This window comes from Gymnodraco acuticeps, unplaced genomic scaffold (genome assembly GCF_902827175.1).
Source record: "Gymnodraco acuticeps unplaced genomic scaffold, fGymAcu1.1, whole genome shotgun sequence".
Classification (NCBI taxonomy): domain Eukaryota; kingdom Metazoa; phylum Chordata; class Actinopteri; order Perciformes; family Bathydraconidae; genus Gymnodraco; species Gymnodraco acuticeps.
The window spans coordinates 1,441,977-1,586,155 of NW_022990440.1; the positions used below are offsets into that span (position 1 = coordinate 1,441,977).

A 144,179-nucleotide genomic window follows, 5' to 3' on the forward strand; every position below is an offset into this window, starting at 1 on the left:
ACAAATGTAGCATTTGTGATATTGGACTATATAAATAAACATTGATTGATTGATTGCCAAAAAAAGAACATAAGCCTATTTCCCAAAATATTTAACCATGCCTTTAAACTATCCCTCTATTTACTCGCCCGCCCCTGGTGCCTTCCACGACAATTTGCAGTCCCTGGGCCACAGTCTGTATATACCCACTTCCATAGGCTGCTGCAATAATCATTACAAACCCCATGAAACGTTACCCCCCAGATTGGAGATCTTCCTCTGCGCTCTTCCACAGGCTGTGGGGACATTGCCCTCCTTGTCAGTGAACTAAAACTTGTGGTAACAAAAGCTGACATCCGACGCAGCTCAGACAGGTACATGGGAAGTTGCTCTTTCAAGGTGCTGAGCTGCCTTCCTTCCTGGCCCTGCAGGACGGGCTGAGAGGGGGCTCTGTGTGAGGAGGAGGGATCCAGTTGCAGGCAGCTGAATCGCTGCTCTGTTGGGTCTCCCCTGGACACTGTCATAGCGTGTTTGCTAAAGGCGGGTCAATGAGGACTTTCTTTGGCAGAAGAATTTCACAGCACACGACAGCACACACACTGGAACCAGTGAGGCCCCCTGCAACCCAGATCTCTGCTACTCGGGTGAGAACGGAAGTGGATGTTGGTGTAGCAGGAGGTGGAGGTGGAGTAAAGCTGTCACAAAAAGCTAGTCTATTGGCTTAGCTTTTAGGTTGATTAAAAGGAATTAGTAATTTGTTATAATTGAAATATGTCCATCATATTTGAATGATGGTTTTACTGTAAACGCTATACCACCTCTCACACAGGAAATAAATACATTTCAAAAAGAGCCAGTGTAGTTGTTAGATGACACAAAAGGTCTTCACATTTTTTGTTGACTTTGTTGTATGTTCTTTCCAAGGTCATGAATGAACTGTCATGCTCCTCTGACTAATTTCTGTATTAACTATAAGTTTATATATGCTATTATTGGTCAAATTAACATGTTGTATAATTGTTTTAAATTATAATTGTATTGAGGCAAAGTAACCTAGACAACTATTAATGTGCAAATTATAAAAAATATCAGCCAAGAAACATCCTGTTTCAGTAGGAGCAGAAGTATTGTACAACAACAAAAAAACAATAAGAATTTGAAAAATGTTCAAACTAGTAATAAATTCTACATCTTATAACACATCCCCAGTTTGGTGCAGCTTCAGTTCAAGTGCATAACAATTAACAAGTTGCACAACCCTCTCTAGTTTTAGAGAATACACCATGTATTGGACAAGGTGTTCAATTTCAATAGGCTAAAACTATATTTATTGCCTTAAGGGCAATAGTATTATATTGCCATGTTTACATTATGAAGGCCAGTAAAATTCTACAGTAGACATTTTACACAGCAGACATTTTCAACTGCAGTATGGAAAGCACAGGTGTCACTAATAACATCACCAAAGGAGGCTTCGAGAGAGATTGGGCTCATAGTCAAAATGCTGTTTGTAGCTTGCACACACATTCATTTATTACCATACATGACAAGAACCTACTGCATGTTTGACCTACCAACAACTGCTTCCTAAGAGACCCCCCTTCAGCTGAAGAAGCTGAAGCTGCACCGTCTCTGCTTAAATCTGTTTCTCTCGATGTCAGCTGAGTGCGACAGAGGGAGGTGTTCCCCCTTACCCGGTTCTCAAGATTTTCCTCAGTCCACAATAAACTTTCATTTTGGGAAGTCCACACATACACACAGTGACAACGGCGGTCGTCATCTTGTCCTGCAACAGTTCCCCGGGAAAGCCGGCCTAGATTTGACTGGACATTCATTGTACTTTTCAAAACGCGCGAAAGGAAGAAGGAAAACACATTTGAAGCGCACAGGTGGAGTTCTCCGGAGCGTCTTTTTGTCAATCTGGTGTCATCTTCTGAGACTTCAGGGACATAAAGAGACAAGACAATGACAGAGAGCAGCATTTCCACTGCAGGTTAACCCCGCGTTTGTTGTTTTGTTTGTTTCCTTGCACGTTCAATCCTCGCGCGAGCCTTTTGAAACACCTGGAATGGAAACACTTTTTCTGCTTCGTCTGGACTGTGGTAAAAAAACTCCCAAGAAAGAATGAAGTAACCGCAATGGAGCCGGACAATGCCCCGTACTCCAAACTCAAATGCACTGGAGTCGGGGGGTAAGTCTACACCTTTTTATATTTCAAAATGAAGTATCTTTTTTCTGACCTTCTTTTATCGGGTTCAATATGGAGTCATTCATGTGCTCGTGAACATCACCTGCGACTTGATTAGTGTGCATTTGACAGTGCTAGTCCTGAAAGGTTGCTAGTAGCCTACCATTTATATAAGTTACGTGTTGCAAACGATATTCTGAGACAAAACACACATTTAATGTTATTATTTATAGGCAGTTACAGACAGGTGGTTGCAGGATAGTTCATGGAAACATATTTGATCTGCTCTTTAGACAGTTCATTGGAAGCTAGTGCAGTCTGTTCTACTGTTCTTGAGCTTGTGTCTGTGCAGCTTGTACCAGAGTGAGCTGCCAAACTATCTGGGACTCATTTGAGGGAGATGTATGAGAGGAGGAGACAACCCTCTCCTCCCCCCTTTTCTCTCTCCTCCCAGCTGTGCATCTCACTCAGCTGGTTGGCCCACTGTCCCAATGGGAGGGGAAGTCAAAGTCAACATGTTGCATCATATAACCACCCCTGGACATATGAGAAACTTCACAAACTGAACCCCCTCCCCCTTTCCTTAGTGTTTATGCTAATGTCAGAGTGAGGCAGTGAGTAGGATTATTTAAAAAAAAAGCTCCAACTAGCAGTCAGTGTGTCAGTGGTTGACCACTTCTTCTTGCGGCTCTCTGCGGAAAACCACTAGTGTGATTTCCCGTAAGTTGGTTATTTGATGTCACTGACCCCGGTTCACTTTGAACATCACTTGCCCCAGTCCAGTTTCACATACTAAACAACGAAATTATTAGCTCCTAGTGTCAAGACCCAACAGTAAGATGTGCCAATACATTCACTTTGTCAGCGCTTGTTCAACACATTGATGTGACATTTATTTTCTTTCAATTCAGTTTGGTGTGCCTGTTGGTTCCAAAACATCTCTCTACGTGTGAGCAATCGACCCTCCTGTATCACCTTTCTTCTTGAGGAATAAATGTCACAGACAAATCAATGGTGCAAAAGAGCTGTTTATTGGATGACCAGATGATAAATGTCACTGTTGTCATGTGAAAACAGTTGGATCTAATTCCTGGTGAAGGATACCATTTTATTTGTTTGGGTGCGCTGAGTGTCTCATGATAAGTTGTGCTTTGATTTTCAGTGCCCTTTTACTAGTCCTTCAATCAATGCAACATAAAGGCAATCAGTAATCAATACAGCAAGACATACAACATTTAATTCTGAGATATCCAAATGAAATGTATCAATGATGACCAATTAAAATAAAATGGTGTTCAGTAGCATACTTTATTATATCTTAGTGACTACACACTTAACAATAACAATACTATTGCAATATAAATCAGTCATTTTCTACGGTGGCCCTGAAGTGCAAGACACCACAGCATTTCAGAAAACGCAACAGCATTTCAGAAAACGCCACAGCATTTCAGAAAACGCAACAGCATTTCAGAAAACGCCACAGCATTTCACAAAACACAACAGCATTTCAGAAAACACCACAGCATTTCACAAAACACAACAGCATTTCAGAAAACACCACAGCATTTCACAAAACACAACAGCATTTCAGAAAACACAACAGCATTTCACAAAACACAACAGCATTTCACAAAACACAACAGCATTTCAGAAAACACAACAGCATTTCAGAAAACACAACAGCATTTCAGAAAACACAACAGCATTTCAGAAAACACCACAGCATTTCAGAAAACACCACAGCATTTCACATTGTACGGAAAGGGTATTCCTTTAGGTAGAACACTTCTTGTTTGTGATTGGACAGAGCCAGCCAGAGAAGCACTGCTGTGATTGGTTGTTTTTGCTGCCAGTCAAGAAATGACGCTTCGTGATTGGTCAACACCCGAAGCGAAATATGTCCCAACGGTTTTAATTGATTGATTGAAAAGTTTATTAACAGCTTGTATATTGGGTACAGTACAGCTCAAAACATACAATTGTTAAGGGGATGCAGACCAGAGAAAGACTTTCGTCTTGTTTACATCAGGGTCCCCCATTTCCAATTCATCATATCATTTAAGACATATAAGACATATTTGACATACAGATGGCTTATTTACAATTTACATACAGGTGGTTTTTTACATACAGATTGCTTATTTACAATTTTCATTTTAGATTTCGTTCTAATACATCCCAACACATCAGCCGTTAGCACACACTCAGAGCTCACAGCTCCTCATATCTGTTCAGAAACTGGACACAAGTTAAACATGTACAAACCACAGACTGTCTATGTCATGGTGAATACAGTCGCTGCTTTATTTATGTCTGTATGACGTTGTTGTGAGTGTGGACGGAGCAGCAACACGTTAGTTTAGCCTGATGGATCCGATTCCATTCAGAAAACACGCATTTTAAAAGCTTTTCGCCTGCCGTCTTGTTTGCAGACTTGTTAAAGCGTTAATTCATGGTTTTTACTAACCGTTATCAGTATGTAGTTACTTCGGCATCACTTTGAAACGTGTATTGCAATTCAATTACGGTCAAATATGTTCATTTAGTTGTAGTTGGTATCTCCCATAGGATTTACATGGAGATACGCCCCGCCCCCTCTCCAGCGCGTCTTGTTTGAATGACAGGAGTAAACACAGCTGACAGCCGCGGTGAAACTCGAGCGATTAGAGCGATGCGAATATTGGGTAGTCTACCATAGTATTTACATGGAGATAAGCCCCTTAAAAACCATGAATGAATAAAGCATTAATTATGTGTTTACTCCTGTCATTCAAACAAGACGCTGGAGAGGGGGCGGGCCGTATTTCCATGTAAATCCTATCGGAATCGGATCGACCAGGCTAAACTAACCTGTAGCTGCTCCGTCCACACTCACAACAACGTCATACAGACATAAATAAACCAGCGACTGTATTCACCATGACATAGACAGTCTGTGTTTTGTATATGTTTAACTTTTGTCCAGTTTCTGAACAGATATGAGGAGCTGTGAGCTCTGAGTGTTGAGCCAATCACGAAGCGTCATTTCTTGACTGGCAGCAAAAACAACCAATCACAGCAGTGCTTCTCTTGCTGGCTCTGTCCAATCACAAACAAGAAGTGTTCTACCTAAAGGAATACCCTTTCCGTACAATGTGAAATGCTGTGGTGTTTTGTGAAATGCTGCGGTGTTTTGTGAAATGCTGTGGTGTTTTGTGAAATGCTGTGGCGTTTTGTGAAATGCTGTGGCGTTTGTGAAATGCTGCGGCGTTTTGTGAAATGCTGTGGTGTTTTGTGAAATGCTGTTGTGTTTTGTGCAATACTGTGGCGTTTTGTGAAATGCTGTGGTGTTTTGTGAAATGCTGTGGTGTTTTGTGAAATGCTGTTGTGTTTTGTGAAATGCTGTTGTGTTTTGTGAAATACTGCGGCGTTTTGTGAAATGCTGTGGTGTTTTGTGAAATGCTGTGGTGTTTTGTGAAATGCTGTGGTGTTTTGTGAAATACTGTGGCGTTTTGTGAAATGCTGTGGCGTTTTCTGAAATGCTGTAGTGTTTTCTGAAATGCTGTGGTGTCTTGTACTTCAGGGCCACCGTCATTTTCATCCTTTTCATCTAAACTTGGTTTATTGTCTGTTAAGTTTCCTCTTTTGGGACTCAAATGACAAGGAGCAAGGTGGAGAGAGAGCTTGTTACCATTAAGTGTACAAAAGCATATTTATGTGGCGCTGGATTATTTGCATGATAAATTGTGGCATGGGTAAATTAAATATGTTACCTTGTCCCAATCTTTCACTTTGAATTGTATGTTTTAAGGTGATGCAGTGCATATATCCTTTTTTTTAGAGGTGCTCTCAGGCCGCCCTGCAGAGCAGTAGCTTATCTGGGTCAGGCAGACAGGAGATAAGACACAGCTTGTTGTCTGAAAACAGATGTTAGGCTCTTTGAACACAGCAGAGTGCTGCTCCTCTGTTGCAGATCTGATCACTGTGGGAGGTGCAAGTACAGGAGTTAATGGCATATGTGGGTTAAGCATTTTACTGTGCCAGTTTCATCTTTGTATGTATTAACTTAGACTTGTTCTACAATGAAGACTTCAATAAATGAATGAGCATAAACCATTGTTTGTAACACCAGATCAAATAATGCGTACAGTTTTAGGGGCTGTGGTTACATTGGACGGAAGTGTATCATTGCTTTTGACATTTTACAGACCAAACAATCAAGACATTATTGAAAGATTGATCCAAAAGCTCTCTGTGCTACCTGTCATAACACCTTGTTTTATTGTCTTTCTCTTTAGGAGATTTCTGGTTCTTTGGACTATACTCTGTTGCACCTGCTCTCTAAAGCTAGCACACGCACAAGGTAAGCAACACGCAAGGCCAACGATGGGTTAATGTTTGTTTTCCTTTTCACAAAAAAAACATCGTCGTGTAGGTAGTGTCACAAAAGGGCCTTACAGACAGTGTTGGAAAAAGGAAATGAAAAGTGATGAATGGGAAGTATGTCCTGTGCACTACGCCTCTGTGAGACCAAACACGGCCCCCATGTGAAACATAACAAATAATCTTAAAGTAGGGCATTGTTTGTACTTACCAAACATTTAATTATCTAATTGTAAATGGCCCAATGAAAACAAGTAAAGCCCCCAAAAGCCACAACCATAAATATACAAAATGTCATACATTTTTTTCCAAGGTGTCACATTACCCATCTTAGATGATTCCCAAAGTATTGTCTTGCAAACAATGCCCTCTTTCTCATGTAGACACACTTGTAGCTGTGCCTTGATGCCTGATGCAGTCATCCTTCTGTCACACCATTTTAAGATCTGTATGTGCATGTCTGATCCAACTGTCAATCAAAGTCTGGCAGATTTATTCCAATATGCCTTTTGATAGTGTGAGCCACTTTGCTTTGTGACAGCTGTTTTTTGGCAACTTCTCTCTAATCCTGCCTTCATCAGGGTATGAACAATATCCAGAGAGACATGCTTTATATGTATGGAAAAGGGATGTGTTTATTTGCAAACTCAGATGAAGGTTGGCCCTCAATATATCAACATGATTTGTCAGATAAATAGTCTGTTTTCTACACGTTTCAGTAGAAGCAGTCAAAGTCATGCACATGGAAAGTGACTCCAATCACAGGCCATTGGATTCTAACTGTTTCAGTGCTGGTGACCGTACTCCAGTGTATTTAAGGCCTGACCTAGTATTGGCACACTGCACCCTTTACTCTGCAGTCATTTCTAACACAAGGGCCGCAACTCCTACATGTTGACCTCTAGAAAACAAAAGCAAACTTAACTTTAAATATGCACAGGCCTTTATAATTAGGGAAAATACATGCATAAACTGCATACACATTTCATCAGAAGGGTCATCAAGGTCAGCCACATTGCAGCATTACAGTAGAAAGATATGAGCCCCTCCCCCTCCCTCTAACTCTACCTGTAGGCCATCTAGGCAGAATGCAAACCATTTGAATAACTGATGATAGTAAATAATTCACTCGCATAAAGAAGACACACAGCCTGTTAATGCAGTCACTGATAAGTAAGAAATGGTGATGTCCCTTTGCTCACTCTTTTTTCAAAACAAATATCATTCATTTGATTGTTAGTGAGACAACTTTGGACTGGGTGTCAGCATTTTGTAATATCCGCTGGCTAGTAGATGCAACAATGTGCTGAGTCAGAGGCCGGACACTCACTCCCTGTTTCTTGAGAAAAAGAAGGAAGGATGCAGAGTTCTTGGAATACATTGTGTCGGGATGTATCTAGTTCTCTTAAATGTTCAGAACCTGTTGTTACTTAATACTAGAAATGTTCCTTAATGAATAAAGCTAAAGTTAGCTGTAGGCTACTAACTGCATTGAAGGCATGCTCATATTGGAAATACATGAGTCTCTTCTTCCTTTCTGAGAACAGTTGTGTGTCTGCTTCTTGGTCTCTGGCAGTGCTTTGTCTCTTATTCTCAGTTCTTAGATTTGTACCCCCAGCTCATCAGGAGGTCACAAAGAGCCTTAGGCAACCGGTCTACCCGCTAAGACTTAGATATGCTGCTAAGCCCTGAAAGTAGTTCAAAATCACACAATGAAAGAACAATTTAGCTTTCTTCATACCATATTAACAATACAAATGAGTGCTATGAATTCAGCTGAAGAAAATCTCTTCTTTTTTTCAGTTTCTATTTGATGTTTTTCTTCCATGTGTGGGTTTTTCAATTGAGCGGACCTCCCACTGCCTGCACACACTGAGCAGGGTTTCCCTTCCTAACATGTCTATACTCTATACTTGTTGCTGCTCTGCTGGGTTGTAATGAATCTTTTAGCAGTCTATTCCAGTCTTGCCCACATTTGTTTTGTATTAGCCCGCAAGAGGACGGATATTTGAGCTATGTAGGCTTTTAGTTTTGACATTGCACATACTGAGAGGATTAATGTACTGTACTCAGGACATACTGGTCGGCTGATCAAATCTTCCTTTAATCCAACCTTAGTTAACTAAACAAAGCTTTTGTTTGACATTTCCCTATGACTTGTACTGCTGCCTAACAAAAGACACCAGTATGATAATGGGAACACTTCGTTTCAAGTCTATTTTGATGTTCAAACCAAAAGCGGAATTGACTTTCTAAGCATGCTTAATGTTTGCTTGCAAAAGTAATACCCTGTGTTTTATTAGCATAACCTTGGTGGTGTTGTATCAGCGGTTCTGGGTTTTGGGTTTAGGACCACCATGCTTTGTTTAGAAGTTGTGAAAGACAATAACATGCCTTTTATCACTACTTCTATTGAAATACTAAATAGTGCAAATTCTGTATCAAAATCTATTCTTTCTCTACACGTACTACACAAGTTTGATTAAGGCTGAAGAATATGACGTTTTTCCTAAAGAATTGAAATAAAGGATGGCGACAGTGAAATGTGGATTTAATGAAACCCTTCCACAAAACTGTGGATCCAATTAGAAGCAATATATATATCACACAAGACTGTAATGTGTGAAAATAAGCCACATGTTCCTCCCATGAGATGCAAGTAGCAATTAAAAAGTGCAGAAAACACTGCAGTACATTGAATGAGCTCAGGCCCCTGTCAGAGCCATCATCTATAATCAACAGATATCACAGGATAAAGTCTGGATGGTTTTTCTGTCTGCACTAAACACCTCCTCAAATCCCGACTCTCCTCTCCAGGGACGCGTTCAGCCTGTGTTTCCTGACATCGCGCTAATGAAGACTGATGTAACGATTACATCCTTTGTGGCAATATCCAAAACTGGATGTTGATGTGTGGCCTTATCGGAAATTCAATGCGGCAGTTGCTTAAATTGCTTTCACTGCAGGATTTCCATTAGTCTAACCTTAAACTTGTGAACTCACTCCCAGCTTGGCACCACATCATAATTATTACTTATAATACTGCACTTTAGTTTTTTCTGTTCGTGCTCTTTATGCAGATCAGTGCACTTCGATGGGAGGTTGTTAATTGGTGTGTGACTTGAAGTGATGCGCTATCTCCTTAAAAATCTGCTTATTAATTGCACATAGAGTGTGATGCAATTCATTTAACATTTCTATGTTTTGCTTTAGGGCTGCACAATTTTGGGAAAAAAATCTAATTGCAATTTTTCTGACAAATATTGCGATTCGATTTGCGATATTTATTTTTAAGCGACCTAACGGAAGTTTATTGTACAATGCGGCCATAACTCCGGCTAGGAAGGTCGTATCAACGTGCTCCCGTCTCTAGCACCCTCGCAGCCCGAGCTATGAGTGAAAGAACTAAACTTACATGAAACTTCCGTTGGGTTGCTTTAAAGTCAAGCTTCAGTTTAAGATTCACCCTGTAATAGAAACATGTGATGGAGCATCACTAACCTGACTCAGATGGTTGGTTTCACCAAAGCATCTAAAGCTCCATTGGAAGCCATTTGGAAAGGGCAGGCACTTTCAAAAGCACTTGGCAGGTGATTGGATCAATCTGTCTATCACCTTCTATCATGGGCCACTTCTGATTGGTTAACAATGGCTGGTATATGTGGAGCACAGCACTTCTGATTGGTGTGGATGACTGACACACAAGAAGAACAAAACAAAAAGAATGTAAAAAGAAAAATGTTATAAAAAATCGCAGGCTTTGCTATTTGATAATCGCATCATTTCAAATCGCGATTTCGATTTAAAATTAATTAATCGTTCAGCCCTATTATGTTTTTCTTTTTATACTCTTGTGTAAAACCCTCTGGGGTTTGTAACATTACCAAAGAGTTAAAGTAGAAAGTTATTAAGGGGGAAAAAGCTTGGAAATGGTGCATGTAAACGACAATGACATGTTCTTCTTGTAGTATAGAAATCCTGATCTTGTGAAAAGTTGTTGTTCAGCATCGTTTGGTGTTTTAAGTCTTCAAAGAATCACTGACGTCTCTCTTGTTTCTTGAAGATGTGGATGTTCTGCAGCAGCTCGGTCTTTCTGGGCGGAGATCAGGTGTGTCGTCATCCTCAGGCGCTCGATCCATTCCTAATGGCATCATCCCCTTCAAGTCTGGAGTTATCCTCACCCCGAGGGCACGTATCCAGGTGCCTCTGCGCACTGTTATCCCAGCTTCCTACAGCTCCACCAATCTCTCGCTGATTCTCAGCCTGTCTGTTCATCGCGTCAACAGTGCCTTCCTCTTCTCAGTTCTGTCGAAGAAAAGGAAAGTTCAGCTTGGACTGCAGTTCGTCCCGGGGAAGGTCCTGGTACACGTGGGGCCGAGGAGCTCTGTGAGCTTCGACTATGATGTCCACGATGGCCAGTGGCACAGCCTGGCTTTGGATATCCAAGGCCAGCAGGTGTTCTTATACACTTCTTGTGGAAAGAGAAGTGTACAGGCAGATTTGCGTTCGAAAAAAGAGGAGGCTCTAGACGCAGAGGGCTCTTTCCTGCTGGGCAAAATGAACCACAACTCGGTGCCGTTTGAAGGCGCCATCTGTCAGTTTGACATTTATCCCTCTGCTGAGGCAGCTCATAACTATTGTGATTACATTAAGAAACATTGCAGAGAAGCCGACACATATCGGCCCGTGTTTGAACCCCTCCTACCTCTCATTTTCCCGGATCCAAATATTACTGTCACTCGTATAACTCCTCTGTCAGTGACGGAGAAATCCAAAAAAGCTCCGAGTCCTACTTTGGCCTTGACCGAGGAAAGCACCAGGACTAAGATCTTTGGTCCAATAGACCGCTTGCTGATGCTGAACAAATCATCTGTGAATCAGACTGCAAACACACCTAACCCTGTCGCCGTGTCTGTATCTCTGCCGCCTCATCCGGGGTTGGAAAGTCCGTATAATTTTCCGACTCAAACCTCTTCAACACGTCTTAGGACCAGTTTGACACCACCAAACCCAACACCAACCTCCCGTGGCAGTGCCGGAAATAAAACAAAGCAAGGGGTTACTAATTCTCAGGAACCTCCTGGAGAAAGAATGGATTTACCTGCCTCCATCCGACCATCGGAGATGAAGCCAAACCTCCACACCACAGCTGCTGTCAGGCAGGATTCTCCGTCAAATGGCGACCTTCATCCGATAAAGCATAAGACAACCGTAGCTCCAGTGAAATCTGAGCCAAAAGTGCCCAGTGTGCAGGATGTCAAACCCACCTCACTTATTCCAGTCACTCCAGCTGCAACAGATGGCTTCCAAACATTTGACCTGGACCCGACCCAATTCTCGCTGCTGGCTGGACCACCTGGACTGAAGGGGGAACCAGGACCACCGGTGAGTGTCCACCACAGCACACACCTGCCCCTGAAACACATGCATGGGTATATACATATCAAACCTTTAAGTAGGGCTGGGCAAAAATCTAGAAAACAATTATGATAAAATGTTCTACAGCAACAATGATACATGTATAAGATGTATTTAATAGCTCGTTTTGAATATTATATCTACTTGATTTGGATGATAAACATTTTTGGCCATATGGTCCATCCATACTATTAAGCCACAATAAGTGCTTCTTTGTGCATGCATCGCAGAGATATTGGTTTACCTTATGACTGGTACACAAATAGTGTTCATTTTATACATTCATTACTCATGAAATATGGCATTTGAATCGTAACTGCATAATTAAGCTCAGCTGCCATATGTCTCCGTTGGTTATATTTCCTAATACATAATTGAATCCTAATGATAAACCAGTTTGACAGCTTGTTATTTAAATGTCAGTTTGCCTTCTTTGACGTCCGGAACGGCTGCTGACGTGGAAGTTGACGTGCCTCTTACGTGTGGTTTTGTGAAATAACCATTCATCAAGCATTGCTTTTTTTATAATGTTTGCTTATTAATGTTCGTATATGGGTTCTCTTTCCTACGTTTTTTTTTGGCTTGCATGTGATGTTAAAGACTTTTCACCGTTCAGTTGTTTCATATACTGTACATGTTTAATATGCTTTTTAGCAGCAGTGATAGAAATAGTCAGGTTCAAAGCAGCGAGTCTGAGCGGAGGGGCTGGCAGTGAGGTGTTAGATTCCTCTGAGAGGGAGTGTGACAGCTCAGACAAGAAATACTTTTTAAAGTAGAGTCAAAGGTAAAAACGGATAAAGATCTTGTGTACAATTAACCATTTAGAGTAAGCATATAAAGGGCTATACAATATAAATGCAGTGCTTTATCAGCATTTCTGAGAACTGTAGTATGTTTCCCATTTTAAGCACTACAGACCTGTTAGCATGACTACTGTACAACCACAGTCTTTTTTCCCTTTTGAAATATTGATTTTTTAAAAGAAAGCTGAACCAAATGTATAATTCCTTGAAAATATTCTCCTGAAACTTCATCAGGCTCAAGTGTTAACAAACGTAGTAATACATTTAGAAACACATTGTTCCAATGGTGAGTGAGGTTTTGCATGTCTGTAAAACAACACTAGACCTACTACGGGGGGGGGGGGATTTTTTAAATCCTCTGGAGCAGAGAGAGGAGCTGTGGATTATTGTTATTGATTACTGCATCAGTGTTTCTTAGGGTCAAAAACACTAAACTCACAACTTAAAATGAAAGCGTTTAGTTTATTTATTTAATAAAAGAGCACATGTTCAATGTGAAAAGTGACATATATATTGGTGCTATATATATGAAAAAAAATTATATATAAAAAAAAAAATTATAATTTTTAAGGGGGGCGCGGGGCTCCGTTGGCGGGGCGCAGCGCCCCTCCAGGACAATGGTAGGGGAAACACTGCATTGAGTACTGTGGACAATCCCCACAGGAGCAATTTGGGGTGAAGTGTCTTGCCCAGGGACACAACGTCATGCTGACTGCAGTGGGACTCGAACTCGGTGCCCCTTGATTTGAAGTCCATCACACTAACCACTGAGCCCCAGCCTCCCCATATTGACCATGTTGTCTTTTCTGGCACTAATCCTCAGTTGAGCACAAAATGGTTAGCAACATTTTCCATTGTTAAAAGGACCTCTCTGTCTTCGGTCATGTTTAACCAACAAGAATGTTTCAAGTAAAGCTCTGCTGCTATGGCAACCAGAGAAACCACAGTCAGCTCTGCATGCCCCTAAAAGTAGTTTTTTTTACGAGAGAGAAGTACTGTAATCAATGCCCGTCAGTCCCTGGTGCGTGGTGAAGCTTACTTTTCATTGCTTGTTAAAGTTTTTAGTATAATGTCTAAACCGATTGCTGAGTCAGGTATGGATTCTGAATAATTTCAGGCCATTTTATAACATTGTGTTTAGGATCACTTTAGTTGTTGAGGTTTGACCCCCTCCCTGGGATTGGAATTGATATTAGTGGGCGATGGTCTGTTAAAGAAGCCATCACTTTCAGCTGCTTACACAAGCACTTAAGTCTTTCAAAGTAAACACAACAGCATGCCAGCTAACCGATGGCTAATAAAACAGGCCTTACTGCAGAAGAAGGGGAGGGTCATCATTGATGACCGGTAACTCAGCAGCAGGATCTATTGAATGAATGAATGAAAACTTTATTACAGACTCAGGGTCTAGATAAAAGACAAGACATTACATTGTGAAGGGATGCAGAGGATATGATAGCTGGATCATAACTTCACCAACACTAATCTTAGTGACCCGATCTGTAAACCACGCTGACCAATCTACGAGTAAATTCAGTTTCTGTGTCATTGTAATATTCAGTGTTTACATTATTCAGTCATGGCCGGCTTCTTTTGAGTTTCACAGCAATCCAAGTCCTCATGTTACCTTACCTTAATGTGACACACGGCCTCAAGCAGTAAGGTATACACTAAACAGGCTTTTAATACAGGCTGTAATGTGGCTAAAAGAGAGCAGGGTTGTATTGCTACAATAATGCTATTGGTTAAATACTGTGTCTCTTCAAATAGCCTAATGTGAGGATGTGTTTTGTGAGTGGAAAAGTCAGTTTGCAGAACAGTTATTTGGACTTGGACTTTACCTTTTTGCTGCATTCAGATAATTTGATCTTTAATCTCGTTTCTAGGTATTTGTGCCGAAAAAATCTCCAATTACAACTTGAACCTATAGTTATTGTTTATAAAGTAGGTTCTTTAAAGACGTGACTTCCTGTCCGCCCCCCCCCTCCAGCAGGGACTGCAGCACAAACAGCTCATGATGTGTGGACAGCCTGATGGTTACAGTCTGAAAAATGTAAAGGTTGCTGAGAGCTTTTTGGCTTTTCAGAGTGCATGCTGTCGGAGGGAGCATATTTATAGCTGTGGGTCCTGCCCAAGTCAGACACAAGTGCACTATATATTTGACATTATAACAGAAGCCCAGTTTCAGCTGGACTGCCTTGAGCCGTTATTTAAGACCATTTCCTTTTTCTCTTTCTCGAACCTTCTGGAGCCATGGGAAAATAAGTAACAATCAAACATGTCAAACTCTTCAGAATGACCCCTCATTAGATTTGACCTTTCAGAGCTTTGCCAATCCATGTATGAAATTGTTTTAAAGCTAGCTGATGCCCATCATTACTGTGATTGGCTGGAACCAGTGCTGACCTCTCTGCCAGTGTAATGCGTTAGACTTAAAGTTTGTTTGCTGTCGCGGTTTGGGGCTCGAATAATTTGGCTGCAAAGGGACAAGGACTGCTGTAACAGGACATCCCCATGCCTGCCAGCATGTCCATCAGAAGGACCTTAACATTTATTCACTGGTGGAAAATCTAGCTGTTGTGAAGATTTCATTTTTCTTTACCCTTAGAACTCTCTCTTTTACTTCCAAGGCTGTTCCAGGCTCAATTAGAAAAGGGCAGCAACTCTTATTTGCTCCTTTTGTACTTTTGTCACTTCATCCTTGACACATTTTCTTGTGCTTTTAGGGCCTTCAAGGACTTCCAGGGATGCAAGGAAAGCCAGGGAAGAGAGGCCCAAGGGTGAGTTCATCCTGACATGTGACAAGTTTCCCATTTAAGTTACATTACATTACCACCTTTCTCTGATCTATATTATTGTGAAATTACTCTTCAAGCACTGATACGAAAGGCTTTTTCCTCAAGCACTCTGTAACATCTATGGATTACAGAGCATTGTTCAGCCAGCCGTTAGTTTGCTTTGGCACTGGGTTTGATCGAGCCGTGCTTCTCTGCTGCCAAGCTCCATTTGTAAAGCTGGAGAGCAAACAACCATTCCCTACAAATCTGTGGGTTGCAAATGTAAGATTAATTGTATGCATATGGTAGGTATTATATTGACATAAAAAACAAGGACACTTTTGTTCGACTATACATATATATATTTATATATTTGCAGAACAAGTACTTTCTATCCCATACATAAACAGTATAGGCACTTATATTAGGCATAGCTCCTATGTTAACATCAATGAATGATTCTAGTGTATTAGACTGAGTCCTCCTGAAATATTTCCTCCTCTTTTGGGCTCCATGTCGGTCTACAACTGTGAGCTGCTGATAGAACCGAACAAAGTGAAAGCAGATGTTATTTCAAGCTCATGTTTTCAGAAGAAATGTAAGAAGATAGAAAACGCCAGAGGATGATTTGTCTCAAGGGACGGTTTGTTGTTTCAATGTCTTTCTGAGACCTTTAACTGATGGATATGCAGTCGCTGCCCCTTCACCTCCCTCATATGAAAAGGAAGCAAGCAGAAGCTGAATTTGGCATCATGGCGAGTCCTAAGCTGAAATACATATGCTAGATCTTAAGGCAGTGAAAACATGGGGAGATATGCTTCTTGGTTGCTCTTCTGCAGAGGCCCCTGCTGAAGTGCTCCTGCAGAGGACTTAATGCTACTGAGGAGTGCACGTACCTGTCGCGGCCCGTGAGACTGCCCTGCGGTCAGGCCTCAGAGGGGTGGGCTGTGGGAACCCGATCTCTTTAAACAAGGAAGAAAGAGGGCTTTGTCCCCATCTTATTAAAGGCATTTAAGACCCTGTCTGGGGCTCAGAAGCTCTGTGCAGTAGTACACTAAACTCTATAGAGTTCATTCATCATCAAGCTCTTGAGACCTAACTGCAGGCCACACTGACTCGGAGAAAGAAAAAAAAGAACCTGAGGGTGCAGTTCAGGTTTTCACAGATTGTTTTCTTGAGTTTTCCTGGATAGTTCACGTGAACAAGAAATACCTCGCAGCAACACACATGATCTACAGAAAGCTCCAAAGTGCACTCTGATCTGGGTTTGCTTGGACAACCCGAAGGTATCAAAGTGACATTCACTATAGGAATGGGTTTAATATTAAACATACTTTCATATGCAGAAAGCTGATGAACAGTCACTTCCATATATAAACTGCTCAATACGGTTTGTTTCTAACTGGATGATTTGTTTTAAAATGTCAAAGTAAATATCTTACATAATCAAAACTTAGTACACTGTTTTTGTCCATTTTAAAAATACATTTAAAACACTTGTAAAGATAAACCAAAGTTTTTTCAAAAGAAGACTGAATGTGACTGTAAATCCAACTGATGGTTAAACTTTTAACACTCAGAGTGTGAGTTAAGGACAGTCAAACATTTCCTCTTAACATTAGCCTTATATATTATATTACCGGTATATCATATTTGGTTGTTTTGTGAATTTAAAAAGCCTTTCCAAGAGAGCACATTTAAACACATCCTCCATTTCTTGATTTTGAAGTGAGCAACTCTAATCTAATGCCCTTATCTTGTTTTTTTCACCTTTCAAATCAGATATAGAGAAAGTTACAACAAGACATTCTTTAAAGTGGACCTATCATGCTATTTTTAGGCAATAGCATAGGTCTCAGATATATACAAATATATAAAAAACATGTCTATGAAGTGTTTTGCTCAAAATATCAAACAGATCACCCATTCTAGCCATGCCTCATATCCCTCTATTTCACTTCCTGTTTCAAAAGTGCTGATTTCGGGTATAAAGCTTAAAAAAAAACATGCACCGACCATATTACGTCCAAAACAGTCGGGCATTGTTTCTGATAGCAACTTGCTGATAGGGCCGTGGGTCCACATTTCCGATATTATGTCATATCGGACGCAAATCTGGATCAGCTTCGTTGTAGCCCCGTTTTTAGAGATTTGGGTACGGAGGAAAAAAAAAACGGAGGACCCACCGGGGACACATATTTATGTATAAAAGACATCAAAAAGTGCATTTTGCATGATAGGTCCCCTTTAAATATATTACTGTTGAACAAAATGTGTGAGAATGCAACCTGTGTGGGGCATTGTCTCTTATCACAAAAGTTTTACAGCTCTTACGCAGTATGCAGTAATGGCATTATAAATTATAAATGGCATTATAAAGCAGTATGGCTGTACCTCTCTGACAGTGAGGTGTCATGTCTGAAAGTCTTAGTGATCCTACACTTACACGTGACAGCATCCACGCTCCTGAACGCAGCCATAAGCCCGAAGAGTTTCCCCCGGCCTGAAGGAGAGGCTTGAGAGCGGATCAAAGAGGCCTTTGTGCAGAGACTTGCCAGTGAGCAGTCCTTATGTGGTGCTGCCTTTCTGTAAAAATAAATAAATTCATAATTGCTTTAACAATGGTTGACACTATTATGACAGAAAAATAAAGAGTCTATGGAGAGCTCTTTTTTTTTCCAATGGTTGATTGATGCAGAAAAGTAAACTGATTAATGTTTGTTGTAAAATGTAGATTGTTCTGAAATGAATGACATGTGTAGACCAGGCTTGGAATTTCGTCATTTTAGGGGCAAGGCCATTTGGCCTTCCCGTTCACATTTTTTTCAAGGGCACAAAGGCCACATGACAGGGCACAAAGGCCGTTTGGTTAAATTACGCTGGTCAATCAACATGACTGAAAAGTGTAGCACTAACGTCAACACCAGTCGTTTTACAAATGGCTGAATAGCAATAGTGTTTCTTTAACGTATACGTTAATTTCAGCCATAAACCACATAAGTCAGTCATGTATTATATCAAAACCGCTTAGCAAGAAAAATACTAGATTCAAAGGTGACAGCTATCTGCTAGCTTGTAGAAGCAACACTAGATGTAGACCCCTTGAAGGGAAGACGTTAGCGCTATCCAAACTAGCTAGCTATCGCTAGTTTTCATGACAAAATGTAACGAGTCGACTTTAAATAGGCTAATACAATGGTAATTACCTATCAATAGTACTTTCTATAAACACGTAAATGTTAAGTCCTTTCAAATACTACCACATACTTCAGTTAAATCATATCAAAACAGCTTGGTCCGCTTGCTTACCTGTGCTTGTCTTGCTCCCGCGGCTGAGGAGGAGGCTGTCGGGCCCCTACAGGCATTTCTGACGGAACAATCACAGCAGAGCAATCGCTCTGATCCACAGGGCACAGGCATCGCCCGGGACTATCCTACTGCGCGCACTAATATGACTTTACTAGCGTTGTTTACACTGGAACTTTTGACAGGGGCACCAAGGCCACTTTGGCCGTGAATTGCATTTTTTTTCACAGGGCATCACGGCCAAAGTGCGGGGCAACGACGGCCATGGCCGTCGTGGCCGTCGTGAAATTCCCACCCTGGTGAGCAGTCTCTCAGAGGCTTGATTCAGTTCTTCCCTGTCATTACGCCATGCTTACAGTTTCCACTGTTTCTTGCTCTAAACCTAATAAAGAGCACATTTAGAAAGTTAAAGTTAAGTAGCCGCAGGTTCACAGAAAATGCTACTGAGCTTTGGCCGTTAAACTGAGAGCATAAATAAAGCCATTATTTTACAGGCCTTTAATTTAAGCCCTGTTAACGTGCTATAACAATACAGTTGTTAACCAATTCATGATTGATGAACACATTTAAATGTGCTGCTCTCAGTATGTGGTATCATGTACCTACCAAACTTCAACTCTGGTGCCAAAGAGATTATACATTTTATATTTTCAGCTCTAGACACACTAGTTTGTTGAAAATAACTGCATTAAATAGAAAAGCTACAGAATATAAATGCTATTCAATCACAAAAAGCAAATACAAAGGTGGACAAACTTTATACTGAAACCTTCAGTCAACTAACTGATCTACAGAAGATTTTCTAACAATCTTGATATTAGTTCTTATATTAGGCACAAATTCCAGACATTTTGTTGTTGAAGCTTTTCAGTTATCCACATAACGAGTACAAGTTTGGACTAGGAATTGGGAATGGGAATTGATTAGATTTATCGGTACATTTTTGTATCGATTCTTGATAAGCTGTTGGGTGAAGCAGGACGACTTTCCGGGATACTAGTGACGCGCTGAGCAGTTTTTCTCTCCGCCATGGCTCCGGTCCCTGACAAACAGAAACATTATTCAGCGGCCGCATTGCGCTACGTCATTTCAACTATCTGAAAGCATTAGATAAGAGAAATCATCAGTCACGCATTGTCAAGGAATCGGACAACAAGGAACTGGTTCTCTATTGGGAACACATTCCTGATTCCCATTCCTGTTTTGGACTGTTGTAATTTTCACCATTTTGTGACAATTATATAATTTATAATTAATAGTTCAAAAAAAGAAAGTATAGTTGCAACCTGTGTCGCACTACTGGCCACACACTCTGGAAAACATTGAGGGACGTCATTGGCACTTAGTTGGCACCAAGAATGCTTCCAAACATGTTTTAACAGGAATTAAGATCCTTTAATGTATATTCAATTGACTAATTATGAGGCTAAATACCTATTTCTATTTCTATTTCTAATTCCATGCAGTGTAGTGAAGGTGTTAGCAGGTCTGTTCAGGGTTAACGGCATGTAAAAACAGTAGCACTCCACGTGTCAGTCCTGTTAAAGTTATTCACCCACATCGTAAACCTGCCCACAGCTCTGGCATACAGGTGCCATTCATATGCAGACCTCAGGTGTGTGTGTGTGTGTGTGTGTGTGTGTGTGTGTGTGTGTGTGTGTGTGTGTGTGTGTGTGTGTGGTGCATGCTGACCTGGGTTTACATTAGCACTGTTGTGTGATGGTTATTTTTCTAGTGGTCTCGAAATGCTCTTTTCAATAATTAAGCCAAAATAACTCTTTTCACCAACATGAAGATTGATGGATAAAGTGACTCATTCTCCCCAATATTCTGGTCTCCATTGCGATCCCGCCATCCACCCTGTCATCAGCACTGCATGCGCCTTCTCACCTTATGCATTGTAAGAATGCAATTTGTGATATTATACCCTGACCTTCCTTTTTCCCTATCTCTGTCTCCTTTTGCTTCCTATCCGAAGATAACGACTCCCATACACTTTAATATTGAGCACGTTTAAAGGGGAATGCTCTAAATAGAGAAAGAGGAGGAAATCTGTAGATGAGCTTCTGTTAAGTGGCTCCATATGTCCAGCAGCCAGCGCCTGCGAGGGGGAGAGCTCTGACCAGTTTGAAGGGGAGGAGAGTCGCCCAGTGTGTTTGACTCGTCTCCACAGTCTGATAAATTAGCGCTGATAAATAACAAGAGACATACTGGATCACCCAACCGTACACTTACACCTCTTGGCCTCCTCCATCTGTTTGACTCGGAGTAATCCTATCCCTCGCTTTCACCTCCAGCTCCGGGGATGCGGTCTCTCTGCACAAGCCATGGAAATTCTGAAAAACTCAAAGAACGGGCAGAAGTTACATTAGCTTCCTGTTCAGGCCATCTGAACATGTTTCATTGCTTTCAGTTTTGCTTGGGAAGATTTTTCCATGCTCAGCATTTCATTCCGCTCAACACAAGTATGCAATTGAACTGAGGCCTCTTCACTTGGATGCCTCAGGAAGTTGTGGCTTTATTTTTCCAAACAACCTCTCTCGCTTCAATTTATTGTTCCTTCAACGCTCCCGTGCATCCGCCCACCTGGCCTGACTCGCAGCAAACAGTCCATTTTGATAAAGCATTTGGCACAGATGGCTCAATGAATAATATGTTAGCAGGTTATATATTAAAGATTCCTACAGTTTGTGGCGCAAAGCCATTGGGGAATATGGTGTGATGGATGAACTGCCTTCACTTTGTGGGACCCCGGAAACCAGTGGAAAAGTGTAGAGATGAGGAAATTCACATCCATATGTCATAACTTGGAGGAGCAGGCAGACAGGCAAGGCAGGAGGAGAGGCAGTATGTCTCACAGAGCACCTATACACAAACACAGAGGGACCCCGGGGCACAGCTGACCTGTCCCATAACACAGACAGGCAGTGGAAAGGGAGCGATATGTGCATACATCTGTGCAAACCTCACATTTAGCACTAACTCAACCCGCCTGTTCAATGACCCCGATGATCACCTTTACTCAGTGGCTTCCTCAATCATGTGTGTCTCTGCTTTCAGGGTCCTCCCGGCCCTCATGGAAAGCCTGGTCTTCCTGGACCTCCCGGAGTGAAGGTACAAATCAATAATGTCATGTTAAATGAAAACTATTTGAAAAAAGATGAAAGAAACGTAAGCTCCTCTTAATATGTTTAGGAACAAACTATATCATTTAAAAAAAATCATCATCCATTACTCAATGATCACAGATAGTTCAGTTTCAATTACACACAGGCCAAATACACCATAACATAGAACCAAGAATGTTGCAGTTAACCTAAACATTGAACTACACTTCCATATATTGCTTTTGTCAGCAAACCCGATGAAAAAACCCACACATTTGATAAAAAACTGAGACTAGGTTAAAGTTAGGCCATACCATACAGTATTCACCATCCTGGTGCTTTGAACTGTTTGACAGGGACTAACAAAAGACCTTACGATGTCCAGCTGTTTTATAAATGATATCATTGTGACCTGTTTTTAACTGAATAGGGAATGCTGAAAGTATTGAGAAATTCACTTTTCCTACTTTGTTTAGTAAAGTAAGGGATACAGAATGACTAGTGGTATGTTTAAATCAAGAACATGGTAGGGCATTTTCAGTTACAATAACTGACATAAAGAAAAAAAACGTTTTTGTTTCTTAACTGCATAAAATGTATATATAATCGCATTTCCCCATAATTAATACCATCAGAAAGTCTTGTTAGGGCCTTTTTAGGTAAGTTTAGCTACAAAGGGGCCCTATTCTGCTTTTTGGGGTCTTCCCTTTCCTGTAATGTGTTACTGTACAGCAGGGGTGGGGAACCTTTTTCCTCTAAAGGGCCATTTCAATGTTTACAATATCCTCAGAGGGCCGTACAAATGATTGACCTCTGCTTAAAAAAACTAAAATCACAGCCCATTCATTTCATTCTGTGCAAAGAAAAAGCAACCTCTTAATCCAGATATCTCACCATGACTCGCGTATGCATGCACAGTGTGGCGTGGTGTGACCACATGCGTATGCATGCACGGTGTGGCGTGGTGTGACCACATGCGTATGCATGCACGGTGTGGCGTGGTGTGACCACATGCGTATGCATGCACGGTGTGGCGTGGTGTGACCACATGCGTATGCATGCACGGTGTGGCGTGACCACCAAAACAGAAAGATATGGACACAAGATGTGTGCAAATGTATTTAGTTTCCTATCCATGTGAACATAATTTAAGTGGGGGGGGGGGGCTGTCACTCAAAAAGTGAGTAGCCAATGGGGACGCACTCCTGAAAGTCCCGCCCACCTGGGAGGTTTGTGTCAAAAGAGAAAGCTGCAGCGAGAGCAAAAGTCTGATCATTGAGAAAGAAGAAACAAGAACTGCAAACAAAAACCTATGTTAAAACAAAGAAAAAATACTTATAGTTTACATGATTACACAAATTATTTGTTTGCAACTTATAGTTTTATTTTTGAAATTTATTTTATTTTGCTTGACTCAGTTTTTTTTTCTTTTAAACTCATAGTTTTGCTTTATTCTGAAAAAGTGTTGCTTTATCTTTATGATACAAAACTAATCCCATACTTTACCTCACTGGTTGTAGAAAAAGCTTCTTATATTCGTTAGCATAGCTAGCTAACCAGATGCTAATAACAACAAAGTTATTGACTGTATGATCAGTATGACAGATGAGCAGATCGCCACTGGGCTTACAACTAAAGACACAGACACGCAGAAACTGCGGCATGTGTACGGCTCCTTATGGGTACTGTAGTTTCTGAAGTGCTGAAGCGGCGTTCTGGTGCTCTCCGTCAGAACTGCCCCTGTCAGTCGAGACATATACCACGTGATGACACGTTAGGCTCGTGTTGTGTTCAAGGACCCTGACCTTGGCCAGGAAAAACAGGCACTCGCGTGTTTAATTTTTTTGCGTTCTAGATTTCTTAAATTGTTTTCTTTTTTGCGTGTGTTTATAAATTACCTCGAGGGCCGTACCAAATTGTCTCGTGGGCCGTATACGGCCCGGGGGCCGGAGGTTCCCCACCCCTGCTGTACAGTGTTTCCACTAGGATGGAGTCATAGCAGCGGTGCTAAGGCACGTGGGCCCAGCATAATGTGAGCGCGGAGCGCATGGAATTTTTTAGTGCGTGCCAAGTGCGCCCCGCCAATTTGTTTCTATGAGTCTGCCAGCACAAGAAAGGCTCTTGAGGCCTAGTACCAGGGCCGGTTCTAGCCAATTTGCTGCCCTAGGTGAGATTTTAGGCGAAATGTTATATATAAAGATTAAATGAAAAATCTCTACAAAAGACAAATACACTACAAAAACAGAAACTTATTGACATAGGTCATATACGTCAAAATGGCTTCAAATGTATTCAGTATTGTATGAACATGTTTTAATTGGGGGGTGGACATCACATCCTATAGGGGGGTCTGGGGGTATGCCCCCCCGGGAAGATTATTTTGAACATTTTAAAGTAAAATGCTTCAATCTGGTGCACAATTACTAGAGACCTGATCTAGGGGGTACAACTCTAAAACACCAATATGAAAAAGATCGGTTTACATTTTAATAATCAAATAAGTATGTGAACATAACCAATAACCTACCATAGCCAATAACAAATAAATGTAACTTATTTTATTTTTGTTGTTCATTTAAGCAATCATACACGAGAGGCCGTTCTTTAACGTCATTATTGGTACGACAGTACTGCGGCAGGACCGAGGCGCTTGCGCCGAGGTCCGTACGCCTGTACTGGCCTGTACTGGCCTGTACGGCCTGTCAAGATTGAGCAAAATACACCTTTTTCAACATACAGTAACACAAATACTACAAATCCACATAACAAACAATCAAAAAGGGTCGGCACTTATTATTATTTATTAAAAAAAAAAAGTGTTCTGGCTGGTGCCCCCTAACAGTGGCGCGCATATTTCAGCAGCGGCGCAGCGCCGCCGCTATTTGTATATAGGGGAAACACTGCTGTATATACGTAGATGTTTTGTGCATTTGAAATGGTCTGCAAAGACTTAAATCCCAAAGATCCCTCCAGATAGAGTTTCTTTCCTACAACTAACTATTCTTTTGTAGTTTTGTGTTTTTTCCATCCAATGTTTGTTTGTAATTTCACTTACTTTGGATGTCTGATGTTGGACCCTCTTGGCTCATAGTACTCCTTCTATGGCCTCTCAAAAAGCCATTTGTTTCCCGTAAAGAGAGAACAGCAGTTAAAAGTCTTCTCAACACACTCATTTGCAAGTCCTTGACATCAGTCTGTGTTCCAGCTGATTTGAATTGTCAACAGAGAGGGTTGCTTAGCTCCATAATATGCCAGTTTAAAGCTACAAAGGAGTCTGTATGTTTGCTGGAATAAAACAAAAAAAGTGCTCATATTTCAGGCCTGCACTTAATCCATTCCAATGCATTGCATTTCAGGATTTTCCACACTGTCTTTATACATTAAAAACAACCTAATTGATACCATGTGTTGGCATGCTTTTGCTAAGGAAAAAAACACAACTCCTATATCGTGCTACTTACCAAACTTGGCCCAGCTCAGTTAGACCCCTTTTCCACACAAACCCCAACAGCGCCAGCCTGGTCTGGCACAGTTCTCTGTTTAAGAAATATGATCAAACCAGATAAAAACATGCTGTATTATAGCTGAATTTTATTTTCAATATGTTACTTTATCTGGATGTAAAGATGATCCATCGAGACGCGATAATGATCCATTACCTTCTGCTGAAAGAAGCCTACAAGTAGACTTTAAAAAAGAAATGATGTAGCCCCTAAATTCAGTGGAAAGTACTTATTAGGGTTTTCAGTTTTCAGAAGAAATTACCTCATTGATCTTCACTTTGAATAAGAACTCTTCACATGATGTAGTTGAGGTGTAAACCTTTAGACAGGGAAAAATGCAGTGTTCACAGTATGTATGTAGCTTTTGGCGTGAGTTGGACTCTTGGCTCAGAAAATTCCCACAAAGCCTTTTTAATGCCAAGTTGTACCTCTCACGAACATGTAGGTTTAAAGAGCTGATATACAGTAAATGGGAACTTTTCATCGTCATTTCACCAGTTACCCAGTCAAATAAAACCCATTCCTTTTGAGGCAGTGCATGTCTTTCCACTGTTTTTGCACTTAGGCTGGGAAAAGAATAGACACCAATACTCAAAAAGAAAATAAGTTGTATTTGTCTTTGCATTGTCCAAACTTACATTTGCTAAATGAAATGGTTGTTGGATACTTCAACAGATTAAACCAACTCAGTGCTGTTTCTCCATGTACTTGTTTTTTTTATATGATAAGCTCTCAGGAAATGATCTATTTCTCCGTGGACAGCATTATAATTGGGTAGATTTCTTGGCTGCTCTTTCACCAGTGTTGAAAGCTGACCCAGAAAGCACTGACAGGATTCCCACTGCCCGAAAAGGGAGAAGAATGTACATGATCACTCCCCATCACTTCTCTCTGGCTTGGTGTAAACCAAGTCACCGGAGGGCATACATGGACTGCACGTTAGTGTAAATACTCCTGCTAGACCCACCAATAACTAGGATGAACTCATTACTCTTTCATAGCGTAAATGCAGACTCCCCTGCGCCTTGTCAAGTGGAATGCTTTGGCAATGCTGAAAGTATGCAGAGAACGTTGGTGCAGACTAGAATACATCTCAAACCCAGTCCTGGGAAAAGTTTCTTTATAAGTAAGAATAATGTGTGTTTTTTCTGTTCTAGGGACACAAAGGAGATTATGGACTGTCACCTGGTCAATCCCCAAAAGGACTGAAAGTATGCATATTACCATTCTTCCATTAATAGTACTGTTTGATTCTTAGACAACACAGCCATGAGAGTTCTGTTGGTGAATGTAACCCACTTTGTTCTTTTTTTAGGGAGAGCCTGGTGTCATGGGGCCCCCTGGAATGCATGGCCATGATGGACGAAAGGTAGAAAACGTATTTGTCTCAAAAGCTCAAACATTGTGTTTTTATGTGTACATCTACTTGGAAGTTACTAATATCCGTTAGGTATTGCTGGCCCTGTTCCATATGTGTGAAAGTTTACATTACACATGTGTCTGCTCCATTTCCATTCTCTCAAAGTGAAATCAAGTTCTTTAAATGAATGAGTGCAGTTCGGTATATCAAGGAACACTAAATCAAACGCTTAGCCTCCCAACCCTGACACACCCTTGAGAGGGAAATCTGTAAAATTGCAATGTTTAAGAGACTCCAGCCAAACAGGGATGTTTCAGCTCTTGTTTGGAAAGCAGCCTAACACAATGCAGGCAAGGAGCACACCTGTGTTCTGGCTCCCATGTGGGTTAGAAATACTTAAAGGTTTGAATATTTGGGTCGTTACATCATCACTATCACAGGCCTCCAAAAGGATGAAGGCCATCAAGGGGAGCTAAAGTTAACTCAGTGGAACTTAAAGGTGGGGTATGTAATTTTGGAGAAACCAGCTCGAGTGCGCTATAATTTGAAAATACACAGCCGGAAGAAATCTGCTACTTCCTTACAGAGCCCCTCCTCCAACACACACGAACGTGCACATGACCAATGAGGGCACGATATAAGTTTGTGCACAGATGGAAGGCTGACAGGCAGGTAGGCCATCCAGTTATTTTAGCCGGGCCGCCTAAAATGATTGGTCGTGCTTTTTACAGTACTACGGCTTCCACAGATGACATTTTTTAATGGATTTTTTGTCAAAGCACTTAACATATTCATTGCTATCGGGATGTTAAGAGCATTCCATGGAATATAACAGAAAAGTGTATCTCGAGCCGGTTTCTCAAAGTTACCTACCCCACCTTTAAGGTTTTACACTCTTCCGCTAAACACATGTTATCAGAGGTGGGACCAAGTCATTGTTTTGCAAGTCCGAGTCAAGTCTCAAGTCTTTGCGCTCAAGTCCGAGTCAAGTCTCAAGTCTTTGCGTTCAAGTCCAAGTCGAGTCTCAAGTCAGGTTGGGCAAGTTCAAGTGAAGTCCAAGTCCTAAACTTTGACAAAACGAGTCATAAACAAGTCATTATGTGCTTTTCACCAAATGTAATGACATCGATCAACAGAATAATACTTAATAATCAAACTGCTCTTTATTAGTCTCATTAATAATTTAATAATCAATTTTCTCTCTGCTGGTAAATTAACGTGTGTTTTTCTATTTTAAGAGGGATCAGTAAGGTAAGGCTACCGTGACGGTTTGATTCAGAAGGAGTTTAATGTATAAGATCCCTGATGTTGAGGTAACCAGAATGTTTATTTCCACTGTGTACAACATGTTATAAGGGACCCACAATCTATCTTTATGCAAGGGATAATGTGCTTCGAGGCGGTCTCTATAAAGAACACCTGCATCTAGATCCCTCTGCAGGTGGTACTTTAACTTTTACTTGTAACATTTTGAATGCAGGACTTTTTATTGTAACCGAGTATTCCTACACTCTGGTACTTTTGTACTCAAGTACAAGATCTGAACTTCTCCCACCTCTGACAGTAAATCCTGAGTGATTACCAAAATAAAGGTAACCAAAAAAGGTTATTTTCATTTTACAAATCCTGCACTCAGCTTTGCTTTCTCCAATATCATTGAAAAGCAGCCAGATGCTGCTTCTTTTTTCGGTTTTCGCTAATTTTTTTGACTTTTTCCGACGCAGTTGCATTTAAATCCGTCTCCCTGTCACTCTGTGCAGCTGGCCTGTACCACTACACCTGCTGTGCCCCCCACCCTTCTTTCACATAATGGTATCCCAGGCCCGGACTGGACATCGGGAGGACCGGGAGGTTTCCCGATGGCCTGGCCTGTTAAGTGGCCTGCTGGCTTGAGGAATTGTTTTTATGTATTGTGAACGCAACGCTGCGCAAATGTGGGTCTGACTCTGCCTCACAGAGGGTGACTGGCTGTCTACATGATGTGGCCTGCCGACATGGCCACTTTCATACAGATCATACACTAATGCCCTCGATTGGTCTCGTGTCATTCAAGCTCGGGAGGGTATGTATGTGTGGCGCGAGCAAGCGAGAGAGAAAGCGCGTGCACTGGTTACGTGTATTGTTGTTGTTAGCATCCGGTGCTAGCTAGCGGCGCTAACGGAATGAGCTGTCAACAAGGTGGAGGAGAGTCCTCTCCTGTCAGACTGAGAGACTGATAACAACAGCTCAGGTGAGGTAAAGGACTCTCTGAGTGTTTAGATAGTTAACTTAGTCTAAGTTCACTGTGGGTCTCAAACGGTTTGGTCACCATTTATATAAACACATATATCCATTTGAAGGGGGAGTGATTAGTACAATATGGATGAATAATAAAAAAATGAAAAAGTTAACTAGGTGAAAAAAGGTTAAACTTTAAAAACTTGTTGAGAGCTAAAACTAGTCTTTGCTGCTGCCTCAAAGAGGAGCAGGGGGAGAGGAGGGAGACAGGAGAGGCTGGTTCAGGAGCACAGACACACTATGCCATGCTAACTATAAATGAACCAAAAACAAATAAATAAACAAGTTTCAATGTTTTTTCATATTGGATATGGTATGTTATTGGTTATGGCCATGTTCTTATGATTTTATGATTATTTAAATGTGTACAGTTCTGTTTCATATGGGTGTAGTCTCTTTATTTCCCCCTCAAAGTGCACCAGATTGATGCATTTAAGTCCAACATTTAAAAAAAAAAAATCTTCCGCAGGAACCCCCCTAGAGGATTTGAGGTCCACCTCCACTTAAAATATGTTCACATGGATAGGTTCCTAAATAGATTTGCACTTTTAAAAAAAAAATAGTAACCCATGTCCATATGTTTATTCTGGGGTAGTTTTAAAGTTTATGACTATCACTATGGGCAGCAACGCTGTAAATATTGACAAATAAATCCAGGAAAATTACACAAAATAAAACTGGTAGTGGCCTGGTTGGGTGTATAATTCCCGGCCTGATTTATTGTCCTAGTCCGGCCCTGTATGATCCTAGTGTGTCCTCACATATGATTGGCCACATGGTGGCCCAGCTAAATAAAGTCCCGCCCCTGCCTGCAAGGATTCTCAGCAAGAGTAGGAGCGGCTGAAGATTCTGCTCTCCCCGACGGGAGTCTTCTCTTCTAGCGGCAGCTCGCGATCGGCATGTTGGAGACCTCTGAATTAAATGATCAAGTCACCTCAAGTCAGAAGGCTCAAGTCCAAGTCAAGTCCCGAGTCATTGGTGTTCAAGTCCAAGTCGAGTCGCAAGTGTTTTGTGATTTACTCAAGTCGAGTCTCAAGTCATCAAATTGGTGACTCGAGTCTGACTCGAGTCCAAGTCATGTGACTCGAGTCCACACCTCTGCATGTTATGTAATCCCCTCTCTGGAGAACAGTTATTTTAAACGTAGGACAAGTTGTGATTGTAATCTGGTCCAGCTCAAGATTGTTTGTCCACGTTATTTGACTGCTTTGCATGAGCTGTGTTATCCTGACAGAGAGTGATGGTTAGCAGCAGAGCCTTTTCTCTGTGGCCTTGTGCATTTTATCCTTGGCCTTTTCCCAAACCCTGTTACCCCCCCCCCCCCCCCCCCCCCCACACCACAGTAATTGCAAATCTCAAGTGGGCCAGGGCCTGTTGAATTTCCAACATAGTCACATAGTACTTTCTAACTGACGTGCTTTGTTTGTTCATTTTTTGCATTAGTTATTTTTTTCCAAATAGTTTCCTCATATCTTGATGGAGGATTGTAAAACCTATTAATTCCACTTAAGAACAATGTTGATGATATTTGATGTTTTGTTTATAGTCATCAAATCCCATGAAAATACCATATGCAGCCATGCCGTAGCCCGTCTTCTGACATTGAGGATCCTATGGAACAGTGGTTCCCAACCTGGGGGGCGCACCCCCCTTTGTGGGGCGCCAAAGATCGCAGGGGGGGCGCCAGGCCTCAGATGATTTGAGGCCAAATATCATATTTAGATTTTTTTTAATTTTTTTTACATATAGTAATACGCAATACATGATTGTCACTAAAAGCCTTGTCTCTACATTACAATAAAATATAAAAAATAATTGATTAATTAATTAGTTAGTAGCTATTATAGGCATAAAAAGACAGAAATGTATAATTCTTTCTTTAATAGAAATGTTTCTTCTGGCCGTGTCCAAACCAGGCTTGTCTGGATAAGCGCATTTTTAAAACATAGTCATTGTCCATGCCGGTTTCAGTTGGATTATTTGTCACAGTTGCTCCGATCAGATCGGTCTCCTCCATTTTGTAGATTATTTACGACTTTTGAATCCACATAAACACATCGGCTAAATCCGGCTTACTTTGAGCATGTGTTTTAAACAGTTTAATCCCTTTGTGAATTGTTTCCACTTGCGCCGTCCTTTAATTTCTTCATACAGCGGGAATCCAAATAAATTAATCCTGAGTCCAATAACCATCAAAGTCACTCCAATAGTGCTCCTTAATTACGCTTTCATCCTCCTTCAACAAAATACTTCACATTCATTCAGTTTGTGACAGTAGTTGTAGCATTTTGAGACTTTGAAACTTGAATTACCGCTGTTGCGCCCCCCCCCCCCCTTGTGTGTGTGTGTGTGTGTGTGTGTGTGTGTGTGTGTGTGTGTGTGTGTGTGTGTGTGTGTGTGTGTGTGTGTGTGTGTGTGTGGTCGGGGCGCAACTTCCAACAGGAGTCATTTGGGGGGGCTCTTGGGAAAAAAGGTTGGGAACCACTGCTATGGAAGATGCAAACTATTAAACAATTCATGGAGATTTTTTAAATTATTATAAGGGGACATAGCAAAGACAAACTTAATAGCTATAGACCATTAAGAACACTTATCAGCAGCGTTGCCTGGTTAACCACGAATACAACTTGACAAGACCAATGCCGTTTTAATGAACTGTTTTATAATAATCTCCTGAAACAATATTTGCCACATCTTTAACAGGAAAAGTTTGCCTCCTACTACTTTGCCTTTAACCATGGTTATCAGATCTATACTGTGCTACAGAGAAGCGTTGATAGTGTCCCAGTAGCAATACATGATGTTCCAAACAGAGCCAATGGACTGGAAGGGATGTTTCCCACCATGTTTGTAGTTTCACTCCTATAATCTACACCGCAACTCTTGTATACGGTTTGCTAGCTGCCTGTATGAGTAATACCCATTTAGCAGGCCTCGAAAAGTATTCCACAACTCTGCCATCTCTGCTATCAATCACCACCCAACACCGCACAGTTTTCATATTGTGAATAATGAGAACTAAGAACAGAAGATTTGCAAAGGCAGGGGAAACTCTTCTGAGTTACCTGACAGTCTGACAGTGCAGCAACATCTGTTTGGAAAAACAAAAGCTTGTGGAAAGAAAACCTCAGACAGGGCTTTTTCAAATGGCACTCAGCAGTTTATCATCACACTGCAACTTTTACTGTTTGCTGTCAGAAGTATACTCTGGAGAAATGTGTTCTCAGAACAATAAAGGGTCAACGTAAGGTCAGGTTTCTAATGCTAGAGGAATGCTAATTAGAAAACAACTGTCACACAGTATGAGAATAATTTGTAAGCAACTTTCCCTCTTAGACACGTTCACAAACTTCTGTCGTCATTTGGAACACAATACTGTAATAATGCCTTGGCGGGAGCTCCAACAATCTATTATGAAATTGGACATCGCTAACTGAAAAAACATCTGTTGCACTCAAGGATCCTCCGTTCAGTGTAGTAAGGGGGAGGCCTGAGCCCGAAGGAGGAAGACCTCTTCTTGCCTTGTGAGTCATGCAACGTGGAGTCATGGGAAAAAGCTGATAGCTCTCCTGCTGATTTATGGTAATTGAGGATCTTTGCTGGGTGTGGACAGGCATCCTGGCTGAGTTGACGCGGTTGTAACAGATCCTTTTTTCCCGTTCTGATGATCAGTTCAGGTGGTATTGTGCTCCCCTTTGATCAGGTCTTTGTTAACCTTAAAACACACTCTGCTGAAAGCCATGCAAAGTTTGATTATGTAGCTTGTATCCAGCTCATAAAAGCAAGACAATCTGAAAAGCCACCAGACACCTCATTGCTTGCAGCTGTTCATAACTCCCTTCGATTTTTTTGATCGTACTCGGCACTGGGAGCCAAAACTCCTTACAGTGCACTTTTGTATTCAAATTACAGCGAAATTCCATGTGGCACAGACGTAGTAAAGGTTTGTTCTCTTGAATCAGCCAGTAAAACCACGACCTGCCGCTGCTTTATGGACACTTTTCTCTGAGTTTTGTGCTCAGTCTTTGGCCCGCTGCCAGAGAAAGCCTTTCTCACTGTGGGAAATGTGTAGAGATGTAATGGGGAGGTTGCCTGTGAGTCAGCCAGAGGTCTGCACTGTAAAATAAGAAGAGACTCGTGTTTGCGTGTGTCGTACTAAAACACTGCGACTAAAACACTGAGTATTACCAGCCCTGGACCAGTGTGCCTTTTACACAGCCAACTCGATCATGGCACGCTGGAATAGCACCTTCCCGCTCTTCAGCTTTGTAACATAACATTCTTTCACAGTACCTTTATTTGCTGAATGTGATTTATCCAAGGAAGCACTGTAAGGCTTGCCAGGTGGGACTACGTTTTTGGGTTGTAATAAAACAAATAATATATGGAAAGAACATTTTTTCCGCCTGTCATGAAGTCTGTTACTTATTCTGTAAGTGAGGGAGATGCTGTTGCTGCTGCACTTTGCCTGTTGGCTGCATGGTTGATCTGGTGTTAGTTACACTAATTGAAGATATTTGTACTTCATAAAGAGGGAGAACTAATGGAGAATGTATTCCTTTGCCATCTGTGTGAAACACAATGGATTTAGAGAACTGGGAATGCTGTCCAATTAGTTTGAGTCCATATATATGAAACACTTGAAGATGCATGCACGCACACACTTACTACCTCTTACTTTACTGTACTCTGTTGTATTGGACTTGCTGGAAGGCTCAGGCACATTCTTTTGTCTTTTTTCTTTGTTATGGCTGCAGCAGGAGATTCGTCTACTCCCCAAACCCCTGTCAGATATGTCCAACTCAAAGCACTGTGCTGTCTGTCAGTAGATAAATAGACAAATAATCATTAATAAAGACTTTGACAGAAATGGAAAATAAAAGCGTCAACTCATAGAGTTACTGTGGCCCGTGGACCAGCATCTGGCTTTACTCTATCTCCAAACACTGCAGGAGATGCAACAGAGATGTGTCATCCTAAGACATAGGTGCCTTTCAAATTGTGTATATGTCTTTTTCCACACAGGTTTTTTTTATTGGACCCAGGAACAAGTTTTGGCTATTTGTCATAGATTAACTCATGGGTGTTTTCATCTCTCTGCTGCCTACTTCTGTGCAGCTTAGCTTCCTGCTGATGGTCACAGCATCAGTTCTCACATCATCATGACATCAGAGGCCTCAATCTCAGATGATTTGTATGTAACTGTGGGACAGATGGGATACCATTTCTGAAATGTTCCAATGGCACCTTGTTAATGTACTCTTTTAATGTGAGATGATTCACCAGACCAATATTATTCTTTTCATCAACATGGGATGTCAGTCTGCCAGGGTGATTTCCATTAACAGCTTCAGGCATGTCAGCCTCACTCTGCCTCATCCTCTGAACCCTGCCCGACCCGCCGGGGGGTCCTTCATTATGAACTCATGTTGTACAGCCAAATGATTTTCAAACGTGGTATTAAATTCGAATCAAGGGTCCAAAGTTTCCAAAGAAAACAAACATGTCAGGATCCATTATTGAAAAATATGTGTTGAATGATTCAAAGAACATGCACTTTTTAGACTGAAGACAAGACCATGTTCTAAGGACTAGTAGCCTACATTTGTATTAATATTTTGGGAAATATTCATTTTCTTTTTAAAGGTCCCATGTCATGGCCATTTCTACTGATCATAATTCCATTGTTGAGGTATACTAGAATAGATTTACATTGTGCAATTTTCCAAATTCACATTGGTTTCTCATACAGCATCTCTGTATAGTATGTGTATTCACTCTCTGTCCTAAACGTCTTGTTGGAGCTCCTGGCCCCCCCTCCCTGTGAGCCCACTGTGCTCTGATTGGTCAGCTCGCCCACTCTGTTCTGATGAGTCCACCACGTTACAGCGGAACATCAGTGATTATGTGTTACAATGGCGTTTGTTAGCAACCAGAAAATGACACCAGTAAGGACAAACAGATGAGAATGCTGCGTGGGGTCTGGGTGCCGTGTTGGCGGGACGTTGCGCGGCTCGCTGCAGCAAGGAGCGGACAGTGTGTGCTGGGTTCATTTCCTGTTCGCTGCGTGGGGTCTGCGAGACAGCGAGACATCGCAAATGGACGCGGTAGGGGGGGGTGCTAAGGGGGCTGCAGCACCCCCATCTGCGAGGCTCCACTAGCACCCCCCGCACCCCCAAACGCGGCGCACCTACAGTGTAAGCGCACCACAGTTTCGCCGCTGCGAGGCTCCACTAGCACCCTCCAGCGCGTCACAGTTTCGCTGCTGACAGAGTGTGTGTGTGTGCTCCACGGATTGGTCCATTTGGGTATGTTCACGTACCAGGAAGAAAACGAGAAATCTCCAACGAGCCGTTCTGGGGCAGCATAGACAGGTATTTTCTGTGTTAGAGTTTTACTCGCTACAGGGTGTACTTTGAGGGTTTGTGACTCAGCAGACCGTTTACATGCATAGAAACCTTCCTAACACACAAGGGGACGGCTAATAACCGGAAAAGCATGACATGGGACCTTTAAGTTAAACGGGGGCATGTGGCGCAGTGTGTAGAGCCTTGGTGTTGGGAATCAGGGGGTCACAGGTTCAAACCCCACTGCAGTCAGCATGTCGTTGTGTCCCTGGGCAAGACATTTCACCTCAAATTGCTCCTGTGGGGATTGCCCACAGTATTGAGTATGTAAGTCGCTTTGGATAAAAGCGTCTAACAAGTAACATGTAATGTAATGTAATGTAATGTAATGAGAAATAGGAGAAATCAGTGCAACGAAAAAAATAAATAGTCTCACTCAACCCCCAGTATCCCCCCATTGACAACAATGTGACAAAAAGGTGCTGATATCTGGGGTTGTAAAACTCTGGAAACAGCCAAACTTGCTGTCTCCTCCAATTGTTGTGCTAAGTTAAGCTACCAAGTCCTATTAACATGTGAGGTCAAATTGCATTATGAATTAGGTTTCAGTGATTTTAGTACACTGACAAGTTAATTACTGAATATCAACACCAAATAGAAGCCAACTGTAAAACAAACTATCTTTAAGTTGTTCCTTTCCCATCCCAGTCAACCAGGCTTGCATAAACTCAGTAGCCTTTCTAGTGGAGCCCTGCTTTCCATAAATACTACCAAATGTCTCTCAGGATGTTAGCAGAGGGATATTTTAATCCCCATGCACACTCTGCAGCAGGCTAGAGAGTGCTCGGTATAGGTCTCTTGGTGGTGACTTGTTTGTTTACACCAAGACTCATTTTCCTTACATCGGCCTCCTGCTGAAGCTGCACGCCTCTGGTTTAGTTATTCTGTTTCCGACAGGCCAACACAACTGGCGGCTAATGACTTCACACATGAGGGGATAGACGTGTTCTTCCCTCAGAGATGACCGCACACGACTCTATCTTCTCCGCTGTAGGCCTTGATTGTGAAAAGATTAATACGTTTTGCAACCAGCTGGCATGCTCATTGGAGACCACAGGGCATGAAGGTGACCATTAATTACCCTGTTGGGTCTCACTTGTGCCTGTCTAATTGGTTTGCTAGTTTAATTGATGCAGGATTGTTCTGCATTGTTTTGCCTCAGTGCATCCGTGGCTAGGATCAGAAAACTTGTGGCCAAGCTGTCGGGATGCAACAGTATATAGAAACGGGATTGGTCTTGTGTAGAAATCTAATTTTATTCGGCGTTAACCAGCCAATGCTGCTATGCGGTCTATTGGTTTCACAGCTATTATGTTGCTCTTTGCTATTGACCCTCTCTGTAAACCTTCCTGCTCTTTTATTAGGTGATTTTATTTTCTGAGGAAACAAAGTCAAGTCCTCCTTTAGGCAATAGGAAACTTCAATGTAATTTCAGCTCCTGTTGTGTTGATCAAGATGCTATTGAACACAAGGCGATACCATTTTCTACCTAAATTCAAGATAAATGTTACCTTTTCAACCAATACGGACATAATCTCTTTCTCCAAAGTGCTTCATTTAGTAGTACTTGTGGCTTTGTGAGGAAATTAGATAAGATGCCGGGATCATTTTTACTTGTTGGATATGCAAATCTCTAACCAATTATTTTTCCATCAACAGGGACAAAAAGGTCATGCCGGTCCTTCTGGTCTTCCAGCTGAGCCTGTGAGTACTTCAATACTCCGTAAACATGGCTACAGTGTAATTTATATCATACAATTTCTCTGTCTCCTGACCAGTGTACCATCAAGTTGTAATGTTGCTCTTCTTTAGCTAAGTCGGTAATAACATATAATTTAATCCAATTTTACAAAATGACTATAAAATCTTGAATGGTTACAGTAAACCCCAAGGTGAGATACATAGTTGATTAGCATTGTCTTAGGAGAGTGTTAATGTTATAACGAGGGATGGAAACAATCATGAGGCAATCGCAGTGTCACGATCTGTCTTTATGGTGTTTTGTCTTGTCTTGTTTCATGTTTTATTTTGTAAGGTCTTCACCTCCTGTCTTGCCTGTTTCTGTCTGCGTTGTGTCTTGTTTGGATTTGTCTGTGGTTCCCTGTCGTTAGTTTCCCTGGTGTGTCTGATTACCCAATTGTGTTCACCTGTGGCCCCTGTGTTTTCTCCTCCCTCCTCACCTGTGTCTTGTTTGTGTGATTAGTCTTGTGTGTATTTAAGTTCTGGTTTTTCCGTCTGTCTTTGTCGGTTCGTCTTTTGTCATGACTAGTTCGTCGGTGAGTGTTCTGTTCTGTCTGTGTTATCACCTAGCCTTGAAATAAAGGAACTTTCAATAATCTGCATTTGGGTCCTACCTGCTTCACACACCGTGACAGTACGAACCGACCACATTATGGACCCAGCAGATTCAGCCCTTTTGATGCGACAGGCAGAAAGTCTTGGATACTCTCTGGAGTATATTTTTTATACGTGGAAAGGCGCCTCATCTAGACGGGGTAGAGAGGCTGCGTTGAAGGAGGCACGTCAGGAGGTTGCTCGCAAGCCCTGGCTCTGGAGCTTGTTGCCCGAGTGGCTTAGGGTTTTCTCACGTAGCCCTGAGTACCAGGCTTCATGTTCTGACCCTTTCCTGGGGTCTGGTCTGGCGTTTGGAGGTCCACGAAGCCTCCAAAAGACTCCTAAAAGACGAAAGGCCAGGGTTCCAGCGCCAGTTCCGGCTCCAGTGCCGGACCCAGCAGCCATGGTTCCGTGCTCCAGTACCATCCCACATAGCCATGGTACCGTGCTCCAGTACCACCCCACACAGCCATGGATCCGTGTTCCGGTTCCTTGCCCAGCAGCCATGGTTCCGGCTCCAGTGCCGGCTCCAGCAGCCATGTTTCCGGCTCCAAAACCGGCCCACACAGCCATGATCCAGGCTTCAGCTCCGGACCTTACAGCCATGTTTCCGGCTCCAGAACGGGATCTTACAACCGTGGTCCCTGCACCAGAGCTGGCCCATACAGTCATGGTCCCGACTCCAGCACCTCGTCTCCTGCTGGCTCCCCAGACGACGCCAGCTCCCCGAGTCTTGTCGGCGTACCGGCCGACTCCAGCACCTCGTTTCCTGTTGGCTCTCCAGCCAACACCAGCTCCCCGAGTCTTGTCGGCGTACCGGCCGACTCCAGCACCTCGTCTCCTGCTGGCTCCCCAGCCGACGCCAGCTCCCCGAGTCTTGTCGGCGTACCGGCCGACTCCAGCACCTCGTCTCCTGCTGGCTCCCCAGACGACGCCAGCTCCCCGTGTCCTGTCGGCGTACCGACCGACACAAGTTCCCTCTCAACTCCCCTCTCAAGTTCCTACCCGAGTCCCCTCTCAAGTTCCTACCCGAGTCCCCTCTCCAGGTCCTACCCGAGTCCCCTCTCCAGGTCCTACCCGAGTCCCCTCTCCAGGTCCTACCCGAGTCCCCTCTCCAGGTCCTACCCGAGTCCCCTCTCCAGGTCCTACCCGAGTCCCCTCTCGAGTTCCCTCTCGGGTCCCCTCTCGGGTCCCCTCTCGGGTCCCCTCTCGAGTCCCCTCTCCAGTCCCCTCTCCAGTCCCCTCTCGAGTCCCCTCTCGAGTCCCCTCTCGAGTCCCCTCTCCAGTCCCCTCTCCAGTCTCCTCTCAAGTCCCTTCTCGAGTCCCCTCTCCAGTTCCCTCTCCAGTCCCCTCTCGAGTCCCTTCTCGAGTCCCCTCTCGAGTTCCCTCTCGAGTTCCCTCCTTTAGTCCCTCCTTTAGTCCCCTCTCTAGTCCCTCCTTTAGTCCCTCCTCTAGTTCCCCTCGCGAGTCCCCTCTCGAGTTCACTTCTCTAGTCCCTCCTCTAGTCCCTCCTTTAGTCCCTCCTCTCTCCTCTAGTCCCCTCTCGAGTCCCCTCTCTAGTTCTCCTCTCGAGTCCCCTCTCGAGTTCCCCCTTAGTTCTCCTCTCGAGTTCCCCCTTAGTTCTCCTCTCGAGTCCCCTCTCGAGTTCCCCCTTGGTTCCCCTCTCGAGTCCCCTCTCGAGTCACGTCTCAAGTCCCTACCCAATGTCCTGGTCCGTTGGAGGTTCTGCTGGGGGTCCTGCCAACTCCATGTCCTGTCCCGTTGGAGGCCCCGTCGACTACTCCTCTGCCGGGGGTCCTACCAATCGTATGTCTGTCCCGTTGGAGGTCCCGCCGTCTACTCTCCTGCCGGGGGTCCTGCCAGCTCCTTGTCCTGTCTCGTTGGAGGTCCCGCCGACTACTCTCCTGCCGGGGGTCCTGCCAACCCTTTGTCCTGTGCCGTTGGAGGCCCCGCCGACTACTCTCCTGCCGGGGGTCCTGCCAACCCTTTGTCCTGTCCTGTTGGAGGTCCCGCCGTCTACTCTCCTGCCGGGGGTCCTGCCAAGCTTTGTCCTGTGCCGTTGGAGGCCCCGCCGACTACTCTCCTGCCGGGGGTCCTGCCAACCCTTTGTCCTGTGCCGTTGGAGGCCCCGCCGACTACTCTCCTGCCGGGGGTCCTGCCAACCCTTTGTCCTGTGCCGTTGGAGGCCCCGCCGACTACTCTCCTGCCGGGGGTCCTGCCAACCCTTTGTCCTGTCCCGTTGGAGGTCCCGCCGTCTACTCTCCTGCCGGGGGTCCTGCCAACCCTTAGTCCTGTGCCGTTGGAGGCCCCGCCGACTACTCTCCTGCCGGGGGTCCTGCCAACCCTTTGTCCTGTGACTTTGGAGGCCCCGCCGACTACTCTCCTGCCGGGGGTCCTGCCAACCCCTTGTCCTGTTCCGTTGGAGGCCCCGCCATCCTCTGTCTCGCCGGGGGTCCTGCCAATCCCGTGTCCTGGTCCTCTTCCGTGGGGGATCCTGCCGAGGCCTGTCTCACCAGCTCCGGTTCCTGGCCGGCCGACACCGGGTCCTGCCCGGCCTCCGGCGCTGGCCCCTCAACGCCTTCCTGCCCGGCCTCCGGAGCTCTCTGGTCTTCGCCCTCGATCCCGGCCCTCTGTGAGCCGTGGTCTTCGCCCGCTATCCCGGCCCTCTGTGAGCCGTGGTCTTCGCCCGCGATCCCGGCCCCCTGACTCTTCCTGCCGCTGCCCTCGTCCTCGAGCCCGGCCCCCTGACTCTTCCTGCCGCGGCCTTTGCCCTCGAGCCCGGCCCCCTGACTTTCCCGGCCGCGGTCCTCGCCCTCATGCTCGGCCCCCTGAGTTCGCCCGCGATGGCCTTCGCCCCTCCATAACCCCCACCTTGGACTCTGCCTTGCCCCCGGGCCGTCCGCCCGAATACCCCTTTTTGAACTCTGCCTTGCCCCCGGGCCGTCCGCCCGAGAACCCCTCCTTGAACTCTGCCTTGCCCACGGGCCGTCCGCCCGAGATCCCTTCCTGGTCCTCTGCTGTGCTCCTGGGCGGTCAGCTCAGTCCCGTCCTCCTGACCCCCTCCACCCACCCTGGTGGCCTAGTGATCTGTCTGTGTTATCACCTAGCCTTGAAATAAAGGAACTTTCACTTTAATCTGCATTTGGGTCCTACCTGCTTCACACACCGTGACACGCAGTGCATGTTCTGAACAGCAAGCCTCTGAAAACAACAAATGTGATTTCTCTGCCTCCTTCGACACAATCCCTCCTCCGTCTCTTTGAAGTGTTATCTGCTGACTAAATCCACTGCATGCTGTTTGTCTGTCTGCTGGCTGCACTGTTAGCTGTGTGTCAATGAATGTTTACTTATCTGAAAGTAGAGCCAAGAGGCCCCAGAAACATTTCCCATGAGACTCCAGCATGTCTCTCCATTTATAGTTACAAGGGAAAATATTAACACCGACATGTTTGTGATATTAACAAAGAGATATGGGGTGGCGGGGACATTAGACATTAGACATTAGTTGTTCGGGAATCTTGTCTGGAATAGAGAAGGAGACATTTTTGGCCGAGGTACAAGTGGGCTAAATAGTTTGGACACCCCGAGGTCATTCTTCTCCCTTTTCTCCCTCCTTCCTGAGTCCAGATCCTGTGTACTATCTTTGAGAAGAATGTGCTGTGTCACAAAAAAAGAAAGAACAACTTTTCCTCTTCCAATCAGTTCTCTCTCTCTCTCTCTCTCTCTCTCTCTCTCTCTCTCTCTCTCTCTCTCTCTCTCTCTCTCTCTCTCTCTCTCTCTCTCTCTCGAGACAATTTGCTATTTTTTGTGGAAAATCAAATTCCACATGGTTAGAGCCAGTTTATTTTGATGCGTTTTCTTCATAAATCTTTTGAAATAAAAAAAAAGTAATTATTCTTAAAGCTACATTTAACTGGTGTCAATATAAAATATGGAATATATAGTGCCTTTACCATTTCCAGAACACATACAATAAGAGTTCTGCTTACAATCCCAAAATGCAAGGAATTGTATAAAAATGCGAAAAATGACTCCTGTACAACTAAACATCTGTCAGTATTGAATTTCGATCTACGGCTAACTATAATGTCAACTATAAAGTGTCTGTTATATACAAAGTGAATGTGTAAACGAGGGAGTGATTTTGGACACAGCTCGTATTCACGGTGGTTGGCTTTCTTCCTCTCTACCTTTAACTTGTAACATTTCTACGTTTCTTTGCTCGCTACTGCCACCAACTGTCGAACAGCGGAACAGTGTGGTTTACATCCACAAAACATTTTCATTATCACCTTCTTTAGTCAGCAGGTTTGTGTATCAGCTATGTGGCTTTTTCAACACATAAGATGGGAACCAAACATATTTCTGCTTATCAAAAAAATAAATATGGTACTCATAAAACAAATTCATAAGCGCCCATTTTTATGTCGAATGATTAGACGTAAATGGTCAGCAGACTTTTAATAAACCAGATAATGTGTGGTTAATTGCCAGAGTCCTATATTACCCTCTCTGGGCTTATTAAGCAGAAATGACCTTGCTGTTTTACAATATTCTTTTTTATTGCAGCAGTTTTTACTACAGCTAGTATGATTCTCTGACATTCTACAACATTTTTCACACCATTTTTAATAATACATTACTATTTTAATCTCGTATAACACATTAATCATCTGGTTTTTGGCAGACACATAACTGTCGCCAGTGTATAATGAATGTCGCGAGCCTCAGCGTGCCTTCACTAACTAATCCTGTTTTACCCTTCCCATACATGTAGAATTAAACATTCCTCTCGGGGGGATGCATGTGGTTCGGTCTCACCACAAGGAAGGAATAATTCATGTATTATTCTCTGCGTTGATGAGGATGAACATATTAAGGAAAAACTGCTTCACAGCATGAGACTTGACCAAATTATAACAGCTCATACTGTCGATATAATTGGTGCGAAAAGTGCTAATGTCTACAGTGGCGTCTCTTTCCTAGGCAACACGGAGGCGACCAAACAAAAGGTCTCTAATGTAAAGCTGACGGATTTAATTCTTCTTTCGGACCAATTGACTACTGTTTACTACATCTTAATATTTCTTATACTTATACTTTTTGATTCCTATTATTGCAATCAGTGGGGCTCCAACAGAAACTATGTGTGTTCAAAAGAAACATTTTTTTCCTATAGATGACCTTTTCCCTTCCTGCATCCTGCAATGCTTTCTCCTTTCCTTTTCCCTCTCTTAGTCTCCTTCCCTCCTCCGGTGCTGATTTCTCTCCTGTCGCTCTCTCCACAGGGTGAACGGGGAGATGATGGAAGCCCTGGGGCCAAAGGCTATCCTGGCAGGCAGGTGCAGTAAATCTAGTGTTGTGGTGCTGGTTGAGCAGGGCCACACACACACACACACACACACACACACACACACACACACACACACACACACACACACACACACACACACACACACACACACACACACACACACACACACACACACACACACACACACACACACACACACACACACACACACACACACACACACACACACACACACACACACACACACACAGGGGCACGCATAAAATCATTTTTTTAAAAGGAAGCTAGGAAATCATATTTATGGTGAATTCAGGGTTTATCAGTTGGTCTTTTTAATAAATCAAATTCAGCTTGTAGGTTTTTCTTTACCGTCAGAATGATAAATAAAATGGGATTATTGGGGGAAATCACCAAATCCTTGTATGTATTCCGTAGCTAGAAAAATAATCAAATTTAAAGATATTGAATGCCGGCAGGAAATCTCAGCAATCGGCCTTTCTGTCTCAGTCTCATAAAAATCTAATTTTCTAAATCCAAACAAAGAGTTGGCTGCGCCTGAATAAAAGAAAAAAAGGCCTCTGTGCTGTGGAGAAGTACCTGTGGTGTAATTTCAGCAACGCAGGCCCCCGGTCCAGCGAAGAAATACAATGTCAAAGGTTTCCATAGTAAGCGCTGCTCTGAAGAAAGTAAAGGTAATAAAAGTGACTAATGCCACAGCTCCCGGGGACAACTTGCTTCCTCTGTCTTAAATGTGAGGTTCATTCTTTGGACCACTTCTAGGAGTAGTGTTTGAGTCAAAGCTAGATTGTCATTGGCTTTCCTCTGCATTTAAAATGGGTTTCCTTTCAGCTTTAGACAAATGTAAACTCTGAAAACAACCAGACAACATCTAGCTCACTTGTCCACTGAATGTTTAACTTAGCGTCGACTTCAGGCACGGGTGTTTGCCTCTGTGCTTTAGCGCACTTACTGTGATCCCTATAGGCACTTAGTTGTGTGTGATGGATTAGGTTTTAGCACCCCCTACCATCTGTGGGCTGTGAATCACCGGTGCTGTAAGTTTATGTCAAGGCGATGTAGTCTGCTGTGGGGAGTTCTCCTGAGCTGAGAGTTGACAGCTTTTCTGCACTGCTGGATTTGCTGGCAGAGTATCTGAGAAATTAATGTGAATGCTGCTTTTATGTATAGACACAGAAAATGCCAGCCAAGAGGCTAATTAGACATGTGACAATGCAAAAGTCTGGGTAAAGTCGCTCAGCATCCAGGAGCGAAAATGAATATGTTTTTATATTTTAACTTTGAAATGTTTTGTTGTTACTCAAATGAAGTTCTGCCACCGTTTGTAACCACAGACATATGTTTTGTCATGTATTACATTCAGGGTTTACCCGGGCCTGTAGGAACAATGGGGCCAAAAGGAGTCAGGGTAAGTAGATGTTGGAAATATTACATATTTGGCATCAATCTGTGTTATTAAACTCTTTAAAGAAGTACTGTATATTTCAGAGTGTAAGGCTCAAAGTGTTTAAAGCACTGACTTTCTCTGTTTACTTATATTTAATGTTCTTGTCATGCATCCTCACTCAGCTGCCACTGAAAGCCACAGAGAAAAGAGGCACGACTCTCCTCTCTGTATTAAAGCTTCGGAACTTTCCTTCCCTTAAACGAACTGTGAAATGCCTGCTAAGTGAATTTCCTAACTAATGTGGGTACATAAAATGGCCAGTGTCGTAAACGCCACTCTTCTGCCCTTGTTAACTCCATGATGATAATGACAGATGGTTGTGTTAGTAAAGTACTGTAAGAGCACTTAACTCTAGCTTTTTGAAAATCCTTTCCATGCTTTCTGTCCTTGTTAGTGTTAGCCAAATATCATAAAAACTATATTGCTCACCCGCAGAGCATAACTGTAATGCATTCAGACGTTAGCGTCTCGTTAAATGTCATGGCTGTAATTTGTGCTTGTGCCCTTTTCGCCACTTTTCTCCAGTTTTTCCTCCTGGCAGGTTTGGCAGAGAGTTCTTCAGAGATCCCTGATGTGAGGGTATGTGCCCTTGGACTACATCGTGGAACCCAGCACCATGCAGTCCATGGGCATATACACTTTCCTCAAGGCTTGGCTCTACAACAACACTCCACCGTAGCAGACAGACCTCAGTGCTGTAACAAATGAATACTGCACAGCTGACATCTTTGAAGAGAGTTTTTAATACGTTAGCGTTGTTGTCATCTACCAATTCGTAATCACGTCCATCATCTCTGCTCAGTCTCATTGTCAACCTTTTTTCTGCTTTTCCATCTATCTTTGCCACATCTGTACGCCCTCTCCATCTTTCATTCATCTCTCTAGGGTCACATTGGCATCCCTGGACTCTATGGCTTTCCTGGTTCTGATGGCGAGAGAGTGAGTATTAGTGGCTGTGAGAGTAAATGACCACTGGGCTGCATTATGACTGTCCATGGGAGAAATGATCAAATAGTTTTAATTCTGGAAGTATTGCAGGCACAGTTAATCAAATTATAATGTGTATGACGAGAGTGGCCCTTATACTGTATTGGATTACATCTGGGGGTAAAGACATCCACACCCCCCTCCCACCCCACCCCTACTGTCCAGCTGGAAGGTTAACATGCAGGAGACGGGCACTTAAACCAAGCAAAGACAAACATTCCCATGAACCTCCAGGACAGTCTTTAGCATTGCTAGTCAAGGAGTGCATTTGCTCTTTGATTAAATCAATAGATTTAAATGAAATGTGTTAAAAAAACGTATAGCATGTATGAAGGTAGATATGGTGCAAAATGCGAGAGCGTGTAAAACCTGATGTGAGCTTGTGTGCATACATTTACACTTGTATAAAATATCCACGTATCTGTGAACCAAATGTACACTTGTATAAAATATCCACGTCACTGTGAACCAAATTTGAAGTCACAGAAGAAAAAAAAAAGTTTTGTAGCTTGTAGAAAAAAAATGAACTTAGTGATGAAATGTTCACTTGCAGAACAATACATATTTTTTAAATATATTTTCCATTACAACTGCAACTTGGTTATTACAACCTCTCAAATCAGTCATTACAACTTGACGAATCTGCTCTGTGGCAGTATAAATCGACGAATCTGCGGTCTTGACTTTTGCTACACTTCTTGCGATAAATGTGTCGCAAAAGTAATTTTCACCTGTATATGTGGGGGGGAGGGAGGGGGGTTGGAGCGAAGGGGAGGAGCTATCAGAACAACGAGGCTCGGTTCAGTCACAGTCACAGCCATAGTCACGTCGAACCGGATGACTGCGGAGCTAACGCTCCGTGTCTCTACCAGTCCGCTGACATGGCGCGTCAATCAACGGTAAGTTTTGCCCATTACTTGCCCAGTATTACTTTGAATATTATTATTGTGATTGAGGATTAAATCCGCTTTGAAGACCACCGTTTTATATCATGCAGTTTAGCGGCAAAATAACGTCAGTTAGCCAGCTAACGCTAGCTTTGTTGAGTTTATGCTAGCTAAACAAGTAGTGGTTGTAGTCTACAGCAGTAATTAATATTAGCCTACTGCTTTGGCACTAACGGTTGATAACCGTTTATGAAATTAAAACCAATTGAACTGTACTGAAATAATGGCAAGTTTTATAATTATCTTGGGCTCCTGCTGTGTTTTTAAAGCCTTTGTAAATTATCCATGCTATTTTCTATTTAGAACGAAGACTTCAGAATCGTAAAATCCCTTAATGTGTGTATGCAATTGTGCTAAATTAAACTCTGGAATCAAGCAAATATTAATATGTTTGCATGACATTATTTATATTTTGCCATCACTTAATTATACGTTTAATACATTTAAGTCAAGCTAAGGTACATGGGATGGTAGCTAGTTAGTACTCTTACCTGTGATGCCTCCCCCAAACAGCATAATAACCGGACTGTATCATTAAAACTGCAAGTACCAGTTCTAGATCCTTGACTTTAGACAAACAATTCAAGAGACAAAATGTATTTAAAGACCAATCTTTATTTGAAGGTGCCTCTTAACCTGAGATATATACAGTAATAGTATTGACAATCTAAAAAAACTGAGCAACTCAACTGTCAACTTTATATTTCTTATTGTCTAAAGCATTTATTATTTTCATTTTCCCCCTCTCATATTCAGCGTGGACGGATTGAGACAGCCTGGTGTCCAGAGAGCTGCAGAGACTTCAGGGAAAAACCTCCGTGTGATGGACGTCCTGTCTGTTGGTTTGGAGAGGACTGAGGGTCTTTCCTCAGCGAGGAGGACCAGGCCTGATGGAGGAGCCCATGCTGGGCATAGCTGATACCAACTGCACAGGCCTAGTCTGTCACTTTATTTGACTAAATGTGTTTACTTATACATTTAATAGGTTTACACCTTCTGTCCATATGTGCTTTTTATTTAAAACATGTTTGATTAACTTTTGGTTCACATTTCAATAAATTGTATTTGTATTGCCTTTCGTCCATTATTCTTACTGAAAATGTTAGATTACACATTCACATCTGACTGAAGATTGGCCCCATTTATTTGTGACGTTGCAAACTCTGCAGTACAAGGCACAAGTGATGTGAAGCTCATAAAGTGAGGCAAATAGAAATAATCAGCTGATGGAGTGTAAATGTGGAAATAGATGCATCCCATCAGCTGACTATGTTTTTCGCCACACTTTATAAGCCTGACTATAACCACCCCTTCTCTGAGGTGCAGGCAGCGTCACAAACAAATGATGGTCCTGGTAGACTACAAAAATATTCGGTGTACAGATCTTTGTTTTAACAATAAAAGTAGTTTCTTAGTGAACGTCCTGTACTGGTCTTAAAATCTCATAACATCAGCTTTTAATGTTCCTCTTGGAGGTTCTTCTTGACCCTCAGAGAAGGAGAACATGTTGTGTCTTTCAGGCATGTCCTTTTCTAACAAAAATGACAGGAAACATAAAACATATTATTGCAGAACAAGTGTGTTATTTATGAAAGCGGTGTGTTTGTGTGTTTAGGGGCTGTAGATATAATTAATTTGTAATTGTAATGTTTTTTTTTTTATTTCAACAGTGAGCTACAAAGACAATCAGATTATGAATGAACAGTATGAAGTTCATCAACATTGAAATATATTTTATTATCAAAATAATATTTAACTGTTACAAACGTAGTGCAACTGTAGAAGCTTGCTCTGTTGTCTCACTGAAAGAATAACTTTTACCACGTTTTTACAGACAATATTGAGAGATAAATAGTAGTAGTTCTCTCTGTGTTAAATATCTTTGCCTTCAATACATTACATTAGAAAGCTGACAGTCATATTGCTTGTTAACATCTAAATGTAACCTTTTGCATGGAAAAAACCCTTAACTTCACTGATGTGTAGGTGATCTAGTATTTAGTATTGTTTAATGGAATATATATCAGTGTATTAAAGTCAATATTTCATTTATTTAAACCAATATCTTTCTTGATTCTTTGTACAGTATGAAAAAAGAGTATTTGTACCTGTGCTGAAGTTCACTGCTGTGAGGAGTCCAGTTCTGTCTCTCACTCTCTGGTCCAGCCTGTCTGCATCACCTGGACACTTTACGGCCCGTCCACACTACAGCGTCGACAGCTTCAATCTGCCCATTCACTTTGAATGGGGTGACGTCACGTTGCCGCTTTTTTCCGCCGAACTGAATTGTGGGTAGCCAGCGCCAGCCAATCAAATTCCGTTTCGGAAAATCTGAAGCCGTAGCCAATCAAACCGCGTCTAAGCTGGGAGAGATATCCCGCCGTTAATTTCTATATTTCAAAAAAAGATGGAGGAGAAACTAATTATCGCTGTAGCAATCACCCGGTTTTGTATGACCAGACCCTCTTCACCTACCCGGATACAAACCGGAGGAACCAGGCATGGAGGGAGGTGGCAGAGACAGTGGGTGAAACTGGTAGGTTTTCGCCTGTTTGGGGAGTTTATATATATATTGCTCCCATAAAATCCCCAGGGGTTTTTGCTTTGTATGTCGGGGGCGGGAGATTCATGTGATTAGTTGTTGGTCGCGTTGCTTGAATAACATCCCCAAGCTTCAGACACGCCCAGCTCCAAGCTTTTTTTGAAGCTGTAGTGTGGACGCTCCGTTAAACAAACAGATATATATGTATAGCGGCCAAAATCATAAAAATATAAGAAATAAATATAAATCAAAGCAAAGTGCCGCTGAGGCACTCGTCAGCTAATCTTACGCATGGGAAAGAATTAAGATCCGAGCAAAAGTCGTTTCAGTGCAATTTATTATAAACACATCAAGCATTTCTCTTCCTTCCTACCCGATGGTAAAAAACCATCGCTGCGTCCACACTACAGCGTCGACAGCTTCAAAAACAGTTTCCAACGCGTCTGCCCATTCACTTTGAATGGGGTGACGTCACGTTGCCTCGCTTTTCGCGAGCATCACCTGGTTGAGTCAGAGCTCAACCTGTTAAGTTCTGGTTGGTTTGGTGAATTTCGAGATAAGCTCGTCTGACAATACGGGAGCTACAATTTCCCATAGTGAGACATCGAACGGAGTGTTATGAATGAGAACTATAGGTTACTTACGTAACCCCAGTTCTCAGAGTAACATGAAGTGAGATGTCTCACCAGACGGCCCTCCTTGCTATGGTGAAGCGAGAAGAGGTGCTTATTTTGAATGACGCATGCGTCGTGGCGCAAGCTACATATAGGGGGTGAATTCCCTGACGCTGACGTCAAGATCACCAGCCAATCAGGATTGTCGTAATGAGATTGATGCTTCTGTTTGCTCCGCGATGAGGCGCATTCCATAGTGAGACATCTCACTTCATGTTACTCTGAGAACTGGGGTTACGTAAGTAACCTATAGTTTCTCCTCCATCTTTTTTTGAAAACAATTCAGTAAAAGTAGCAAAAGTCAAGACGCAGATTCGTCGATTTATACTACCACAAAGCAGATTCGTCAAGTTGTAATGACTGATTTGAGAGGTTGTAATAACCAAGTTGCAGTTGTAATGGAAAATATATTTAAAAAATATGTATTGTTCTGCAAGTGAACATTTCATCACTAAGTTCATTTTTTTTCTACAAGCTACAAAACTTTTTTTTTTCTTCTGTGACTTCAAATTTGGTTCACAGTGACGTGGATATTTTATACAAGTGTATATTTGGTTCACAGATACGTGGATATTTTATACAAGTGTAAATATATTTTTTTTCTGAAAGTGCTCACATCAGGTTTTACACACTCTCGCATTTTGCACCATATCTACCTTCATAGCATGGGCCTCAGGGGATCAATTGCTATGGTAGCAATAATAACACGTCACATTTCTACTATGACATGACAGTCCTTTGACTAATGAGGAAATTCTGTCAGTCTCAGCTGCCCTTTAAGTTTAATACCGACATGGCATGGTACCAATCTAACATGGCAAACAAGTCATAGCGTAAGTTCATTTGAGGCTTTGGCTGAATGTACAGTTCAATCTAATGAAGGTTGACCTTAAACCTGACAAGCTGAGCCTGAACTGTCCTAAAATGACCGTTCTGTGGAGGATGAACTATTCTGATCTAGTTGAGAAACTCTCAAATCAAAGTCCATGTAACAGCTGATTTTTAGATTGTATGTGAGCTATCATTGGAAACTGCTGTTGCAAAGGGTAAACAGGCCACAAATGATGATCTAAAGGGATGGAAACATATTTCTATGTTTCGATTGTTTTATCTTACATATGGAGCATCATAGCCTCAAAGGGCTGATAGTGTCTCTGAGGAAAATATATTCATATATGTTTTTACATTTTGCACTTCTATTGCTTATGTAGCTCCTTCTCTTTTCTGTTTCCAGGGAATTCCTGGCGTTCATGGGAAGAAGGGCAAGATGGGTAGGCCGGTAAAGTTTTCTCTCAACATACTTCTCAGAGAACATTTTTAATGCAGCCTCATGAAAGTGGGGGTGTTTTGTCTTGATCTATGGACTCTTACTTCACTGAATAGCTACTGTAAGGTGTATTCAATGAGCATCACTCTGACAAAGACTATAGTTCAGTGTGAAGCCCCTTCTGGCCCTCGTTGTGAATCTGAGAAGAAACGTTGTGCTTCCATTTTGGCAAAGTGATGCCCGTGATTAATATAGGGATTGATAAAAGAAAATAAATATGCACTTTTAATAGTTCGACAGAATGTATTGGAAACGTAAATGATCACGTGTCAGCAGATTTAAGATCCTGGCCTCATATTAAAGTCAGTGACCCCTTATCTATAAATATTGTACGGCACATTTTCTCTTGCTGAAGTTGATTAGGAAACATTGAATGTTTACGGAGTGTGCTCATTACTATGCTTGTTTTGCATGAGGCCGATATAATAATGCGATGTGTCAGTTGTGGGTTTGGCTCTTCCCACAGATCAGGGAAGTATATCTTCAATGGCGCCTGGAAGGACATTTCCCATCCTTCCAGGCTGACATGGAAAATACTTCTTAACCACTCGTGTAAATCTGCTTTTCTCCCAGCCCGAGTCTGGTTGTACATGTTCTCTGATATTATTATGCAGCAGCGGTCAGTGACATAGACTGGTTCCACAAAATACAATCATAATAGCAAAGTTCAGTGGAAAACAGTTATCTTCCTCTGTGGTGAAAAGTGGCCATGATTCAGACAAGAAGTTCCTTTTTCTGTCCTGAGTCAGCAGTAATGCTGCTTAACAAAATCTGGAATAGCAAATTCTGCACTGTGTGTATTTTATTATTGTGTTTTAACAGCTCCCTCGCTCCTCTGTTAACCTTATGAATGGCAAGTAGGAATGTCTTCCAGTTAAAAAAACAAATGATAAAGCAAAAAAATTATCAACGCTATTGTTTATACATAGCCCAGTGGCATAATTTCCATACGACTGCTCACATAATGAAGTGTCTCGCTTAAAGTTGCCGTCAGTTAGAAAACTAAGGCATGTGTTTCTGATCAAACCAAGTCAGCATTGAGATTTTTCCACATTTCCTGAGGCTTCATGTTGCACCAATTACTGCTCATTACTTTGTCCACATTTGCCTAATGTTCTAAATCAGCAGTCTGCCACACAAACAATCCCATCGTTTCCATCTCCTGAGGTGGTTTTACTCGATACTTCTCCTCCTCTGTCTGCAGACAGACGACAAGATATCTCTCTGCTATCTGCCATTTCTCATTTGTCCAACCACGGCTCTCCTTCTGTCGGCGAGTGCTGAGCCGTGATGTGAGTTGGTTGCATGTTGACCTTGGCCTAGCGACAAGCACACGTCGAGCATGTGGCCTCGCGGCTGCATCGAGCCTCTTGTTCTGCCTCTATAATGGAATTACAAGCGCAAAGCAAAAAAAAAGGACCCAGTCATCAGTTTCTGGGCCAAGCAGCTTTGTACGCCATTTAGGCGAGTCCTGGGGGTTTTGTGCGCGTGCACAAACAGAAGCTTGGTCGCTCAGAAACACTCAGCCGTGGAATTTCCTGCCGGTCTCCCAGGAATGAAGCGCTGGAAGTGCGTTTTAGAGGATTTGCTTGGCTTTGCTCTGAAAACCTCTGTTTTGGGAAAAGTTTTGTTGCTCCTCTGTGCATGGTGCAATAACATTACTGACAAATCATGGGATATCTTAAACATTCAAGTGTTTTGACAGCATGAACATGATGAAGCCACTCAGTTACCCCTCTGGTTTCATGGCCCTGCTGTTTGTTTGTGTGCTCAGGGGTTTCCTGGTGACTTTGGAGAGAGGGGACCTCCTGGCCCTGATGGGAACCCAGTAAGTTGAATTATGTACATGAATGCACTCATTTATTATACCCGTTTGCCACAGTGAAAATCTTCACATGTGGTTCAAAAAGACCTGACTGAGATTTCACCATATTTTAGACATGGCAAATACAACAAAAAAATGGAAAGTACACTCATTAAGGTACAAAAAGTGGAAACATTACATGTTACTTGTTAGACACTTTTTATCCAAAGCTACTTACATACTCAATACTGTGGCTAATCCCCACAGGAGCAATTTGGGGTGAAGTGTCTCAGGGACACAACGACATGCTGACTGCAGTGGGCTTTGAATCTGTGCTCCCCTGATCCCAACACCAACGCACTATTCCACTGCGCCACACGCCTCCACAGTACAAATAAATAACTTGGTCCTCACCTACTAGAGAACTGTTTTACAGAAATAAATCATATTCTTGCTCCTGACTGTCCCCCAAGTCTTTGCAGTCATTCACTAACTCCCCCATCATAATCCATACAGATATCTTTCAGGGCAGCTTCAGCAGTGTCTGTCTTCTTCCTTCAGTCTGACCCTTACTCCTCATGATTGACAGGGTCAGTGTTGGATTTTGATTGGCTGACCTCTGAGGGCCTCCTCTAGGTCTCATTTCCTCTGCCTCCAGAGAGAAGAGTTGATTTTCCATCAGGCTGAATTCATCTCCTTTCATTCATAGAGGAATAGTAGGAAGGCGACAGGAAAGCCACACTGGGCTGTGTGTCATCCCTCTCTTCTGGGTGTGTAGCTGGAGAGGATGTAGTCATGCGGCTGCAGGGTAGATCATTTGGAACAAGCCTCTCTGTGTTTTCGAGTGCCAAGGGCTCACTCACTGCTTAAATGAGTGAGGAAACTATACAAAGGCTATAAGTGGATCAAATAAATGGAAACACACTGTTAACTTCCATGTGTACACCTCTGTATGATTGTGCTTGTGTCGCCTCTTTTCTTCATCCCTCATTCTTTGTCCTCTGCTTCCTCTCAGGGTGACCTGGGGTCTCCTGGCCCATGTGGAGTCCATGGTCTCACTGTGAGTGTTCGGGGATCCTTCTTTTTGATTGAACAACTTCATGTTTTCTGATTTTTAAACACTTTGCTAACTATTTTTAATGTTGTGTGTCGACGTTAAGCACATAAAGTAGATGTTTCTGGTCTTTTACGAGCTCCCACAATTACAAATGAATGTATCTGGACATTTTGCCTTTTTTGTTGTTTTAGTTTAGTTTTATCGGTTTACACATACAATACCTTTTTTACCAATGCATGTAAACATAAACAAAATAAAACTCAATGGAGACGTTTTAAATATTGCATACCAACAAATACCTTAGTTCATTGGAAATATAAGAACAATATTAAAAAAGAATAGAGAAGAGGGGAGGACAAACAGAAGCAGGCATCTATATACACATTTGTATAAGAAAGGTTAAAATGACACACAGTTTACACACATAATCCATAAATATAAGGAGATTAAAAAACTTAAATTGTGAAGACGCAGAGAATTCAGCTTTACATAATGTGTGTCTTATGTGTTCATGTGTGCAGGGAGACATGGGCCCAGAGGGCATTATCGGCTTTCCAGGACCACCAGGACTGAAGGTAAATTATGTGGTGTTGTAGTTATGTCTCTGTCAGGTTTTGGTATGTATCCAATATAAAGTAAGTGGGATTTGATTGGTTAACCAGAAATGTCTCCCAGTTGCGGTTGAGCTCTCTTTGATGATCAGAAGTGACAAGTGGTTGATGATTAAATTATTCCACAGCCTGAGTATGTAATTCATGTTGAACGGGAATACGCCCAGCCTGCTCATTAATCATATTGAGTCTTTAATCTTGTTTTTTCCCCGAGGGAGTGCCTGGAAACCCAGGGGAACCAGGACTGAAAGGTGATAAGGTGATCTGCACACGTCTTTCTCAATACTCACCTGCTATGTACAAGAATGCTAAAGGCAACAAATCACTTAAATGTATTTCAAACTCCTCAGAAAGCTAACACCATAAGCCACGGCTTATGTAACGCAGCATTTCTGTGGTGCGTGATGATCGAATAACTTTTGAATAACATTCATATTTTTATTTCATGTTCTTTTGTGTTTTTTCAGGGGGATGTTGGCTTACCGGGGGAGCAAGGGGAGTACGGATTCCAAGGGGACAAGGTAAGTGTGTGTTTGTATGCGCCCAGGTGGTATGGGGGCTATTTTGGAAAACATTTGATTGATGGTTTAATACCTGGTTTCTCCTATCTGCATGTCAAATTGTCCTTTGACTCCAGGTGGCTTCATATGATTAGATATGTTTTCCAACCTCAATGTCTTTAGGCAGCATGTTCATGTGTGTGTTTTATTTATTTTTGATGTTCTTGTTTACACTGAGCTCCCTTTTTCCCCAGGGTATTCGTGGCTTGCCCGGTTTGCCAGGTCCTTGTGGGAAACCTGGTCCGCAGGTATTTTTCCATCCCACATTAAAAATAACCCAGAAGTTGAAAAACTTGTTTCTGAAATCCAAAACTCCCACAAACATCTCATTAATACATTATAACATGACATAGCTGACTCTACATAAAGGTAACACCCAACAGGAGCGCATTAGTTCCAACCAATTTGGTTTCTTGTATGTTTTCAGTGAGTCTTTAATACATGAACATAACGTACTGTCTATCTAATGGAGCTCAAAGTAGACACAGCTTCTCTAAAATGTTTTTGTGAAGTCTATTTACTTGTTTTCCCTTTGCTGCTTCAGATAATAATTGTGTTGTGAAAGCATAGTGGTGTGCTCAAAGGGCAAAGTATTCTTAGGATTCCCCCAAGAAGAAATACTGGTGCTATTGAAGCATTTTTTTTGAGAACTTCAAATGTATACACAGCCAACTTCAGGCACTCATGTATGAGGGGAACTTTAATCTGAGAAATGTATGCAAATCAAGCTGTGGCATAAACAATTATGCAAATAGCAGAGCTCTGGCAAATTCCCAGTGCATATGCTGCCTTAGTGTTGAAAGTAATCCACCAATGTTGGCACTTAAATGCAAAAATACATTTCGAGTGCTCTCTGTTCTGATTTGAGATTCTAGTATGGAAAACCTGCTCTCTTAATGGCTATAGTCTTTTCCACCTATCATAATCTCTCCCTCTTACAAACAACAAGGTTGCTTTGGCAGTGTAAATAATGTAGCTATCAGGAAATGAGATTTCCATAACATGCATATGCAATACATGACCTAGAAATTCACAAACAAGGTGCATTTTTACAGATGCTGTAAGGCAAATGTCTTGTCATTTTCAAGGTTGGCAAGTCATTTTAGTTTTCTGTTCTGTGTGATAACAGTAAGATCATTTGTTGAAGGTGAGGCTTATTTGAAACCAGTGTTGTAGCACCTACAATGGTTTGGCCTTCAAAGCTAATGCACTCGTAGATGTTCTGTTTGTATCTTCATGGTTGATGACACTTATTGTAAGTAGCTTCAGACAAAAGTGCTACCAAATTAAAATGAAATGTAATGGACTTTTAGGGCAAGCCTGGTGAAAAGGGCCCGGATGGTTTACCTGGCCCTCTTGGCCCAGAGGTAGGATATATACAATTACATTTTGATGCATTATATATTATATGTTATTCCCTGCTGATGCACGGTTGAGTGCCACTGTGTGCTGACAAAGCTAGGTTTCATTTCCTGTCATTTTCATAGGGTTTCCCAGGTGACATTGGCCCACCAGGAAAAAACAGCCCTGAAGGATCCAAGGTCAGAGTGACATTAGGTCTTTACGTATTAACTGTCAGTGAGTTAAAATGAAGTGAAAGTTCATGCTGTGTTTAATCCCAAGGGAAAACAAGGGGCACAAGGTTTGCCAGGTCCAAGAGGAACACCTGGACTTCATGTGGGTTCGACTTCTTTTGAAAATGAATAAAAGATCACTTCATTCTGTGACCTTAAGTGACAATTCTTTTTTTTCAGGGCGATGAGGGAAGAGTTGGGCCCACTGGACCCTCTGGACTCGAGGTGAGTGCTGATTGGATAAGCCCTGCCACCCGTTGGAAGATACAAAAACACATTTTATTATATTTTCCTTTAGGATCCAAACTCAACAGCACACCACTTACTATGCACACATGCACCACGTGCCTCTGCCTAAATGTAGCTTTGGAGCAATAACTCTGACCTGTTATGGTCGGTTAGTCTTTTGGCAGACCGACGTCTCTATTGTTCTGAAGCTGTTTTGAAAGACTTCCTATTGGACACACATTACCAGATTGGTCAGCAAATTACTATTCTCTCTTCTAACACCAAACAAACTAAATTACAAACAATAACAAACAGATCCATCTGTTTTCTAAATGTTCTTTCAAAATACAATTATATAATATTATTGATTGTTGTGTTTCAATATTTTATATTATTAGCGTCTCGACATATTGGATAAAGATTCCGTTCAAGACAAACTTAAGTTTTTAGAAGAGACAAATAGGATGGCTTTCCAATGCTCTGCAGTATGACCACCAATGACCACCTCAGTCTGAAAAAACTGTTTTTGTTTGGAGTCATCTCAGGCTAAACAATAGAGAAGAGCTTTCCAATCAAACTATATATTTTTGCAACGGTTGATTCCAGTCTGTCTTCCTCCAAAAGTTAAACCCACAAGTGATTACTGCAAACAAACACAAATGACCCAATGACTTATGTGGGTAATAGGAAGCCTTTGATGCTGCTAACGGCGCTCTGTTTTATGGATCATTAAGTTTCTTAAAAGGCATGTTTTTGTTTCAGCATCAATTGTTGGTTTGTTTGGTGCCGCGGCCTCTGGAGGGACAGAAGACTCACACACTGCACCTTTTTAAAAGAGTTATAGAGAGTTTGTTGTTTACCGTGTGGAGCCGCAGCGCACTTCTTTGTGTCATTTTCGCTTTCTGTTCAGGGCAGGCCGGGGAAGCAGGGATTCCCAGGACTGACAGGCCCAGATGGACTCAAGGTCAGACCTAACATTCACACATCCACCGCCGAACACTGTCATCCTTAACAGAACATTCTCTCCACGGCTTTCTCTTATGATAATGTTTCATCAGAATATGTGTAAATTAGATGTTAATTCTTCGTTACCACAGGGGAACGAGCCTCCGAGCACATTTCAACTGATTTGAACTAAAAAAGAAAGGCTTGAATACATTTGTGATATGCTAATTGGCTGCTTTGCTGTAGGGCGAGACCGGGATAACTGGCGAGGTTGGAAAGCTTGGCGAGAGGGTAAAGGCTTTTCTCTCCTCTTTCTGCTGATTTCTGTTTGATGCTCACTGTGTGTCTGTTTAGTTGGAGTCCTGAAGCTGTACAGACTATTATGAGAACTTCACTAGAGCTCCGAATAACAGAGAGTTCAAATCAAATTTGCTTTTGTCTTTAGGGATTGCCTGGTTTTGTCGGGCCTGTTGGAGAGACTGGCATCACAGGAGAAAAGGTGAGCTTGCTCGCAATTTGTCACACTTTAGTATCAGAAAGTGTTGTCAATTAACCATCTGTTAGATATCTCTCTGTTGATGTAGCATGTTACTAGTTCAGAAACTAAAGACTAAACATCAAAGTGTTGCTCGTAGCGGCCTCTCAATTGTGCAGATGTGCTCCTTTTTTACGTATTAGTCCATTTAATAACATACATTTATGCCTGTTGGTTAGATCAAACCAAAACAAACCTCGAGGCTCTGATACATTGTGTTTATTTATTTTTCTCAATATTTTTGGACTGAACATTTAAACATTGCATCTATCAATTCCAAATGAATGTTTTTCTAATTGTTTTTTTTTCTTTTCAGGGGGATCGAGGCAAAACAGGAGCTCCCGGGCCTCCAGGTGAAACGGGGCCGATGGTAAGGAGTAAGTCTGGATCCCATCTCGTACCAGGAGGCATTCAATTCTACATATGTGTATATATATATATGCTATATTCTATATAAGCTGTGACATGTTTATACAAACTCAGTATGCAGTATTAATTCAACTGTACAGTATTTATTTTTACATTCTGTTTATTTGATTCTATCTTATATGTACATATTTTGTATTATTATATTTATTTCCTACTTTATGTATTTTTTACATTTATTTTAAGTATTTTGTCTGTTACATTGTTGGAGAAGCCTAAAACTAACAACCACGCTGTAGCTATAAATGACATATTACTATATGAAAAATAAGGTTATCTAACAAAGCCGTCATACAGGCAGATAGCATAAGGTCATTTATTTGATCAAATCATGTAGATATCATTTGAGTAATGTTGTGTTCCCCAGGGTCACACCGGTATACCTGGAGAGGCGGGGCCACCTGGACTGCAAGGGATCCCAGTAAGTTAACTGTTATAATTGTCACTACTATATATTTACTGAATGTAAACCATGGACTACACTGGCCTGCTGGAGGTCTACATAAACCCAAGGACTGTAGCACTTCTCTCTATTGCAGCTTACATCGTTGTCATGTTGTACTGACACACCCTAAAGTTCATATCTACATCCCTGCAACAAAGTAAAACATTGAAGATCATTAAGAATAAGACTTTTAGCTAGTGTTAATAACATATCCATTATTGAATCAATATATGACTCCAACCTCTATGGAGGCAGTTTTTAAAAAGCAGCCTTTGATAGTAGAGTTTATATTAAAAGACTAAACTGCTGGATACAGGTTCAACTTACTACCTGCAATAATATTAAAAATGACACACAGGCAACGGTCCCTCGTATTAAGAGTCAAATGTTAACAATATTTGTTGACACTTTAAGGGGCCTTCTGGTTCACCAGGATCCATCGGCATCAGAGGACCCAAAGGCATGAGGGTAAGTAACTGAAATCTGTGATTATATGAGCTGACGTGAAACTACTGTGTGTCACAAATGAATATAAAAAACATTACAATCTACGCCCAATTTAGCAGCTTCAGTTCACACTCCGACAACATTTAAATATGTGAAATGCTTTTGGATGGATCTACATTTTGACATTCATGGCTCCTCTTTTGTTGCTAAAACAATCTAATTTGAGTTTACAGGCTTATGCATGGTTATGCCTGCTAAACGTAATCATGATAGCAATATCATTGTGAGCATGTTGCCTGGCTGTAGACTGTTTTCCGTTCTGTTTTTATATTTTATACCCAAAAAAATGTTGCTCTATCAGAAATCTTTTTTTTTTCATTCCCATCAGCAGCAACAATACTTTATTTCACCTAATGCTGAACTAGAGATAAGATTGCTTTAGGCTTTAGGAAACAAAGTTATATGATTGTGTCTATACTTATATTAACATATAAGTTACTTACAGTACATGCATTTTAAAATGCTTCCTACAGCTTCCTGGTGTTTCTGTACATGTAATTGAGTGCTGCGTCTGCCATGAGCTCAGGATGACAGTGATTGCTGGCTTTTCCATAATTGGGTTTCTACTTTGGAAAAATAGCCCATGGTTGAATGAATAATTGATCTAACATGAATAAGTGGTATAATTAAGGCATTTCGTTCTTATTGGTTTTTACACGGCTCCCTTGATATCACAAGCAGTCACAAATGTAATATTTAATGACTTTAATTGCTGAAAATGACATCAATGCATTAGAAAATGAAATTAAAATCTGCATGATAAACTCCAGTGTCCTTATTACACGGTCTGAACTCATTCCCAGTCACATGAATGGGGAAAAACCAGTAACAACCTTTTCCTACAGCCACATTTTTGTAATTTAAAAAAAGGAGTAGGCTATACTTTGGGAGACACATTTTTAAGTACGGACATCTTTTTGGAGGATGTATCCAATCATGTTACTTCTTCTTTCTCTAATATCTTCTTATAGTTATATATTTTCAGCTTGACAAAGTTAAGTCATACGTCAGTCATACTTCAGCCTCATGTTACCCTGTCAATTCAATTTTAAAATCTCATGTTGTCATTCAAACTGAATCTTTTGAATTTAAGCTCATTTTCAATGTTCTCATGCTGCATGCGTTACATATGTAAATAAGTAATTACTGTTATTTTATCTTGGGGGTTATCACTGTACTCGGAAGGAAAAAATAAGTCCTTAAATTGCTGCACTTAAAAAAAGCAAAGGGTAACGTTGTGAGTTTCCGGCTAATGTGCCTGTTGAGTGTTCTGAAAAACTGGAGTCCGAGGGAGGGAAGTTGAAGTTATCAATCTCAATTTAATTTTGAATTTGATTGAATGTATCAGTGAAGATGCAATTTAACATAATTCCACTACAAAGTACAAAACTACTAAAAATGTGTACAGCTCTGGTTTGCTTTTAAACAGCATTTAACTCTTTCATATCGGAAATGATTAGATGGTTGGTTGCGTTGCAGATTTGACATCCTTTTTATCGAGAAAAAAGGTTCCATATTTAAATATTTGATCCGGCTAGTGACTCTGTTACAGCCTTATCATGGGATATATCTAAAAAGAGGCTCTGGAGCCAGACTGTAAATACATTTGAAAACTAATTTGAGAAAATACATTTAGTAAAGCTGTTGAAAAAAAAGCAGATTGTGAATCCAGCAGACAGGCTTTTTATTCGTCCTTTTCAGTCTCTCGTTGTATAAAGATGTGAGATTGAAGATGATGCTAAAAATGAGAGAAAATCATAGAAAGCAAGAATAACTTATTTCTCAGTGGGTATGTAATGGATGATATCTATATAACAACAAAAGCCAGTGAAAACAGGCAGAAGAGGTCCGCTTTATTTATAAAATTATTCGATTTACCTTTTGGATGATCAAAAAGCGTATTGAATTGAATTCATTTCTTTGACTTCATGTTTATAACTGTCATTGGATGTACGCAGCAACTATCAGAAAAACTAGAGTTTCCCTCTTAACTAAACACTTGAACTAATTTGTAGGCTAATACAAAGCAGCAATGGACATTTCAAGGCCTTGTTTTGGAAGGAGCTGTATTCTTCTCTGACTAAATCTCTTTCATATACGATGCCTACATAAAGCTTTATTTATATAGCAAAGTGCTTTACAGAATGACACATCACAAGTTAAAAACAAACAATAAGAAATTCCCCTCAGATTATTTACAACATGACATTGGAACCAGCAAAAGACCATTAAATGTTTTCTGACAGGGAATAGTTTGGTTCAATTTCAGAGGCTAGGATGAATCAGCTGCAGGCTTTGTGACCTTTTCCAAAGGCCTCTTTACAATCACCCTACTGTGCCACAGTGTGTCATCGTGGAAAGCTGGGGGCAAAGTGTACACTGTGGATTGGACTAATTTCCAGATGCCAAGCTTTTGCAAAACAGCCACAATCTTTGATGGTGTCACTCCGATGTGGGCTAACCCACAGTACACAATGAAACCGAGAGAACTGCCTCCCAGGATCCACTAAATAGACAAAGATGGGGATGCAGTTCCCTGATTCATTCACCCAATATGTTAAACAATGTGTGCATCTGTTAAAGGCCACATTGTCCCAAGCTTTTCCTCAGTGACAACTTTCATTTCTCTCTACAGGGTCTGCGGGGTCCTGATGGCCCAGTGGGGGAGAATGGGTCCGCTGGAGTGAAGGTGAGCACATGATCAGATGAAAACATTTTCAGAGATTCAGATTTAGTTGCAGTTTGTGGCTCACACTGATATACTTTTAATGCCAAACTGCTTGAGAGAAATGTTTAGCCTTGAACTTCCTAATTGCTCACATCAAATATATCCCACAGAAAGCTAGGATAAACAAACTGGCTCAAGTTTCTGAAAAGTAGGAACAATGAAGCAGCTTTGTTGTGCAGGCCTTTGTTATTTACTATTTTTAACTTCTAAAGAATCTTTAGAGGACACTCTTTGTTAGCTGCAAAATTAGCAACAGAAGCTTAAATCAAAGAGCACTGAAATATCGATGGTGCTGGTTGGTGCTCGGCAGTCGGGAACATTTTGACTCTGGGGGATTTCAGAGAGCTCAGTAAACCGAGTGTAATGTTTTCTCTCTGCAGGGCATCGATGGTCCACCAGGAAGATTGGGCCTCTCTGGGGTGATGGTAAGAACAATTTGACTTATTTAATTTCCCCTCTGAACTGAAATGACATTGTTAGCATTACAACACCTTTTTAATGCTGGCTACATGTGGCCTTTTGAAGTCCACAGGGAATTAGTATCTGGGATAAATGATGCTGATACTCATATACTCGGGAAGAGTACAACTACATCTCATTCAAGCATGCACACTTAAGCTTGATGTTACATTTATAACATGATCATCTTACTGTTATTTATTGTTGCCAAACTATTCTTCTAGAGATAATCAGTGCAAAATTAGTCAAGAAAGTATGTTAATTATAATTTCATAATTTTCATCGATGTGAGAATTATTAAAATCATTTGCTGAAGTTAAAGTAGCAACACCACAATATGAAAAAGGTCTATGAAGTAAAAAGTACAAATATTATCGGCAAAATATGCTGAAAGTAACACAAATAAAAGTACTAAAAAACACAAAAAGTATTTATTACACTTAAAGGTGGGGTAGGTAACTTTGAGAAACCGGCTCGAGATACACTTTTTGTTATATTCCATGGAATGCTCTTAACATCCCGATAGCAATGAATATCTTATCAAAAAATCCATACAAAAAATGTCATCAGTGGAAGCCGTGGTACTGTAAAAAGGACGACCAATCATTTTAGCCGGCCCGGCTAAAATAACTGGATGGCCTACCTGCCTGTCAGCCTTCCATCTGTGCACAAACTTATCTCGTGCCCTCATTGGTCATGTGCGCGTTCCTGTGTGTTGGAGGAGGGGCTCTGTCAGGAAGTGGCAGATTTTTTCCTGCTGTGTATTTTAAAATTGTAGCGCACTCGAGCTGGTTTCTCCAAAATTACCTACCCCACCTTTAATGTTTATTATACTTATTATTATAATTCCTAATAATTGATTAAACCATATTATACTGTTTTTGCTGATTGAAGTGCTTATTAAATCTACTTTTACATATTGTTGGGTTGCTAGAACAATGCGTTCCCATTATAGCTGACAGACAAATCATACTACAGCATCTTCCTCTTAAATTGAAGTGGCACACAAAGGAAACACTTAAGTATAAATATTTTCAAACTGTTCCTAATAGAGCATTTAAAATGTATGTAGTTACTTTTCACTACTGATCATTTACCTTATCATTCATTAAGTAAGATGGTTAACCTTTCATCACTTGGTTAGTATTTTAAACCTTAGGGTTGACAATAGAAAGGTAACTGAGCCCTATTGTTATTCCTCTTTACCTCTCCATTAGTTTGACATGTTTTAACTCACTGTTCTCCTAGAGTCCAACTAATCTTTCCATTTGTGTCATTTTGCTGCAGGGAAAGCTTGGCGAGCCAGGTGAAGCCGGGGCTAATGGATTTCCAGTAAGTGATTGGGGCTAACAGAGGTCTTTTTTAGGTCAGTCTTGATTTTTGGGGCAGGACTCTTTTTGGGGGAACAGTGGTGGATGAGCGAGGCCGGAGTGGCACTCTGTTTATCTCGTGGGTTTTGCTGCATTTCAACAAGTTATGAATACCAATAGTGTGTGTGTTATAAACACCTGTGTTATTTTCAGGGTGTTCAAGGACCCTCGGGTCCTCCAGGGGCCAAAGGAATTGCAGGAGAGCCAGTGAGTTTACTATTTGTTTGCATTCATTTGGTTTTCATATTTGAGAATCAACCCCGTTCTTAAAGACCTACTGTCTTGCTATGTTTTTTTTGTGTGTTTTCAAATTCATCTGGTGTAATTATATTACATTTTAAGTAAAAAAGTTTCAGAATGTGTGAAGAGGCTACCGGCGGTATCTCATTATCTATAATAGCCTATGGCTTTCCATCACCTGCTGTGAACTCCTCTTCCTGCACTTTGCATAAAAACTCAGAATTTCCACAATTATACACCTTTTATTCAGTGACTCCTTGAAACCCTGTATCCTGGTCAAAAAGCCCAGAACAACCTATTCCTCTTCCTCCCATTCGGCCCCAGTCTCAGACACAAAAAGAGAAAGTAGTGAGTCTGAGACACTTTGATTTACACCACCCTCTTCCTGGAGGAGCAGCTTTATTGTAGCCTGAGTGTGTTTCTATAACAGCAGGCCTGTTCCCATCACTTACAGAAGCTTTGGCTCAGTGTTTTCAAGGCCCTCCAGATTAACTTATCTCCACAAGTCCACACTTTCTGCCCGGTTCTTATTTCGTTTCACACTTTTCCTCCTTTACTGTCACTTTGCAGAGGCATTTATCCGAGATAAGAAAGCAGTCTTAACCTTTTCATTGGTGCCTGTGTTTTGTCACCGCAGGGACCGGCTGGGCCACCAGGAACGATCGGGCCACTGGGGGAGATGGGGCTGAGGGTGAGTTTAATCACACAGCTGGTGTGGGGGCTCCCATTGACTGTTAAGATAACACTGAAAAACTAATGGCTGTTTTGACCAGGGGCCGCCGGGGAAGGCTGGAGAGAGAGGGCTGTCTGGTGAACCCGGAGAGAAGGTGACGATGACAATGTGCCTCTGACATTTGCGTTATTGGTATTTTGGGTTGGTTGATGTACATGGTTATTGCTTCCCACTGCATGGAATTATAATTGTGCCTCTTTCCTGAGAGCAACACAAAACATGTTCTTGTACAGAAATGATCATTAGGATTACTGGCTACAGGTAGCTACATTTCATAGTCAAATGTGTAAAAGTTCATTAAACAAGGTACTGCATGTGACAAAGAGTTTAAATGATATTATATTATAAACTGCTTTCAGTTGGCTGTGGTGTGCCTACTGTATATGCCTGCACTCTCTAAGAAATCACCTACTTCAGTTTTCCCATTCGCTGAAATATTGGCAATTTTAAACAGCTTATTCTTACATTTCTATGTGGATATCAAATAAATACATTCTTAGTGAATATTATTGAGTCTGTACCTTAAAGCAAAAGTCATACATCAAGAGATACAACACATCCCTGATGAAGTACCCATCATGCTTTTTCTCCTGACAGGGAGCCGTCGGTCTCCACGGCAACATCGGGGAGCAGGGTTTGATTGGCCAGAGAGTGAGTATCCTGTTTTTTTAACTTTTGAAAAGTCATAATGAGTTAAAGTGCCCCGGATGTATTTAGGCAAACCAGCAGCATATTAAAAAGGAGACGCATCACTTGAGGTGTAGACTAAACCAAGTGATATATTTGTTTTCAATATGTACTCAAATACAGCCAACATTGGCTTGTGACATTGGCTTGTGTCTCTGCTTCCAGAATTCACTGTCCTGGTGACAATAAAACATACTGCAACCATAATGTTTTTACAATGTGTCTGTCAGGGTGAGCAAGGTATTGACGGGGAGGCTGGACCAAGTGGAACCGATGGAGCCAAGGCAAGTTCAAAATAAAAGACATACTGTGCCTTAAAAAATGATTTAAAGGCCCACAGTAAATGGAAAAACATTGCCTCGGCCGGTAATCAAATTGTTGTCAATAACTGCAACACAGACTAATTCTTTCCTGATTCCTATTTGTTTGTGAACCCAGGGACCTCTCCGCTTTACTGTAGCAGCTTATTGTAATTAGGGCAAGTCCACTATTGTTTGTGAAATAATGGCCTGTGTACAGTTGGAGCTGCATTGTGTTGACGCTTATTGGAAACAGATAGCGGGGCTATTTTAAGTCTGGCAAGTATTGTGACCAAAAGAAAAAAAAAGATGGAAAGCAATAAAAGCTTGTCTATTGAGCAGAGCGTCGCTGCTGCAAGTATCGCTGACAGACCCACAAACAATGTTTGGCTTAGAGAAGGTGGTAAAATGCGAGTACAGAGAAGACTGAGGATAAGAATACATTTAACCTGAGAATCTGTTTTGCTAAAAGTAAACTACTTTGAGGGATTCTTGGACACAGTGCAGCCCCTGGGTGGAAAACAGCAGATCAGGATGTTGACATATTTTGTTCCTGCAGCGTGTGGTAAACATTTTTGTTTTCCAATGTTGGGAGAGTATCAATTCAGTCATAATCGTCGTTCAGAGAGAAGCCATATTGGTATCCTACTAAATCTCCATTAGATTGACCAATGGTTGGCTAAAGAAAGCTAGCAATTGGGAGGGAAAACAATGAGTTTTACAAGGTGGATACAAGATTGAAATACAGCGGAAGCTACTGAGAATTGAAGTCAAAACTAAACCCATATCTTGACTAAAGATCAAACTACATGTTTGTCAGTGTGTGGTAGACTTCATGCTGTCCACTAGAATATTCAGTAGGCTGGACCTCATTGCTCTGGTTTTTGTATCCTGTCTACCCCACAGGTGTTTCTCAGTTTCCGTATGAAATGTTCTTCTCTTGCACTCCTTTTATCCATGTATCCATGTTGAAGAAAGGCTCAGTTCTTTGTCCAATCTTATTTTGTATTCACATATTTCGAACAGAACATTATCCTTTTCTAGTTTTGTTTCTTACAATGTGTAACACAGACAGCCCTTGCGGTGTGTTTCTCTGAAACTGCTCTTTGTCAGTTCGACTTTATAGCCGTCTACAAAACCTGTCCGCTATGAGGGCTTTGTTAGTCAGTCTGAATAGTCTGCTAGTCTGAATAATATTTGAGATTTAATTTATAATCTGCAATGCTCCCAGACTCCTTAGACTAAAGACAGGTAGAGTGCAATCAATGGGATGAGGCCTTACTGATTAGTCTGCTGTCATTTTCAAGAATAGAGGTAACAGAGCTTTGTTGCTTGTGTTGTTGTGCCCCCCCCCCCCCCCCCCCCCAGGGTTTGCAATGGCCTTTCTACAGACATTTGGTCTGTTCATTATGTTGAATATCATGAAAACCTGTAAGCACTGACAGACCTTTCATTGACATATTTAATTAAGTCAAGGGAGTTTTTGAATTTATGTATTTATTCATTTAAGTTCAATTGTCGAAAAATGTTCTAGAAAATGAATACAAACTTTCCTTTCTGAATATTTTATTCACATATTCTAACTACATAGGGCATATCCTGACTTCTGTAACTGAAAAGCTTTTCATTGGCCTTGTACAACTCTCCTCAGGGAGATAAAGGGGATGCTGGTCAAGAAGGCGCTGAAGGAGACAGGGGTGAAATCGGTCTGAAAGGAAAGCAAGGAACCCCTGGGCCTCCCGGATTGGTCGGTGTAAGGGTGAGCGTCTCAGCAGCCAACTTTCATTCAATTTCCATTCAATTGTCCACTCACAACCCCGTTCGATTTTTCTCTACCAGGGTCAGGAGGGTAAACCGGGCAAAATTGGTGAAAGAGGAAAGCCAGGAGAAAAGGTTTGTCAGTCTCCCTGCCTTGGGCTTTAACACAGCTTTCATTCACTAGCACAAGCAGTTGAATAGCTCTCTGCTGTAGTGGTAAACGCATGGCAACAGGTCAGTGACCTCCCTAAGCATGTCAAACAGACTCTCAGTATTAAATGTTTGAATTGTCGAACCTGTCTGCAAAACTGTTTGGGGAAGTTTGTACTCTCAGTGCATACCTGCTCAATGATGGCCTCTCTCCAGGGGAGCAAGGGTCACCAAGGTCATCTGGGGGAGAGTGGCCCAGCGGGCGAGCAGGGAGAGGTGGGCTTTGTCGGACAGAAGGGAGCGAGAGGAACCATCGGGCCAGTGGTAAGACATCTCCAGGTGCTTTGAAGGATACGCTTTGTTGTGTTGTGGACTTGTGCAAAATAAATATATTTCCCCAGGGTGCTCCGGGGAGAATGGGCCAACAAGGAGAAACCGGCATATCTGGTTACGAGGTAAGCACAGTGATGGAATAACGATGTATATAGCAGGATGTTAGTCATTCATCTGTCGTCAATTCATTAAATTAGTTCAAAAACGACATTATAAATCCTCTGGAAAAAACCTTGTTTTATGTAAATAGGCTAGAATATACACAATATTATATCAAGTGTGTGGGTAAACAGGAAAAACAAGTTGTTTGCCTTGTTGACAGGTACCTTACCTGATAAATGTTTAAACAGTAAGCCTGCCTTGGGTCCGTTCAGTGTGTGGTGGATGTTTCTGGATATTTTCTTCATTTTTCACAATCAAACGCTTTCCAGCTTTCCCCTAACAATCAAAAAGCCTGAATTGATTTTTGCCAGGGGTTTTATCTCAGTGTATATTTCTCACAGAACAATATTGAATGATAATATTGACGTGCGAGTAGATACTGCGCTTGTATTGTTTTGGTGTTGATGAATCACAGGCCGAATCTCTTTAGTTGCGTTCTCCCTCTCCATTACACAGTCGGGAATCTGCAGCTCGGATCTGTATTTTTCTCTTAATTGTATGGTAGAGTCTTATCACTGGTCTATTTATAAGCGTCTTTGAGTTGTGAAAAGCGCTATATAAGTAAAATGCATTATTATTATTATTATTTACAGCCATGACTGAAGGTTTTCTTAAAGTTGACCACAAGAGGGCAGAAAGTAAATACATACGTACATAAATACAAGCAAATGAAAAAATAATTGCTAGAAGTTGTTTCCCTTTCTAGAATGCCATGTTTCCTTGCAGCTAGCTAAATGTATTCATCTTCCATTTTCAAACTATGAAAACATGTCATGCTTGCTAGTTCAATAACGGGGTGGAGGAGCTACTTTTCCACTAACTTTCTCAATTTTTCTTGAATAGAAAACCAGGTGAAATTAGCACGATTCCTGGTCATTACCTCTGTTGGCACATAGTAAATCCAGAATAAGCACTGCGTCCTTTAAGACCAGCGTATTTAACACTCATAACCTTGACTCGGCTAATGAATCAGAAAGAATGCATTCCTCATGGCGACCAAAGATGAAGTGATCACCTCGTTGAGTTCTCATTTTACATAATCTCGACCTCGCCTCCTTCTGCTTCTCTACATCATGAACATAATATTTCACACATTAAATTGGGAGTGAAGGTTGGTAGGTCACAGTCACAAACCATTTTTCTTGTCATAGGGTCACATGGGACCGCCAGGCCCCCTGGGACCTCCTGGACCAAAAGGTGAAAAGGTACTAAACCACACTTACTTGCCGTCTGCACCGTGATTGTGTCTAATGAGCTCTGGAGTCCTGTAATGGTTGTGTTACTCAACAATTTGTTAACCTGTCACGCAGGTCATTGTCTTTGTGTGGTCAGCTCTTTTGAATGCACTTCAGTTGTCCCTAATCAGTGCTTCCTCTGTCTCTCATGTCCTTGCAATATTCCAAAAGTCCTCTCTAATTTGATCAATGATCTGATCTAGGACGCATCCGATTAACTCAGTGCTGTCAAATGTATATAATTAGACAAGCACCTGGTCTGCTCATGATTTTGGAGACATTAGCACTATCATTTGTGTTTATTTGACAGGAGCAGCACACAAAGGAGCACACAGCGTTAGAGTTTAGCGAGATGCTAATTTGCATTTTACTTTTAGTCCCTGGGCAGAAGCCATCTGGATGTGGATATTCGTTATATTCTCTTTGCCAATATCCACGAAATAATGGCTGCGCTTGTAATTAAATCAATATCACACTATCAAATGGGTTGTTGCAAAATGTACGATTGTCAATTATAAAAGCCAGGTAGCCCTGGCAATGAAACTTGCTGCAGATAAAATACAGATCAGTTTTATTAAACGCACTCATATTAGACTTGTACGTTTTGCTCGGCCCCTGGCCATCACTAATTATTTTCCTACTTCAGGATGCCTGATGGGCTCTGCAGTTCCTTTTTTCCTTTGACACATGCTCAACATATGACCATCAACACTAACACACATCCGCGGTTATTGTTTAATGAATAAAGACCCTGGAAGAGTCATTGGCTCCATTTATGTGAAATTGTGGGTAATAGCGCATGTAATGATTTGCCATTCATTTAAGCAGGCAATGTGTTTCCATTGTTGTTTTCTTTCAAACAAAACATGTATTGATTTTGCACACACTGTTTGGTTGGAAGGGAAATTCTGCTGATTGCGGTTGTTTGTCCGTGTCCATATTGCTGGTTTAGGGTGAACAGGGAGACGACAGCAAGGCAGAGGGTCTTCCAGGTCCCCAAGGTGACAGAGTGAGTACCTGTTGTTCATGTGTCCTTTGTTTGTGGCTCTCTGGATTGTTTAATTAATTAGTCTCCATGTATACCCAGGGTCCTCATGGAAACAGAGGAGAGAGAGGAGAGCCAGGGGACCCCGGGCACATTGTGAGTGAAATAAAGAAAGATTGACACCTTTTTTGATTTGTCTTTAGGTATAATGTCAAATAAGTGATTGTCTGTGCATTGAAATGCAGAAACGTATGTTTTCCAGGGTCAAATTGGTGTTGATGGAAAGAGAGGTGCAGCTGGTGCCCCAGGGCTTCCTGTAAGTATCTTATTTATGTCTCTGAAAATGTAAAAACCCCGACATATAGATACTGTGTAAACTTGTCCGAAAGCAATCAGTGTAATTCAAATCAAACAGAAATGATCATTTCAGGGACATTCTGGGCCAAGAGGACTGCCAGGGCTGAAAGGATCCAAAGGTGACCAAGTAAGGACATACATGACGGTGGCTTGATTTTTTATTTGTATTCGAAAAACTCAATGACTTCATGAAACACGATTGGACTGTCATCCAAACTCTTGTTATGCTCCAGGGTCAGGAAGGAAAATCAGGAGCCAGAGGAGCATCTGGGACCAAAGGACCACCCGTGAGTTTGATGTATTTCTGGTCCTACTATATAATCTGGCATAATTCACAGATGAGCTACATGATACTATTTAAAAGCAATGCAGGCTTTTACATTTCCGCATGTCTTTTCTAAGGGTCCAGAGGGTCCTGATGGCCCACGGGGAGTTGAGGGCAGGGAAGGACTTGAGGGCCCGTCTGGCATGGATGGACTTTCTGGTAAAGATGGACCTAAAGCAGTCAAGGTGAGGACGCTGTCAGTGGTGCACCTTTCTGTTTAACTAAAGAATACAAGGACTTTGGAAAATAGTCAAAAACATTACGTCTTATGTCCTAACCACCGCTCTTTGAATTTTTCGGAAATGTTCATGAAGTCAAGGAAAGATGTGAAGGAGAATTCTTAAGGACATAGGAAAAGACAACCACTGTGCTCAGAGAATTTGCTTGCACTTATCACACTATCTGATGGCGGATGATTTATTCTTAAAGCAACTTCATTTATCACACGTTCAAGTTAGAATATCTGTCTTAAATGGAACCACATAATAATGTTTTCCATTGATCCATAGTGAACAATTGAACAGCTGATGTAAATGATGGCCAAATGGTTCGTTGCTTTATTGAGGGACAGCATTATCTCCTTTCCCTTGGATATAAATGTGGCATTAAAGCAGCCTTCCTTAGCATTCAGAGACTTTGACAGCTTTTCATCATGAATGCCACTTAGATCCATCTGAATTGAAAACCTTCTTAAGCATAAAACAAGATCAACTGTAGCTCAGCTGTCATTATTTTCCACCAACCATGTTCTGTGTTCAGGGGGAGCAAGGAGAAGATGGAGAAGTGGGCTTACCTGGGAAACCTGGGCAGTGGGGGCCAACTGGTGTGACGGGGCTTCCTGGAAGTCAAGGCTCCTTTGGACCAAAGGTGAGAATGATGTGTGGAACTAGTGTTAGCTAGGAGCTAAAGTTTGATCTTCTTAACAGAGAAGTTCATGTTAAGCTACAACCAAACATTTTTTTAAAGATCACCAATGTATTGCCAGTATCAAGTGGGAATTGCCAACTCAGCTTAAATCTGCCAGGGTTGCCTCTCAGTGTTCTCTTATCTCAAATGCCAAACTCTGCAAGTCTTCACACTATTTCTCTAAAGAGCTCATTTTCACTGCACCACTGCTAGGAAGTTAGAGTTGCAAATATGAATGAGTTGGATCGATCCAGATTTTCATTGCTTTGCCAATATTACATAAATTCACTTATACATAACTATGAGAAACACAGAGAGGCTTTATTAGTTAGTATAATGCAGTTTCCCCGTATACACATGGTTAGGGAATAAAGTTGCATTCATATTTAGTCATAAGATAGAGATCTAATGCAAACATTTATTTGTTTGTTATGAAGTAAACTGTCAGGGTCTGATATTCCTTTTTCTGCCAGTGTTTTTTGGATCCACACAATATTTCTATCAGATACATTTGAAATCTATAAAGAGAGTTTTAGAATTATAAACACTGCGTACTTTGTTGTACCAGGCAGTAAATAATGTTATTCATATAACTGAATCCCTGACCATTTTCCATTGAGAATTATATTTAAAATACAACATAGAGAACACCAGACATGAATGCAGCCATAGCCAACGTTTACCCTGGATTTGGCCGCTGCTATTTTCATTCCCTGGTTGAACTTTCAAAACAGTTTTTTCACCATAGTAGTGGGGAGAAAAGGCACCAGCACACGGTTGACAGTAAATGCAGTTTGCAGTGTCCATTGATGGGAAGTGAGTGAGGGATCTTGAGCTTGTTGCAGCACTTATACTGGTTTGTCCTTTCAGAGGTTATTTGGTAGGAAGTGAGGAAGTGCATGTGTTTATGTGTTTTATGTTTGATCTTCAGGGTGAGAGGGGTCTTCCGGGCCAAACTGGTGCATCAGGAAAACAAGGCTCTGCCGGCGGGATGGGGCTGCCAGGAAAACAAGGAGAGCAGGGACCTAAAGGACAACCTGTGAGCACTGAGTTATCTATTTACTCAGAGAACAACCTTTTAGCTTGGTCAGTGATGAAGATAACCATACTTCTCTTCTCTAAGGGGGATACAGGTCAACGAGGATTTCCAGGGGTGTTCGGTCTTTTTGGACCAAAGGTATGTCAAGCGACCTTTAAAGTTTTAGTTCCACATCTTATTTGTGCCGATGATATGTCTCTGAGGCAGTAAAATGACCAAAAGTCATTTCTGACTCTAACTCATCTTTGTGCAGTGTTTTTGTGAAGTTTGAACCTCAAAATTGTCTGGAGGTACATTAAGTTATATTGTCTTCAGTAAAAATTGATATGAAAGCTGTTATGTATTACTATAACATGCCCTAGGATAACATCTGCTACACTGCGAGTCTGCTTTACTTACAACACTGCTGCACTATAGATTATTGCCAGCTGAAGAAACCGAACAGGCTTTCCTGGAGTCTCATTCTTTCATTTAAAACCCAGAGGGTGATGTCTTCCCTACTGTGGGAGTTGAACTGCAGTGTGGAGCAGATGAGCTCTGTGTTAGTGCTAGGTTTATAGTAACTGTTATTACTCAGAAACAATGAGGAGGGATAATTAGAGGAAAGTCATCAGACAAAAGTGCAGACTCTGAAACAAAGTGTTTAAACATCTCAAGTCCTGGAGTGATGTTAAATGGTCGAACAGCAAAAACATTTACCTCTTTGTAGATGAGGGGAGATGTTACGTTATTAACACAAGTTTCTTGTAAAACTTTACCATTTATCACTTTCAATGATTACATTCATCCTTTTTTCTTTTGCAAATGTTCTATTAAGATAAAAGCACTCCGCTGCTGCAAACCGTGTTTTACAGTACTTTTAAACCTATAGCACATGTATCTTAAAGGTCCCATGTCATGCTTTTCCGGTTATTACCCGTCCCCTTGTGTGTTATGTAGCTTTTTCTGCATGTAAATGGTCTGCAGAGTCACAAACCCTCAGAGTACACCCTGTAGCGAGTAAAACTCTAACACAGAAAAGACCTGTCTATGCTGCCCCAGAACGCCTCGTTGGAGATTTATCTTTTTCTTCCTGGGTACAGTGATGTATTTGGGTATAGTGGCGTAACGAGGTATACTAAAATAGATTTATATTGTGCAATTTTCCAAACTCACATTGGTTTCTCATACAGCATCTCTGTATAGTATGTGTATTCACTCTCTGTCCTACACGGCTTGTTGGAGCTCCTGCCCCCCCCCCCCCCCCCCCCCCCCCCTCCCTATGAGCCCAGTGGTCGTCTGCGAGACAGCGAGACACAGCAAAACCCAGCCCGAAACCAGCCATTTGGACCAATCCGCGGAGCCGTTACACTGCGGGTGTGTGTGTGTGTGTGTGCTCGGGCTGATTTCAGGCTGGTTTCGGGCTGGGTTTCGCTGTGTCTCGCTGTCTCGCAGACGGCCACTGGGCTCACAGGGAGGGGGGGCAGGAGCTCCAACAAGCCGTTGGAGCACAATGTTAAGGATTGGTTTTACAGCGCTCATAAAACAGGGCACAATTGAGGAGGAGAAGACGGATGACTAAGTGTCAGTTCCCCCTCCTGAGAGTTAACAGGCTCAGTCCGGCTCAGAGCAAACTAAATGATCTGTCATTTGTTAAATAGCTACAACCTCACCTTAAACCAAGCATGTAGTACTGAAAGGATAAGCCAATTAATAAGAGACTTGTTTATTGATTAAGTAATTTACTGAGCACAAATCTGTTGGTGTTGCAACAAATGTTCCTTTAATAGGTGAGCACGTTCTTTCATATTACGTTTTTTTTTATAAATCCTTTTGCAAAATGGAAATGACTAATAGAAATGTCCGTATATCGATCAATAATTATAATAGGCCCAGTCTTGCGGAAAAAAATATAATATACATTTTATGTACAATGTTATTCTGTGTCCCAATCCTATTCTAAATGTGTGTAAAACCGTGTCTCCTTCCTGAGTCGGTGACTCCCACTGCATTGCTACACAGAAGTTTCCTCTACACTTACTTTGCAATCTTTTCACACCTGAAAAGTGACAAAAAAATAGATTAATAGTCTGTATGCATTCTACACCGACGTATTCTTTGAGTGTGCTCATAATCACAATGTGACACACACAGGAAATTAAGTGCACAGCTATTACAAATAAATAGTACATGTTTTACAGATGGATAACTGCAGAAAAACCTAAAAAACAAAAACAAATTTATTTGGCAGTCCTAAGTTGGATTTTGACCAGCGTCTATCAAAGTATTGTATTTATTTTCAATACTAATTTACATTTACTTTCTGTTTACTGCCCCCAAAAAATGCACTGTGACAATTAGCATTAGCATTTAGTAAAGTTTGTAGTTGTTCTCAGAGCCACCGCTTAGTCACCATTAGAGGAACAGTAGACGTCTCTGCTGTTTTACCATTCAACATGGTGCCACTAGCTATACAGAGAGACATTTATCAATGTATGAATCCAACTTGTTGCCAATAGAGGTCAACAAAGGTTATCGATTATTCAATATTGGTTCAACCTTTAAACCTACCGCATCTGATCCACTTCTATAAATAACAGCTATTTGTCTTTCCAGGGACCCATGGGCTACATTGGCCCCGCGGGGATACAGGGACCAAAAGGCCCGCGTGGTTTGTTGGTAAGATGAAGATTAATGTTAGTTTGGTAACTCTCCGCAACATTTCAGCCAATCCCAGTGCTCTGAACTCTCACAAATTGCACACTTGCCATGAAAAATAAGCAGAGCTCCGCCTGATGCTCCATCATACGTGTCGTCAGTCTCTAACATGGCTCTGCTTCCCAGGGTATGGAGGGAGCTCTGGGCCCCGTTGGCATCATTGGCCCCAGCGGTCATCCTGTATGTACCTCATATCTCATCCTATCTGCCAAACTTTATGTGACTTCTCGCTGCGTTTTGGCAGTGATGGAGTGATCCTCTGTCTCCTTTCTCTCCATCAGGGACCCAAGGGTGACAAAGGAAGTCGGGGGGAGACGGTGCGTGGCGCCTTTTTGATGAATCCTTTTTGTCTGTACCGTGAGCACAGGATAGGATACTTAGTATGGAGACGGCACGCCACTCCTTTGCCCCTCAGCACTTTTCATTTCCTATTGTACTTCACTGTTTGTTGCTACACTCACAGTGACACTTAGCTGCTGTGGAACTCCTGTCAGGGTGATAAATGTGGGCTGCATGCTCATCTCAAGCTTCTTTTTGTGTGTTTGTTGTACGCTCATACACAGGCAGATTTCACAAGCTCACTCCCAAAACACCAACATTTATGTATGAGTTTGCGGCGTGAAAATAGGATTTACTGTGTAGAAATAGGATTCCTGAGTGTAGTTCTGCAAAGAAAAGCAAGAGGGCATTTCAACACACAATAGGTAAAGACTGTGTATTGACTTGGTAGCACAAAGATGGCGTAACACTGTGCATGATAGAATGAGTTTGAGAGAACACCGGATATTATTCTATTATTGCAGGATTGTCCTCTGACATTGATTACTTTTTTCCTTTCATCTCTAACAGGGGTTGCAAGGACCAGGGGTGAGTAATAATTCACCTTTGTAGCTTAATCTCTATTCTTTGCACAGGCTGAGAAGAAGAAACAAATGAACCACTTTATCATCTTCAATAAAGGCAAACTTCTTAATCATTTTAAGGCTAACGTGGTGATGCCATTTTTCAGGGATTTGCTGGCCCTCGTGGACCACCCGGACCACCAGTAAGTGTTACATTCTGTATAAATCACACTTTCATTCACAGTAATCTGGTCTAGATTTTAGTGTCTAAACGTGGAGAAAGAATAATAGTTAATAGTATTTTTTAAAACATGTTTCTAAAAATCAAGATCAAGGAGAGCAGAGGGGAAAAGACTGGTGCTCACTGATTGATTATCAGTCTGTTAGAGTGCGCCGAACAGACATGGTTTGACTCTACTGTGTATTCATTTAAGTCAAAATGTACAAATCATTCAGATACCAAAATCAAATTGAAAACGACTTGGCTGTGGGTGCAGAATCTAGTCTGCTGGGAAATTATTTGAAAAGGAGAAAGTAATGTCTGCATTACAACTGTAGTTAAACTGTGAGCAAAGTTATGTTATTGGGAAAATAGTGCAGTAACCGTACAAAACATGTTCCTCAGTCCTGACCTGACAAGCCATGACATGATGAGTTGGGATTACACACCACCATCGCAGCAACTGAGAAACACCGGTGAGACATGACTAAAGTTTGGTTATGATCGTATTGATAGCACTGATGTAATACGCTTGGAAGATGCATTTCCAAATAGGCATATTGGTCGATTGCTTCGACATAATCACCGTGGTTATAGATTAAAGAATTTGGCCATTCACTTTAGTTATCCAGCATTTAGCTTCATATGTGAACTGCAGGCAATGAGATGTGGTCTGCTACTGATGACATGCACGACTCCACAGAGCCCCGAGGCACCCCCAATCTCAAAGTTTATTAATATTGAACGTGCTCCATTTCAAAAGTTGCAATAACTTTAACAAAGTACCCCCTCGGGTCCACAGCAATGCACCCGCCAAATGTGAAGTGGATTGGATGATATGCACAGGACGTGCATGCACATAATCAAATCTAACTAGTTACAGACCTGCTCGTTTTCCACTGTGAGCTGATTCAAAAAGATGTTAGCCAGCGGCTTTTCCTCTCTGCATTTGACATGCCTCATTTCCTGTGCATTCATGCCTCATTTCCTGTGAATATCTCCATATTTGATTAGTGTGGCAAAACCTACCACTAACAGGGAAGATTAGGATTTACAGATCTGTTTTGTGAACAGAAATACACTGGGTGGCTGTTGCTAAAAGTGCCAACACAAAAGTCTCAGTTTTCTTGGTGCACAAAACGCAACCAATAAACTCTTTGTTTACAGGGTCTTCCAAGCTCTGCCCATTTACTTGTAAGTATGTTTCTCTTTATAGTCGAGCCAGGGTTTGGGGAATAATGAAATGTTATGGAACAAACTGAAGAGTACAAATGTTGCGGTAACCTTATTGCCTTGCTGTCTTCTTTGGTAGAGAAATGAGGCTCTCGGTGCCACCTTTCAAGTCATCATCGATTCCCATGCTGCACTGAGGCCAGAGGTTAGTCCTGTGGAAAACTGCTCATTGCAAATAATCACTTTTGATCGTTGGGGCCTTAATGGGTTTAACTTTTGGTGTCTGAAGATTATATTTTTTTAGTAAAGCCTGAGTTGTGTCTGTGTATTTTCTCAAAACAAAACAATGGTCACTGCGTCAGGCCGTTGTGTCCTTGGGCAAGACACTCTACCCGCATTTGCTCCTGTGGGTAATGTCCACAGTATTGATATTTACACACGACATCTATTGCACGTCTGCCCGTCCTGGGAGAGGGATCCCTCCTCTGTTGCTCTCCCTGAGGTTTCTCCCATTTTTCCCTTTAAACTGTGGGTTTTCTCTGGAAGTTTTTCCTTGTACGATGTGAGGGTCTAAGGACAGAGGGTGTCGTATTGTCATACTGATATTCTGTACAAACTGTGAAGTCCACTGAGACAAATGTAACATTTGTGATATTGGGCTATATAAATAAACATTGATTGATTGACATGTCTAATATGTGTAAAGCGCTTTGAGCACCTGTAAAAGCGCTCTAAATACAAAATGTAATCCATTATTATTATTATTAATGGTCAGCCACTCCCTGCTGCAATTCAATTTGACATGTAGCTCACGTCAATGTTAATCAATAACCTCACAACAAATCGCAAGATGGTAAAAAATCAAGAGGCTGAATCTGAAATCTATATCTGAGAGAATCCAGATTCTGCATGTACGCAGCTGTATCTACGCCTCCCATGCTGATTTTGACAGAGAATCTATGCTATGGCTGTGTTCTCATGTGTATTATCTTATTAATACATTTATTCTATTAATTCAAAACAGAAACCTTATATTTGTATTCAGCATTTCTGATGCGATTGTAATGTTAAATCAATAAAATGTTTTATTTGCTTTCAATAATAACACAAGTGTTCAGTAACATAACTACATGTTCATACATCAGTAATATAGGCCTATATCTGTTTCAATGCAAAGTTGTGGTCCATGCTGATGGGTATTATTAAACCGCTAAAAAAGGTTGTCTGATCTCATACAGAATAAGAACGTTTTACAAATCACATGTCAACTATGCCAATATTTCTATCCAATCAGAGCGTGGAGATGCCCATGTTAGACCAGGGTACAGAGATCTTCAAGACCCTGCAGCACCTCAGCACCCTGATCCAGAGTCTGAAGAACCCTCTGGGGACCCGGGACAACCCAGCACGCATCTGCAGAGACCTGTACAACTGTGAGCAGAGGCTGCACGATGGTGAGGGGACCCTTTAAACTGCTTAGTCATTCCTGCACACATTTATATTCTCCTCTCATTATTTAAGTTGTTTCCTCCTCTGCTGCTCTCTGACAGGCACTTACTGGATCGACCCCAACCTGGGCTGCGCTGCGGACACTATAGAGGTGATGTGCAACTTCACAGCTGGAGGACAGACCTGCCTGAAACCGTTCACTGTGTCCAAGGTGTGGATCCTTTCAGAGTTCAGCCATTTGCTTCAGATAAACATGACACCCAGTATAATGTAAAGGTGTATTACGTAAATGAAGACAAGATCAATTTGGGAGCTTTTCATGCAGGAAGTGGATGATTGTGTAAATGATGAATGCTTGTGTGGACACAGAATGTTCTCAAAGAAAATAAGAGAATAGTTTAATGTGATATAATAAGGTGCACAGCTGGTCATTTTCTGACAATGTACACTGTAGCTCTTTTGTAAAAGAGAATTATTGCAATGAAAGGCAAGCCCTGCTGGCAAAAAACTTCATCTCTCCTTTTATTGTTTTTGATTTTGAGATTTACCTAAGATTCAAACTGAATAAAACATCACAGCACAGAAATGCAGACTGACTCAATGCCTGCATGAACTGTTTACAAATCAAATAATAAGGTCACAATCTGTGATCCAGATGTAACGTTTTGTAATTCAATACACAATTGTAGTTGTATTATATAGTTTGTCTGGATTTTTTTTTTTAAGATGGGCCTGTTTTTCCAAACTATGATTACTTCAGAGACACCAATTCTTGCTTTACAGTTGGAGACAGGAGTGGGTCGTATCCAGATGAACTTCATCCACCTCTTGAGCACAGAGGCGGTGCAGCACATCACCATCCACTGCCTGAACACTCCTGTGTGGGCAGCAGGACCCTCACTGCAACCCTCCTCCAGATCTGTGAGCTTCAAGGCCTGGACGGGGGAGAAGATTCAGGCCGGGGACCTTCTAGAGCCGCTCATACCCAGGGACGACTGCTGGGTGAGCACTGATTTCAACATTTTGAGAAGATAAACATTCTGCCATTCTTGCTGAGGGTTAGATGAGAAGCTCTATACCAGATCAGTCAAACAAAGTCCTGAGTTTCCATAGATCAGCGGCTGGAATATGTATTATTTCACAGAGATGCGTACATGTGCACAATACGAGCAAAACATGGACCATATGTAGAGAAACTGCTCCTTGAAGCCACTTCAAGAAGTCAGAAACTCCACAGGGAACCGGTTAAGAATGGAGCTTTAACCAGTGGGCGATTAGCTTAGCATAAAGACTAAAAGCCATGGAAAACAGCTAGCCTAGGCTCTGTCTAGAATCTCCAAAATCTGCCTTCCAGCACACCTTAAACTCCTGACCATGTATCCTGATTGTTTCATTCATACAACGTTTTTTTTGGATATAACAAAACAGTTTTCATGAGGAGTTAAGTCCATGTTTGTTTTCAAATCAAATCAAGTTTTATTTATATAGCACATTTATAAACGATTTTTGGTGGAGCCAAAGTGCTGTACATATAATAAAAATAGCCTACAGTAGAGACACTTTACAGCAAATACAACAGCACAGATTGTTCAGAATATCAGTATGAGAAAAACGACACCCTCTATCCTTAGACCCTCACATCGTACAAGGAAATCGTTTTGCTAAGCTAGATAGAGACATTGTGTATTCTGGCAAGAAGTCTAAAAGTCTAACAGGCCAGAATACAGTACAAAACCAAAACATCATTTTTATATGTGATTGTGCCTTGATTAAACAATTGTGAAACAGTAACTGTCAACTATGTATTTAAATTCAGCATCAACTTTTGAGTGAACCTTACAAGCTGTTTCTCTGCCTTTAGCCTTTATGCCAACATTGCTAGTCATATTCTTGTGCTAGCTCCATACATGCCCCAAAGAAAGCATTTCTTCACACTAACTTTTTTGAACAAGCCCTGCAGAGGGTTCTGTTTGTTGTCATAGGCGGCGCGTGAGGCTCAGGTTTGGGAAGGCTAAATCACTTTTTTTACTTTTTTTACGCTGCCCGCCTCCGGCGTCTATAGAAAAGAGATCAACCGAGATCAACTCTCAGTGAAAGCACCGCCTGCTGACCAATCAGAGCTCAGTGTGCGGAGTTTAAATCTATCAAGTCATATTACAGGATAGAGGAAATACAGAACAACTGCCGTATGCAGGGAAGACGCCGACGTGTCGCACTTATCATTCATATCACATCATCGATCATATAATATCATAATATATCAAATATTTCCTTATCTGAGTCAGCTTCTCGAGCCGTATCAGGCCGTGCAACACTTACAGTGTCACATAGCCTACTGTATGCAGAAGTATTATTTTAAGCAACACATTAAGTTGACGAAACACTCAACTCAAATGTAATTATGTTAATTATTAAGTCAGATTACTCCTGTCTTAGATGAGGCAGTGATATCATAAACCTGTTCATCTAGCCTACGCATTCGGTAGTTTATTTATTTGTTAACCAGCTGTTCTGTATTCACCTTGCATGTTATGTTGCTTTTATCCTGGATAAAGTGTTTAAGTCATGGATGTTTAAAGTTGAACTTCTTCATATTTGTCTAATATTATAGTTTCATTTTCATTAATGAAGTATGACGTTGCGCTGTCATCACGCTTGTCCATGTTTGTGATTGGTCAAATGTTGAACGCGCTCTCAGCCCGGACAGAGAAACCCTGGGTTGATTTACTGCGTTGATAACCAGCGTCGGTGGCTACAAAGCAGCGCTAATGTCAAAGACACAAATATTATACATTATATTTTAATTTGACCCGGATGCAGTGACACAAATATTTGGGAAGGCTTAGGTCTGCCTCCAACCCAATACAGTGTGGCTGCTCGACGTGATACTTTGACTAAACCACAGATGTCAGCGTTTTTGGAGGGGAGTATTTCCTAAAAGTTGCACAATAAGGTCTGGGGATTATTCAGAGTGGCTGGGACATTGTTGAAGGGCAAATCTGCTGTTGATTGCTTTTTTTTTCTCTTTCTTTTTTATTGCTGCAAAAATACAATTCCAGATTCACCTCCATTGTATCGGGGTTGGATGCAGAAATCTTGGCTAAAGATGTTGCACCAAAAAAGTCTTAATAAATCATTATGACAAAAGAATATTATGTTGTCTTCTACATCATTACACTCTGACATCTCACTTTCAGATCAAAGATGGCCGCTGGCATCAGACCCAGTTTATCTTTCAAAGCCAGGACCCGAACTTACTCCCCATCGTGGACGTGTTGAACCTGCCGACAGCAGATGGCGGCGCTCGCTATCACCTGGAGGTCGGACCCGTGTGCTTCTTATGAGGCCATGAGGGGGGGAGCTCCTCAAAGGAGGGACTGCATAGAGGAGGATGGAGGGGGGGGGGGAAACTGATCTTTCTTCTGTGGTTTCCCGGAACAACAGACCCCCAATTTTCTCTCCGCAAAATATGCTTGGACTGCAGAAACAGGAGGGGGGGTCGGAGCGAGAAGGCCCGTTGAAAATGCAGACTTCTAGCATCATCAGCAGCCTATGGAAAACAATAAGCTTTCTTTCTCAGAGACTTGTTTGTGATACAAGACCTGAATGTACTATTTTGGTGGGAAGTAATATGTCTTGCTGTCATCTCAGGCCATGTTGTATCATATTTTCTTCACGGCCTGAGTCCTGATTTTGAAAATATCTAAGAGATCTGTACAGAAATATTGAACAGCAGATGCAATGATTCCTTTTGTAATGTTTAAGTATTATTTATACATGTATATGTACTGTATATTGTAATATAAAGTGCAATGGTTATTGTTCCACACCCTTGGGAATATACAGTATGGGCATCACTCTTTCAGGTATACGGCGTGCCTCAGACACTGTCTCCAGGTAAGTCTTTTTGAAAACTGTCTAGTGCTGAGACACCCCCCGTTTAAAAAAATATCCTCACTCCACTCAAAATGGATCGAAGCCTTCCACAGTGTGAAGCGAGAACAGTGTGTTGATGCTACCTCGAACGGCGCGTCTCATCTCGCGGCAACCGAGACGTTACCTGATATCATCTGGGGTGACACAGAGGTGACACTCGGGTGATAAACTCTTCAGCAAAGCTTTGTTTGTGCTTTAAGAAAAGAAGGGAAGACTAAATTCATTAAATGATATTGTTACGGTAGTATTTTAACATTTCCAATATTCTTTGTACTGTCTGACACTGAGTCTGACTCTATAAGTTAAGTTTTTGTAACTGTCAATTATGCCACTTGTTATTAGCTACAGTGTATTCTTTTTAAATTCTGATTAGCTTTCCAGTTCAAAACAAGGCATCAACGTCACATTAGGAGCTTTAAAGATTTGTTCGGTCTGTACGTTTTTCTAATGACTGGTTCGAGACAATCAACTGTATTGTAGGATATTAACAAACGTGTTTATGCATTTCTCACTCAGAGGTGCAGCAATGGTGGTTGTTGCCACCAATCTATAAGCTCAGAGGATTTCCAACAATACACAACACTACCATGGCTCACAGTGTTTGCTCTGTACACACACTTTATGCTGCGTTTATGAAGTCTAATGACTCCACAGGTAATTCAATAAAAATTCTGAAACATTTGTTTATAAGCAGCTTTCCATTTGTTTCTGTCAAAGAAAGCTTCATAGCAAAGGAACGGAATAAAATGCATTTAAACTGCCTACTTGTGGCAGTGCTTTTTAGCTTCCTTCTATTCATTTCACACCTGGACCTGTGAAACCCAGACAGCAGCCGCCTCTGCAAACAGAGGGAAACATTGTGTCCTTGAAGTAATGCCTTGTTTTTCCATCAGTTTTAGTGGCAATGCGGGGATTCTTGGTACAAAGCACAGGCAGACTTGTAGGTTGAAAGCAATATATTATCAGACTGCTGTATCTCAACATGCATGACCCTATCGGGGGCACATGGCATGGCGGCCCCCGTCAACAGGAAGGTTGACTCCAGTGATGAAGCTGGCAGCATCGGACGCCAGGAAGGCGATGGCGTGGGCCACTTCCTCCACCTCCCCCGGGCGGCCCAGGGCATGGGTCTGCTTACACTTCGCTAGAAACTGGTGATGAAAGAGATAGACAGACACTAAGTGTTACTGTTCACGGCTGATTGATTTACAATTCGGGCTGTTATCGGCTTTCCTTTTAAATGAAAGCTTCTATTGAGATGCTTCAATGCAGCTTCAATTCTGTTGGAAGTGTTTCATCTGATTACAAGTTTTCAATTGAATCAACTTCCTTTAATGAATATAACTTGTCAGCAAATGTCTCTTAGGGTGCGAAAATATGGAGAATGTATTGTAACTGTTTTAATATGTTTAGACATTTTAACTTTACAATGTTTTAGAGTTATGTAAAATATCAAAATAAATCCTATACAGCCACTGAAGTCAAATTCAACAAATATATTTTAACTAAAAATATCACTGTAGCCTAATATTTATCTGCAACTGTGCAGAAGGAAAAAAAACGTGGCATTTAAACATTTTAGAATTTGAATAATTTTGTAATAAATGATGCTTTAAACTATTCAGTGAAGACTTACTTCTAAATGTGTCCTCTGTGCTAATCAGATGCTAGGATATGATGGACCTAAACATGGAGACTAACACAGAACCTCTGAAAGAACACGTGTTGTAGAGGAAACACTCAGTTTAGATGTGTTACCTGGGCATACTGCTCCTCATTCAGTCCCGCTCTCTTGTGGACATCAGTGATGATCACACCGGGGCTGAAGAGATGCCGCAGGGGAAGCGACACAACACATGGTGCATCATAGATTTGATTTCAGACAGAATGGGTGATATCCATGCTTTTTAAATCAGAAATGCATAGGATATCGTATACAATATATGAAAAGGGCACAAAATATTATGGATGAATTGCATTCACTCACCACACAGAATTCACTCTGACTTGCTTTGATGCCAGCTCTGAAATTAAATGGAGTCATGATGTTTATATTGGGAAATTCTAAAATGGCTAATATACAGAATATAATCAGTCTCACTCACCAAGCGCTGTACAGCTCGTGAACTGATCAATGGCTGACTTGGACATGCAATAGGCCAGCACACCAGGGAACTATGAAGAGAACATGTTTCACAATTATCATAAACATAAAGACATGATATGCAGCGGGACTAGTTTTAAAGCATTTGGCTAGCTGCTTAATACCCACTGATCTCTGCCCATTGACACTGGACACGTTGACGATGGAGCCTTTGGTCTCGATCAGGTGGGGCACACAAAGCTGAGTCAGGTGGTATACAGATCTGGAAGATGGATCAAAAGTTAGGGGACATTCTTACTAAAAATGTAAAATATACACTTTTTGCTAAATCTCAAGTTGGGGAGTAAGTAAGTACTACTAGTCATCTGTCTTCAAGGTCTAGAAAGGACAATAACATCTGTGATGGGATCAGTGTTGAAACATTATTTTAATTGCAGTGCTGGTCACAAAATGAATTGAAAATGTATTGCATTTTGTCAAGTTATTTCATAATTTGGTGTTATACCATAATGTTTTGTTATGCACTTTTGTTTACTTCCATTAAGTACCTCTCCGTTATCTTTCCGCTCCAAAAATGTGTTTCTTGGTCGAAAATATCGAGTTCTGTGTTTACAAATTTTGAAACTAAACATATTTATCTATTCAAAATCCTTTTTGATACACATCCACGCATCACTTTAGCCAACATCCAGCTACTACACACCCTGTACTGCTGTATATCCGTTACTAAAATGTCTCTCTGATGTCAGGTGTGTGATATCCTACCTGACATTGATGTTCATGATCCTGTCATACTGAGCCAGGTCAGTTGTCTCGATGCTGCCCATGGCCAGGATCCCAGCGCTGTTCACCAGGACGTCCAGCCGGCCAAAGTGAGAGATAGTTTGCTCCACCGTCTTCTTCACCACCTCTTCATCAGTGAGGTCTCCAGGGACAAGCAAGGGCTAATAACACATTAAATAACACTCAATGTTTCATTATGTTCTAAGGTAGCAATCTTAGGATGATAGTCACAATGTTTGCATGTGTATAATGTTATTGTATCTGTATAACATATGGAAATGTATGTATTGTTTTTTAGGTAGGCTACTTACTAGTATTTACTACCATGCTGCTTTTGCCAATTTGACATAAAATGAATGGAAATGATGTTTACCCTAAGGTAGTTTTTCTTAATATTGCTACATTTAAAACGCACTCGAGGACAATACGCTCATCCAGAAATGCATTAGAACTCAAAATGCCATACCTTGGAAACTTCAAAATCACAATATGGTCAAATCTTTTTTTTCACATTCAGACCTTTCCGTTCACAATTTATTCTAAATTCAACGGAAGTTTGACACCATATCTGTTCTCTGGTTAAACGTTTTCTAGGTCACACAGTTCAGAATGAGTTACCTCGGCAGCTCCACAGTCGGTACACTGTTTGGAGATTTTCTTCAGGTTGTCCACGTCGCGGCCGTTGAGAGCCAGCAGAGCTCCGAGTCTGGCGAACAGGACGCTGGTCCCGGCCCCGATGCCCGAGCTGGCCCCGGTGATCAGGGTCACTTTCCCCCTCAGGGAAGACACCTGAATCACAGAAAAACACACAGTCCAGCAACTTTACACAGAATACCTTACAATTCATTATTTAACTAGAGTTACTGTTATAACAGTGCGAACAAAATTATACACGCGCACAACTACAAATGAAACAAAGCAGACTTATCCTACTTTGAATGCATCATCTGAGGCCATGGTTGTTGTGGAGTTGTGTTGTTTGTAATAAGTGTGAACTTGCTGTATCGGCTAGTCACCATGGGCTAGTCACAGATACATGCCTCGTCCACTAGTGATGACGTAGTTTGACAGTTCATTTACACACGTGTTCATTGTGAATGCTTTGGAACAATAATAAAAAGGAAAACGGGGAAAATATTATTATTATTATTATTATTATACACGTTAGGATAAACAGCCTTACGATGAAACATTTAACAAGAGTTACTTTCATAACAGTACTACAACAATGATAACATACATGCACAAAACTGCAAATCAATCAAAGCAGACTTACTTTGATTGCATCATCTGAGGCCATGGTGGAGGCTTCAGCCATTTTTGCAGACTCCGTTTTTGTACTTATTAATTGCAGCTTACTTTGGGTGGAACTGTTATGAGGCTTTGCCTTTTGAGTATGTTTTTGAGTTTTCATGTGTTTGTTTACATCACTAAGTTTGGCGTAAAAATCAGCCTTACAATACAGGCAATATGCCCGTGTATAATTAAGCAATCATACACGAGAGGCCGTTCTTTAACGTCATTATTGGTACGACAGTACTGCGGCAGTACGTACGCCTGTACTGGAGTACCAATAATGACGTTAAAGAACGGCCTCAAGTGTATGATTGCGATTCTATAACACAAACTATCATTGTAATCAACAATATCGTAACATAATTTCATAATGTGGGCTAATTTGCTCCCAAACCTTCACTTTCTGCTTGAGTTAATCTCCGTCAGAAAGTAGTTCCTATAAAGTAGTTCCCTTGGTAACGAGAGCCGATCAATCGAACACTCCTGCTTCCCCGCTTACAGTTATTGATATAATTATAGTAAATAATATATTATTAACCAATTTATTGAAAACAATTTATTGACAACAATTCTTGAATTAGGCTATTTATTTATTTATTTACATATTTAACATTTTGGCTTCAGAATGAAGGTGGATGTTCATGCTGCCATTAAACGTGCAATTTTTGAAACAACTCATGAACTCCATGCCAGACTTTTTTGCAGTTGGTGCTGTGGTGTTCACGGAAGAGCTTTCCTCCAGTGGCCGCTTGGCGTGTCCCGGACCGGCAAAAAGCGCGTTGCTCCACATTTTTCTGTTGTCCAGATGATAACTATAAAATCTGACATTTTGTAGCTAACGATTTTCCAACGAGAGACAATGTAACAATGTAACGGCTGTGTGTCGCTATGGAAACCACTACTTCTCCGCTGCTTTCTTGTTCCAGTTTGCAGTTAGCTTTTGAATTGTGGTACTTTTCCAGTTGGTCTACCTGCTCTTCACGTAGCTCTGCATGTTGTCGTTTAGGTGCTTTTTTTTCTAGGCACTCCTCAATCCAGTCCTCCACAGTAAGACCCCCCCGGAGGTTGAAGTTAATCTTAAATGTTTCCATATTATGTTTGGAAGTTTGTTTCGTAACGTAAAAAGGAGGGTTTCTGCCCCGTTACTTCTCCGCTGCTTTCTTGTTCCAGTTCGAAGGGTATACCGTTTTTCTCAGACGCGGAGGGATACTGACTTGTTGTGAAAAGGCACGTTCTATTTGACCGTTCTTTGATCGTGGAATCAAACACGCCTATTGACCAATCAGAGAGCTTGCTCACACCTATGTGTTGTAGAATTTCCAATAAATGGCTTCAACCAGCCTTCGAATTCAGGGTTTGATTCCCAATCCTTCCTGTATTTTTGAGCGTAGTGTTTAGACTTAGACATGATGAGCTAACTAGCTATAGTACCTAAATGTTAAGCTTATGTCAGAGAGATGCACACACTTAACGGCAGCTTTGCGCACGCGCGTTTCATTTGAAGTCTTGACTTGGTCACGTGTTGCTGTTCTCTCTGCAGCTGGGACCGTGGATGTAGAATCAGAATCCGCTGATCGTTGAGGACAGTAATTGCAGTCAGAACGTTACGTACTTTCACGTCAGTCTCCAAAACACCAGAAAATACTTAAACACCAGAAAAAGTCGTTAGATATGACAGTAGTCACTTTTGACAAAGAAAGTCGCCAAGTTGACACACTAAAAATGTAATGGTTATGTGATGGGATAAATAAAGATGTTGGTTTTTTTTGTACAGATAATGTTTCTTCTACGTCTGCCAAGAGCTAGGCTACAGCAGTATGGCACCGCTTTAAAATACGTTATGAATAAGAAAGCAACAAAAAACGTGTCAATTCACTTGTTGTTGTTGTTGATGAATCCCCTTTTGTTTTTTCCTGTGTTGTTGTACCTGCGCACCCCTGATGTGGGGTTCATGAAATAAAAAATACATCTATACATCATTTAGATTATCTACATGTATTGGGTTGTTGAGTAGTAATGTTCCTACATTTGGATTTTTTTCCCAATACAAATACAAATGTATAACTGACAACCAACAACTTCAGCCTCTTGACTTTTAGACGGTGACATTTGAACAGTTATGCATGCAGAAATTGTTTTTGAAATCATGGAAAAACATAATTATAAAAGCTTTATTCAGTACAAAACATTAAACAATTATTTACATAGCCCATCAAGAAAAAAAGATTCAAATCTGTATATCAGTGAAGAACAAAGCCAGGCATGTTTACCTTTTGGACTGAATTCTGAATGTGTTACGGTTAAACAATCTATAATTCTTCTTTCCAGCGGCTTTGTAACATACAGGGGATGCAAACCATTTCTTAAAAATCATAATCATGCCTAGCTATAAATTGGATGGCATAGTCTAACATTTGTCTTCTGGATTCAAAATGGAGCACTACTCAGTTTACAGCCCTCAACTTCCTTGTCTGGAAAGTTATAAATTAACTTTGGCAATGTACGACACCCTGTATAAATAGGCTCAGGGGACATTTCAGAGTCCAAGTTTGTGTTAAAGGCCTATTAGCATATTTGAAGAGAAAGCTGTCTATCCAGCAAAAGGGTTGGCATGTATGGTCACATCCTTTATCCGGGTTTCAGTCAGTGGTCGGAACGTCTTTTCATTGACAGGCAGCTTCTCCAGTTCATCCAGGGTCTCCAGGCCATCGATTATTCTACATGTTGAAAAGAGTATGATCAGCTGCCATTGTGAGTTATATTCTAATTAATCAGTAACTGTCAAGCACATTAACCAGGTGTCAAAACACGTTTCAACAATCATTCTCACAAAACACTTAAAAAAAGTTGCATACTTTCCAAACACGGTGTACTTCATGTCCAGATGGGGCTGTTTGGCATATGTGAAGAAAAACTGGGAGCCATTTGTGTTGGGGCCGTTGTTAGCCATTGAGACGACTCCTCTGACATTATGCTGGAATAAAAAAAACAAAAGATGTTTAAGACTAATGATGAAATATAAGGTTAAACTTGCTCCCCTGATGTGAAAAGCTACCCAAGTAGTACTCACTTTAAGATGTTCACTGTACTCGTCGTCAAATTTGCGACCCCATATACTTGTTCCTCCTTTGCCTGTGCCTGAATGGTTTAATCAAAACACAGAGAATAAAGAGGAAGCAGTGAGGAGTGAATTCTGACATTTCTATGTTAAATTGCAGCACATGCACGACAACACCTTACCTGTAGGATCACCAGTTTGAACCATGAAACCTTTAATGTTTCGGTGGAAGAGACTGCCGTTGTAGAATCCACTGGCACACAAAGCAAGAAAGTTCTGTAAATAGTCAAACATAGGTTAGAATATTTGATGACTGCTTTGGGGAAAATATATGTAAATCCCTGTTTAGGCCTTCAATCATTACAGTAGCATTTGTATTTACACAATTAAGGTACCTTACGGTTTCATTTTTGTATTACTTTTAGAAAATATTTACATTTGTAATGTACATCTTTAGTTTTGCCAACATTAGTTACTTGTTACTTTGCAGTCAGGTTATGAATAACAACATTAATCAAGTAATACATTAGGATATATTTGTATGCATTAAGCTGACAGTATTCACTCTACGGTACAGTTTACCTAACAATATAATAGGACTTAAATGCATTTAATTAACGCATTTGTAAGACGTCTCAAGTTTGTGCTAGTGGACTTTCAAAGCCTTTTACTTCTGAATGGACAGAAACAGGAGCCTCGGAGCATGTCATGCTAACTGTAATGTTATTGACTTACCTCACATGATTTTGGTGCCCGTTCACAAAACAATTCAATTTTAATTTCCCCTAGATCCGTTTGAAAGGTGACAGCCTGTAACAATTACAAAGTAAACTAAATCATTAAAACGTTTAACAGGCAGGGTTAAAAGTTCGTTCGTTCGTTTGTGTTAGCTAGCTAGCTTAGCCTGTTAGCCAAAAAAGAAAAATAAGCATATTTTCATTATAAAAAAGTACGTTTCTGGACTGGCTCCTAACAGACGTTAAAACACATTTTTCGTTGATAATTTTTCAAACACATATGTTATTTATTATGTTGAAAAGTCTACTGGAAAAGTTCACAATCAAACGTACCATTTTGAACGGTGCGTCTTTGAACAAGTGTGTCAAGAAACATGTCCGTCTGGGAGCAAGAGCCCTGCAATGAATGGTTCCGCAATGAATTTACGGTCAATTTAAAAGGACACACACCTGGCAAAACGACGGTTACTATTATTCTGGCCTATTTATATGATGTAGGTGTGACCCTATAACCATAATAGATATACACTGTTGATGTTGTGCCTAAATTAATGGCTTGCCCAAATAATCCGGGCACTCTATAGTCCCCAAAAATTCCCTTTTTGTTGTGTAACATACGTTTTTTTTTTTGTATTTCTCTATTTGAGAATGTTAAGATTTATAATTGGATACATTGGTTAAATATAATAATAGGCAAAACAAAGGCAAAAAGAGCCGGAGATATTTAATGTTAAAAAATATTCTTTACCCAACAAAAATATTGAAATACCAAAATAGGAGAGAGAATCAATATTCACAACATTTAAAAGTTTCCCCAAAAGACACAAGGACAAATTAGGTCAACCAAGTTTATTTAGTTTTATCTGGAGGGGATGCGGTGTAGGAGATGATGGGACACATGCTCAAACAGAACACTCACTGTAACATCATTCTTGTCAATACCGATACACTGATGACATTTCTTATTAAGGACAAATAAAGATTAGAGTTGGGAAACATTGAAAAAAAGAATTTGTACCCAAGAACATTGCATTTAAGAGATGAACATCGTGGAGTGAGGGTCTCATCACGCCAACATACATACATACACATGGATAACACTATCATACACACTTCATCCATGCTGACCATCGTTCTGAAACACTACAGCTCACTTTGTAAATGGTCATTGAGGAAAACACAGAATCAACGTTAAACCAAGTGTCTTGAAAAACACAAACATTTAGTTTGAGCCAGCAGTCAATATTAAACACACCAAACTAGAAAAAGAATGTATAGAAATGCATATAAAACTGTAACTGTATAAAACAATTGTTTAAATTAATAAAAAAGACCAGGTGTAATCAAAAATAGGCAATTAACTCAAAACAGAAGTGAGTACTAGCTGGCTTCCTGAGAAATTTAGTTATATTGTATAATACTAATAGCTGTCAAAATAAAAATAAAAACATTAGTCAAAATCATAAAAAAGGAGGGAAAGACCGAACAAAATATTAACAATGAGATCAAAAGCTAATCTATAAAATGTCCCTAGCAACCTACACAAAGTCCTTTTAATGTACTGACCCTTTACTTGCAGTGTTCACTGACACACTTAACATAGAGTAGTTGATTGTCTTAGTCTGTGGTGTATTGCTGAGTGTGCTATTTAAAATGCTCCAGCTGTGACGTAAAGGGAAATACTTTCAAATAAAATGTGACATACCTATCTAATATAATTTCAATCTTATGCCTGGCAGTTATTTAGTCAAACCTTTCCATATAGAATAATCAGAAAACATGTGTTGTATACCATCATTTGCATTTGCGTTAACATGTGGGAGAGATGCTATAGTGCAAAAGCAGGACAAAAGAATGCACATTCTACATCACTTACTATTACATAGTTTAAATGAAGGCAATATTGCACAATATCGCATAGTGAAACATGTTAATTAAATAAATGTACATAGTTTAAAGTATTCCTATGCTTTTCAATGCAGTTATGTCACTGTATATTGCTACTCTCCAGGTTTTCTTTGCAGTTAGGTTTATTAAAACATAAACTGATTTCATATTTTGTTCTCGGGTATACATAAGAGCCCGTATTGTGTGCTTTGCTGCGTCAGAGCTGTGCATTGATCTTGTTTTTAGCATTGTTAGCAAGGTGCTGCTTACGGTGGCAAAACACAATTGCAGAAAAGTCATTATCAGGCAAACAAAAATGAAACATTTCTCAAAAAGTCCACAAACTTTGAAACCAGAACATTTGAAAAACAATTAGATCAGTGCTGAAAAGTATGGAGGCCCATGCATGACAGCACAAAACATACAATAATAATGAAAAACATTTCCCAAAACTATGAATAATATAAATCAACAGATGACGTCACCAAGTTATGTCCAATCAATGAGAAAATAATATGATTTTACTTTCTAGATGGTGGCAACCCAGGACTTCCTTTGAGTTCAATTTTAAACAACCCATTGATGAACATTAAACAAAATAGGATATTACTTCTACCTGGTGAAGATGGGTTTCCATATGATACACAATACAAATGCCTGGCATAAATATTCAAATCTAAATCAAACTTAATTTCTTATAACGTGTCACTAAAACATTGAGACAACATATGTATCTTTTATCTGCCCAACTTGATTCCTGGAGTCAAGTATGGTCACAGAGAGGAAAGGAAAAGAAAGTGATGAAAAAAAAAAAAGATCATGTGAAAGGGTAACTGCCATTTCATATTTCTTGCCAATATGTAGGATGAATTTGTAGAAACTATAATTTATCTTTACATCTGGTGGAATGTATCTTGTTTCTTAAAAGTGTTAAGCTTTTTGAGGTAGAAGCTCAAATGTAACACAGAAATGAAGTTTCAGAAATGACCTTTGGACCTTATTGCATTGTTCTTTCACACAAATAACTGGTTATTATATTTTCATCCAATATAGCAGTTTCAATAGCTTTAGATTAAATATGTAATGTAACTGCAGGGGAAACATCTACACTGAATATTGCAATATGTTTTGAACAATGCAATTCAGTGACATTTAATTAAAAGAATAACTACACACTTACACTGTTATAACAAATAAAAATAAAATGAAGGCCAGGTGTTCATAACAGAGATTTTAGGAGATGTTTGGAAATGAACTTGCTATCTGCATAAATCTCAACTATCAGGGCATGCCAGTGGATATGTGCGTCATAGCCACCACAGAAAGAGAAATAAACTAGTCTAGTGTTTCAGGTAAGCATCTGCTTCTGTTTTAAGCACATCACTTATACTTGGTGGCTCTTTTCAATGTCAATATAGTGTCATCCTGTATAAACCTCATTCAAATGATTTGATGCAGACATAACTCATCTCATTCAAAACATCTTCAGCATGTTCCTAAGATTGGTTCGGTTTGTTCTGTGCAATTACTTACAATGTGGATGCAGCATAACCATGAAATAGATGTTGTTCCCACTGAGCAGTATACTGGCAGATAGGGTTGGGTATCTGCTCGTCGATGAGAGGCTCCACAAATGTCCTTTTATGGGAGGGCTATCTTGTAATGCTAGTCAATTAGTCTGCATTAAGTAGAATAACTAATTGTGTTAGTGCTAGGTCAAACACGTTACACAACTTTCTGCAAAAAGTGGCCATCTTCAACCCCCCCCCCCCCGCACGTAAACTGGCTCCATGTACGATTGCACTTTTTAGTGTTTAGTGTAGTTTAATACCACATGTTGTGCTGCTACCAAGACTCAGGCCAATCAAAGGCAAATCTTCAGTCTCAACAACATAAGAGACTGTTGACTGAGTGATCCTTCCACATTAAGAAATGCACCCCTGAATCACTAAACTTTCATTATTTCAACAATTAGCAACAATATATCAAATGTGTTGCTTTGATCGAAAGACTTGTAAGATATTATAAGTGAAACATTTAATTGTTAGAATAAAAAAGCTTCCAGCTTGTCATGATTTCAAGATGAACTAAATTGATAACCGGAGAGCGCAGACCGCGGCAAAGGGTTTATTTTCCCATCTGGAAAATATCAAAAAAGTGAAAAATAAAACTAAATGTTCCTTTTGGTCCATGCCACACCCTTCTAGCAAGTTAATTGGGAAATGGACAATTTGTGTATTCTATCTTGATTAAACAAAGTCTGATATTATAGACACTGTGAACTGCCTTTAGGTTTTCATACTTAAATTATCCACCATACCTGAAATGCATAACGTGTCCACTAATCTTGCTGTTCATAATGCCACTGCTACATTACTGCTGGAAAGCATCATCACTGGGTTGTATTGTGGAGGCCTGAGGGGTTGTTTGTAAAGGAAGGAAACTCAACTGCACAGTCATGAATTAAGATAACAACCTGAATCCATCAATATTTTGATTATGCTTACTTGTCACTGGTTCTTGATACCCAACCTTACTGGCAGTACACTGCAGCAGTACTCTTGTCTGCTGCAACAAGCCTTCTGGGACAGTATAGGCGTTACAGCCTGTGTCAGGTCCCACTCGGACAGTATCCATTTTATCTCACAGCCACAGTTCAAGCCTGTTCTTTGTCACTTTTCCATAACTGTTCCTTGACCTCCGTGGGCAGGGTGTTGAAGAGGTCCTCCTCCACCACGAGGCCGGTTCTCTTTAGCTGTCGGCACTCGGCCAGCTCCACGGGCAGACACTCCAGACGGTTTCCTCTCAGTTCGAGCTGTGTCAGCCCGGTCAGCTCTCCAAACCGCGATGGCAAAGACTGCAGGCAGTTGTTTCCCAAGTTCAAAGTGCGAAGCTTTTTGCACTGGAACAGCTCATTAGGCAGGCTCTCGATCTATGTTTTTAAGTGAGGAAGGGGTTGTGATAGGATAGAAACGGAGAGGTTTTAGAACTTGTAACTTCAAACATTTTCCAGTAGCAAACAAAGCCATAACATAATTTAAAACATGTCAAATTTACAAAAGATATAAATGGATCACATTGATTATTAAAGTACTCACCCTGTTAGCGGTCACTGCCAGGTACTGGAGATTCTGGAGGAAGCCAATGTCTGCCGGGATATAGGTCAGGTTGTTATGACTCAGGTCCAAGAAGCGCAGCTTGCGGCAATAAAACAACTGGCTGGGCATCTTCTCGATCTTGTTTCTGTTCAGGTAAAGTTTCTCAAGGTTGGTCAGTGTGCCAATCTGGATGGGGATATAGGCAATCTGGTTGTACCAGAGCTTAAGGCAGACTAGCCGATGAAGGTGCTGGAAGCTGATGATCTCCTCGATGGTCTTAAGGTTGTTGTCCTTCAAATCGATCTCCTGCAAGTTGTGCAAGCTGAAGATTGAGTGTGGTATGCGTTCTAGATCACAGCGAATGAGCTCCAGCTCTGTCAGGTTAACCATCTTCTTCAAGCTGTTGAGCACCATCAGCTTGGTGCCTTCATTATTGACGGAAAGCTTCTGGAGGTGCATGCCCACATCGGTCACCACCTGAGGTAGCTTGGTGAGATTGCTCTTTAGACGGAGAACTTTGAGCCTCTTGAGCTCCCGAAGCCCATCAATGACAATGTAACGGTTGTTCTCGGCGCTCAGATTCCCTGTCAGGTGAAGCTCGCTGAGATTCTTCAGACTGTAGATCCATAAAGGAATCTCTTTGATGTCAGTGAACTTGATGTGCAGGGACTTCAAGTTCTCTCGCAAAAACGCCAAAGCAGGAGCTTCGATTTTGGCCGGTGTGTGGTACAGCCACATCTCTCGCAGGTTGATCAGCTGTGCGATGATCGGCGGGATGGTGACATCGGGGATGAGCTCCAGTTTAAGAACCTCCAGCTCCATCAGGTCAAAAACTGTGTCCGGGATGCCACTTAGCATGAAAAGGTGCAACTCCAACTTCTCCTGAGAGTTCTTGGTAATCCTCTGCCGGAGCTTGTCTAGTGTCCACTCATTGTTGAGGTTAAGTTGCCTCAACTTATTCTCGCTGACTTCCGAGAGGAAGACAGCGAATCGTTTAGAATACAGAGGGTCGTACTGATCGATCATGTGCATCATGAATGCAAAGTCATTCTTAACATCTGGTATGTCACTGTAGCTGCTCTCTTCCCGTATCGACTCAAAGGAATACTTCTTGAGAGAACGCCGAAGCATCCAGCAAAGCGTGTACATGCAGATCAAACCATACACCATTACTAAGCTAATGTAGAAACAGGCTAGGATTTTAAAAAGTGTAGCCAGCGGGTGGGCACAACGGTACACACTGTAACCGGTCAGGCTCTCTATATTTACTGAACAGTCAACACTGAACTTAATGTCGTGCACATAATACCCTGTATAGCAGATTATAAATATAAACTTGATGACTTTGATGATAGTCTGACGGATGTACAGTCTGTACACGATGTCTCCTTCCTCAACGTGTATTCGGAACTTCTTGACTTTTTCGAACAAGGCTTTTGCTTGTTCACCCTCTTTCTTGTCCAAAACCCCAGTTTCTGTTCTATCTACAATGCCCTGCTCAAAGCGTGTTTTTGTCCTTTGGAGCATAGGAACACTTGCTTCGACATCCTCACTGATAACGGACTCCTTGTGGTCCATTGAGCCGTTCATTTTCATTGGTTTTGGGTCACTCTCTTCAACCACTGTCTCCGACAGTGCCCTCGTCGTCCATGGAGAGTCAAAGCATTTCAGCAAGATGGATACAAAGTGCTCTAGTTTGGAACTTGTCCGTGGAAACTTAAACCAAAAGTTGCTGCAAGCTAGGAAAATAAGAGTGTGGAGTAATACTAGGTAAGGGAAATACTTGGCAAACCAGTGCAGTCTATTCTCATAGCACACAGCATCCACATAGTTGTACTGGTGGCGATCAAGATCATACTGGATTCCTTTGGGTTCCGTGAACAATGATTCGGAGAGGGTAGCATTGAAGTTCTTTTTGCAGGTCTCATTGACCACCCATTTGCAGGGCAGGCAGATCATCTTGTCCTGGGTGACCTGCAGTGTCCCCCCAAACACTGAAATCATTAGCATAACAATGGAGATGTAGTCTGTGAACACATCCCACCATGGTTTAAGGATGCGGTATGCCGGCTGTGTGTCCACAAAGTACCGAAGCTCAGTGATGGGGATCATGGTTAATCTGTGGTGGGGGAGAGAAATTGAGGACATATTCATAACAGAGGACGGTGCTGTACTGAATTATAATGCCTAGTCAAATAACAGAGCACTACTAAAAAGAAAAAGCTCCTACAGCCTAATCTCTGAACAGCCCTTACCTGAACCACTACACAATACCAAGCCCACAAATCAATACGACAATGCTAACTAACAAGGTCATACATCAGAACATTGCAGACAACTAATTTGTCAAAATCTGCCAGGAATAATGAAATAGAGACTGTTGTGACAAACAATTGCCTTAATGACCTTACCGAGTCAACATGTTATTGATTTAACTTTCTTTAAACCGACACAATCAATCTTTGTTTCAAATAGGGTGTCATAGTGGACATGGCCAAATGGCAAACCAGCTATTGATAAAACATAAAGTGAATTTGTCTGCATTTCACTTTATTCCCTATAAGATTATGGTAAATAATTTCTGAAGAAAAAACCGAATCTTGCACAGGATGTGGCCTTGAAAGTACATGCCGACTGTGCATATAAGAAATGATTCATTTAACAGAACAATTATTTCATATTAGCTTAATGAAGAATAACCTAATAATAAGCAAGGCAGCATTAAGTCATTTATTTTTCTGGTGCTGTTTATCTGGTCACCTAAACTAATGAAAAAGGGTTTTCTGATACTTAAAGAGATATTCAAAGCTGTCAGTTGTAATGGTGCCTTTACTCTAATTTAAAGAAAAAGTCCTCTAGAAAGTGAACAAATAAGTGTCAACATTAGCAGTACTTGGATGGTATTTCATATAATGTGAAAATAATTGATGTGGATATTCTGTTTCACTTATTAGGCCGCTGGATAGTTAGCTAACTACTTTGCTACTTCCACCGTGCTTTAATACAGACTATTGTTATGATTTTGTTACGGGATGCATCAATTGTGACATTCTGGTATGAAACTGTTGTTTAAAGTAACAATTTTGCAATAAGCCGACAGCAAGGGTTAGTTTGGGATGAAAGCTGCCTTCATATACGTCTCCTTTCTCCAAGATTAGCCAATAGCTCAATTCAATTGCAATAGTTTCAGCAGGTAGCAGGCAGTTGCTATGCATATTTATAAACACACTAAATAAAATGCATTTACTTTGAACTGAACAGACAAGATTTGGAACTGAATCCATCAACACTACTGAATACCCATTCAAGGGTTAAGATACTTTTTAGCCTTTAAAATGATGTTCTTGCACAATAACAATCAGTCATCATAGTGCCAATATATTATGTTTTAGTAAGGTTGCGCTGATCCAATAGCAACTAGGGCAATATAATAATATTTATGTTTAGTAATTCTATCCATTAACCATGTTTATGAATGTTCCAGAAAATGTATTGTTATGATTATATCAACATATAATCAAAATGTTGATGATGTTGAATAAAGTTACCTATACTGGGACCTGCCATCAAACCTGGCCCAAATGCAACAACACTAATATTGTTGTTGGTATAAAATATAACCAATCCAAAGAAAAGAAAATCTGAAAAACATAATTTATGTGTAAGGATAGATAAAAAGGCTTTTAATGAACTCGGGAAAATAGGTTCTACTTACAAATCCGTAACGTAAAACACAACAAATCCATTCGTAATCAGTCATGAGCGATCCACAACACAACCTGTTTGGCTGCTGCATATCAGAGAAAGATAAAGAGCCCCATATAAACTCCTAGCCCTGTGTGAGTTTGACACACCCAGAGTTTAAGCTTGAGAAGTCACTCTTCTAAAGATGATGTTCCGTTTTGGCTTGTTTAACCCAAACAACACGGCCGCCAGATGAGCCACCTTTCTCCCTTGCTCTCTATTCTTAGCCATTTCCGTTAATAATACCCAGAGTATTGTCTGTGGGGGCCTTGAGAAGCACCTCCCTAGACCTTCAGGACGAGATCCTGTTTACCTTACAGAAGCTGCTGTCACCAACTAGTGTCTCTCTGGAATACTTCACCGTCAACTTTTGCACTCCCACAGCCGCCCAAAACACACACCTACACATACACAACAAGAGTCTGGAGTTGGCATTCATCAGAGCCTGTTTGTTAGGAAACTATAAAGGCGAGGAGTCGGGACGCCTAGTCTGATTCTGGGCCAAATAGGCATATTTACCCTGGCCACAGTTCAGAGACACTTAAGCACACATCATTATTACATTGATGTGGTCTAGAAGTATGGTTAGATGATAAAGAAGCACAACAAGCACACTCAGTAAATAAAATACTCACCAGTTTGGAGGTGTTATCTGTGCTCCAGTGCCTGCTGATGATCTTGGTGGACAAGCCACTCTGTGTGTAACCAAAACTCTTCCCATTGCCTCTCCCATAGCCATGGGGGTGAATAGATACCTGAAAAGGACAATGGTAGATGTTAATTTCGTCTTGGCTGTGGGAGTGACATGCTAAGGCAAAAGGTGTACAGAAAGTTACCTGCATGCATGCTTACTACTAATCCAAGTTATGTTTAAACAATACTTTACAGTACATTGCGTATACTCTTAACTGTGCAATGTATCGTGTCAGTGATAGTTGTCAGATAGATATACTTATACATTTACATGGGTTTATTGAATATCTTCATTGCTCGTAATATTAGCATGGGGCGTCTTTGTCATCTGGCTAGGTAACGTTAGCTGAGCAAGCACTTTTTAACAAAAAGTTAAAACCGGATGATTTGTTTGACCATATACAAATAAATAGCGTGACCAGCTGTCTTTGGTAGCTTTGAATGGTATGTGACAACAAACTACGTATCATCACGGACACAAGCAAGAACATTGTTTGATGTAAAAACACGTTGGCAAACCAAGCTAGCCTGCAGTTAGCTAATGAGCTATGTTGACCACCGGCTTTATCTATGTCTTGGGAAGTTTACATGCCGTCCTACGTTGCAGGTAATAGGACAGCGACATGTTGCTAACACGTATTTCAAACTGCTACGATGTTCAACTTACTATGTGGTATGCTGCGGTCAAATCCAACCCTACTTTAATATCAATAGTTGCTAACACATTTCTTTAGCTTTTGCTAACAGCTGCGCTAGCTATGTGTTGTTTTTTCCAGGCAGCACTTCCGCCAAGACGACGGATGGCAGTGTGGTGATTATAACAAACGTAGAAGAAGAACGCCTTTCCGCTCTCTTTCTGGGGGAGATTTGTTATGGTTTTAACTGCAAGGTGAATATCTTATGTTTTGATAGACTGAAAATCAGCTCCTAATTTTGGAAATGTTGTCATACAACTCTTTACGGATTGTGTGCCCATTCCGGTCTTTACTGCACCCAAACTGGCTAATGACAAACCGACAGACTCTTACATGTTCAGCACATTGTGTGTCAAACAACTTAACAAAGAAGGACACATGGCAAAGACAAAATAACCTCAAACCGACGGGAAATGAAAGAAAGCTACAATACTCGACATATGCAGCCAGTTCACCCAGGAATTACGGCACAGGTCAATTCAAACTGAACTGCTGGAATTGCAAACAGCCTCTCGACCAAACACCTGCATTCTTCTGCATGACATGCAAAGCAGTCCAGCCCCCAGAAGAAGACATATCATTATTTAACATCATGGATTGGTGAGTATCTAGTCTCATATATCATTGCCTGCTAGGCTGCTATCTTACTCATGTCAGCTTGTGAGCAAAACATTTCGTGTCACCATGTGTTGCCTCTTTTCAGTGACTACAAATTCTCACTGGACACACACAAGCTGCAGAAAAGATACTTGCATCTCCAGCGTTCTCTGCATCCAGACAACTTCAGCCAGAAATCTGTGGTAGGCACGTGGATGTGAGGAGTGGTCAAGGGAGTCATTCTTGAAAAATTAGAAAGATGTTTTTTGTTTTTTTGCAATGTAAAAGTCGAACAAACAGTGTTTTAAAGTAACAAGTACATTTACTCAAGTAGCCTACTGTAATTGAGTACAATTTTGACGTTCTTACTTTACTTGAGTATTTCCATTTTATGCTTCTTTGTACTTCTACTCCACTACAATTCAAAGGTAAATGGTGTATTGTTACTCCACTACATTTATTTAATACCTTTAGTTACTTTTCAGATTTGGATTAATGATGTGAAATATTATCAACAACACTTAAATAAGTCACACCTTGAGTAACATTCACAAGCTACCCTGCAGTATGCAAACCAGCTGCACCTTTACCAGAATTGATAAACACATTAAAGCATCAATAATTATAATCAAAACATAAAATATATATTATTCTGAAATGGACCAATCTGCATAATGAGTACTTTTACTTTTGGTACTTTAAGTATATGTTGGTGCTTCTGTACTTTTACTTCAGTTACATTTTGAATGCAGGACTTTTACTTGTAACGGAGTATTCCTACACTCTGGTACTTTTACTTAAGTACAAGATCTGAGTACTTATCCCGCCTCTGCGAACAAATGAAAAGAAAAAAGCATTGCTTAAGAAAAGAACGAAGGAACACTACAAAACATGATATCGGAAGAAAGGAGTATAGAACATTGTTGTATTCACAATTAAATACACCTTTTCCTACCATGACATGTCAAGATGTTAATTTAGTTAGTTGCAAAAAACTTAACATGAAAACATATAAATGGAAAAATAAACAAGGGTGAATTAATGATGGAATTAAGCAGTTTTAAGTGGAGAAGTCATGACAAGTTAAGTTACCCAAAAGCAAAGCCAATTGTCTTACAGCTGTGAAGACTTTTTGTATTCTTCATGTACTTCATAACACCTACTGGAGCTGACGTTGGCTATAACAGCTTATTTCCAGTGAAGAGTTTTTAATAGAGAAATAAGAACTTAAATATCTAAAATAAGCTCTGTAGTTGCGGAAAGTAAATAATAAATTAATAATATATGTAATTTATATAGCGCTTCTCATCTGCCAAGACAAATCTCGAAGCGCTTGTCATGGCAGCAATCCGATTGAAAAACCTGTACTGTGAGTACAATGTAAAATGTCAAGGTGCTTTTTCAAGTCAGAGAAAATAACCACAATAATGTAACCGTGATTTCATCAAGGTTATTTCTCCTTTGGTTACAAGACTACACATTTCTTACAGAAAGCCTGTGGAGTGCAGCTTAAAGACATGGGAAATGGGCAGGATTTGTTGGTAGCTTGACCTATACTAAGGACAAAAAGTCAGGTTAACTCAGCCTTATATAGAACATTAATAAAAAGCACACAGCAAACTCATGGTGATGCTTTATCATAAGACACTGGAAGAAAAATACAGGAAATAGATCTAATGTTAGTTTGTCCTTTTATGTGGAACGGATGGAGCACTTCCTCTCTGGGAAAAACATTTCCTCGTCTTTTCCCCATCAATTTTGATTTGCCACTTTTTATTTGCAGCTAAGTGTACTTTTCTAACACTAGAATCTTGTGTGGAAATCCCATCCAGCCAAATGCACAGTTGATGAGACAATTAGGCCGACATTTCACATTAAATCCTCAAGACTCAGAAAGAAATAAGACTTGTCCAAATAAATCTAAGCAGTTTAAAGTGGAATGTGTTTAAAGGTTATTTTACAAAGTGGTAAATGGTTAACTCGATTTTCACATTATCCACTTTCTCCCTTCATTAAAAAAGATGGCTGGCAGTTTAGAAGAATAAGCATTATGAGCAGAAAGAAGACAGAACGTGTTTTGCTTTTCTAATAATTTATTCTGTACACCCAGGTGCGAAAACACAATGCACAGTGTTGTCATGAATTATATGAAAGCCTAACTCATATTCAGCAGAATGTCAGAGAGAGGAAAGGTAGAGCCTAAATGCTTTATTCACACACAACCTGTCCAATATTGTACTGACTGTGTTTTATTTATTAGCACCTCTGGCCATTTTTTCTTAATTAGACATCTTCTAGCCTTGTGGGTCTTCATCACATATAGAAAACTCATTACTTATACAAGGCCACAAGGCAGCCACCTACTGCACTGGTTGTTATTACAGAAACAGCTCTACTCGGTGGGCCCATGGGCCAGTGCTTTAGACTATTGATTTTCACAAGGGCTGACAGACCTGATAGCTGCAAAATGTACTCAGAACTGCCAAACATTTCCCAGATGTTTTCCTCCCTGTCTTGTTTCCACACGTCTGTGTGTCAAACTTACACCTGCTTCCCTTGAAGGGTCCCAAACTGCCCGACAACAAAGGAGTAGCTGTATGTCATGCACCTAATTGTCAGTATCACCAAGGATTCGGTGTTTAAAAAATTAACAGTGGTATAGATTGTTATGACAAGGTGTACAACATATCATCTGTTATTCCCTTTAGTGACAGTTTGATGTGTAACTCTGGATAACGAAACAGTTTGTTGTTCTGAATGCACAGCAAATGCCAATTACTCATATTTTCTTTCCCCTTTTTAAAATGAATGAATATTGATTGAACATTCTTAACTAAACAGAACCCTCTTTTGCAGGAAGAACAGGAGTATTCAGAAAGCTACTCCGCTCTTGTGAACAAAGCTTACCACACACTGCTTAAGCCTTTGAGTCGTGGCCTTTATATGGTGAGTTTTAAATCCCTGATTTAACTTCTAATGGATGGTTTATTTTCATAATGGCTCGCTCCGTCTGTCTGGACGCCTTTTCTTGAGAAACACCGTTCCATATGAAGGAGCTGTTGAGGTTGATGATCTCCCTTTGTGTTTTATAGCTGGAGCTGAAGGGAATGGTTATCGAAGAGGGCACAGACTCCGGGGCTGATCCAGAGTTTCTAATGGAGCTGATGGAGATCAATGAAGCGCTTGATGAAGTTAAGACTCCAGAGGAAGCCAATAAGATCGGCCAACACACAAAAGGTAAATAAATATGCCTGTTCGATTTAATGAGTTAGTGTTCATGATTCACGAATTAGCGCAGGTGGACGACTACCAGGTTAATTGGTGCTGAAATATCACATATATATATTTATTTCAGATTTCTGGTCTAGGTTGACCTCTCGAGGCACTTAAAAGTTAATAAAATCCCCCTTTGGCTGAACTGCTCACTGGTTGAGACTTTCTTAGTATTTTCTTTGTTTCCTTGTTATGATTAATATTTTAGTTGTGAAGGATTTGGTGTGATCTGGTCACAATATGTTTGGTTTCATACAACAGCTATCACACCTGAAGCAACTGGTGAATCTCTTTCCAGTGCAACCTAACAAACTCACGTTGTTGGTTTTCAAACTCAGGACATTTGAATCCAGGAATGGAATGGTTGGCTCCACCATTAATGATCAAAACTACCATATACAAAAGACCAACAGATTCACTTAATGGCTGACCAAAAAGGGCATATAGCATTAATAAATACATTTTGAAATGCCTAGTTACCCACTAGCTGTGAAATTTAAAAAACAGTCAGTATTGGGCTTCGTAAATTACAAAACATGAAATTCAACAAGCCATTAAGGTTTGGCCCCTCTTTAAATGACACATGCAGGTTAGTTAGAATAACCCAATGGCTTCATAATTACTTTTGCAAAGGTGCACCATATTTTTCTCAAGCCAATCAGAGAAGACTCCTCACATTGGTGGAATCTAACAGAAACTATGAAAAAATACATTGATTAAAGCATATTCTAGTAGAAACAGATACGAAACATGCCCCCTTTAAAAAGTAGTACTATATTCCTGAATGTATGTACAATGCAAAACAAGGGTGAAAACATCAGACAAGCGAACAAAATATACTTGACAGATTCATTTTTGTCTACATGGTTGTGCTTAATTTACGTCACTTTTTTCAAACACAATTGTCCTCATATCCATGTGCTACATGGTGGGCACATCCAACTGTGTTAACACAATATGACTCTTTGATTTTTCCAATATGGTTTGTATAACTTCAAATAAAGCAGGTACTCACAGAGTGCTTTTTAGCTTGTACAAATAAAAAGCACCATATGTGTCTTGTCTTGTTAACACATGCAGAACTGGCACTTGTCTCCTCCTCACTTTCAGGGAAACTGGCAGTCTTGACAGAAGAAATAGATGCTGCCCTCCTTAAAGGTATTATATTATTTTTCTCTTCCTCCCACTCATTCCTTAGTTTGTTTTGTAGTCTATGCCAAACCTTTTTTAAAGTAATTAAGTGAGTCAGTTATTGAACTTCCTTTTTCACTCTCTTTTTTCCTTATCAGGAGAACTTCAATCTGCCAAAGCCCTGCTTGCCCAAATGAAATACTTTGCAAACATTGAAGAGAAAGTAAAGGAAAAACTTTCTGAATTCATGTAATTGTACCCCCTATTTAATCGCTATTACTTTGTTCCTTATTTTTAAACTAGTTCACAAAGTTTTGTAAAAAACACAAAAGTGAGTGTACATTTGTCATGGGAATATGTAAATATAATATTAAAATGAAATAATAAAACTACTTGTTATGCATAATACACAACTGAATTAATGGTGATTTGTGCTTAATCTTATATTATTTTATTAAAAACTCTTCAGATGTGAGCGTGTAATTGGATGTATACAGTATCTCCCTTGAATTCCAATAATTTCACAAGCCTAATCATATCCACTTGTACCTAATGTATCATTAAAAATGACAGAGATATATAATTACCTCTGATTAAATGTGCTGCTCCGAGTGTTTATATGATTATCCTGCCTATCAGTTCAGCATTTTGTCATGTGGGACTGTCATTCAGTTCCTAGGGGCACCTTTAGGTGGAGACATAACACCTTGACAATTATCATGCAGAGGAGCAGGACATGTTGTACAAACTAGATATGAGACCAGAAGGAAGTCCTTTATTGAGGTAGACAACCTATTGAATTATTTATGATGGCTTTGTATGTAGCATTAAAGCTATGATAATTAGGAAGACCCCACTGAATGACTATTACTTGATGAGCCAAAGATCCATGATCTGGGTAAAGTTCCAGCTCGTACATTGACCCTGTATACTCCTGCCTGCAGCACACTGATGTGTGCATCAGAATGTAAAATCATCCATCTTCTCACCCATTTAAATCGTTTTTTCAACACCAAAGAGTCGTAATCTGTAATTACTTTGCAAATTGGAGCTCCGGTCTCATCAAGGCTTCTGATCCAAGACACTGATACAGGTGTAATCTCACTGAAAAAAAGGCGCGTTGTCTTAATCTGATTGCAGAAAGTGAACCATAAGATCACATATCATATGGAAAATGTTATTTGAGATACAAAGGCATCGCAGCCTAAACTATTTTGTGTGTATTAGTGGTTTTCTGTGCTCGACACCCTACTGTAACACATCCTGACTGGTTGTTTATTAAGTCTGGAACAACAATGTCATGTGTCTGAAGCTGTTAAGTTTTTTTGGCGTGGAGAAGCAGTTTCCTTAATACACATGGAAAGGCATTGAATTAAACAGGGTTTCTCCCACCACAAGGAGACTAACAGGCCTGTTTATTATTCATGTCCTAATCAGAAAGCATCTACGGCGCCTTTGAATTAATGAGAAAATGTGATCGACCAACACTGAGGCCACTGCCATCTCCCAGAACTCTTTAACATTTAGTTTGAAAGAGACGGAAGGGGGAAAAACTCACTACAGCTAGGCTGTGAAATTGACTTGGATGGGAAAATGAACTCGGTACATACGACCACCATGAACCAGTCACGATGCACTGGGTTAATTCAAACATTACTCACAGGCTACATGACCCAGTTAATAGGATCCATATTAGCTATGTTAGTTATTAAACTAGTTTGACATACTAATTTAGCTTATTAAGTTTCCCATTGAGAGTAAGACGAGTATTGAGACCACTCATATTTATACACTTAGCTGCAACTGGTTAGCTTATCATGCTATAAAGATTGGAAATATAAATAAGCTAGCCTTGTTCCCAAGGTGAGAAAATGAGCTCACCTGCAGCTCTGCTTTACATCTCATGTGTGTTATCCATATTAAAACCTAAGGGCAAAAACATTTTAAGTTGTATAGGGTTATGTGCTGGACCTTTTCTTTGCCAGAAACTCCGGTTCTTTGCCAGAAACTCTTGTTATCTTCGAACCGACCTAAACTAGCTGTGTGCCCTTGTTTTATGCCAAGCTGTGCTAACCAGCAGCTTAATATATAGCAGTCAAAATAACCCTTCAGAAAGCGAATGAGCAAGTTTTCCAAAATGTCAAACCTTTTCTTTCAGACTATACATATACACTATACATATTTCCTTGCATTAATTTAGAATTACTTAGGTGAGGTCTAGTTATCATACCGTCACAAATCCACCATTTGTATTACAGACTTATAATATCACCTTGTGTAATGTCTGTAAAGATGTGTAACTTGGAAAATTACTGGAATGCAAATGTATCCTGGATTAAGGTTATAAATGAACCTAATGTGACTAATAGTGCAAGTCATAATTGCAGTATTATTTATCACCATATGGCCTTAACATAAATATCATAATAAGATGAATGTGTTTGCTATCTAAATCATAATGTTCCTTAATCACATTTAAGACTGAATTGTAGGAGGGCCACTGAAACACAAATGCAGTACTCTTGACATGAACCTAATTGAAAAGTTCCTCATTATAGACTATTTGTCTTATGATGATGGAGTACAACAATCACCAAACAGTAGCTAATGAAATGTCTGATTGACAAAAGTCTAAAGCGATGGAGGATGACTCACGGGAGCTGAGCTTTTTTCTTTCACATCCAAGCAGCAGTCTTTATGATCCTCGCCCTTCTGCTCAGTTTCTGTGTGACTCAGTCGTTGAGTGTCAGTCCCATCTTCCCACTGATACCTCAAGCCTGCTGTGTGTACTCGTGTCTCACCGGGTAGTAATGCCATTATAATCTACCGCTATTAGGCTTGCTTCCCGCCCTTAATCCGTGTTTTTATGTTGTTTACCTCATCTCTTTGCCTCCCCACAAAGCTCCTGAACTACAACCTACTTTGAAACCTTATTCTACAAATGTGCTTTCTGAATGTTTGACTCCTGCCTTTTTCTTGCTCAGTTGTGCGTCTGCATATTTTGATACAGCTTAGAGTCTGAACCCACTCATTTGTGATACTGTATTTGTGTGTAGACAGAGGAATGTAGCTTCTCAAGTCATGTCTTCCCAAAGAGCACAGCAATCTGCTATTTACATTGTCTGCCATTTGGTTGCAGCACCAAAACACCTGGCATGTCTGTGTGATATAATACAACATAAAACATGACTGTTTCCCTTTTGTGATTTAAGATGATACACAACAAGCAAAAAGCTAGCATATCACATCTTCTTTCAGACTGGTAGAAGGATAACATCCACATTTAGGTGTTTAACATTGACTATTTGTATCTGTAGATTTATCCTAAAATTCTTTGTGTTCTTTAAATGAGTTATAATTATTGTACTTAATGTGAGTAATCAACTGGGGACTTATCCTATTGACCTGAATTGTTTCCTATCAAACATGGGTACGTGGGTATCAGTTGTCTCTGAAAATCCTATTAGTTTTCTAGTTAATGTTAACATCTTATCTCCAACTGTAATCAGGGATCAGCTCATTAAAGCTTTGATTGTAATATATTGCCTTTTTTTTTCTCGAATTTAATGTTATTCTAAGTCTAATCAGAACACACTCTGACAATAAGCCCCTTTCTTCTCAGTTACATGTCTGTGGGGAGAATTCCCAGAGGTGTTCCCACTGCAGCAGACGAGCCGCTGCTCTAAGCTTTTGATATAGGTGAGAGATTTCCTGGGAAATCTCTGCTCCTCTCAGCAATATGAGGAAAAGGCCGATGCATTTACACACGGTATGTTTGTGTTTTTGCACACATGGTTGTATGTGTTTATGCAGACAGGAATGGAGAGCTGGCATGTCTTCAAATCCCTTTGACTTCTCAGAATGGGTAATCGCCCCAGCAAAAAGCAGTTGTCAAGTAATCCCCTTATCAATTGTCTTTTCCTGAACCTCTTTTCACATGTATTCCTCTAAATTGGATTGGATTTGATTTGGTACACTGAACCAATCAAATACATTTGTTGTTGTGTAGCAATTGCGTCTTGTAGCCCAAATCATGTTGCCATATATTCCAGGATAAAGAAGAAAGTGGTCGTTTTTTTAGTTATCTCTTTTCATACTTCAGATCAGTCAGATCTGCCACTGGTGCATTGCAGGCTTTTCTTGTTTGCAAAACAATGTCCCAATCCAGCTACTGGTTATGGCTGTGCAGCAGCCTGGATTGCTTCTAGATTTCAACATAATATTCTGTGGCACACATTTCTAATAATTTAGTCACTAATGTAACACATTTTCTTCACTCGTTTTTTTAAGGATTACTCAGTGTTCAACGCAAACGTTCCAGAGCCAAGTCTCTTTATTTCTAATATAATCTTTCTACCTGAAGGTGGTTATGCATAATAATGAGATTCTCTGAATTCAAATATACATTTTGTTTGCTAGATACTAGTCAAATAGCTCGCAAAGTCAAATATCTGACGTGTTTACAACATTTCCTCAGTTCTGAGAAGCATAATCTTCAAGGAATAAGAGAGTTCCAGATTTAATTAAACATCTATGAAGCAGCAGGATGCGGGTGGATCTGCAAGTTAAGAGGGTTTTTTGGGCGCTAAGCTGTCCCATTGAAACACTAGGAGCTATTGCTTCAAAGGGCTCCTTTGTGGTTTTTGAGTTTTTAAAGCCTTTGAAGGTGTAGAAACAGGGGTTTTAAACAAGGTGTATGCTTGTGGAAAAACAGATCAGCCATTCACTTTCAGCTGAGTTCAGTGCAAACCACTCATCTCAGTTTTCTGTCCTCACCTTATCTTTTCTCCTGTGTTGTTTCATTTCATTTAAAACCTTTATTTATACAGATAAATCCCATTGAGATCATTGATCTCTTTTCCAAGGGAGACCTGCTCAAGTAGTTCCACATGAAAACATAAAAACATAAATAGAACAACAAAAGGACATCATACAGCATCATTTACATAATTATCCACATAAACAGGTACCAATAGCTTGACTAGCATCCAACCGAGCTTTAAAAACATTTAGTAGCACCAGATTGTTCAGTTTCCATTTAATTTGCAGACTATTCCAAGACAGAGGAGCTGCGCATCTAAAAGCTGTCTTCCCTAAGACAGTCCTAGCAGTTGGCACATTTAATAAAACCACAGCATTCGATCTCAGGCAGTAGCCACTTACAATTCTCCGTGAGATCAGGGAGCAGATATAGGATGGAAGTTTCCCTAACATGGCTTTGTATATAAAAATGTACCAGTGACTGAGCCTCCGTACAGTTAGTGAAAGCAAACCAGCCCTTACATACAGGGTACAGTGATGGGTTAATGCTTTACAGTTTGTCACACATCTCAGTGCACTGTGATACGCAGCATCTAACTTGACCAGGCAATTGGCAGGTGCATTCATATACATCAAATCACCATAGTCCAGCACAGTTAAAAAGGTCACAGTAACGAGCCTTTTCCTGGCCTCAAGTGAGAAACAAGACTTGTTCCTGAAAAAGAAACCTAGCCTAACCCTCAGCTTTTTAAGCAGGTTATTGACATGAAGTTTAAAAGTGAGACAATCATCAAGCCAGATACCAAGGTATTTGTAACAGGTAACCACTTCAAGTTTTATTCCTTGCGTAGTTACAATATCTAAAACAGGCTCTGGTGTTTTTTTAGCTTTAGAAAAGAGCATTACCTTGGTTTTCTCAACATTTAAAAGAAGCTTTAGTTCAGAGAGCTGAGTCTGAATAATGTTAAAAACATCCTGTAATTTAACACCAGCCTCCTTAATGGAGGGACCTGCACAATACATCACGGTATCATCCGCATAGAAATGTAAAGTAGCTTCATCCACATTTTCACCTAAACTATTGATGTAGATGGAGAATAAAAGTGGACCTAAAACAGAACCTTGGGGAACACCATTTGCAATGTTCAACCACTCAGTAGACAGCCCATCAAAATGAACACATTGGGACCTTTCAGAGAGGTAGTTTACAAACCACCCTACTGCATGGCTGGACATGCCTATACTGGCTAGCCTCTGCTTTAAAATGTGATGAACGACGGTGTCAAACGCTTTTGAAAGGTCAATAAAATAGAGCTGCACAACTCTGCTTATTATCTAAAATACTCGCCACATCATTCACCACTTTCATTGTGGCAGTGATGGTGCTGTGTTGTTTTCTGAAGCCTGACTGATGTTTAGACAGGATGTCATTTGTACATAAAAACACCTTTACCTGTTCACTCACTAACCCCTAGTTTCCACCGGTCCGTCTGCGGCGCGTTACCCCCTGATCCCACCGGAAGCGTCTGCGGCCGCGCTGCGACCTCCTCCTGCGTCATAACCCACCAGGCGCGTTTCAAAACGGTCGTGTGTCAAGCCTCGCAGTTGTTGGATGAACGTTCCACTTCCTGCCTGCGCTGCGCTGCGTCAAAAATAGGATTCATCCTATATTTTAGAAATTCTTGCGGCGAGGAGCAAAAATAGGATTCATCCTATATTTTAGAAATTCTTGCGGCGAGGAGCTTCTGGGACGCTTCCCATTGACTAGAGTGGCCGCGATCGCTAAAAACGCCGCAGCCGCAGCGCAACGCAGCGCAACGCAGTGCAGACGCTCCTGGTGGGATTAGGGGGTTACGGGCGCGTTGCGGCTGCGCCGCGGCGTCCGCTAGAATCGCGGCCACTCTAGTCAATGGGTGCTATTCCACCAGACGCGCCGCGTTACGGCTAGAAGCGTCTCGCCGCTGTCGTAAGGTAATGTCGGGCAGGCAGGAAGTGGAACGTTCAGAGCATATGTATATAAGTACATATATAGCATATATATATATATATATATATATATACACACACCCAAACTCATTTTGCAGACCCCATCCCTCCGTAGTCGTTCAAGTAGGAGGAGAAATGCCAGCGTTCTCCTCCGGTTTACAGGCACTGTGTACATTATATATATAGAATAATTATGATGATTTTACCACTAAAATACAGCAACACATCTTTGATTCATGTCGTTTATAACTGGGATATTACAATTATTATTAATTTTGTCTGTACAAAGTAGTCTGTCCAGGAAATATGCTCAAATCAACTGAAACTGCGAGCCGGCAGGCAAGACGCTCCGCTTCTGAAATGCTTCTGAAATGCTTCTGAAACGCGCCCGGTAGGGTATGACGCCGGAGGAGGCCGGACTAAAACCGCGGCGCAGCCGTTACGGCCCGTCCACACAGCGGCGTGCGTTGACGCTTGGCGTGTCTGAAGCTTGGGGATTTTTTGCGAGCAACGCGACCAACAACCAATCACATGAATCTCCCGCCCCCGACATACAAAGCAATAGCAATGTTGAAACGAAGTAAACTGGATATAAAATCCCCAAACAGGCGAAAACCTACCAGTTTCATCCACTGTCTCTGCCACCTCCCTCCATGCCTCGCTCCTCCGGTTTGTATCCCGGTAGATGAACAGAGACTGATCATACAGCACCGGGTGATTCACTACCGCTATAATGAATTTTCCCTCCATTTTTTTGAATATAAGGAAATGACCTGCGTAGTCTCTCCCAGCATACACGCGGTTTGATTGGCTAGCGCTTGTACTGGCAGATTTCCATAAACGGGATTTCATTGGCTGACGCCTCCGTCGAGGCGTCAAAAGTTGAACATTGCTCAACTTTTGAAGCCAGCAACGCTCTACGTCGCTTCCCAAAATGCAGTTCTGCTAAAAGTGACGTCACCCCATTCAAAGTGAATGGGCAGAAGCGTTGGAAGCTTCAACGCACGACGCTGTGTGGACAGGCCGTTACGCAACGCAGACGGACCCGCTGGAAACTAGGGGTAAGTGTTCAAGAACCTTAGCCAGAACTGACAACTTAGAGATTGGCCTATAGTTATTTAATAAGGTGGCCTCCCCTCCTTTTAGCAAAGGCAGGACATACACTGACTTCCACAATTTTGGAATTGTGTTAGTGCTGAGGGAGAGGTTAAAAAGAGTAGTGAGAGGTGGAGCAATAAAATCTGCAGCTATCTTTAAAAAGAAAGGTTCTACGTTGTCCGGGCCGGCCGGTTTCTTAGGATCTAACTTGGTTAAAGCTTCACGAACAACATCAGCAGTAAAAGGGGTAAAACTAAAAGGGTTTTCCAACACACGTTTTTCAGAGTCACAGTGACAGAATCAAATAGAGAACCACAGGACACAAAATGCTCATTAAAGCAATTTAGCATAGTAGCCCTGTCCGATATACAGCCAGATGCTGTGGTAATGCACGGAGGTAGCTCATTACGGATATCGCCGGTGGATAACAATTTAATGGCTTTCCAAAATGTTCCAGGATTATTCAGATTCTTTGTGGTTACTGACAGATAGTACTTTGATTTAGCACTTTTGACATGTGAAGTGAAGCTATTTCTTAGCTGCCTAAAATGCAGCCATTCTACCTCTGAGCCTGATTTCCTAGCCTTTGCCCAGGCCTTGTTTCTCTCATGAAGGAGACTGGACAGATTAGCAGAAAACCAAGGATTGTCTTGTCCCTTTACTCTAAATGTACGCAGGGGTGCATGTCTATCAATGATCTCCATAAAACCAAGATAAAAACAAGACCATGCGGTTTCTGCATCAGCACACAGATCGATTTTACCCCAATCAAAATCAAACAGATCATGCACAAAACCCTGCTCCACAAAATGTTTTTTGTCTCTCTTGATGATAATGCGAGGTTTAACCTTTTGGACCCTAGTGTCCCTAATTGTGGCTACAACACAGTGATCACTCAGATCATTTGCAAATACTCCCACAGATGAATATTTATGGGGAACATTAGTTCAAATGAGATCAATTAGGGAGGATTTATTAGGGGACTTAATGTTAGGGCGAGTAGGACTGTCAACAATCTGAGTAACATTCAAAGAGATGCAAAGGTTTTTAAAATCCTCTGACACCGCAGTTAACCAGTCCCAGTTAAAATCTCCAAGTAGCACTATTTCCTTGTAGTCTAGTTGTGATAAAATATTTGCTAGTGAAGACAAGGAGTCTTTGACAGCTGAGGGGGGTCTGTAACAACTCACTAACATGACCTGTTGACCCTTTGCCACTTCTATATTTATGGCTAAAAATTCAAATTGCTTACTGATGGATTTGGAAACTAATGTGGTTACACTGAACTTATTCTTAACATAAATGGCAACGCCACCACCTTTATTAGGCCGGTCGGTACGATACACATTATAACCATTTAAGGCAATGTCAGAGGCCAAAATTGATTTGTTTAGCCATGTTTCTGATAAAACAATGACGTCAGCGTCAGTCGAGCTCGCCCAGATGTGGACAAAATCTAGTTTACCTAACAGACTGCGCACATTCAAGTGGATGAAACCCAACCCAGACCTAGCTTTAAAATCAGCAGGAGTAGCGATCTGACTACTACTACTGGGCGGACCAGGGTTAGGTTGTACATTTCCTGACAGTAATAACAACAACAAAAACAGGCATCTTTTCCTCTTAAACGGAGAGGGGTCTGCCTGCAGACTTCCACTCTCAGGACAGTTCCGGTGCAGACCTCCACTCTCAGGACACCTCCACTCTCAGGACAGGAAGTGCATGCTAAGAATTCCAAAATAAAATCACCACTATCAGTACAGTGCCACTTTCCAAACAGGAAATGCACGCAAATGCACTGACACTTATTATCTATATATATATAGATATATATTTATATAAATACGACATCTTGTATTTTAGTTACACCCGCTAGACAACAGTGGAAGGTTCGAGAAACAACCGTGTTTTCCGGGTGCACCGCGGTGGAGGTGGGGAGGTTCCAGCTGGGAACCTCCACCCCGCTGCGGGACCCGTGGGACCCGTGGGACCCCTGGACGGTGCGTCTTGGTCACGCCTAATATCGGCCGGCTCGGGAAGGAAGAGACACGCAGAGTGGGGGAAGTCCCCCACCCCAACGCAGCACACCCTCCCGGCCATCAGAGTCGAACCCGCAGTTCGGAGGAACCGACCGCCAGAGCACCGGCACTAGGCCGGGCCGGCGTGGAGGCCCTCCGACAGTGGGTCGCGTTTGCCATTCGATCAGTGAGAGGAGAGGAGAAAAATGCATCAAAAATTGTCAAAATCCGTTAATATATGGATGAGTGGGGGGGGGGGGGGGCTGGACATAGGCCGTGGGGGGACACCCGAGACCGGGCAATGTCCCCGGTAGAAACCGGGTGAAATAGCCAAAAAAATAATAAAACCGGGGAAAAGTGAAAAGAAGTGTCCGAAAATAGGCACTCGTGAGGTGGGCAGAGTCCCCTGTCAACTCCCGTTACATTCCTCCATGGTGTCATTTGAGCGAAGAACTTTTACGAGAACCAGGCTCAACCAGGCTTGAACCAGGTCAAAAGGGCTTGACCAAGGCCGACCCAAAGTGCACGGTGGGCGGACTCATCACCTCCGTGATGAGTCTCCATTGTGATTTGAAAACTTCCATCAAACGAGTCCTTCGGTGGGCGGGGAAAAAAAACACGTCAGAATCGTCACTTCCTGTACTGACAGTGGAGGTGTCCTGAGAGTGGAGGTCTGCACCGGAACTGTCCTGAGAGTGGAGGTCTGCAGGCAGGCTCCCATGCTTAAACGACACACATACACTGTCATCTTCTCTAGAATCACCAGCAAAGTCTGTGAAAGTGTGATTAGAGCTTAAGAAGCAGTCCTGAAGAACCATCATAGCAGGCAAACAAAAAAGACAAACATATTTTGTCGAGCAGATTGTCAAGGCAACCGGCAATTGTTTGTGCAGCACATCTGAACCTCCGCAGGGGATGCCCACCGCGGGTAGCAGAACATACCCGAATCCAGTAGACCTCAGGATTACTAGAGATCTTCCCACAGTCCAAAACAGCAAACAGGCACAGCAGAAACATGACATGTGCCATTCTCCGATGTTCCCCGGGCAAGAACCCTCCTCCTCAGCCACACCGCAGCCAGGAAAGGTGGAAAGCAAGCCCCAGCTGTGGCGAATCCTCCTCCGCACAGCAGCACACGCCCGACGGGAGCAGGCCCCAGCCCGAAGCGTGGAGCCACTCTGTCTCTCCGCGACGTCCTCGGGGCAAAAATCCTTCTCCGCACAGCCGCTCCACAGGTGGGAGCAGGCGGGAGCAGGCCTCTGCAGACCACAGACACCAGACAGGTGGAAGCAGGCAGCAGCCGATGGAGCCGCTCCGTCTCCTCGCTCCGTCTCCTCGCTCCGTCTTCGTCGGGGAGAAACCACCCAAGCACAGCCGCACTCAACAGGTGGGAGTGGGCCTCCGCAGACAACAGGACAGACAACGTTGTGGATATCTCACAGCCATCGCAGGGTTCACGGTTCAGATCTGGCCTGTTTGTTTCTTTAAAACCTTTCACATATTATGGCCCTTTAATGGCTTAAGACAACAACTTTTACCAAGTTCCAAAAACTAAGAAACTAAGTCATTCTTGGCTTAGTCCATTTCAGTGTCTCTGTAAGAGTAGCAATCTAGCCATCAAGACCAGAGAGAAGAAACGCAGGAACTTTTCGTCAGGTTGTCCCAAAATAATTACATATTTGTTGGTTATTACAAATAACTATGTACTATTAACTTTCATGAACTGGAAACACTGTGAAAGGATTACAGTTCTTAAAACACTGACAACAGGTAATCTGGACAAGCACGGCCTGCTTTATTGTCTATTTTGAATAAGATGAAGGTTCATTTTCTCATAGACTTCTATACAATCTTTGTTGCAACCCCCTGCTGGCCATTAGAAAAATGCAGGTTTAAGGCATCAGAGGTTGCCATCAGTTGTCACCACTACAGGTCCCCTATCACATACACATCATTCAATGAATTGTTCTTATCATCAAAATATTTATATAGCAAATTTGACCCTCCAAAGGTCTTAATTTTACAACGTGAGTTTCCTGTTGAAACACGACCTGGAGAGGATTTTCCATCAAATAAAAACTGTCCTCCAATCTGGATAAACGCACCAGGAAATAAAGGGATTGTGGAAATGACATTGTGACAACTTTTATAACTATAATAATAATACATGTTATTTATATTGCGCTTTTCCTTATGCTCAAAGTGCTAATTGAATCATGACATAAACACTGGTTATATACAGCCTTAAAAACTACGTGTTAGAGATTACAAGCAGTACAGGGGAGGCTGAGCATGCTCACCAGCTGGTGCGAATGCTAATGGGCAATCTTTAAGTAAAGAGATATCACATCGTGCCTGAGCTTTACTGCAGGTGGGCCAGACAGGATTCATTTCTGAAGGAGGATGATTGCATTGTGGTGCAAATACAAACCAATTCTGAGCTCTGAAAACAAAATTCTATCATTGAGATGTATTACTATGCAGGAATTCAGCCAAATCCCTGCACCTGCGTAGCAATATATTGCCTTGACTCAATATTGTCCCTGAGCCTCACCATATTTTCCTGCATTTTCACACGGGGGAAAATTATTTGCAGTCGCACATTAATTTGTTAGACCTTGCTTTTCAAGCACACAAAAGAAGCAACATTCCACTCGGCTTGTGCTGCTAAAATTCACATAATGATGACTCGATACTCCATGCATCCTACCAAGTTCAACAACAAGCTAACCTTTTTCTACTGCAGCTGTTTCTATGACAACGTGAGCCCCTGCTGCAACTTTAAAGTGTGATGAACACAAAAGCCAGAACATGGATTTGATTGATATCAAGACTGATAGGACTGTTCAGGCTAACAGGCATAGATCAAAAAGTGATAATATGTTTTGCTCTACTTACAAACTCACTGCAGTTGCATATTTATGAACCCTGTGTTCAAACTATCACTGGATTTCTTAAGCTGTCATATAGTGTTGCATTACAACATGGATATTTTTCCTTACCACATGCTTATATTGGGGTGCATTTTTATCTAAAAAAAGTTGCAGACCTTTCTTTTCATGTTATAAAGACATGGCTGCATTATTGCCTGCAGCAGGTATTGGCTCTTTGTGTTATATGCTGAAGAAAAAAAACTCTGGCTTTTCTCTACCTTGCTTTCCTTATTGCATTTGACAGGACAGGGACCACATAACTCAATCCTGTCAAAAGCACAAATTGAGGCCTTTGAAAGAGGGCTGTGTCATTGACCCTTGGGCTTGACTCAGTGCCTCTTCAGCTAAAGAAATCCCAGGAACATGTAGCCTACCACAATACAGCCCCAGCTTGCAAAGTAATATGGGATTGGTACTCTAACCCAGACTTGACATGAGATTATGCGGGGCACGATTCGGGTGCATCGTCCTGAGTTTTTGAGTCTTGCCAATCACCAGAGCAGAGATAAATGAATCACTCTTGGGGCTGTCTGTGTGTGTCAGCCAGGAGACATTTGTCTTTGAACCCATGTCACTAATTTGGCAATAACGGTTCCTTTGATTAATTTACTGCCTGATTCTCTGCCAAGAGAGCAGGAGTTCAGAGACAGAGACAGATTGATGATGCTTGTATCCTGTAATTTGGTGGCCCTCAATCTTAACAGTCATCAGGCTTGTATTAAAACACACAATACATGTAATTGCTTGCTCCTATGTGATGTTATTTTTTAATCAGTGTTTGAGTGAGGACCAGTATTCTGAGGTATAAGCACTAGTGTGGAGGTTTTTCTGTATTTTGCAGAGGATTTTTAGACTTGTTATGGAGCGGTACTGAAGATTATTTGCAAGTGCTGTCTCACTGTGTCCTCAGATCAGCTTCATGCTGCTTAAGCAAAACTGTTGACACATCTCAAGCTAACAAAGTTCATTCTTGCACGCAAAAGAGTTGAGCCTGGAAGAGAACACATCATAATACTTTGTCAAACTCGCAGCAGAAAAAGCTCATTCAGCAGGTGTCTTTTCACATATTGCCTCCTTCCCTTGATTTATATATTTTTTGGGAAAACCCTGATGTTTACTTCAAGGCCTTTCAATAGGCTTGCCTGAGAGGTAAACAACACAGTAAGGATATATTACTTTTTCAGTATCAGAATACTGTCCTTTTTCCTGGGTGTTGTTCTTTGCACTGATTTCTACACAACATGTTTTCACTAAGCTAAATGAAAATGAATGACTGTTATCTTCCACACGATTTAATTTATTAGTGGGAAACTGTGGAATCTTAATTTGAGAATCACTGGTGTTATTATTTTAAGTCAGCCATATGTCAGGATGAAGAATTGCCAACATTAAAAACAGTTAATTGGTATTTGCAAATAAAAAATTCACAATACGGTTATTAGAATGTATTCAATTCAATTCTACCTTATTTATAAAGCAAGCACACTCCATATATAACAAGATGGAATACAATGTACCTTTAGAAATGCATATAATTATAAAACTCTAGAATATACACAAGCAAAACACACACATATACATATACTAAGAGCACCTTTAATTCTAGCTTCAATTTTGCTCTCAAGATCATCTGTCATTTTCAGCATTTTTTGTGTGTGCCTTTGCAGCAAAAATGAGTATTTTTGTTTTATCTTTGTTTTATTACAAACAGTTCCATGACATCCATAGATAAACAACATTGACACCGTGAATAATGACATTTGTGGTTTCTAGTAAGATATAATCATCCTCATAATAATGTATTTATGTATGACTTTATGATTAATTAATAGTGGTCCAAGAATCGCACCCTGGGGCACTCCACATACTGTAACACTCCCTCTGACTGGAGTACATCTCCAATGGATACAAACCTCTGCCTTCCCTATATTCCAGGTTTAAAACATATAATTAACAATATGTTAAAAAACTAAATAGTATTTAAAAACCAAAACCCTCTTTCTCAACATTAATAATGAAGTAACCTCCATGTTTGACAGTCTCATATAATTGGTGTCAAAGAGCAATGAGGTATGGTAAAATAAAACAGTTGTTTGTGTTGTTATCTGTCTTGTTTGTCAGTGTCACTATATCAGGTCCTGTTAGATCTCAGTAGCGTTTTTGACAGTATGAGCGGGGGAAAAATACGATTTCCCCCAGCAGATGGTCTCTCATCTGGCTTATCAGAGATTCCCACCTCAATATGGATCTCTCCCCATCCCTCTTTCTCTTCCCGCAGTCCCCCATCCACCAGAACACCTCAGAAAATGTGTGTTTATTTCTCTTATCTTACCTATACATCTACCGCCTGTCTGTTTAGACAAATATCCTCCACGTATCCATCAATTACATGAACTCACACTGTGGGTTTGATTAGTGCAACTCCATCTGTTTTCCTTGCCTGACAAATACTTGCCAGAGGATGGGAGGGGGGCAGGCGATTCTGAAGTCTTAAAGCTATTTAGTGTGCGTGGGTGTTACACTATAACTGTTCCTGACTGTAGCCATGGAAACCCAGCCGAACGGCGACCCCTCCTATGATTACCTTATTAAAGGGAATCTTTTATAATTTAATGTAATCGCTGTAATTGGATTAGTATACTATTACAGCCATTATACTTATCTTCACAACGCTCCCTGAAATCTCTTAAATGTTCCACTCGCTGATGTACTTTCTAACACTGGTTAGTCCCCTGGCAGAGCACATGCACGTGCACGCATATTATTCTCTCTTGTAATATAAATCCCTGATAGCGACCTGTTGGACATTACTGCTCTGAAGAGACACTTCATAAAAAATAAAATTACAGAAAAGGTATTGTCTTTTGTGTGATCACTTTTTGACAATATATAAAGGGTTCTGAATGGCTGCCACTTGCTTCTCCATCTCTGGCATGTCCGCTCGGCTGATTCCAGCTGCCTGCTGGAGGAATTAAGGATTTGGAGAGCAGATGTAGCAGCTGAGTTGACATTAGCCTGTGTGGATCAACATGCTGCTCAGATAGAGAGCAATGCTCTGCTCTGGTAACTGGGAGGCTTAAGGATGTTGCCTGCTTCATTATGTCCGAGACAAGCTTTTGGACTTGCTGGCCCAAATGTATTTTCTGTCCACTGCCCACGTGTATTTTAAGGGATTGAGATAGTGAGTTGGTTTATCCAGGTGTGAAAACTTGCTTGAACTGCAAAATTGACAACATGTGTTGACCAGCAGCTTTACAGCACCTAACAGGGAATGTATTAAGTTGAAGGTTTGGTTACTCAAAATATTAAGAAAATAACCAATTGGATGTCAGAATGCCTCGTTGAGATTTAGGAATTAATACACAATGTAATGTGTTACCCAATTTAGGAAAAAAGTGCAAAGTCAACCTCTCAAGTGGATCAGTCATGCTGTCTTTATTAATTCCAGCAGAAAGAGGCCCTGCTCTTTAAAATATGTTGAGCAGGTGTTATGATAAGGAATACAATGACCTGATATTCCTCATACTGCAAGATGTATTGTCTATGTATGAAATTGCTTCAAATGCCCTAGTCAGTATTCATTCCACCTGCAATGTTCATTTTTATTTCTCCAACCCATAACAGATCTACTGATTTTCAATATTTTGCTCCCATGCAAAGGGCAAGTTGTAGTGCACAGTTTGCCAACATTTTTCAATAGAAAACTTAAATATTCATTAAGGTTAAGGGGCCCTATGTCTCAATGTGAGACTAAAGAGAATAAAATGTGTTCCAGTTTATCGACTCAAAAATGTTTGCTCTCTGCTCTTCTCGCTCTTCTGGGAGTGTAAACAAAATGCCACAAGCTCCCAACTATGCACTATTAAGATTTGAAATGATTTAACATATCTTTATTAATTTCATCCCAATGGACTTTTCCATGTATGTAAAGCACTACATTTTCATTCTACCACTGCAAATGGGCACTGCAAGACCCTCAATCTTCTTGCACAATTACACAGGTCAATTACCATATAATTGCATAACCAGATAACATATTAGAGTGAAGTATGCACAGGGACCCAAACATTTCTAATGGCCTGACTAATCGTTTTCCAGCAGATTTACAATACTTTTAAGAGTGGAGACAGAACAGGTTTAGTGCATCTAATGGTTCTGCTGAATTTGAACAATTCCTCACATACACAAATTGATGAGTTTGTCATGTTAGACAAAACAACAACAAACACATTGTTTTTTAAACAAACAAACCATTTTTGAAATGACATGCAGTTTATTCATGGGGCTGTAGATTTATTAGATTGTACAATCTACAAAGCAAGACATTATCTACCTCCTGGCATTGTCCAAGTGGCACCTGGAAGGTTTTCTCACCATCTATATGTTGACATTATCATTTTGTGTCATTTTGATTGTCTATGTTGTATTTCATTATGTTTTTGTATCTGTATTCGTGACATCTATTCCATGTCTGTCCGTCCTGGGCAGGATCCCTCTTCTGGTGCTCTCCCCGAGGTTTCCTATATTTTCCACGTTAACCGTTGAGTTTTTTTACGAAAGCTTTTCCTTGTCCACTTTGAATGTCTAAGGACAAAGGGTGTTGTGAAGCCCACTGAGACAATTGTCTAATTTGTGATATTTGGCTCTATGAAGACATTTAGGCTTTGTTAATTTGATCTAAAAAAATCTTCTTGGACAGAGAGGGGGATTATAACTGAAACAAACAGTGTGTAGGATGTGCTCGTCTCTAGCATTGCACACACCCACCGCCCTTTGCCAGACTGTGTTTATGAGCCCCCTCTTGATCTTGTTACTTAGGGTTTATTTTTTGTCTTTTTGGCATTCTTGATTGGATATAATTACGTTTGTTTATGTATGATGAAGATGAATGTAGCGGTTTGCTGTAGGGGATGACTGCTAGCGCGGAGAGTAAAGCATCACACCTGACCCTTAGCCCTTCTCAAACTCTGTAGGGACTGTGACGCAGTTAAATTACAGATTCCTACTATATAAGTATTTAAAGCATAGATCCCACAGAGACATCACATGAATGAATCACAATGAGAAATTAATTGACAACTATAAATAGTGTCTTCATTGACATCAGCTAGAATAAAGAATAAACCACAATATAACATCTTCAAGGGCTTGAAATACCAGTGGATGACCTTATCAACCCTCTGCAGATATATCATGGTCGTTTTGTGCTATGGGGCAGTAAAAACAGTTATTGCCCCCTTAAAGGGATAGTTTGGGGTCTCTAATGAGACGCCCTCTATTTCCGTGATATGTGAGTCTAATGAGGGAAACTTTCTTCTGTCTAATTGAGTTCTCCAAGCAAAGAAAACACTACAACCAGTTATTTAATATGCATAAACAGAGACTTTTTAATTAGATTGATAAGATTTTCCTACCAAAATTCTGGTCGACAAACACATCTGAAAATGCTAATTTGAACAATCCAACCCAACATTTCAACATCAAACCATGAAAGCTGCACACTGTAAAATATTACCATGATTTCACAATATTTAGCTGTAATATTTTATAATAAATTACTGTTTTACCACTTTACAGTCTTTACCTGTAATGTTCACAATATAATACTGTAATTTTGAATGTCACAGTGAAATCAATGCAGGCACAGTTAATTACTGTGAATGTACAGGATAAATGATTACCAGGATTTCACAACATGTTACTGTATTATTTCACAGTAAAATACTGTATTCAGACCATCCTCTGTGATAACACAACAAATTAAGTGATTTTCTTGCTTTCATCGCTCTTGCTTGGCTTTAAATACTAATTTATTTCTTTGGTGCAGGTTTTACTTAAATTGAAAGTGGCACCGCTGCATGTGCCTTAAAATAAACGATGCAACATATAAATCTATGTAAAATTGAAATGGTTGTCTTGGCTTATTGTCTTCAGGTGCTTCCTGGGCATTAATCCTGAGATGGGCTCGAAAGCCAAAAAGAGGCATGGCAATTTAAACCTCCATGTCAGCACATTCTTCAGAAAAATTGTTGACTTCGAGTGGATGTCTGTAGACATGTGTTACGTGCTCCACTCCTTGTTTTCTTTCTGTCTCCCTGCTGCAGGTGCACCTGGTCTGCCCCTGGCTCCGCCTCTGCCCAGGTGTTCCAAATTCCACTCAGCCGTGTATATATAAAGAGAAGCTGGAGGAGAAGGATGTCTCGCCTATCCTAACGCCGGGAGACACTCTCCTTAGAATACCTCTTTGCCATTTTGAGCTGTAGGCCATATATTTGCAGGTGTCTTTATGTTTAGCCTGGAGGACCTGGTAGTCCAGTTTTCGCGGCTTTATTTTGTTTCCCACAGGGTTTATAATTGATTTCTGGTTAGGGGAGGGAAGCTCTGGGTCCTACGGCCCATGGTGTGGCTGGCTCGGGTTCCCTCCTTCTGTTTGTTCCTTTTGGCCACTCCTCCAGACCTCTTTTTGTTTCCCGTTTCGCTTGTGTGAGCAAACGGCTGATTATCAATAAATGCTCGTTACCAAGTACCGGTTATTACGTGTATTCTTTCATGTTGCGGGTCTCAGCACGAGCCACTATCGCCGAGTAGAGGCTTGGGCCGTAACAACATGTCCAAGACACTGTGAAATGCACTTTGCACTTCAATGGAGTAATAACAAGTTAAAATGGGCATTTTCTTTGTTTTTCTTTGTTGATTGAGCTGATTGAATTGTGTAGTTATGGTAAAATCCCAGTGAACTAGTCAGATTTACAATATATTATTGTATTATTTACATTTTTATATTTACAGTAAATGACTGGCTACTGTGTTGCATTACTTCTACAGTAATAGTGTGAAAATAGAGGTAATTACTGTAATTTATGTACAGCAAGGTACCATAATATCACAGCTCTGTACTGCTATATCACAGTAATTCCATGGGCATGGCAACTGTAAAGTCACAGTATTTAGTTGTACTTTTATTCTAATTTACTGTAAAATATCTACAGTAATTTACTGTGAAATATTCACAGTCAATTACTGTGAAATATTTACAGTCAATTACCGTGAAATCCATGCAACTAGTAGCCAGTAATTTACTGTAATTTTACAGTCAAACATTTTACAGTGTGACAAATATGAGAGACTGCAGTTGTCGCATAATCGTTGCTGATGAGATCCCTGCATACTGACGTGTTTTAACTGACACCAACCTCCTGCTTTCCCTAGTTCTGTTTTCACACCTCTTACCTAACACTGTTTTATACTGTATGGCCAAAAAGTTTAGTCGCATTACTTTCGTCTGCCTCTCAGCGTTGATGATGACTGCTGTATTGCGCTGGTGTCCGTGGCTGCAGCGCTGACCTTAACTCCATTGTTTGGCGGATTAATCTGCCGGCAGGTCATGTCTCAGCCTTCCCTTTTGCTCCAGCTACACAGTGTTAACGATGCGTCAGCCGGGGCAGCGCTGTCACCATTTCTTAAGGCTACAATGCGATGATTCACTTGAGAGAGCCATTAGGAAATGGATGTTTTCATGACCCTGTGAGGAGGAAAGCGAGTGGGTTGAAAGTGCAGGCTTTCTGAAAGGCAGGCGCCCTAATAGCCCATACACCATCTCTATGTGTGCAAGGCAGATGTGGTGCACAAACACTTTGACAGATCCATCTTCTTAATTGTTTTTAGGCTTCATTTAAACTTATTAGAAAGCCCATGTCTTGTGTGTGGGACTTGTAAAGATAGAATCCATTAAACGGAAATAACACGAGCTGTTAGCAGGATGTCTATGCCTCACTTTTCATGAAAAAAGCCTCCGAAAATGGATTCAATTTTCCATGTCTCGTTTGGACACCCCTGTTAGGCATTCAGGCTGTTAAGAGCTCTGTGAAAACATGAGAAACACTTAGTCCTTGAGAGGAAGGATCTGTTGTTTACAAAACGCCTGGGCTTCTACGGATGTTGTATTTTCTCTTCCTTTGACTGCTTCGAAAGCTTTGGGGGAAAAACTGTCCAAGGAGCTAAGAGCGCCACTCTCTGATCTTCACCATTTAAATGCTTTAAAGGGCATCTTCAGCTCAATGTGTTTAATTCCTTACAGCCTTTCTTTTCGTCTCACTTTAGTAGTATTTTCCGCCACTCTTTCCTGCTTGGCCATAACTCAGCCAAGGATTTCACATCCAGGGCCACATCTTTGGGCTGATATTCCTCCCAGGATATGGATTGCCATGGGGCCAACCCATCACACACTGGAAGAGGAGCGTTGGGGCGAGAGAGTTTATAGAAGTCCACATGGGAGATGCATGGAGGGGGAGACTTTCCCAGCCTTCACCTCCTCTGTGCTCTTGTACGCACTGCCTATCTTCTCTTTCCCCTCTCTGTCCCGCGCTGTAAAGGCGTGGCCGCAGAGTCCTCAGGGAACCATTTTCCTTCTATGAAGCCTATTGCTATTGAAATGGTGTGTAATTTCAGGGGCCGTTAACAGTGAGAGTGCAAGAATGCATGTAAAGCGTGACTATCATCATCACACTGGAGCAGAAGAACACCCAGGGCAGAATCTCAAATGTGTTACTCTTTTGCCAGTCCTAGTCCCTACAACATGACACGCATCACCTGCCTGGGGAACGGGGAGCTGCAGGGTCGTGAAATGCGGATTGACTAAGAGGGAACATTGAGGAGGAGGAGGCAGGAGCACTGAGTGTGTGTCACTAAGAGAAAGAGAGGGAGTGCTTTAGATAAAAAGAGATTGGCATACTATATGAGAAAGATGGAAGCAGCATAAGAAAAAGGGAGATCTGAGGAGAGTGAAGCCTGAATCAATATTTATACTGTGAGGCGAGACAATTCTGAAGCAGTAATTAAATTGGTGTGTCATATTTCATTCCATTACTGGGCCGAGCTTGATCCCAAACTCCTCCTTTTCAAGTGGATTTAATTTATTTTGTGACAGTGAATATGATCAAGCCAGGCAAAGAAAAATAACATAGCACTTCAGTATTCATGAGCTTATTGTTAGGAAAGTGGGGACCATTCCACTGCAATTCAGCAGAGAGTAGGGGTATGATAGAAATCCCACCGTTGTAAACTGTTTTACACTAAAACTAGGCGCAGGGGTGGGGAAACAAATCAATCTCATTTGGATGATGATTAGTGAAATGAGGCAGCGCTGTCGTTGATTGGAAACACGGTCTGATTCCCAACATCACCTCTCCTCCCCTCCTCCCCTCCTCCCCTCCTCCCCTCCTCCTCCCCTCCTCCCCTCCTCCCCTCCTCCCCTCTCTGGAGTCAAGGAGAATGAATAAAACATATCAAGAAAATGTTACGCTGAGAAGCTGCCAGAGCAGATAGTTTTGGGTCAGAGTCAGCCACTTTCAAACATTCATTAGTGACACATCCCCTGTCATTTTTCACAAATATGATAGTTTACAATCTGAATATCTGCTTTGCTAGTTAGAAAAAACACAGGATATCGGATGATTCTAAAAGGTGGCCACCCCTCTGTTAATCCTCTCAGCAGTATTTACAGTAGGTATTGTTTTCAGGTGCTGCCTCCCTCTTACAGTGCTCTGCACCGCTGACAAATTGTATTTTAGGGACAAAACACAGCTGCGCTCTGTGAAGCCAATTAAAAGTTTCCCTTCAACCTCTTTGCCTCTCAGTATTGGCGCTTCTTCCTCAGTTTCAACTGTAGTGCGAGGAAAAGGATCAAACGATAGCAGAGTGCGACCAAAGTACAGCATCAGTGATTTTTTTTTATAACTGACTGAAATTGCCCTGCCGTACCATTTTCTACTCTCACCCAGCGCAGTCGATCTCCTCAGAGGCAAAGATGACCCCGACCTGCAAGTGCAGGCAGAGACACTAAATGGCAAGCAATGGAAAGCCTCTGGAAGTGTGCCATGTTCAGAGTGCAGGATCTGCCAATGGCAACTGAGGTGCTGCCAATGGGAAATTCGACATTAACGTCTGTAGCGATGGAGAGAACAGCTACTGCTGATATTGTGTGTTCATGTGCCAGCACCCATAGGGAAAATGTTGTCAGATATAATAATGTGTCCCTTAAAGTTCCTGGAATTTACGTTTGTGTTTGCTCTTGCATGCAACAATGTATTACCGGTTGCAGAAAATAACTGTAAGCAGCAGTAGATAGGTACCATATTGAAAACCCTATAGAAAATGTTATGCAATTAGTTTCTCTAGGTGTTAAATAAATACAGTAATATATATACCCTAATATTTCCCTCAGAAACAATGTATTTAGTTGCATAAAATGGAAAGACACAGCAACAATATGTATCTCAAACTCTACTTGAGCACATTGGAGTAAATGTACTTGATGCATGGCTATTTAACCTTAGCAGGCAATGGAAAATTGAAAAATAATGTGATCTGCATTGTCTTACAATAGACAAGTACAGTTTGATAGAAGATAAAACATGTCACTACCAGACCAAGCAGTTTTTGATCAGACATTAGGGGAAAGAAAAGTAAGAGAGGAGAATAGCTGAGTCGGTGTCAACTCACAATGGGGAAAGCTGTTAACACCCTTCCAAAAAATGCAGAAAGAGTCAATCCATGTAACAACAGCGTTGCACTGAGGGATAATCACTCGGCTGGTGTCGACAAGCTGATAAAACTTCACGCATGGATTCTCACTTTGTCAGGAGCGGCCAGCCAGCAAGAATGACATATCTACTCATTATTGCAGAGAGAACATATGGAGGCCACACAGCTGCCAGACTCTGGGGCCGGTGTGTGTGTTGGCCAGGGGCGGACTGGGACTACAAATCAGCCCGGGACTCTCGACCGGCCCACTTCGGTACCGCCGGCCCACCGCGGTACCGCAAGTAAATAGCCTACCGCTAGTAAATTGTCGACGGGGGGGGGGGGGGGGGGGGGGGTGCTAGTGATTTACCGCAGAGGTAGACATTAAGGGTAAATGCCACTGGCCCTCTGGGCCGTGGACTTGTATTATCACTGGCCCCACCATTGTAACCACTGGCCCGGATTCGTCCAAAAAAAAAAATCGACTAATAATGAAGAAAATTAACACATTTGTTGCAATAGTAATTCATGCCTGGAAATAAGGTCTGTGGAAAACAAACCTGTTTGATAAATGCACGTTTTGTTCAGCCGGATAATCTCCACATGTCTACCCTGTTTTTATAATTTTCTAATCATAAATCTAATCGATAGATTATAAAAGGGTTTTAGGATGCGTCACTGCACCACTAGAAACCAACTCCATCGATCAAGCTGAAACTTTCTCTCCCTCTTCTTCTCATAGTCCCTGTCACTCTCCTTTAACTCCTCCGGTGACTTTCTTTTATTTGAAGATTGTTTTTTGCCCGACGCTTGGCCGGTTACCGCTGGTATTAAAAACATTTTGGCGAATGGTTAGGTGGCGAGATAGTCTGTAGTGAAGGAGCGCGCTCCCGCAAACAGCTGTTTGCTGCTCGCGCTGCGCTCGGCAGCAAACAGCTGTTTGCTTTTCACCCAAAAACGACAAACGACTCACGGAACGCTATGTTGTAGCGTTGATAAACGAAACAATTTAACTAAATTGCTAGTCAAAATACCAATACCACATGACCATTTTTTTTAAAGCAATATTTTTAGTGGCCCGAGTGGGCAAGTGGAAAGTAGCCTATACGTTATGCTGGCCCGGGGTGTCTTAATAGTGCTTCCGGGCCAGTGGGCCATTTAATGTCGAGCCCTGCCGGTTACCGGCCGGCCCACATCGTCCGACCGGCCCACTTCAATACTGGCCCATCGGGATTCGTCCCGAACGTCCCGATGGCCAGTCCGCCCCTGGTGTTGGCCCTCAGCGAGCCCTCTCTGTTTTCTAGGCCACAGCTGAGGGCGAGCAAAGAGCATAAGCATTACCTGAAGGTGCAACATGAAAGTCATTTCCCTGTGACAAGCTTTATGCCCGAATATATTCAATGATTTACTTTTTTCGTACCTGCCACTTTTATATCAGAGTGAGATGAGTTTATCATTGTGATTTTTGAACCGTCAATCACTCACTGTCGCTTAATGGCATTTTGTTGACTTTGAGCAGTGGGAGGCAACTGAATACTCCTTCTTTCTTGATCTGATCCACCATGACTAAAATAACTGCTAAAATTGTAATCCTAATATTAGCAATTTGTTATGCATGCTTCTGCAAACCAACTCTAGATGGCACTGGAGACCCAGTGGACTATTTCCCTGTGTGTGTGTGTGTGTGTGTGTGTGTGTGTGTGTGTGTGTGTGTGTGTGTGTGTGTGTGTGTGTGTGTGTGTGTGTGTGTGTGTGTGTGTGTGTGTGAGTGTGTGTGTGTGTGTGTGTGTGTGTGTGTGTGTGTGTGTGTGTGTGTGTGTGTGTTTATGCAAGCACGTCTGTGTGTATGCCTCCCAGATTCAATTATTCATCATTTCCAGTGCAAATATGGTTTGGCTTTTCTATATCTCTTCTTTTTTTTCCTCCCAATTTATTGCGCTGAGGCTCACAATGTTTGGTTAGAATAGAAAACCCGGTAGCAATGATGTCAACGCGTGGGTGTCATAATTATGTTCTGGTACAAACACACAGAAATATGGTATTGGCCGTGTGTTGCAGTACCCTGTACTGCCGAGTCAGACACATTTGTTTGTGTGCACTGATAGCATGCGTTTGCACACTGCATTATTTTACCAATTACATGATTTTAAAATACTCTGTCTGTGGCCTGGAATAGATATTTGTCAATATATCTTCAAACGTGTCCCCACAGCCCACCATATGACATATTGACTTTGGGAAGAGACTTTCTATCTATGTAATATGTATGAGGCACCCATGTTAAATACATGTATCGATCATCGCAGCCCACCATTGATCTTCAGGGCAAAAGCAGCGATATATGAGGCCTTCCAAACAAATTATGAGGAATGTTTCTCACCGTTATGAATATGATTAAGATTTTAGAGTGTAGTATTCATAACTGTTATGAGAAAACTTGCAAAGAGCTCACGACATAGCCTAAAAGAAAATCCTAGCAAGGTGTTTCAGCGTGGGAGTGATTAAGGAACTTCCTCACAGTGAGTCAGAGCAAGAATCTTGGGGAGGTTTTCTTTTTAAGTCTCTGTTGATCAAGAAATCTCTGCACCACTTCTTCAGTCCTTCATGAACGCTCACATGATTCCATTATAACATAATTTGGGCTTTATTGAATTGTGGTTTTGTGATTCCCTAACAAATAAAAATCCTTCATCAAATATTTAGTATGATTAAATAATTGAACATGGCTCACAGCCCGAGTGAAAGGGTTACATAAACAGGATTGTTTTATGCAGCAGGCTGGCAATGATGCAAATGTGTCCCGTCTGTGACCCCTAATAAAATAACAGAAGGGACGTACCACGTATCCATTAATACTCATTTGTTAAACTGGGTGAAACTGAAGCTGAGATAACATTCATGACAACACAGGATTATCACAGTGAGAAAGTAACAGAAATACATCTCTTAAGACATTTATAAATTGCAGTTGTTAAAAGTTTGGAGTACTTTATTCCCATATCTGCTTTCTGTAGACATTTACGTGGAAAACTCTAAAGCTCTTTGAGGATCCAGCTCCCAACTCTTAACTTACTCAAGTCTTTCACCTAAGGATAAGGATGTCTTTCTACCATGCTTAGCACATGGCTATAGGGATGGAAATGTTTTTAGGCAACCAAAGGTGCCAGTGTGCTTGTAGGAAGGTTGAACAGCTTAGCAACACTTGTTTGTTATTTTTGAAATATGTGGGATATGGGTGGGGTTTTGGTTTCCCACAAAACATCCACTCTCACCCACTGCACACCGTGATAGGAAAGGTATTGTGAGGTGAGTAAGGGGGCAGGGTTGGATCTTTCCCAAACTCTCCTGACTTACTTGTGTCCCTTTGTATATGTACAACCAAGTGTCAGACTGTTGACAGGTGACACATTGCACAAAGAGCAAACCCCTGCCTTGAAAGGCCAGTGTGTATGATTTGGCGGCAGGTTGCAGATTGAAACCAAGTGAAAACCCCTCTTCTTATTCCATTATTTTACAAGACTGTGGTAACATGTGGTACTCACTCAGAAGCCATCCTTACCAGGACACTATAGTACATTAGGAGCAGTGGAATTCAGGAAGCTTAAGGCCTTACCACTGTTTTACAAGCATACTGGAGTACTATGGTGGCCTTCAAATAAGTGAAAAAGTCAAAGGCCATATCTGGAGTCAGAGTTTGGTTTGCCATTTTGAGCTTCTGCAATAACATGGCAGTTCTACATGGGTAGAAAAGGAACAGTTCCCTATTTAGATGTCAAGTGATTATAATGAGGTTATGAAAACACTATTATATTTGTTTCAGGAGATTATACCCTAAAGTAAACATAGTTTCAATAATTTATTCGATTTTTAAACCCCACTCAATACTACACACAGGCCCTTTAAGTACAGCCTGAGATAGACTATTGTGTTTTTCTGACAAATCCACGGATAAAGAGTGGTATTTTTATCAACCAGTTACTCTGAATAAATATTTTTCTTATGGTGCTATTTGGAATATAATGATTTATTTGGAATCTGAAGCAACCTGCCGCTTGCTGGCAGGCAGATACATGACCCCACCGAAGCCATGAGGAAGGAGAGAGGGAGAGAAAATGGCAGCCAGCCAAGGAAATGTAAGTCCTGACTGCATTTTGGTCATGGTTGGCATCACTACATGGAGGCTGGAGATAAGATGGGAGCCAGGATTTTTGCTTAAAACTTAAATAGGGTGGGATCGAGGGAGAGATATACTAGAGAGGCAGAGGGAATAGGAGAGGGGAGGAGACAGAGGAAGATAAGGGAGGGGCTAAAGAGAGACAGAAGGATGGAAGGAGAGAGCAGGCTTATGGGAAATAATAATAATAATGGGTTCCATTTATAAAGCACTTCATATTTGATTTCAAATCCCGAAGTGCTACAAGTAGTGAGCATGAACAGTATAAATAAACATTACACAACACGGTATAATTTATAAAAAGCAATACAAAAATAAAAAATAAAAATAAATAAAAAGGTGACAAAAAGGTCTAGGCAAAGGCTCTTTTGAAGAGATGGGTTTTGAGGCCTTTTTTAAAAGCCTCCACGGTCTGTGGTGCTCTCATTTGGTCGGGGAGAGCATTCCACAGACTGGGAGCAGCCGAGCAGAAGGCCCGGTCTCCCATAGTACGGAGCTTAGTCCTGGGGGGTTTGAGGAAGTTGGAGTTGCTGGAGCGGGTGGTCCGCAAGGAGGTATGGGGGGTGAGGAGTTCCTTGAGGTAGGGAGGGGCAGTTCCATGGACACACTGGTGGGTGAGGACGGAGACCTTGAATTCGATCCTCAGTTCCACGGGTAGCCAGTGTAGTGCTTTAAGGATGGGGGTGATGTGTTCATATGTGCGCACCCTCATCAGGATCCTAGCAGTGCTGTTCTGAATGTATTGGAGCTTCTGGATGCTTTTGTTAGGGATCCCGATGAGGAGTGCATTGCAGTAGTCCAGCCTGGAGGAGACAAAGGCATGGACCAGCTTTTCGGCGTCAGACAGAGTGAGTGTGGGGCGGAGTTTGGCGATGTTCCTGAGGTGATAAAAAGAGTTCTTGCACAGCTGTTTAATGTGGGCCTCAAAGGTCAGATGGGTGTCCATTTTAACACCCAGGTTGGTGACTATTGAGGAGAGGGTAATGTCCTGGCCGGAGAAGGTGATGGTGGTGATGGTGGATGACCGAACCTGGTGTGGGGTGCCAACTATAATGGCTTCGGTCTTGGAGCTGTTGAGTTTCAGGAAGTTTTGCTTCATCCACGCCTGTATCTCCTCCAGGCAGGCAGTGAGTGTGGGTGAAGGCAGGGCTGCAGACGAGGTAGGGTTGATCCTGAGGTACAGTTGGGTGTCATCAGCGTAGCAATGGAATGATACTCCATGTCGGCTGATGATAAAGCCAAGGGGGAGCATGTAGAGTGTGAAGAGGGTGGGGCCGAGAACTGATCCTTGAGGGACACCACAGGTGACGTTGTGGGTACCCGACTCTGCCTCGCCCAAGGAGACGTACTCTGTTCTCCCGGTGAAGTATGATCTGAACCAGTCAAGGGGAGAGTCAGAGAGTCCGATGGTGGAGTGCAGACGATGGAGGAGGATGCCGTGATCGACGGTGTCGAAAGCTGCAGTGAGATCGAGGAGGATGAGGAGAGAGGGAGAGCCAGCATCAGCTGTCATCAGCAGGTCGTTGGTGACCCTGACCAGGGCAGTTTCTGTGCTGTGGCCTGAGCGGAAACCAGACTGGAACTTCTCAAATAGGTTGTTGGAGTTTAGGTGGACCTGGAGCTGAGCAGCAACTAGTTTTTCCAGCACCTTTGATAGAAAAGGAAGGTTGGAAATGGGTCTGTAGTTGGCCAGGACTCCCGGGTCAAGGGAGGGTTTTTTGAGACGAGGTTTGATGACAGCGTTTTTTAGGGCAGAGGGGACATGGCCAGCCTGGAGTGAGAGGTTTACGATCTTAGTGATCATGGGGCTCATGGTACAGATGTACGATTTCACAAGAGCTGACGGAAGGGGGTCCAGGACACAGGTGGAGGGCTTCATCCTCCTAACGATGCCCTCAACCGCTCGCTGAGAGATGTCCGTGAAACAGCGAAGAGGCTGGGTTGTCCCAGGCTGTGGGTCAGCAGTTGTAACTGGAGGTGCAGAGGGGCTAGAGAGGAGGGAGCGGATGGTATCAACTTTGTTAGTGAAGAAGGCGGCGAAGTTGCTACACTGCTTCTCAGTGGAGTCGGAGTGTAGAGGACTTTGGGGTTTGAGGAGGTGGTTTATGGTGGAGAAGAGTTGCTTGGAGTTTCCAGTACTGTTGTTGATGAGGGAGGAGTAGTACTGGGACCGTGCATCTCTGAGGGACTGTGCGTAGGCCTTCTGGTGTTAACGATAGGCTAACCGGTGAACAGCAAAACAAGCCGGGAGAGATAGATTTAATAGAAAGCGGAGATAAAGCAGAAGGATGGAAGTGTTGGTCTGGTTGTAAGAGGCTGAGTTAGCAAGAGAAAAGGAAACAGCCAGACAGATAGAGCATGTTTAAGCTGGCTGCTTTTAGCACACACAGGATTTTGGTGCAAGTTCTAATTTTCATACGTTCACATTCTAACTTGAGTATGATTTTTAATATCAGAATGCATGTTTATACCATCTTCTAATACATTATAGCACTATATTCCCTTTGTAATCTCAGTCATTTATCTTCCTGACAAATTACTTGTGCCTATGACGGTAGACAACATACATTTAAGAGAGAGTTGAGTAAAGGGTTGCATCGCTGAGTCGCTTTCTCCATGGAGACACTGGAACAGAGCATTTCAGTGAACAGTAGATACAAGATCTTACAGCGGAAGCTCCCAGTGAGGCTCTCTGATAGGAGAGTTTACTTCAAATCATGCTCATTAAAAAACACACACAAAAAAATCTAGCACTTATTTGATTTTTCGCCCTGGAAATCTCAGCCTTGTTCTTAAAATAACAAAATTCCATGGGTAAAGTGTTAAGGCCTCAGAGGTGTTCGAAAGAAGATGAGGAGAACCTCTGTATTGCGGTTTGAAACGTGTCATCTCGTCGCCCTAGGAGAGTTCAGCCTGTATTAGTGAACAGTGAGTGCTGTCTGCCATAGACAGAAACAAGAGAAAAGAGTTTGTTCCCCCGTTATCATAGTTAATGGAGCAGCTCCAGGCTGTACATCGATATGACAATGCAGATTAGAGTTTCAGCACTCTGGTTTGAAGATTTGGAGGAAAGTTTTTCCAAAACCCTGCATAAACTTTCCAGGGCCAAATGCATAACACACATGAATTCTCAAAAATCATTCTTATTTCCATTTAAGATGGCTGCTCTATATGAGTGAAAATAAAAAAAACTCTTTATAGCCTTGTTATCTTGGTGTGCAAAATAACAGCGCTGCTGGTTGTTAAGGCATGCAGAGAGTGAGAAACCATTGACAATATTGAGCAATTCCTCTGACACTCATCACAGTACCCAGACTGTAGTATCACTGCTGACATCCCTCACTGACATTGTGACATATGTTACAGTGTTGAAAGCAAATGTCATTTGCTCCCATCTATCCTCTGTGGGGGTCTAGCCAGCTCGAGCACGCCTGTATAAGCCACAGCGGGATCACTGCAGGGACCAAAATGTGTGGAAGATATATGTTTTCTGATTCAACATGACCTAATGGAGTGTTTTCCCAGATGTGTGTTTAGACCTCTTTAAGACATTTAACACTCACAAAGTGTTTAACATGCTCATCTGTTTATCCATCATTTGAATACTAGCAGAATGTTATTTTGCAGTCGGGGTTGTTCTGTATCTCATTAATGAAAGCCATCAAAGGCAATACAAAAACAAAACAAAATCTGTTAATGCAATTAAGTGCATTCATTGAAATCGACTGCTGGTGCAGCTGATATTAATCTTGTTTGTCAACAACAAATGACCTTACCATCCTCATCTTGAGTGTTTAAATCAATTGACAACCTCTGTGTCCTCTGCTACGAGTGAAGCCAATAAAAAGGTGCTTACAACTTCTCTCCAATATCTAGCAGCAGGTGAATCGACTAATAAGAAATTCCGGTTGTAGAAGTCTTTGAGAAAATTACTCCACTTTTCACTTGATTTTTTACCTCAGTAAACATTTTCTGGCTGGGCTTTGGTCTGAGTCGCTCGGTTTAGGTCTTCATCAATACAGCATGATGTTCATTTTGAAATGTTTGGTTCCATTAAGAGTAAATTGCAACTTTTTGGTTTGGGAACTTTAACCCTTTCACAGTGTGTTTTAAATTCCTCACACCTGGCAGTTGAATTGTTGGTGCTTGTGTCACTTCGGATTAAAAAAGAAACAACAAACAAGATGGTGACGGCTAAAACTAAAATGGTATCTCAAGAACCAATTGGTGGTCTCGCTGTGATTACTTCCACTTCCTTTATCTTTTGTTCAAATTAAAAGCTGAATCTTTCTTTAGCAACAAGATGTCATCCTGTTGTTCTTCCTCTTCTCATATATAGCATAACTGGATATTGATGTTATAGGTATATTCCAGGAAGAATCAAACCATTTCTATGAGGAGAATAGTACATTTGTCTTCACAGAAAGATCACATCATTGTTCATTTAGATCAGGGGTGGCCAACCCGCGGCTCGCGAGCCGCATGCGGCTCGAGAGCCAGTTTCATGCGGCTCTTCAATTCATATCGAATTTTATATGTGTGAGTGTGGGAGAGAGACACGGACAGTTAGACCTGATATTTAGTAGGTCTGTTAAGTATTGAATGCTGATAATTCGGACGTAATTTGACCGGTCAAAGTTGTTTGGGCACGGATAAAATCGCTCCGTTACTTTCGTCCCGGCTCTCCCTACGTGTGTATGTGTGGTGTCAGGTGTCAGTATGAGAGGATGACAGCGCCGCCGTCTAATTTTGATCAGGAGCGAAGCGGAGGGGTCTAGATCTGCATGAAGGGTGTTATTTTCCCATTATCCCGCTTATTACATGGCCACATTCTCAACAAAGTAACGATATGACTCCCAATATTAATTGAAATGCTTTTATAGATTTAGAAAATGTTTTTATTGATTTAAAAAAATAGTACGCTATTATTTATTTAAAATGACATGCATCCGCTAAGAGAAATAGTCCGTTGTTACTGTTTGAACGTAGCAACGGCAGGAACTGCTTGACAGCGGTCTGTCTGTTCTGGATTAACAACGTGTCACGTGTTCTGAATTGACCAATCATAATCGAGTATTAAACACTATCTGACCATGAATTGAGTTTGATCCTAAAATGGCAGGGAAGAAATGCACAGCTAAGCGAAAATATGAAGACGAACATAGGACGTTTTTAGTAGAGTGGGAGAGTTCATATTTTTTTATCGAACGCAATTGCAAGCCATTTTGCCTTATATGCCAGACAGCATTAACCCATTTCAAGGCTTCAAATCTTCAGCGCCATTTCACCTCACTCCATGCTAACATCGACCATGACTTCCCAAAAGGTACGGAACTTCGCAAGCAGAAGATAAACACCTTGAAAAGTCAGGCAGAAAAGCAGACACAGTTTTTCAAAAAAAATAACGAAGCACTCGGAGACCGTAACACTTGCATCTTATCAAGTTGCTTGGAACATAGCACAAGCTAAAAAGCCGTACAATGAAGGGGAGTTTGTTCAAAAATGCCTCAGTGACGTGGTTGAAATCTTGTCTCCAGAAAACAAAAAACTGAAACAAGCGGTATCAGACGTCCAACTGTCCCGCCACACTGTTGAACGCAGAATATCGGACATTAACACCGCCATCGAAGCGCAGTTACACTCTGATCTTCAAACATGTGAGTTTTTCAGTGTGGCATTGGATGAGTCTTGTGACATACAAGACAAGCCTCAGTTGGCAATATTTGCATGATCAGTCTCAAAGGATTGTGTTATAAAAGAAGAACTCCTTGATATTGTGCCATTAAAAGACAGAACCCGTGGCATCGATGTAAAAGAAACAATGATACATGTGTTTGTGAAAGCAAATGTGCCCAAGCAGAAACTAACTGCAATAGCCACAGATGGAGCGCCATCAATGGTCGGATCTGTGAACGGGCTTGTGGGGCTGTGCAAAGCTGACAACACATTTCCCGAATTTTGGAATTTCTACTGCATCATTCACCGGGAGCAACTTGTGTCCAAATCACTGAATTTAGACAACGTCATGAAGCCTGTGATGGAAATCGTAAATTACATCCGCACGCATGCTCTTAACCACAGGCAATTTAAGAATCTCATCGCTGAACTCGACCAAGGGCTTCCAGGAGACCTGCCGCTGCACTGCACTGTGAGGTGGCTTTCTAAAGGCAAAGTGCTGTCTTGCTTCTTTGAGCTGTTGGATGCTGTGAAACTGTTCATGGAACAGAAGGACAAGGATTATCCGGAGCTCTCAGACCCCAAGTGGATTATGGATCTGGCCTTTTTGGTCGACATGCTGTGTCATCTGGACAGACTGAACCTGGATCTGCAGGGAAAGTTAAAATGCTGCCTGACTTAGTGCAAAGTGTATTTGCGTTTGTTAACAAACTGAAACTGTTTAAGACACATCTTCAAAAGGGAGAATTAGCGCATTTTCCCTCTCTGCTAAAAGCAAGCGCACAAGCCACCGGTGCCACCCGGAAAAAGCAAACAGCCCGTTATGCAATATTGATTGAAACCCTGCAGGAAAACTTTGCGACCCGGTTCCATGATCTACATGTGAAAAGGCCACAGATTACGTTCCTCGTCGATCCTTTTAATGCTGAGACGGACTGTTTGAAAGCCCCGCTAGTCAAGCACGAGGCGGTGGCCGAGTTGGAGATGATCGAACTTTCAGAGGATGACCGACTGAAACCTGTTCTGATGGAAGGGACCCTTGAGTTCTGGAAAACTGTGCCGATCGAAAAATACCCAAATGTCAAACGGGTTGCGCTCAAGCTACTTTCAATGTTTGGGTCAACATACGTCTGTGAGTCTGTGTTTTCTACCCTGAAACATGTGAAATCCAAGCATCGATCTGTTCTGACTGACACACATGTGAGAGAATTGCTTCGAGTGGCCACAACGGAATACAAGCCAGATTTGAGGAGGATTGTTCAAAGCAAGGAATGTCAGAAGTCTCACTAATTTAAAGTAAGATAACAAACCTTTTCAATTTTGTTTACTGAGAGTTTGTGTGTGAGTGCACACAATGTTCATTGCTATGTTGTTATGTTAACTGGCCTCTGAATACTGGTAGGAGAGGTTTCATTCAATTTCTGTCAATATTATGGTGTGTGCCATTTACAATAAATCTGTCTGAGCAGAGCTGTGTGTGTCTCTCTGTGTGTGTGTGTGTGTGTGTGTGTGTGTGTGTGTGTGTGTGTGTGTGTGTGTGTGTGTGTGTGTGTGTGTGGCCTAGCATTACTATACTTGTGGGGACCTAAATCTGTTTACACAGTCACGTGTGGGGACTCGCCTCCCTTATGGGTGTTGTGGAAATAATTATCATAAGACGCCAATTAGTAACATACAGGACAAACCTCGATGTCTGTTTACCTTCTTTAAGGACACAGGCGGCTTAGCCAATAATGTTATTGTTCCCATTCTGTGACCCGGTCAATACTGGGATACAGATGGTCTGTGTTGTGGGTACACTGGGACACTTCCTTCTCTGTATTTGTGGACTCCAAGGTAAAATCTTCGAGGTCATAAGTGTCCGAGGCAAGTAGCTCTGTGTTCCCACACTGTTTAGGCTATCTCCTCAAATATGTTGTTTACTCTCTGCGAAACCAGTTAGATGGGCTGGCAAGAGAGAGGCTCTCCAGAATTGACGTGGCAACTCTACCGTGAAGTCAGAACCTCTGACTCTTGGACTTGTGATGTGAATCCTCCGGCCGTTTAACTCCAAATAAACCATCATGTGTTTGACATCAAAGCTACTGCTCTTCCCGTGTCTCCTTCCTGAGTCGGTGACTCCCACTACATAGCTACACAGAAGTTTCCATTACAAATTGGCGTTGTCGGCAGGATGCCAACAGATCTTCAGATTGTGGTAAGTGTGATTTTCAAATCTACATTTGGACATTGCCTTATCAGAATCTGTGATTGACGGTATCCTAAAATTACCTGTGAAACTGATCGGCTGCGTTTCCTTTTGGTTAATGAACATTTGGGGATGATAAACCCAGGAGATCAGTGTCTGGGGACTCAGTCCTGGCTTATTTCCTCTGTGTGTGCTGCTCGGGACGGAAGTGCCATACAGGCATACACAGCTCATGTTTAGAGATACCTTAAGGAAAGGGCATCAGTGAAGTGGAGCTTCTGTGTGAATTGAAAGCAATGTAAAAGATTTGTATTGGACAAATCGCCGGATTTTGGGGGTCTTAGTGGCTAAGCACAGCAGTTGAAAATAAGCAGCCAGATATTTGCTGCTATCACCTCTCTGTAAAAACACGGCTCCAGCTGCAGCCTTGCGTGTGTGTGTAAAACCTCACCGTGTGTGTGTGGGGCTGGAGCAGTGCAGGCTGAGAGGGAGAAAGTCACAGCTTATTGCCTATAGGCTTTAACTCCAGTAGCGTGGCGTGGGGAAAAATGTAGGGGAAGCCCATTTTTTGGGTCGGGGGGTGGTCAATAACGTAACCAGATGAGTGATTACAGCGCCCGGTATCATTTGACACACATTTGTATCACACAGATGCAGGACTTGCACACGCCTGTTATCTAACCGACAGGTCCGCACGCACTCTCCAGCTGAAACTCTCTCCTTATTAATTTAAGCATTTTACTTATTAATGTATGCAGACAATCACACAATCTATGTGATTTTTGGATTTACCGTGCCTCTCAATTGCCCGTGACAGGTTGGCAAGGTCGATGAATCCTGAAGTTGCCCAAGGATTGTTCAGGGAGCACGAATCCTTGTCAAAAAGAAGACATGGCCAGCAAATTAGACGCTGAAGTTTAGCGCTTCCAGTTAGCCACTCCGTGCGGACATAATTGTCCTCATTGAACGTCCGATTCTCTCCCTTTTTCCTCTGCGTACACACAGCTCGAGTGCGGGCATTTGCCTGTCATCTGATTTAATTTGTAGTTGCTGCTGTAGCGGAAGTTTAGTAAAGTTATGTTTGATTAAGTACGCCAAATCTCCACCCTCCATAATACTTCATTTGCTTGATAATTTCTAACGGCGGTGATGACAGTTACAGTATTAAAACTGATGTTGATGTGATTTGATTGGATGGCAGTGTCCAATCAAATCGCCAGCCGCCAGCCGCCTCTGAAGGGAAGCAAGAGGCGGCTAGCTTCCCTTGGCATGGCCCTGACCAATCACAGGTTGGCAGGGGCATCACGTGGGCCTCATCTGATTGGTCAATCCCTCCATTTTTTTTCACCAAGGGAAGCTAGATTCGGCTGGCCTCCTCTCGCAACAGTGAGTGCAATCTACTGTTTCACCATAACATCTAGAGGGGCGCTGTTTGTTTCACTCTTTGTAAAATACTCAATGAGAATGGGGGAGAGACGGGCCGGCAGCAACACACAGCAAAGGAGAATTATCGAAACAAAACAAAGTGTTTGTATTTATTTATTTAAATTATAACTACAATCCGAAAAAACAGGGGAAGCCTGGCTTCCCTTGGCCTCCGGGAGAAAACGCCACTGTTTAACTCACGGCACCGCCGTCCTTCAAACGGGACGGTCTAAAAGCACTCGTTGTTTAGGACCGCTTTTCTCATGGTTAGACGGGCCAGCGCGAAGTGCGTGCATCACCCGATGTGCTACGGCTCTCTGGAGCAGGTGGCGGTCAGGAGTGCATACATAAAATTATAGGCTAATTGATCAGAGGTGTGTAGTGGCAAGCAAGCATAGGCAAACTGTGTTTCACCTTGAGGTGAACTCGATGGCGAGTAGATATAGGC

At 41.5% G+C, this 144,179-nt stretch overlaps 5 protein-coding genes across 11 annotated transcripts; 2 read left to right on the top strand and 3 right to left on the bottom strand.

Moving 5' to 3' along the window:
* Window positions 1-1,714: 1,714 nt before the first annotated feature.
* Window positions 1,715-84,545, top strand: col27a1b (collagen, type XXVII, alpha 1b). 4 transcript variants are annotated; one of them, XM_034225265.1, is made up of 61 exons: window positions 1,715-2,170; window positions 6,448-6,512; window positions 10,596-11,917; window positions 15,480-15,533; window positions 21,897-21,950; window positions 26,604-26,657; window positions 26,762-26,815; window positions 37,150-37,194; window positions 43,113-43,166; window positions 44,520-44,564; window positions 45,489-45,542; window positions 50,988-51,032; window positions 52,855-52,908; window positions 53,900-53,944; window positions 54,463-54,516; window positions 54,767-54,811; window positions 55,020-55,073; window positions 55,307-55,360; window positions 56,426-56,479; window positions 56,600-56,653; window positions 56,736-56,789; window positions 56,867-56,911; window positions 57,825-57,878; window positions 58,106-58,150; window positions 58,305-58,358; window positions 58,711-58,764; window positions 59,188-59,241; window positions 59,680-59,733; window positions 62,408-62,461; window positions 62,881-62,925; window positions 64,247-64,291; window positions 64,483-64,536; window positions 65,207-65,260; window positions 65,343-65,396; window positions 65,900-65,953; window positions 66,220-66,273; window positions 67,940-68,047; window positions 68,128-68,181; window positions 68,413-68,520; window positions 68,598-68,651; window positions 69,843-69,896; window positions 70,879-70,935; window positions 71,014-71,067; window positions 71,174-71,227; window positions 71,342-71,395; window positions 71,502-71,555; window positions 71,671-71,778; window positions 72,353-72,460; window positions 73,431-73,538; window positions 73,623-73,676; window positions 76,134-76,196; window positions 76,362-76,415; window positions 76,517-76,552; window positions 77,085-77,102; window positions 77,245-77,280; window positions 78,465-78,491; window positions 78,610-78,675; window positions 79,765-79,924; window positions 80,021-80,130; window positions 80,703-80,921; window positions 83,117-84,545. In XM_034225265.1, exons 1-61 carry the CDS (start codon window positions 2,118-2,120, stop codon window positions 83,261-83,263), a joined length of 5,106 nt encoding a protein of 1,701 aa, XP_034081156.1. In that variant the 5' UTR covers window positions 1,715-2,117; the 3' UTR covers window positions 83,264-84,545. The 4 variants fall into 4 exon arrangements, with proteins under 4 accessions (XP_034081156.1, XP_034081158.1, XP_034081157.1 ...); XM_034225267.1 differs by having other exon boundaries at window positions 68,422-68,520; XM_034225266.1 differs by having other exon boundaries at window positions 67,940-68,041.
* zgc:101858 (uncharacterized protein LOC449555 homolog) lies at window positions 84,335-89,230 on the bottom strand. 3 transcript variants are annotated; one of them, XM_034225272.1, is made up of 9 exons: window positions 88,019-89,214; window positions 87,676-87,842; window positions 87,361-87,531; window positions 86,725-86,903; window positions 86,128-86,221; window positions 85,961-86,030; window positions 85,843-85,879; window positions 85,614-85,677; window positions 84,335-85,006 (listed from the first exon to the last, which is right to left on the bottom strand). In XM_034225272.1, the coding sequence occupies exons 2-9, from the start codon at window positions 87,697-87,699 to the stop codon at window positions 84,848-84,850; spliced, it is 798 nt and encodes a 265-aa protein (XP_034081163.1). In that variant the 5' UTR covers window positions 87,700-87,842; window positions 88,019-89,214; the 3' UTR covers window positions 84,335-84,847. The 3 variants fall into 3 exon arrangements, with proteins under 3 accessions (XP_034081163.1, XP_034081162.1, XP_034081161.1); XM_034225271.1 differs by lacking the exon at window positions 87,676-87,842 and having other exon boundaries at window positions 89,010-89,230; XM_034225270.1 differs by lacking the exon at window positions 87,676-87,842.
* Window positions 89,231-90,195: 965 nt separating this feature from the next.
* On the bottom strand, window positions 90,196-92,249 carry ppil3 (peptidylprolyl isomerase (cyclophilin)-like 3). The gene is made up of 6 exons (XM_034225209.1): window positions 92,167-92,249; window positions 91,832-91,906; window positions 91,279-91,372; window positions 91,109-91,176; window positions 90,894-91,012; window positions 90,196-90,755 (listed from the first exon to the last, which is right to left on the bottom strand). Exons 1-6 carry the CDS (start codon window positions 92,167-92,169, stop codon window positions 90,629-90,631), a joined length of 486 nt encoding a protein of 161 aa, XP_034081100.1. The 5' UTR covers window positions 92,170-92,249; the 3' UTR covers window positions 90,196-90,628.
* A 418-nt stretch (window positions 92,250-92,667) lies between these two features.
* On the bottom strand, window positions 92,668-102,074 carry lrrc8ab (leucine rich repeat containing 8 VRAC subunit Ab). 2 transcript variants are annotated; one of them, XM_034225206.1, is made up of 4 exons: window positions 101,923-102,074; window positions 101,198-101,317; window positions 96,819-98,937; window positions 92,668-96,652 (listed from the first exon to the last, which is right to left on the bottom strand). In XM_034225206.1, the coding sequence occupies exons 3-4, from the start codon at window positions 98,928-98,930 to the stop codon at window positions 96,377-96,379; spliced, it is 2,388 nt and encodes a 795-aa protein (XP_034081097.1). In that variant the 5' UTR covers window positions 98,931-98,937; window positions 101,198-101,317; window positions 101,923-102,074; the 3' UTR covers window positions 92,668-96,376. The 2 variants fall into 2 exon arrangements, with proteins under 2 accessions (XP_034081097.1, XP_034081098.1); XM_034225207.1 differs by lacking the exons at window positions 101,198-101,317; window positions 101,923-102,074 and adding an exon at window positions 100,876-100,968.
* On the top strand, window positions 101,393-107,424 carry hscb (HscB mitochondrial iron-sulfur cluster cochaperone). Its single transcript, XM_034225208.1, has 6 exons — window positions 101,393-102,550; window positions 102,654-102,750; window positions 105,404-105,493; window positions 105,640-105,784; window positions 106,931-106,978; window positions 107,110-107,424. Exons 1-6 carry the CDS (start codon window positions 102,195-102,197, stop codon window positions 107,202-107,204), a joined length of 831 nt encoding a protein of 276 aa, XP_034081099.1. The 5' UTR covers window positions 101,393-102,194; the 3' UTR covers window positions 107,205-107,424.
* The last annotated feature ends 36,755 nt before the right edge of the window (window positions 107,425-144,179 follow it).

Coding starts and splice junctions, on each gene's coding strand:
- col27a1b (XM_034225265.1), top strand. CDS start 2,118: ATGGAGCCGGACAATGCCCCGTACTCCAAACTCAAATGCACTGGAGTC. Junction 70,936..71,013: donor CAGGTCCCCAAGGTGACAGA/GTGAGTACCTGT, acceptor ATGTATACCCAG/GGTCCTCATGGAAACAGAGG. Junction 73,677..76,133: donor TCGGTCTTTTTGGACCAAAG/GTATGTCAAGCG, acceptor TTGTCTTTCCAG/GGACCCATGGGCTACATTGG.
- zgc:101858 (XM_034225270.1), bottom strand. CDS start 88,156: ATGAAAACTCAAAAACATACTCAAAAGGCAAAGCCTCATAACAGTTCC. Junction 85,880..85,960: donor CACGAGCTGTACAGCGCTTG/GTGAGTGAGACT, acceptor ATTTAATTTCAG/AGCTGGCATCAAAGCAAGTC. Junction 85,007..85,613: donor ATGAGGAGCAGTATGCCCAG/GTAACACATCTA, acceptor TTTCATCACCAG/TTTCTAGCGAAGTGTAAGCA.
- ppil3 (XM_034225209.1), bottom strand. Junction 91,373..91,831: donor GGGCACCAAAATCATGTGAG/GTAAGTCAATAA, acceptor GACTATTTACAG/AACTTTCTTGCTTTGTGTGC. Junction 91,013..91,108: donor AGTACAGTGAACATCTTAAA/GTGAGTACTACT, acceptor TTTTTATTCCAG/CATAATGTCAGAGGAGTCGT.
- lrrc8ab (XM_034225206.1), bottom strand. CDS start 98,930: ATGATCCCCATCACTGAGCTTCGGTACTTTGTGGACACACAGCCGGCA. Junction 96,653..96,818: donor TGGCAGTGACCGCTAACAGG/GTGAGTACTTTA, acceptor TTAAAAACATAG/ATCGAGAGCCTGCCTAATGA.
- hscb (XM_034225208.1), top strand. CDS start 102,195: ATGTTGTCATACAACTCTTTACGGATTGTGTGCCCATTCCGGTCTTTA. Junction 105,785..106,930: donor GATCGGCCAACACACAAAAG/GTAAATAAATAT, acceptor CCTCACTTTCAG/GGAAACTGGCAGTCTTGACA. Junction 106,979..107,109: donor AGATGCTGCCCTCCTTAAAG/GTATTATATTAT, acceptor TTTCCTTATCAG/GAGAACTTCAATCTGCCAAA.